Raw genomic sequence first — 109,145 nt, 5'->3', positions numbered from 1 at the left:
CAATTTGCTACTCTAGAGGTGACATCCAGGCAGTGCACCTCTATTGCTAGAAAGACAGGACCCCCACCTGCGATTACCTCCATCACTCTTTGGTCCCCAGTAACACAGCTGTCTTCTGGCAGTACCCCAATCTTTTTCGACTGGGCTCCGCGTGGCACAAAGATCCTACGACCCTAGCCTCATTTTAGGAGGTTTTATCCAGAAAATCTTTATATAAGAACTCCTTGGAATGGGGTACCCTCATACTTGGTGGAAGTCTTAAATTGGAAGAGCCCAAATTTGGCCCCTCCCCCGCCACGCGTCTAGGCCTCATTTTTAGAGTAGGAGACCCCAATGAGGGGCAGGATTTGTACGAGGGGGTCCCCAATAGCTTGGAACTGGCCTAACTCTGCGCCCATGGATCCCCGCTGGGCCTGGGCCCGGACTGGGGGTGACGTCTGGGGAGAGCGACCCGCGCCCCGTCCGGCCTGGAGGACCTGGGGGCGGGACTCTGGGACCCCTCCCCCCTGTCCGTGCCCCGCCAGGCCGGCGGGGAGGGGAGCAGGAGGGCGGGCCCTGCGGGGAGAGCGGGCTGGCGCGTACGGGGCGCGCAGCCGAGCGGGCGGGAGCCGTCGGGGCCGGGAGTGGCGCGCGCGGGCCGGGGGCGGGGGCATGGCCGGCTGGAGCGGGGCCTCGGGGCGCGCCCCGGCCGCCGTCCCCACCTCCGCCTCCTCCTCCTCCTCCGTCTCCTCCTCCTCCTCCCCTTCCAGTCCCGCCGCCGCGGCAGCCAACATGGCCGCGCCCCGGAGCCCGGGAGGCGGCCGCCGCTGAGCGCGCCCGGCCCCGCCGCCCAGGCCGGGCCCTGGCCCCCGGCGCGTCGCGGTCCCCGGCGCGCTCGGCTGCGGGTCCCGGGGCGCCGGGCGCCGTGCGCGGGGCGGGGCGGAGCGGGCGGCCGCGGCCATGGAGCCCCGGCGCCGGGCGCTGCTCGCCCGGTGTCAGCAGAGCCTGGCGCAGGCCATGACCGAGGTGGAAGCCGTGCTCGGGCTGCTCGAGGCCGCGGGCGCGCTCAGCCCCGGCGAGCGGCGGCGGTTGGACGCGGAGGCCGGGGGCGCCAAGGCGGAGCTGCTGCTGAAGCTGCTGCTGGCCAAGGAGCGCGACCACTTCCAGGACCTGCGCGCAGCGCTGGAGAAGACGCAGCCTCACCTGCTGCCCATTCTCTACCTGGACGGCGTCGCGGGGCCGCCGCAGCCCGCCGAGGGCGCCGGTGAGTGCGTGCGGGACCCCGCCCCGGCACCTCGTCGGGCCGCGCTCCGCCTGGGTGGCCGCGGGTGCCACTTTCTTCCTCGGAGCCCATCCGCGGAGGGGGCGATGTCTGCACCCCGAATTTACCCCTCGGCCCCCAGCCCCGCGTTAACAATGCCCCTCGTGGAAGGCCGTTTCCTTCCAGGTGCCACGGCTGCAGGGTTCTTTGCAGGCCACCAGCTCCAGCCTTGAGGTGGGGTTTGGGGGGCTGCCTCCAGGAGTGTCAGTTACTCTCCTGAGTTTCTCTGTCTACCCCTCCCCAGTCCTTTGGGAGCCTGCGCTTGCCTTTAATCAGCGGTACCGCCTAGAAGAGAACCTGGGTCAGGACCCATACTGGTGCATTTTGGTCCCTGCCATCCGGTTACGGGACTACCGATGTCTGTTGAGTTTCTCACTGTCTCGACCGACCCCCTTCCCTTTGCCCAGGCTCTTAGCTCGCTGGGACTTGTGGTTGATTATGCACAATGCCTGCCCAGGTTTCTTTGGAAACTGTGGGCCCGGAAAAGTTGGGGAAGTTGCATTGCACCATGGGAAAATCCTCGTCGCGGGCTGGGGCTCAGCTCCCTGCCCGAGAGCCCCGAGCTGCCCGAAGAGGGAGACTGGTGGGGGCTGGTTCCGGGGGGTGGGGGGCGTCTTCAGAACCGCTGTGTGCTCGCTGTCCAGGGTCACTGATTTTGTGTGTAGGCGTGTGGGGGCAGGGTGCTGCTGGCAGCGTGTGATGAGTGGCGGTCTTGTCCTGTCTGGATCTGGGAGTGTGGAAGAGAGTACGGCAGTCACCGAGGAAGGAGGAGGAGACCCAGCAGTTTCTGTGCACCGACTGTTGAGGCAGATATTCTGCTTTATCAGGTTTAATGGATGTCACCGCCTTGTGAGCTGGCTGGTACTCCCGCTGTGCCAGAAAGAAAACTTTTGTCTTGCTTGCGGTGGTTAAAATGCTGAGAATTGGGCACCAGGAGTTTTGAATTATGATCTGTTGTTTTGGTTAACTCGTTCAGAACTGGGGAACAGTATTCTATTTTTTTTTTTCTTTTTTTTGTTCCTCCGAGTCTTGTCTTTGTTTCTAAGAGTGAGCAGACATATACAATAAAAATAAATAACGAGACACAGAAGGAAAACAGTCAACTGGGAGGGCTGAAAAACTGCCCTTAGCGATTTGGGCAGAGACCAAGCAGATGGGTTTATGTGGCTGTTAAAGGCCTCACTTATTAAGAGGGTGATATTATAAGGTGTTCTTGGTAACGGCTCTCCTCTCCGTGGGCAACTTCATTCTTTATAGCTGAAGGAAACTGACAGCCAGCCAGATAGCAGGTCTTTCAATGCTGGCTTTCCCTTATGCTGTGACATTCTCCACTCTGTCCCTCAAACCTGGATTCTATGCCCAGGAGAGTTGCTGGGCAAACCCAGTGCTGTCCTGAGATAGTCTTTGGAAGGTGCTAAGCAGGGGCTGTCAGATGTGGCTGTGAGGATAAAGTTGGCTGGGGCTCTCAGCTGCTTTTTTCTTTTTAATTGCTGGTCTCTGTTTTTGAAGAAGGAAGTTTAGCTACTGTCTGTTTGCAGAAGTCTTTCTCCAAGGAAGCCCAGACTTCAAGTCTCTGGAGTGTGTGTGCACCCACAGTGGCTTTCATCTTTGCACTAGGTAAATTAGGGGATGCATTGCCATTCCTTAGGGTCCATCTTTGCCAGGTGAAGGAGATAGGTCTGATGTTCTAGGAGTCAGTATTGACTTCTAAAGAGAACAAATTGGGTTTGAATTTTATACCCAGGCAAAGATTTCAGACCTGTTTTCTCACAAAGTTCTGTGGCTTCCAAGAGGGTCATGAAGTACTTAGAAAAATAATTTTCAAGGGGAAATTATTTTAATTAAATTAATTAATTAATTGAGATAGGGTCTCACTCTGTAGTGCAGGGTGGCCTTGAACTCACAGTGATCCTCCTGTCTCAGCCTCTTGAGCGCTGGAATGACAGGTGTGCACCACCATTCCTGGATCATTTTATTTTAGATGTTAGAAAAGTCAGAATAGGGGCTGGGGATTTAGCTCAGCAGCATAAGCGCCTGCCTTGCAAGCAGGCAGTTGTGAGTTCGATCCCCGGTACCGATAAAAAAGAGAAAGACAAAAATAAAATAAGAAAAGTCAGAATAGCATTTGGTCTGGCTCTTGGGAGTGGGGGGTTATGTGGCATGTGAGTAAGCAGGAGCACCTTGGGGACTTTGTAAAGGACAGATCACTCTGCCTTGGTTTCCCTCCTTGTGGGGCAGAGCTCAGCAAGTGGAGGAGCAGCTGTGGCAGGAGGGATGGTGTCACTGCTTTTAGCTCCAAGGAGCCACATCAGGGGAGCCCCGCATCCTGCCTCCTTCCACTCGCCAGCCATTTCCATGCAGGTGAAAGTCTGCTGCTCACGGAGCGGGGCTCTTGTGGAGCCTGACGGAGTAACCACCTGGCTTTCCTAGGACCCCTTTGCCACTGTCTAAGGGGGTGGCAGTATTTCTCACTTCGGAGCTTCCTTGATAGATTCCGCAGCTCTGGTGTGAATGCCCTTCCCTGGTGGGCACTAGTGTCGTGGGAGTCTGTGGTGCTCGTGCTCAGCTCCCAGGGCTGGGGTGCCAAGGAGACTTGGAAGGCAGCTGAGTAGGAGGCAGAGCTCCCATTCTTAGTTTGATAGCACACTGCCGCTTGGCATTCGGCAGCTTCCTGTCCTACTCACTGATTCCGTGGTGGCCTGTTATCCTCATGACACTTTCCCCATCACCTATGAGGGAGAAGTCCCAGGGCAGAGAGGTGCCTGCTGGAGGCCAGGCTGGCCCCTTGCTCCTGAGGTCTCACCTGGGGTTGGTTTTCCTCCCCCCTGATCAGGCTTTCCTGCTACGGTTTCAGGCTGCTTCCTGTCATCGCGGAACCCTGGAATCATAGCTGGTTTTTTTTTTTTTTTTTAATCTCTGATACAGGGATCTTTAGGGAGGAAGTGAACACCCAGCTGACAGGTGCTGGCAGGAACACAGTGCTCAGCTCTTGGTGTGGCTCAGGTCTGTGTTCTGTCTAGTTGTCACAGGGTCTACTTTGGCCCCTCCTTTGTGTTTTTATTTTTGTTTTTATCTTTGATGCAGTTTCAAAATCAAGGTTTCTCCAAGTGTAAATAAAATGCAAAATAAAAAGTTAAATAGGCAGCAGGGAGATTGCTCTTCTGGAAATGGGAAGGGGACCAAGTGGGGGCGGGAGTAGAGGGGAAGTCAAAAGGTTTTTTGTGTCATGCACCTGTACTGACTCTTCATAAGGGATGTAATCATTGTGTGGTGCCAAGATAGTAATAAAATTAAACATTAAAACAAATCAGGCTTTCTCTCTTGAAGTTCCTTGACTCCTGACTGTGGGGTGACCTTAGTGTCTCCATCTGTGAGATGGGGCTGAAGGAGCCCAGCGACTTGCCTCAGCTTGGAGGACAGGATGTATCCAGGAGGACAGAAGCGCTGGTCCTGTGTGCACGACTGGGTGCATAGATGTAATTCCAGCCTGCAGCTTGTCGCCTTGTTGGGGGAATGGGACACCAGGGAGAGTGGCATCCTGAGGAGGATATGTCGGACAGTGCAGGCTGGCTCGCTCTCGCCTGCCTGGCATCAGCCCTGGGTGGCAGGGTGGGTGGTACAGAGGGAACCTGAAGGGCCGAGGTGTCACCCGAGGGAGGGATTTGTGTGTTGCTTGGGATCATAGAGGTGAAACCTGGAGGACTTTTTTAAAAAAAGAGTCAGCCTGCTAGGATTTCTAGCAGCAGGACACTCATACTGGATTTTTTTTTTTTTTTTTTTTGTACCGGGGCTTGAACTCACGACTTTGCATTTGCCAAGCAGGCACTTATGCTGCTGAGCTAAATACCGGGCAGTACAATCATGCTGGCTGTGGATTGGCAGGCATGGTTTATTAAAAATTCAGTAGAAGTGACCAGTGCCTTTTATGTGATGCTGTCCCTTTGGGTACTGGCCACTTTTTCTCCACCCATGCTGCCCAGAGGGTCAGCAGGGGAAGGGGCAGAAGGAAAGGCTCCAAGCACCAGGTTTTTCAGCTCCGATTATTAGAAGGGGGCCGAAAAGGGACTTGAGAGTGATGGTTGAGAAGAGGATTCTAAGTGCAAGGCAGCTTTTATTTCTTTCTGTGTGTATTAGTCTAGGCCACCTTTGTTGCAGGTGACAGTAGCATAGCTCAAACCATCTAGCCAGAAAAGAGAATTTCTTTTTTTTTTTTTTTTTTTTTTGTCTTTTTTGAGACAGGGTCTCTATGTGGTTCGGGCAGGCCTTGAGCTCACTTTGTAGCCCAGGCTGGTCTCAAACTCACAACGATTCTCCTGCCTCAGCCTCCCAACTGTTGGAATTACCACGCCTGGCAGAAAAGAAAATTTCAAAAACTAAAACTCAAAGAAAAGAGAAAAACGTATTGATTTATCAGAGACGTGTGCCTTGTAGTGATGTGTGAGCAGTGGACCACATATATGGTAATGATTATCGATTTTATTTATTTATTTAATTTTTATTTTGTTTTGTTTGTTTGAGACATCTTTCTGTGTACTTTGACCTGGCCTTCAATTGAACTGTAGAGTCCAAGCTGGCCTCAAATGTAAGGTAATCCTTCTGCCTCAGCCTCCTGAGTGCTGGGATTACAGGCGTGTGCCACCATGCCTAGTGTGTTTCTAAGTGACAAATGATTACGCCTAAAGCCTTGAGATAGCTGGGACACAGTTGATGCCCTGAATATTTGGCACTCTCCCTGTGGGCCTGGAATGTGGCCTCCGGCCCTTCTGGGCTTCATCTTCACAGCTCTTGGCCAGAGAAGAAAGGAAACTGTGTCCAATCAGACCATGCAGAAGAAGCTCCTGGAAGGATTCTTTTTGTTTTTTTTTCTGATACTGGAAATTGAACTCAGTACCTCACACTTGCCAGGCAGGCCCTCCTAAAAAGATTCTGGTTTGCACTGTGTATCCCTATGAGGTTTGGCCTCTGTGGCCAGATTTGAGGACAAAGAGGGCCCAGCAGTAGGAGGATGTGGGGAGCCTATGATTGGCGGCCCATCCAGTACCACATGACCTTTTAGTAGACACAGTTTTCCAGGGAAGGATGAACAGGGTGTCTTAGTTACTTATTCTTCCTGGACAAAACACTTAAAATTTAAAAGAGAAGTTGGCTGAGTGTGGTGGTGCACGCCTGTAATCCTAGTACTCAGTAGTCTGAGGCAGGAGGATTGCTGCAAATATGAAGCCGGGCTGGGACACATAAGGAGTTCAAGGCCAGCCTGAACTGCATAGTGAGACCCTGCCTCAAAAACAAACAACCAAAAAAGTAAGAGAAGTTTATTTTGCTATTTAGAGGGTTCAGTCTGTAGTCTGCTGGCTCCAAGGTTGGAAGAACATGGTGTAGGGGTCTGGTGGAGGGCAGCTGCTCACATCATGGTGGTCAAGAAGCAGAGAGAAGGGAGGAGCCAGAGAGGGAGACTCACTCTCCTGGAGGACAGCCCCAGTGACCCACCTGTAACCAGATCCCACCTCCTAACAGCAGGTGGATTAATCCACTGATGAGTATAGCACTTTCCAAGCACATGAAGCTTTTGGGGGACACCCCAGATCTAAACCGTAACAAGTAATGATGCTGTGTGGGTCTGACCACTATGTGTCACCTTTACACAATGGTACAAATAGTAGATGAGGTCATTGCTGGAGTGAGGGAGTCGTGGTCCCCCAGTGTTTCCTAGGGAGTCCATCCTGTGGCCCAGGAGACCTCCTGTTCTGTGCCACAGCTAGGGTTTCCAAGATGTCAATGCTCAGGTCTCTGATGCCCCCCAATTTACCACCTGCCCCTGCTATGCCTCCCCTGAATCCCTTGCTTCTGGCATGGGCTGCTTGCAGGATGATGGACTAGAAAATGGGGGAGAACACGAAGAAAACTGGAGAAAAGATTCAGAAATACTGCAGCCTGGCAAGCGTCCCCCCTCTTCTTCCAGCAGTGACTCTCATTAGGGACCATGCCTGGACCCTATTGCAAGTCTCCCTGGTTCATTTTTTTTTTTTTTTCCTTTTTTGAGACAGGGTCTCTTTTTAAGTCTCCAAGTTGCCCAGGCTGGCTTTAAACTTGCAACCTTCCTGTCTCAGCCTCCCAAATACTGGAGTTGCAGACAAACACCACCACAAGTCTTAACAGCTCTGACCTGCGGTCAGTGTCATGTGATAGACCTTAACCCTTGGGCCTCAGCCCTGCAGTGCCAAGCAGCCCTGTCTGGAGGCGGGAGGGTGAGGGATGGAAGAGGACTGTGACAGGCTCTGTGCAGGTGGGCTTCACAGCTGGCGTGTGTGTGAGTAGGGAGCTGTTTTTTAGGAAACGGTGAGATCTCTGTGCTAAATGCTGAAGACAAATTTAAGATTTGTAAACCATGGGGTGGGGGGGAAAGATTTGTGGAAAATGATTTTTTTTCAACTTTCTTTTTAATCCGGTAGCTGGAAAGTTTTGTGGAAATTTAATCATGAAGCAAAATCTGTACTTTATTATTATTGTTTTTTAATCATGGTGGCACATTTGGGTGATTTAGTGGCGCATAGATTTCCCAGAAGGCCTTTCATTGGTTACGTGGTGGCCAAGCTCCTGGGAAGCTGAGTTGATTTGGTCGATGGGTCTTGTCTGCCATTTAAAAAACTGTTTATTTTTTAGTTCACATTGCAGTGCAGTCAGTAGTGATTACATTCCCTGTGGGAAGATCAGACCTGTACACAATGCCTTTTCTTTTCAGTTACCCTTCCACTCCTCTCTCTTTCCTCCTCCCCACCTCCTTCCCCACCCTCCCTCCATCTCTTGGCTTCCTTCTCTTTCACAAAACTTTATCTTCCTATTTCCTATGATCTATCTTTTATTTTGGTCTTTATGTATGCTTTGGGTTTCTCTTGTAAGAGAATCCATGCCACATTGAAGCTTGTGTGTCTGATTTGTTTCACTTAACATTATGGTCTCAAAATGCATTCATTTTCCTAGAAATGACTATTTATTATTTTTCTTTATAGTAGAGTAGTACTCCACTGTGTACAAATACCATAGTTTTTCTTCATTTCCTTTTGGTGATTTGAGACAGGGTCTCGCTATGCAGCTCAGCTTGGCCTTGAACTCACTATGTGGCCCAGGTTGGCCTCAAACTTGTGATGATCCTCCTACCTCAAGCTCCTGAGTGCTGGGATCACAGGTGTGCACCACCTGTGCCTGGCCCACATTTTCTTTATCCACACATCTGTTGATGGATGTGGCCATTTCCAAGCTAGTCTATATTTTGGAGCCTGACCTCTACTCCTGTATCTCAAGATGCTATTTCCAGTCGTACTCTCATTCCCAACTCTGGGGCCAAACATAGCTCTTTCTCCTCAAAACAAAACAAAATACAGCTCCAGCTGTTTCATGATGCCATTTGACAGTGGTAAAGACAAAGAGAGTGTTTTGTTGTAATGGTGAGTCTGTGCCTTAATAGTAGCAATGGGAGAGTGAAACCAGCCTTAGAACCAGAGAACTGGGACTGTCCTAATAGTCCTGCGACTTCTGGGGGACTCCTTGTCAGTGTGCTGGCGAGGTGGCTCTTCCCGGGCTGTGGGAAGAGCAGAGTGTGATTTCCATGAGCTCAGAGCACCCCTGTGCTATGTCTAGAATATAGGGTTTGCCTGAGGTAGGTATTGGGTGCCTTTGGGTTGCATGGATGAGCGATCAGCTGTGGGTGGGGTACATGATGTGTCTGTATCTCTTCACATATATACACGGGTTCCTGATTGGTGACTTCAGGGTGGCAGAAGGCTGCCAGAGATGAGGAAGGCTCGGGCAAGTCCCAGATGCACACACAGATGTCACCACCCATGGAAAATCTGTGCCCAGAGCTGGTGGCATGACCTTGATGTCTCAAGTCCCCAAAGTCACCCATCAGGTACAGGCATCGTGGGGCTGGTTGCCAGGAACCCTGTGCCTCCTGGAGGGCTAGAGAGCCTGAATGTCAGCTCACTGTCCTAGAAAGAGCCTGGAAGGGAGTGTGTGTGTGTGTGCGTGCACACGTGCTCTTCTAAGTGGGATGCCTCGACCTCAGCTGAGTCTCTTAGGGCTTTTAGCGCAATGGTAAACAGAAGAGGGAGCACTGATAGTGGGGAGCTGTGTAGTCTTGGGGTTCTGAGTTCTTCCCCAGAGGGCTTCTGGTCCCAAGAAGTGTGGCTGTTGGGCTGGACTTGATTTCTGGGGTTGCTCTAGCAGGATGCCACGATCACTGTTATCTAATGTGATGTTAGTGTGGAGTGCTTTTTGATACTCTGGCTTTCTGTTTCCTGACAAAGAAGGCAGAGAGGGAGAAGTGTTTTTTCTCAGTGTTTGCCCTGCCTTAGCCCACCCTGTCCTGTGGGCGGGAGGCAGGCACAGGGCTGAGTGTAGGGTCCCGCAGCAGGAATGCTGGGTGCGTTCCAGGGAGAATTTTCAGTGGGATGAGTTAGAGGGAAATCAGGTCTTTCGAAACCATTTGCCTGGGACAGATGGCATATCTCTGAATTGCCTCTATTGATCTTTTTAAGGCAGAGTTCCATGAAAGCACTGCAGAAGCATTTAAACCCAAGCAGACATTTCGAGTACTCCACACCAGCAATCTATCTCTTTGAAACCATGCTGGATAGTTCTCCTTCCTGTTGACCTGGAAGTTTATCTCACACTAAGGGTCATAACCCATTTGCGCTGAGTTTTACATATTTATTTTTTAAATTGTGGTAAGATTTCTCTAACATAAAATCGACCATCTGAGCCATTTCTTTGTTAAATTGTGGTGAAATACACATAATATGAAATTAACTATTTTGACCTTTTTTTTTTAAAATTTTTTTTTAATCGGTACCAGGGATTGAATTCATGACTGCCTGCTTGCAAGGCAGGCACTTAGGCCACTAAGCTAAATCCCCAGCCCCTTGACTTTTTTTTTTTGAGACAAGGTCTCACTGTGTAGTTCCTGCTGGCCCTGAACTCATTGGGTATATCAGGCTGGCCTCAAACTGGCCATGATCCTCCTGTCTCAGCCTCTGAGTGCTGGGGTCACAGGCATGTGCCACTGCGCTTGGCTAGGGGAGCTCTATTAATTGACACTGCCATCCAGCTGTGAGATGGGCCTTCATACAAGCTTTGGGGACAGAGGGTGGTTATGGGGGGGGTGAGCTGTATAGCCCATCCCTGTGGGCCCGAGTCCTCAGGTTCCTTACAAGGTCATTGCTGAAGTAAAGTGTAAATGTCCTGCAGGAAGTCTTGTGTTTTTAATATCTTGGGGTCCTTTTTGTTAACTGGACTCTAGGTGAAGGTCAGCCCTGTGGAATGGATGAGGAGGCAGGTGACAACTAGCTTGGCTTTTCCTGGTGGCAGCCGTGTGGCCCCTCTACAAGGCTCCCTGGGGTTCTTTGGGGTTCCATGGAATACGCTTTGAAAACCACTGGCTGGGATGCTCTTATTTTGAGCATCCATTGGGACAGAGAAGCGTCATCTGAACTCTTCACTTTCTTTTGTCCTATGAGTCACCGTTGGTGCCAGAGCCGTGTTCTAGCAAGGCTACTCTTGTCTCCGCTGACTTCCTCTGTTTACCTTGGTCGGTTTCCTTTTGGGCTTAGCCATACTTTTAAAATGACAGATGACCACAGTGTGGCTAATAAAAACCACTCCCTGCTCCTTGAGACAGCAGTGTGGGGAGGGGTAGCGCGGAACCCCATCGCCTGGCCAGTTGCCTTGGCAGGTGGTTACCTGTGTGTCATTTTTTGGAGACAGAGCCTTGCTTTGTCCTTCAGGCTGGTCTTGGAATTTGTGATGATCCTCTTGCTTCAGCCTTCTGACTGCTGGGATTACAGCGATTTGAAAACTCATTCTTGGGCTTCCTCCCACTTTTTTTTAAACCTTAAACAGTGTCACTAGTTTGCCCTAGCCTATATTTTGTAAGAGAATGATTAGCTGTTGACAAGTAAACAAGCTCCTGTTTGTATGCAGGTTATCTTGTGGAGTCTGAGCTGCTACTTGGTACTTGGGGTGCAGTGCCTTTGGGACAATCACCCCAGACCCAGAGCTGTCCTGACAGCTGTGTCCAGTCAGGCTGGGTTTCTTCTGCTCGCAGGGTAGGGATAGGTGTGTGTTGCTCTCAGAGTTACCTCTGCTTCCCTGGCTGAGTGGCACCTGTCACTGGCCCTGAGACCTCCACAGATATCTACTCAGCTTTGACAATGGCCAGTCTACTGCCCGAGAGTGAAAACCCATCTAGCGAGTGTTGAGTGAAGAGATAGCAAAATGCTTGGGAAGAAACTTAGTTTTATTTATCTCTTTTAAGGTAAAAAGTCATACTTTAGAATATGTTAAATTGAAAAGTAATGTGAAAAGCTGAGCGTGGGTACCCACCTGTATTCCAGCATTCTGGGAGACACGAGGAGCTCAAGTTTGAACCCAGTCTGGGCAGTTGAGCAGTTCAGTGAGATCCCGTTGCAAAATAAAAAATAAAAGCAAAATCAAAAACACGGTTTGGGGACCTAGCTCCTTGTGAAGGCCCTGGAAGACAGTGATGGTTTTTTTGGTACTCAGCCGGCTCTGATCTTCCCACTTCAGGTCTCTGTCTCTCCACTGTCTCTTACTGTTTACTTTTCCAAAGCAGCTGACCACGCTTGCCTGCCCCGGCTGGGAGGCCCTCCACTTATGTCCTTCATCTGCAAATGTAGAACAGCTCAAGGATGCACGGTGACTTGCCGGGATCCTGTGGGTGCTGTGGGTGCTGTGGGCAGAGCTCTGTTCCTAGCTGGGAACGGGCTGGGTGGGGAGCCTTGGGTCCGGCTGGTTTTTCCTGATCTGTACCTGGCCTGGCAGGCATCGGGGCCTTGAGGTTCGTGGAGTTGTGGCTCAGCCTCTTCCTCCTGAGCATCGCCCAGAATCTACTGTGAGCCACATAGTTGCCATTGATGGCGTACAGCGGAAAGCAAGTAGCTTGCTCAGGCTGCCAGCTGCCTAGAGGCTGGGTGAATGTTTTCTATAGACCACATTTATTTGACTCTCCACAGTGCCTGTGAACATCCACTCTGGGGTCTCTGGATCCTGAGCCCAGGACACCCTCCACAAATAGCATCCATCTGTCCGGTAGGTGCGTTGGAGCACCTGTCTCCTGGTGTGGTTTTTGGGTGCAGACGCAGGACATGGCATCTAAATTTAGTGCTGAGTCAGAGTACGGGTCTGACTTGGCAGGAGGGACGTCCGCGGCTCTTTCTGTGATGCAGCAGAAGTTCTGGGCACCTCTCCCATGACTTCTTAGTGCTTAGTCACAGGACAAAGGTCAAGCAGGAAGATGATGTCCCAAGCTGCTGGCGCTTTGACAACAATAGGAGGATCTAGTAAAAGCAAAAGCCTGGGGACACCGAGTTGAGGTCAACCCTGATGGACGCCACAGAGAGAACTGGAGCCAGGAAAAGGCAAGAAAGAAAGAAAAAAATCCCACAGGGTGATTGTTTTGAGTCTTCCCGCGCCCCCCTCCCCAACAAAAACCAGCGGCTCAGGCCGTGTGTGTGATTGGGCACCACTTTTGTATTTTCCTTCTTGTTTGTTTCTGATAGAGAGCAGCAGATGGACTTCTAAGTATCTTACCACTCTCCTACCCCTGTTTCAAGGCCTCCGGAGAGAGAAGCGAACTGTCCACCTGCCCAACTTTCTGGTGGAAGTTGTGATGTTTCATATAAGCTCTTCTGCCTCGACTCCCTCATTGAATCAGTCAGTGCTTATTCAAGAAAAAGCATCACTTAATTTGAGACAGGATTTTGCCATGTAGTTCATGTATGTCCTTGAACTCACTGTGTAGCCTAAGCTGGACTTGAACTTACACTGATCCTTCTGCCTCAGCCTCCCAAATGCCGGAGATACAGATGTACGCCACCATGCCTGACCTTCAGTGTTGTCTTCTTGCAAGGGAGATGTCGTGATGTTAGAGTGCAGTCCAGCCAGATTCAGACCTGGATTTTGTACGATTGTTCTCCATCCTTCCCTGTCATTCTGCCCTTGGCCTCTGCTGCATATCCCGGGTACCAAGGCTGCTTGCATCACCCACGAGCAAACTGCAGTCCCATACTCAACATGGATTTGTTTTTTGAGCTGGAATATATAACATTGTTTGTTCCCCAGCAGTTTTCCTTTGTGGTTGCTATTCAGAAGTTTAAGAAATGTCAGAGAGTAGCAGGGTGTTGTAGGCTGAGGTAGGAGGATTGCAAGTTCAAGCCCAGCCTGAGTTGTGACATCTGCGGACACCCACTTTCCCCACTTGGCTGTGAATGAGTGGAAGCATGGACCGGGGGGGGGTGTAGCTGAGTGGTAAGAGTGCTGCCAGGTTTGTATGAGGCCCGGGTCCAATCCTCAGGACCACAAAACCAAAACGAATCAAAACCCCCCCTCACACACAAAAAATAGACCTGATGGTACTGCCTTCCGCTTTATTGTTTATGGCACACAGTAAAGATTCTCAGCAGGTCACAAAAGCAGGCTCCTGTGTCCCTGCCCCGCATTGGAAAGCCCACAGGTGAGTGAGATAGAGCCCTTGTGAGTGGGGCTGTAAGGAGCGAGGGGTCTCCTCCTGATAGGGCACTCACTGAGTGGGTGTCGGGAGATGCAGGAAGGCCTGGTGGCTTCCGCCCATCATTTTCTCTGGGGCTGCACAGGGATCAGCAAGTGTGATCTGTGTCATGTGAAGGAGGCCAGAGGGACAGGAGGCTGTGGGTGAGGGTTGGATGCCGGCCTTGCAGATCCCCTGAGGTTTCCTGGGAGTGGTGGGATGGATCGATGGGATGGCTTTTCCTAAGCTTTAAGTTCGAGGATGCTCACCGGGATTCCTGGGCACAAGCATCCTTGTGTCCCATCCCCTAGGGAGTTTTAAGATGTGTTGCCATGTGGTGACCTTGTCTCTGGGGAAGGAAAGGGAGTGGCTGGGGAATGAGGTACCTGGGGAAAGTGGGTGTCTGCAGATGTCCAGCTGTATCCCCATGACAATGTCGGGTAACTGGGAGGCAGGTGCTTGTACTGATGGGATGCTTTGTCAGTTGGTTACTTTTGTATTTATCTTCTCACCTGAGTTCATTTAGGGGTCCATAGTTACAAGTGAGGACGCAAAAAGGGGAGGCCAGGTTACGTGCCTGTAATCCGAGCCTCCCTTGGGAGGCTGAGGCAGGAGGATCCCCACCCCCCGCAAGGCCACTCTAAACTACACAGTGAGTGAGTTCAAGATCAGCCCAGAATACATAGTAAGACCCTGTCTCAAAAAGCCAAAGGGGAAGGAGCCAGGGATTTTAGCTCAGTGGAACAAGTGCCTGCCTGGCAAGCAGGAGGTTATGAGTTCAAATCCTGGTAACAAAACAAAACAAAAAAACCAAAGTAGGAGAAAAAGGCAAGTTGCTTTTTCCATCTACCCCGGTTTTTCCATCTGTGGCAGGAGGATGGTAATAGCACCTGACGTGACTGTGCGTAAGTACTAAGAGCTGTGCCTGCTTAGGTAGGCCTGGGGCGAGGACTAACAGTTGTCTGCATTGCTGTTACTGCCCAACCCAGTGGCTATTTAAGTGCCACTGTAGGGCTGGAGCCTAGCAGTGACATGCAGGAGACACATATTCAAAATGCTGTGTTTCAAAACAAGTGCTTGCTCAGCTCTTGCTCCACGATCACCTGGGTGATTATTAAAATCACCTGTGTCCCCATTGGTCCTCTGTTCCTGCCTGCTTTGGGCTTTACCTTCAGACCAGGCTGCTTTGCAGCCTCTAGTTCCTGGTCCATGATGCGAGTGTTCAGTGACCTTTAGATCAGTGTGACCTTGTCGCACTCAGGGAACAGGTGCAGACTGCTTCAGGTGTGGCTCAGTCATGTGGTGAGTGGCATGTGGCAAGAGCCCACGTCACAGGCACTGGTGGGGGGACTAGATGACAGCCAGTGGAGGAGTGGTGCTGAGTGCACCTGCCACCCCACCTGGCCCCCAGCAGTGGCCTCCTGGGGAGGAGCTGGCCAGGGGGAGCAGGGGAGTGTGCTGTCTTCAGGCCAGTGTGCAAAGTCTGTGCAGGTAGCCAGTGGCAATGACCGTGAAGACTTACTTAGGAGTATGTGTTACTGTCGCCGGCTGCCAATGCTTCCTATGGACAGCACCTTTCCTGTTGGTCCCCTCCAGGCATGGCTCAGGCAAGGTGGTGAGAGGCCATCCTGGAACATACCCTTGAGCCCGACCCTCTGCTGGATAATGCCTGTGTTGGGGTGCTGCCTGGCAGCCCCTGTTCTGGGCCTGATGTCCCCAGGTTCTCACTGAGTCCCAGAATGTTCACTGCAGCTGGGTCTGGTGGACCCCAGTGCGTGGGATGAGTGTGAGCCTCTGCCCTCCTCCTGTATTCCCGGTGGCCCATGTGATGCAGGGTATTTTTTTTTTTTTTTTTTTTTTTTTTGGAACCAGGGACCGAACTCATGACCTCACACTTGCCAGGTATACAGAGGTTTGCAATGCGTCTTAAAGAACAGTGTGTAGTGGAAACACAAGCAACAGAGTGAGATTGGCAGTGTGGTGCCATCATATCAAGCAAGGCAGTAACACAAAGCAGCACTGATCTCTCAGGAACGTGGAGACGTACATGGGCAGATGGTCACCTGCTTGTTGGGCAGGGAATGGGCATCAAGAGAAATAAAATGAGAGCGAGAAAGAAAGGAGAGAAACACATTGCCATCTTCTTTCTTCTGATTTTTTTTTTCTTCGTCTTTTGAGACAGGGTCTCCATATTCAGTTCAGGCTGGCCTTGAGGTCACTTTGTAGCCCAGGCTGGTCTCGAACTTGCAGCAATTCTCTTGCCTCAGTCTCTCAAGTGGAGGGATTCCAGGTGTGCACCTTCACACCCGGCTCCCACTCCTGCAGCTCTGGACTGAGCTGGCCACCCCAGGCAGATGCCTCACCCCAAAATGGCATTGTATGGAGTTCTTCCTGCTATAATGCTTTGGATATAGTCACTGGAGGTGTGGAGGGGCAGCCGTGGCTCCCGGGATGGTTGATGCCATGGAGACAGTGTTTTTAATTGGTGGAGTAAGAACTGCACACATATTTGTATTAAATGTGGTATTGGTTGTGAATGTGCGTCAGCAGTCGTGTAAAAACCCGGCTTCACATCGTGGCTGTGGTGGAAAGTACAGGCCATCACCCTTTAGACGGTTAAGCGGGAGGTAGCCGTCTGGTTTCATGCAGTCTCTGAACTTTGGATGACATGGGATGCAAGCCATTCAAGGCAGGGAGGCAGGAGATTCCAGCTTCAGGAAAATAAAAGCCTGCTGGGGATCAGGAGCAGGTTTTTAATTGCCAGGAGCTGCTGCTCCAGAGAAAGGAGTGAGCCCCTCTGGGCAGGGAGCATCCTCAAAGAACCCCAGGTGTGGTAGAAAGGGAGCCCAGCATGTTCCTGCTTGAAATAGATGTCGCTGCGTCCTGCTGCTTTAACCGAACTGGGTTACAAGTTGGAGGTCTGGTGCTAATGCTGAAAAAGAAAAGATTGGTTGGTTTAAAAAAAAAGGTCTAATGACTATTTACATGGGTTTTACTGGCTAGGCATCCAAAATCTTGAAATTAAAAAATAAATGCTCCAAATTCTGCAGTTTTGTGAGTGGACATCCAAAAGGTTTTAGATTTTGAATTTTCAGATTAAGGATGTTCAACTTGTTTATTGTTGAGAATTTAGAAAATGAGAGTAATCAAGAGGAAAATAAATTGCAGCTAATCATATTAACTGGAGATAGTGCTATAAAACTTTCCTTTTCATGAATGAATTTGTATTTTTGGGGAGATAAGTACTGGGAATCGAACTCAGAACCTTGTGCTTGCCAGGCAGGTACTGTGCCGCTGAGCTAAATCATGAATGAAAAAGGGAATTTTTCTTTTTCTTTTTTTTTTTGGTGATAGTGAGGACTGAGCCTAGCACCTCCACACTGAGCTGTCTCCTCAGCCAGCCCTTTTTTACTTTTTGAGTTACACCCTTGCTAAATTGCCCGGCTGGGCTCAAATTTTCTAGCCTCCTACTTCAGCCTCCCAAGAACTGGAATTACAGGCATGCATCGTCACACCTAGCTAAAAGGGATCACTTTTATTTTATTACATGTTTGCCGTAAATACAGCTTACGTTCATCTTGGGGAGCAAGTACAGGTCCGTAACACAGATAGTTTCTTTTTAAATCTTCTTGCCCTTCCCTGGCCTCCGCCTCTAAATCACCTTTCCTCATTTGCATTCTCATGATTATTCTTACCTCTTGTTCACAACACGTGATGTCGATATTTATTGTGGGTATGTGGTACCCGGATGTGGAATATCTTAATTCTTTTTACTTCCCCTTCCCCTCAATCTCCTGGGCCCCTTCCCATTGGCAAGAGATCTAATTCTTTGTTTCTGTCTATCCGTCCTTTTTGCTCTTTTCAAATGAGAGTTGTCATGTGGTGTTTAAGCTTGTGTGCTGATTTATTTCACTCAGAGTTATATTTTTCAGATGCACGCATTTTCCTGCAGTGCCTCAAGTTTGTCCTTCTTTCCAGCCAGGTAGTTCTCCATTGCATGTGAATTCCGCATCTTCTTACCCACTCATCTGTTGATGGACATTCTGGCTCTTTCAGCATTGAGCTGTTATGAATTTCTTTTTACTCGTGTATCACTGTAGTATTATGTCCTTAGCTCTTTAGTGAAGACACCTAAAAGGGAAAATGGCTGGGCCATATGGAATTTCTAATTTTAGTTCTTTGAGAAGTTGCCACACTGATTTGCATGTTAGTTATACTAGTCTGCATTCCTGCCAACAGTGAAAGAGGGCTCCTTTTTCTCTGCAGCCTGGCCAGCATTTGTTATTCTTTGGCTTCTTGATGATTGCCATTCTTTCTGATCTAAGATGGAATCTTAGTGTTGTTCCAATTTGCACTTCTGTTGAACATTTTTTCCTGTGTTTTTTGGCCATTTGTAATTTTGAGAAGTGTCTGTTCATCTCACTTGTCCATTTCTTGATTGGGTCTGTTTTTATTTTTTCAGGTGATCTAATTTTTTGAATTCTTTATATAGTCTCGATATTAGTTCTCCATCCGAGGAATAGCTGGCACAATGCTTTTCTATCGTGTGCTTTGTATCTTCACTGTACAAGTTTCCTTTGCCGTGTAGAAACTTTTTAATTTGATGTAACCCCATTCGTCGTCTTGCTGTTATTTCTTATGAAGTTGGAGTTCTGTTTAGAAAGTCCTTGCCTGCACCTGTGATTTTGAGTATTTTACTTATTTTTTCTTCTGCTAGGTTTAATGTTTCTGTTTTAAAATTTAGATCTTTGATCTATTTTGATTTTGGTTTGTACGTGGTGAGAGAGTTTCAGTTTTCCACAAACAAATAGTTGATTTCCCCAGCAACATTTGTTGAGTGGATTATCTTTCCTTCAATGTATGTTTTTGGCCCCTTTGTCAAAGAGCAAACAACTGAATGTGTCTGGGGATGTTTCTATATCCTCTACCCTGTTCTGTTGATCACAGTTTGTTTTTGTGCCACTACCATGCTGTTGCTTTGTGGTATATAGCTTGAAGTTAGGTATTGGGTTTTGTTTGTTGGTTTGTTTTTGTTTTTTGAGACAGGGTCTTGCTATGCAGTTCAGGTTGGCCTTGAGTTCACTATGTAGCCCAGGTTGGCCTCAAACTCACAGTGATCCTCCTACTTCAGCCTACTGAGTGCTGGGATTACAGGTGTGCACCACCATGCTCTGCTGAAGTTGAGTATTATGATGCCTCCTGATTTTCTCTTGTTGTTAAAAGGGATCATTCATTCATTCCTTTGTTTGTTTTGTTGAGATAGGGTCTCACTATGCAGCCCAGGTTGGCCTCGAACTCCTGATGTTTCTCCTGCTTTAGCCTCCCAAGTGCTAGATTGCAGGCATGTGCCACCGTGGTTGGCCAAAAGGGATCATTTTTGTTGGGTGTGCAGCATTGCTATTAGGATTTATGTCACCTGTTACCCATGACTGGAGATACAGTGATTTCCTGACTTCTGCATAATAAGGCCACCGCGCTTGTCCTTAGGCATAGATCTTCCTGCATTTCTGTGCTGTGGGATAGCTTCCTACACGTGGCGTGCTGAGGTCTGGGGTGCGGATGTGTTTAGGATGTCTAAACTCCTGGGCCTCTCTAAGTTTGTGTTTTGGACCAGCTCCCCCAGAATCATCTGGGAGGGTCTGAAAGAGGAAGTCTGGCCACACCCTGGTTTTCTGGATCAGAACTGGGGTGGCTGGTCCCTGGAGGTCCTTTTGCACTTGGGGTTTGGTTCCTGTTCTTTTCTCCAGTGGTGCTGGAACTGGAACCCAAGCCTCCTGTGCACTGGGCAAGTGCTCTGTTCTGAACCCCTGCCGAGGTTTGGGGCGTGGCATCTGCTCTGTGACCAACGCTGCCAGGAAGGGATGTGGAGACCACATCTGCCGTGTCATTAGGGGCAGCTGTGACAGGAGCAGAGCCACAGGGTGGTGCTAGGGACTCGCCATGCTGTCCACTGTCTTATGTCAACCAGGGGCAAAGGGTCAGGTGGTGGCTCTGCAGCTGTGCTGGGCTGGCCCTGGCAGGGGAGCTGTGAGAAGTGGGTCAGGACAGGGAGCTCATCTTTCTGCTCTTCCCAAGGGGCCCTGCTCACTGCTGGGGCTGAGGCACCACTGGAGCGGGTGCGGTTGGCCACCCTGGTCCTCAGCGACGTCCTGTCCCAGGCAGAGAGAGGAGCTGCGTCTGCCCTCGGCCTCTGAGTGCCAGTTGCACAATGAGGGGACCAGGTGGCAGGGTGGGAGGTCCCGGAGGAGGCCCTTGGCCCCCTGAGCAGGGAGCTGTCCTCGGAGGCCACAGTCCCACCGTGTGCTGCCTTGGAACTGTGCAGGTGGTAGGTACTCATGGGTATTGGTGTGGTGTAGCCAGCCCAGGATGAGCTCTTTGCTGGGGTCATCTCCGGAGGGCCACTGTGATGACTGGGGCCTTGGCCTACCCTCTGTGATCTGGACATCTAGGAGGGACAGCCTTGGTTCACTTACTTAGGCCAATGTAGTGAGTGAGCTGTGATGGCATCAGGGTAACAGTCCGCTCTAGGAAGCAGCTGCATGCAGTTAACGGGGGCCTGATAAGACATGTGCCGATGTGGCTGTGTGGAGACGAGGCATCTGCAGAACAGTGTCAGGCAAGAGCTGGATCTTATTTTATGGAAGAGAAAAGAGAGAGTCATGAGGGTCAGTCTCATGAAGGAAGTAACTTGAGGGCTAGGCTTTGAGGGATGTGTAGAAGTTTGCCAGGTGATGTAACATCCCAGGCAGAGGAACAGATGCCAGAGGATGCACACCTAAGTGGGAAAGAGCCAAGAGTGGTGGGTGACTGGGTACTGAGGTGACAGAAAGGGGCCTCATCAAAGAGGGACTGGAGGAGAAAGCTGGTGATGGAGGCGGGTGCTGTGCCATGGACTGGGACTGCTGGCCCTACAGACCTGACCTCCCCCTGTGCTTCTGCTGCTTCTGAGCTGCGTGGCTCAGGCCACGCAGAAGGCCCATAGCAGGGTACTCTGCACGCAGCTCTGACACTGCAGAAAGGCTCGTTTTCTTCCTTTAGTACAGTGGTGAGGCTTGTCCAGCTGATCCTGCTGAGCAGTGGGAGCCTTAGGAGGCTGAGGAGCGTGGATTGATGAGATTCTGTGCTTGTGTGTGTTTCACACAACTGCCGTGGTCTGGTGGGAGGTCTGGTTTGGAGCTGGAGAGCCAGGCCAAGGCCAGGCTGGGAGAAGAGTCTGCCCAACTCACCTCTCTCTGGGTTCCCCATCAGAAGCCCTGGTAGGGTTCTGAGCTGAGCACCTGAGCCCTGGCACAGGTTTTATAGGGAGACGCTTGGTTTGCAGTGTGTCCCTCGTGCGCTAGCTGTCCGTGACATCCCACAGGACTGGGCCCTCGCTGGGGAGGAGTTGGCTTTGAGAAGGTAGAGGAGCATCAGGTTGGGCCAGCATGGGTGTGGGTGCTCTGGCCCCTGTTACTCACCACGTCCCATGTGTGCCACTGCACATGTCTCCCAGCCTTCCCAGCAGCCCCGGATGGGATTCTGTTATGTGACCCAATTTGTAGATGAGAGAACTGAGGCAGAGACAGAAGTCACTCACGTGGAGCTCAAAGCTAGTGTTCTGGGTTTCACCTTTGGCTCCTGGAATCCTGAGCCTAATGAGCTGTGGTGGAAAATTGGAACAGCCCTCCTGGTTGTGAGGTTTGGAGTCTTTTTTTTTTTTTTCCTTTGAGATGGGATCTTGCTCTGTAGTTCATGTTGCCTTGAACTCATGGAGTTGCTCCTGCCTCAGTCTCTCAAGTGCTGGGATTATGGTTACCACCATGCCTGGCAGAGGTTTGGAGTTTTTAGCTGCTAGCTTTTGCTGGCACATTTCAGTGGCCCATATGGCAGAGCTTTGCAATAGGGAGAGCTGCTCAGTGGTCAGACTGGGAGGGTCTGGGTGGTCCCCTGTCCTGGATGCTACAGGAGCAAAAGTCCATGCATCTGTTGCTAGGGAGACTGGTTTCGTGCTGACCGTGTCCCTGGAAATCATGAGGCGTCCTATTGAAAGCCCCTTCCAGATTCTCTGGAAATGCATGTGGTGCCTTCCAGAGGTCAGGGGGCTCATTGCACCTCAGTTGTTGGTGCTCTGTCCTAGGTGGCTGAGGGTACTTCAGCCCTGCAAATGGTTGTCTGGGAGATCATGCCAGCCTCTTTCCAGGCGGCGCCTGATTGTGGGATGGGAGGTGATCCCTCGCTGCTCTTGCTGCAGTCAGGAGGCCTGTGGAGAGCGGCTGTGCTACAGCTGTGCACTTCTTTGCCCCATCTGGTAGGAGCAAGGGCTGGGATTGCTGCTATCTCTGCCTGGATTTCCCTTCCCAGGTCTTTGCCCAGCAGCTGCCTCCACTGCCTCACCTTCCACCTGTCCCTCCCAGGCATGCACAGGCCTGTTGAGAGCTGGGAACCGGGGAGCCAGCCCCAGAGGAGCAGAGGCCACTTCCTCAGGAACACAGGGCAAGCCCCAGCCTGAAGGGACAGACCTGGGTGCTACCTCGTGACTCATGTGCCCTCGGGAGCTGCTCCTGCACCGGTGCCGGGTGGTGTCATCCGGGGGTCTGATTAAAAGATAACTTTACTGAGAAGAGGAAGCAGGGCTTTGTAGGCTTTAATAAGCAAGCCTGAGGCTGCTCCTCCGCTCCTCCTGGCTCTTTCTCTGCCCTCTGTGCCCCCCACCCCAAGATCTCACCTTCAGGTTGCTGCAGCTACCCCCAGCCGCCTTCTGCTGAGGGTTTTGAAGTCCTAAGGAGCCCTTGCACTGGATTTGCTCTCCTCTTCTTCCCTCCTTCTCCAAGTGAGAAAGAGTCCCAGAAAACTGCAGGGGTACAGGGTGGGGGCTGGAGAGACAGGAAGGCCAGAGGGCCAGGCCTCAGCGGGGTGAGGGTGCTCCCTGGGCTGCCTGGGGGCCCCAGCTCATGGGAATCCAGACCTTGCAGGCCAAACTGTCTGTGGGCAGTGGGGATGGAGGGAGGCCCTGTCTGGAAGTCCCCGCCACCTGCTATGGAACACTTTGGTAGGATGCCTTCCACTTCCTCCTGTGCTTCTTGCCTTTGTACAGGTCCTTGTTTGGAGAATCACATGCTCGTTATTTCTCTCACTGTACCACTAAGAGACGACATAATAGATTTTTTTTCCCCCTCCTTATTTTTTGAGACAGGGTCTTGGTATAAGGTTGAGGCTGGCCTTGAATTCACTTAAGTAGCCCAGGGTTGCCTCCAATTGTGGGGAATCCTCCTTCCTTGGCTTTTGAGCACTGGGATTACAAGCATGTGCCATCATACCCAGCTTTAGCTTTTTTTTTTTTTCTTTACATGTTTGCTTAAGTATTAATTTGTTAAAAGATTTTCTTAGGATGCTTCCCTTTCTGGGCACCTAAAACACCACAGAGCTCATATACTATTACTCACCTATTTTTAAATCAGCATTTAAATGGCAGCAATTATTTGGAATATTTTTCTGGGCAGTGGGCAGTATTTTTCTTCAGGCTTTTCTGTTTTAAACAAAAAGTTTTTTGTAATTTTTATTTTTTTTAATACTGGGGATTGAACCCAGGGGGCACTCTATCACTGAATTAAACCACATCCTGAGCCCCTTTTATTTTTTATTTTGAGACAAGGTCTTGCTAAATCATTCATGTGATATTGGAGCTTGTGACCCGCCTGTCTCAGCCTGCCGGTCTTAAGATTACGAGTGTGTGTCACCACACCTGGCTCTAAGCAAAAGTTTTTTTTTTTTTTTTTGTCTTTTTTGTTTTTATCGGTACCAGGGATTGAACTCACGACTGCCTGCTTACAAGGCAGGCGCTTATGCCGCTGAGCTAAATCCCCAGCCCCTAAGCAAAAGTTTTATGGTACTAATTCCGTGTTCCTGTCTTTCATTTTGAAAATGTTCAAGTCTACAGAGAGGCAGAAAGGATGACGCAGATGGGCACCCGGGCCATGTGCCTTTCGTCTGTCTCTCTCAGTGTGTGCACATAGCATTTCCCCTGATTCATTAGGAAAGAGGCTGTAGCCCTCAGGACAAGTCACCCTCAGCCCTTGACCCCTTTTTCCTGCATGGGTGACATGCATTGTGATTGTCCTTCCCACACGGTTCAGCCCCAATATTGTAGCATCCTGTTGTCCATAGTTCTTTTTTCTTTCCAGTGCTGAGTTTGAACCCAGACCCTCACGCAGGCTAGGCAAGCCAGTGCCTCTGCCATGGGGCTGCACCCCTAGCTGTACAACCCTTTTTAACCTCCCTAGTTGTGCTGTCTGTGCCTTCCATAATTTCGTTTTGCTTTTAAATCAGGGCTCTAATATACATTACATGGTTATTTTAACAGAACACAGAGTATACGGTAAGATATAGGCCATGGACATGTCTTAGAGCACATTGTTAGGACGGAGATCTCTATGCTGTCTTGACACCTCCCAGACAGTCTTAGACGTCTTAAAACTTGGGAGGGTCTAGGAGATCTGTCTCCTCTCTTTGCAGAATCTGTGGCCAGACTGGTTGAGAGACTTTTCCATTACCCCTGCTTTGAGGTTGGCTTCTGTGTTCTGGATTTCTTTGGTTTATGAAATTGGATACCTCCAAGTCTGGACATTTTAAACTGTCCTGCTAAATTCTTTTTAGTACACAGGGCTCAAGTGTCCTGTTGCGTGGGGGGTCATGGGTCGTTTGACATCAAACAGAGAAAAGCCACTGGCCTTGGCTAGGAACCTCGCACGTCTGCTAGCCTCTTCCCTCAGTGGGTATGGGGGGGCAGTAGCAAGGGGCACCCACTTTGTGAAACTGCCTATGGTTCTCAATGGTAAGTCCTGCCAGCCATTGTCCCTTGGTTTTTGGCCCTGGTCTGCCTCTGAATCTCCCCTGTACCTCCTGATCACCCTTGGGGCACATTGCGTGTTCCTGAGATGTCTGTTGTCTCCTCCTTTGACTCTCAGTTCCTCCCTGCCTGCCACATTTGCTGGACTCAATGCAGCTCAGGGCAAAGGTGGGTGAAGCCAGGGGACAGAGGAGGGGGTGTGATGCCCAGGTGTGGTGGCCAGAGTAAGTGGGGTGACTGATTCAGCCTTGGCTTCCCTGGGCCAGGGCTGGCTTCTCACAGGGCTGAACTGGGACTGCGGAAGAGAAGTAATGTGAAAGCCAGAGGAAGGACAATGGCCCTGTCCTCGAGCTTGCCCCTCAAGGGGCTGGAGCAGGAGAGACAGCGTAAGATCTCCTGATGGACAGGCACTGATGAGACCCCGAAAGGTGTGAGGGTTGCTTCAGCCCCGTATGTTTGGAAGAATGGGTTACGATTTGGGCTTCTGGTTTGTTCTTCTAGCCTCATCTCCCCCCCAGAGAGACAGAGAGAGAGAGAGAGAGAGAGAAGGTTTATTCTTTGCTGACAACACAGCATGCACATTCATGTAGAAAATTCAATTAATAAAAAAGAAAAAGGAAAAGCACACAACACCCCAGAGGCAGTCCTATTAACCCCTTGCTGGGGCAGATGGAGCTCTTGCCCAGTGTGGGCTCAGTTCTCTCCATTGTGCTGAAAGCCCATGGGCCGTGGCTTCTCCGTCACCTGGGAGAGCCCAGCTGTCCCCTCCCCGCATCCCCAGGCAATGCTGCCTGTACATTTCCAGCCCACAGGCTGCTGTGAGTTCTCTTTCCTTTGTACTGGGCTCCCTGAGCTTCCCTGGACTTTTGTCCTTCTGCCCAAATCGTGAGACCCCTCTAGTCCTGGGTTCGAGCAACAGCAGGCACCTGGGTTTCCAGGGTCACTGCTGCTAGATACACCTGTGACCTCCTGTGACCTTGTTTTTGCATCAGTAAAATGGGAACAGTGGTAGTGTCTGTTGTCGCTGTGGACAGGGTCTCAGAGCAGTAAATGAACTGGTGGGTCAGGAGAGTGCAGCTGGTACTGGGCTGTGTGCGGGGCCACTGTCCCTCCTGTTCTCCCACCGGCTCTCTGTCTTTTCTGGTCTTGACAGTGGCAGATGGCCAAGTAGAAGAGACAGGCCCAGAGAGGCTGCCCAGGTGCCCACAAGGCGGGCATGCCAGTGTCAGAGACAGGCAGGGGCCAGGTCTGGTGTCCTGGTGGGTGCCCGCGGCTGCACCACACAGCGCACTGGTCCTGCCGTTCTGAGGTTTTTGTTCTTTCACCCACTTCCTGGTACCTCCTACTTTTGGTCTGAGAGAAAGCGGAAAGCCAGGCCTCTAGGTTCAGCTTTGTTTGGTTACCTCTCTGGTCATTCATTCAATAAACCTTTTCTTTTCTTTCTTTTTTTCTGTTTTGTTTTGTTTTGCGTTTTGAGGCAAGTTCTCACTGCATAGTTGGGCCTTGAACTCACTGTGTACCCCAGGCTGGCCTCGAACTTGTGCTGATCTTCTTTCTCACTCTCCTCACTTCTGGGGTTATAGGTGTGCGCCACCCCACTCCCCTAAAATTGTGTTTATTGTATACAGTGTGATGCTTGGAAATGCAGCGTGACCATGTGAGGGGTGCTGGGGTGCAGAGCTAAGTAAGGAAATGTTCTGGTGCCTAGGACCCCACCTCTTGCAATGGGTGGCACCTTGTATACAGCGGCAATACTGTGCACAGGAGTGGTGTCAGGGAGCGTAGCAGTACCTGACCTTTTGGAGTCTGAGTTTCCCCTTCTGTCTTATCTGACCCCACTGATCTTTGCAATCCTTTCTGTCTTCCATGACTGTCCCTGGTGTCAGTGTTCCCTTAGAGGTTAGAGGACATCTAGCATTGGCTGAAACTTTGAATTGAAAATGTTCCTGGGTCAGATGGCGAGGGAGAGGGAGGCGCCACGGAGTTCTGTGCGTTCATCTTTTCTTAAAGGTTCTTTATTCTCCTGTGAGCTGACTGCATTGTTGGGCATGGCTGGGGAGTGCGTTTCTCGCAAGTTGCTTGGCTTCTGGCCATGTGCTGGTGCCAGCCGCCTGCTTATGGGTCAAGGGGTAGGGAGGGGTCGAGGCCATGCGTCAGATGTGCCGCTGTGACCAGAGCCAGGACTGGGTGTGATTCCCTGAGCTGGGGTGTCCCTAGGTAGTTGCTGACACCCTGGCCCTGAGGCCTGCAGTCGTGACTGTCTGCCACTTGTTAATGTGCGCAGGGAGGTTGGCTTCTGGTGGTCACTGCAGGCTGTGTTGTGCAGGAAGCAAAGGATGGAGTGGGCTGGAGAAAGCCCTGTCTCCCAAAGTCTGCTTTCTGGGCCCTATTCTGCAGGACTTGGTCAAGGTCCTTGATCAAGCAAGTGGCAGAGCCAAGATGCTCTAATGCAGTGTCCCTGCAGACTGGAGCTGCATGAAGGGTGAGCTTCCCGCCTGGCCCCTGTAGCCACCCCGGAAATGTCTGCAGAATTGGAGCTGGAGCTCCTGGCCACCTTTGCTGTGACATCTCAGACTGGCAGTGCAGCAGGATTGCAGGGATGTGGGTCTGGAGAGCAGTGCTAGCTGAGCTATTGCTCTCCCTCTTCTCTCGGTGTCTGTTTGAGACAGAGTGAGGGAAGTGAGCTGGTGAGCACGTGAGCAAGGCGCCTGAGGTTACAACTATTCACTGAGCAGAGACTCCAGGCTCACCACATCCCCCACTCAGGCTTGTTTCTTATTTTTTAATTTTTTAGTGCAGTACTGGGGATTGACCCCAGGGTCTTGGACATGCTACTGCTGAGCTCCACCCCCAGTTCTCCTCCTTGGTCCATTCCTCACTATGCCACCAGCGTCGCTGTGGGACATGGAGACAAACTACTACAGTCTTGTCTCTGAGCATTCCTCTGCAAGACAGGGCCCACAGTTTGCATGCCCAGTGCTAAATGAAAGTGTGGACTTCTCGCCTATGAATCCTAGAGGATTTTAAGACAGGAACAGTCAGGGTGAAGCTAAGCAAGTGTCCTTGAAAGTTGCATGCCCATGAAGCCATCCCTATCCCAAGGCATAGGTGAAACCAGGCTTGGTAGGGTTTGGCCAGAACTGTAAAGAGGCCCAGGCAGGGATCCAGGTAAGGCTCTTGGGGAGACTTTGGAGCACTTCTATCTGACCTGGGCATCAGTCTCTGGGAAGGCTGAGGTAGCCCAGGGAGACCCTCCGAGGCCAGTGTGAGGGCTACTTCATTGTCAACTGGCGGGAAGAAAGACCTGGTACCTCAGGGAGCTCAGGGGTAGCTCAGAGCTGGGCCCTGGACAGCACACTGTGGAGGTCTGGTCGGGGAACTCTGCAGGACCGTGCCAGTGCTACCTGAAGACCCTGAGATGTCAAGTGCAACCTCACTTGCTCTTCTCTGGGCCCCCAGAGATGTTCCGCGTAGAGGTCCTTGGGAATGGGTAGAAGGACTGGAACCCCAGAAACCCAAGGTGGCTGAAATAGCTGAGTTGGCAAAGGTGAGCCCAGATCACAACAGGTAGAGGAAGAAACGGCAAAGGAAGGTACGAAAGTAAAACAGCGGGTTGGTAGCCAGCGGAGCTCCCTCCTTTTGAAGACATCGGGATGGGTGGCCGTTGTATCTCTGTCAGTCTTGGCAGGGGCCACCCACTTGCCAAACTGCCTGTCTTCTCATAGCTAAGTCCCACCAGCTGCTATCTCTAGGTTTTCAGCCCCAGTCAGCCCCTGTGTCTCCCCCGTACCTCATGATCAACTTTGGAGTATGTAGTGTGTTCCCCCAGGCCCCTGTCATTTTCCTTTGGTGGCTGTCAGTCCCTATCTGCCTGCTACATTTGCTGGATTTCATGCCGAAGTGGTCCATGTATGATTAGAAAAGCTGGGGTGGGTAGAACTCACCAGTGCTTTTGAGTGGATGCTGTTGGCTTTTGGATCCTCTGCTTTTTTAAGGTGGTCTCCATCTCTGGTCCCTGACCCCAGGAGCCAGTAATGTCCTTTTTTGTCATTGTATAAAACAACCATGTCTCTGCACGTTTCCAGACATACTCCAGCTCCTGTCCCAAGACCTGCCCAGGGTGTCCAGCTGGCCCCCTCCTGTGACATCTTGCCTTCCGCCCTCGTGTCAAGGGTGCAATGCTGTGTACAGAAGTGACACTTCCTGTCACTGGCCCTGCCTGACCCTTCTTGGGTTTGGAAGCAGGATCCTGCCCTGTCTCTCAGCTTGGCAGGTGACCTGCTGCAGCTTGGTAACTTGACACTGCCTTGCTAATTATCTGCTGAGGTCACAGTGCACACTTGTCACCACCCCTCCGACGGGGACCACAGTCAGCGACTGGGCTGACTGGTTCCGCCACTGCTCAGGGCACTCATAAGAAACAAGTGGCCTTTGTGGAGAGCACAGACGGAGGGTGGCGCTGTCAGCAGCAGTGGGACAGCCAGTTTGGGTTGGGGGCCCCACCACACCCTGGTTTTCTCTATTGCCCATGGTTGTAGGAACTGGTGTCCCCTTTCCAGTGCTAGTGAAGACTGTTTTCTGGGGACTTGTAACAAAGGAGTTCACTGGTTCTTGTGCTTGGCCCAGGTTACCTGTGACCGTGGACCACCCTCGTGACCAGGTGTTCACCTTGTCCCCTGGAGAGGAAACTGAAGAGGAACTGAGACCTTGGGGACTTGACTGTTGCAGATTGGTAGTTCTTCCTCAGTGTCCTTGAAGCAGTATCTTCATTTCCCCCAAGGACTGCTCTCCCCGGTGCACTAGATGCCCTTCAACACAGGAAGCTTGAGAAGAGGATGTTTATTAAGGTTGTCTCAGAATGCCCTTTGCTTGACACAGAGTGACATTGTGGCGGTGGATTTGGGCACCTTCTTCTGTTTTTTTGAAACTTTTAGGAGGCTCCAGAATGGCCTTAGAATGAAAAAGTGCCTGGCCTTTTAAAATAGTTCCAGAAAAATCTGTATCATTAACTAAGCCCTAAAGGTTTGCCTGATGAGTTTTAATAATACTTTGAATCCCTTCCTCATCTGACCCTTGTCATATGGGACATCTGCTGTCCTCTCTCAAAGTTTTTTTTGCACATTCTCTTGTGCCACTTCCCGTCTTAAGACCTCATATTTTTCCCTGGGGGAGGGGTGCTGGCACAGCCAGCTGTGGAAGATGGGAGGGAGCCATTCCTTCCCATGATGACCCCCCTGGTCAGAGTCAGGGTAGGGGGGCGCCTGCATCTGCCTCCTCCTGGCTCACTTGGCTTTTCCTCTGCTTTTCACTTGCTCTCTTCCGGTGCTCCTGGCAGCCCTCCCCGCTGGCCTGTCTCATCTTTGATGTCACCATGGACAAAAAAGCTCTCGGAAAAGGAAAGAACAAGTTGTAGGCACAGAATGTTTGCCCGCGAGGAAAATGCATGTTTGTGCAAAATCCTGTCTGACAGTTTCCTTTGCAGCAGAGAAGTTGGGAGCCCAGCAGGCCCTAGGAAATATGAAAATTGGCACTTTGTTATGCTGCATGCTGATGGTACCCCGGTGTCAGCCCCGTCTGCCACCAGAGATCTGAGTTTTGCAGATGAAATCACTGGCTGGCTACGGGTGGCTGCTGTTGCTGCGAGCACACACACCAAGTGTCACTTTGGAGCCTGTTTGTCTGCCCCTCAAGGTCTCCTCTTTGTTTTTCTGAAATGTGATGAAATGGAACGTGCTTTTAAAAATAGATATTTTCTGGAGATGGTCTGGCTGGGATTACTGGCTACAAGCCCTGCTTCTGCCTCATGGGTCCCTTATCTCATTGTGGCTGATGGGACATTGGCAAAGGCGGCTTGTATTTTTTTTCTTTTTATTCTTACTAGTCTTTCCAGATATATACTTTTCAATCACCTATTTCTTTACATACAAGCTAAGGATTCAGTGGAATCCATTAACCATGCTGGTTTCTTTTTGTTTAATAGTGTTTTAAAAATTTTTTTCTGATTACCAACACGATGTAGCGCTTATTATTATTTTTTATATTTTGGTCTTTTTGAGACAGGGTCTCGCTGTGCAGTTCGGTCTGGCCTTGATCTCACTTTGTAGCCCAGGCTGGTCTCAAACTTCCTACGATCCTCCTGCCTCAGCCTCCCGAGTGCTGGGATTACAGGTGTGAGCCAACCCGCCCAGCGATGTATTGCTTATTAATGGTGGGAGCATAATTCACATATCTCGATGTTGGGTAGTGATACATGCATGACTGTTCCGTTGGGAACATGGGCTACGTGCATGAACCACCAGTGCTTCAAGCGAGCGGGAGCGTGTTAAAAGAAGAAAGACGGTCTGGAACAATACACAATAGAGAGCCTGGTTTTTTCTTTTGAATATATGCTGGGGCCCCGAAGTTGGGTGAGAAGTTAGGTGATCTTAGCTAGTGCTCATCAGGTAGGGATGGCTGGCTGCTTTGTAGGGTTGGCAGGGGAGAGGGTTTAGGACAGACACTGTCTTAGTCACTTCTCTCACTGGAACAATAGACCCACAGTTTAAGGAAGGATGGGTTTATTTTGCTTCACATTTCAGTCCATATTTAGCTGGCTGCAAGGCAAGATGGCATGGCGGAGGAGCATGGTGGAAAAGAGCTGCTCACAGGATGGTAAACAGGAAGTAGAGAGCAAGAGAGGAGCCTGGAAGAGAAATAAACCCTTTTAGGCCACGCTCACCACTATTTGCCTCTTTCAGCCAGACCCACTATTATGATTTGTGTCTGGTTGTCCCCTTACAGCCTCATGCTGTCATGGAGACAGACTCCTAGAGTTTGTGTTTGATTCATAGTCCAGTGCTGGGATTATGGGTATGAGTGCTGCACCCGAGTGGTTGTGGCCTGCATACAAGAGACAGAAAGAGTCTTAATGTGCTCTCTTCCCTTTTTGGCTTTTGTTGATTTTGCCGTCTTTTGTTTGCCATGAACTGTTGCCCTCTGCCATGTGCCACTCTGCTTTGGAACCAGCTAAATATGGACTGAAACTGCAGTAAACTGTAAGCTGAATAAACATTTCCTTTTATTTTGGGTGTTGGCTCTTTTGTCCCAGCAATGAGAGAAAAGTAATCAATACACTTACCTCCTACCAGCACATTTATCTCTAAACTTATCAGTGGACCACTCTACCAGTGAGTATAGTGCCCCTGTGATCCAATCACCTACCCAAAGCTGCACCTCTGCGTGGATGAGGCTATGGGGTGACCTCCAGATATAAACTGTAAAATTCTGCCCTTGATCCCTAAAAGACTTATGCACATTTCTTTATGCAAAATGCATTTAGTCCCTTCTCAGAGTTTCCAGAGTCCTAGCAAGTCCATTATTGCTGAAAAGTCCAAGTCCAAAATCTCTTCTGAGACTTGAGGAAAACTTCTAGCTGTGAGCCCCTGTAAAAACCAAAGAGAAAGTTAAGACACTTTCAATAGACAGTGGTACAAGGTAAACATTTTCATTCCAAAAGGGAAGAATAGGGAAGTGTAATATAATGGAACAAAAAGCAAGACCCAGAAGGACACACATTAAATCCTATAGTTTCTTTTGCAGTACTCAGGGCAAAATGTGATGAGATATGAACATTAAACAGACTGGGCAGCCTAGACCCTAAGGTATTACCAATGATTATAGCCTTCATGACTTTTTTCTTGGGCTAGATTTGCTAACTCCTGTGACTTTCCTCAACCGTGTTCCTGGCTTCTTCAGCTTTCTGGGGTCTCCACAGTACTTTTGGCTTGACTTTTACAGCTTTCCACACTGCCTTTTCTGGGGCACACTGCCTGGGGCTCCCAGCCGCCTTCTGAAATCTGGGTGAAAATCTCCCTGCCCTCCACAGCTCCTTCATTTAGCATACCTGGAAAACCAGCACCATGTGAAAGAAGCCAAGATTTATTGCCTGCTTGAGCAGTAGCCAGGCCCCTTTGAATTGTGGCTACAGAGGGCTCAGAGTGCCTGGAAGATTTAGGATTGTGAACCAAATCTGAGGGAACCAGATTCCTAGGTGGCCCTATTTGAGCATGGTACCCTGGGGCTGTCTTTTCAAAAAAAAAAAAAAAAAAAAAACAAAACTTTGCTGAACCTGCAAAGGATGGGGCCTCATTGATTCCTGACATGCTCTTTGGTCACTGTCCTTATCCAGAAAACTTGGCTTCTGTTCTAATCGTTTCAGAAACCAGGTTCTCTGCTGTTTCATTTTTTTTTTTTTTTGAGATAGGAAAAAGTTTTACTATTGAGTAAGAATTGATCTTGAATGTGATATGTATCACAGAGAATTGCAGTCCTCCTGATACAGGCAAGGAGATGGTGCTCACCACATTATACATATTGCATCCTGACTTCCCTGGGGATGGTGTGCGTGTCTTAGTTTATTGGCTTTGTCCAGAGGAAAAATTAATTTCTTATATCTCTGAGCTAGAAGGTATTGTGCAAAGTGCTCACCAAAGTTAGGCTTTGGCCCTGGCTCTAAAACCAGAAGACAGGGGAGCTATTTTTCTGTTCTGCTTCCTTCTCTTCCCCTTCCTCTCCTCCCCCTTCCTTCTTCTTCTTTTTTAAATTTTCTTGGTATATTTTAGATATACATAGTGACAACATTCTCATAAGGAATTTGTACCCGTATGTGGTCTATCTTGCTTCTTTTTTTCCCATTCCCCTCCCCTTCCCTTCTTTCAACCCCTCTTCCCCTCCTTATTTACAAAAGCTTTGTTTATATTTTTTCCTTCTATTCTCTTTTTTTGACCCCCCCCTTCCCCATCTTTATGGGTAGTTTCTTTTTGGCAAAACTGACTTTTTCTTTTCTTTCTTTTTTTTTTTTTTTTTGTCTTTTTTCCTTTTTTTTTTGGTACCAGGGATCGAACTCAGGACTGTCTGCTTGCAAGGCAGGTACTTATGCTGCTGAGGTAAATCCCCAGCCAGCTAAACTGACTTTTTCACTCTGGATTCTCAGTATAAATCTTGCTAAAAGCTCCCCAAAGTACCCCATGCTGTAGTGCCAATATTGGGTGGCCTTGAAATTTCCTCCACCACATTAATTAGTCCATTGCTCTTAGTCTCAGTCTCAGAGCATGAGCAAAGTGCAAACAAGTTCTTTCTGGAGCATAATATGTGTTTTGGAGTCCAGCTGCCAGTGGAGTTCTTGTAAACAATTGAAACCTCATGAGCTGGTCTGTAGCCTCTGTCTTTTATCAGCATTCTGGTCTTTTGAGCTCTGATCAGTTTGCTACAACCAGCTCCAGCATTCTAGAGCTGCTTCTCTGTAGCCAGCCTCTCGGAACCTTTTCAAACTCCTCCTATGAAACAATTCCAAAGGCTTTTGAGCCACATAGAAAATATCTCAGCAACAACCCTACTCCTGGTACTAAAATCTGTGTCCATTAGGGTTCACTAGAGGAGCAGATTTAATATAAAAAATAAATAATTATATAAAGCATTTACTAGACAGGCTTTCATTGTCTGCCTTCGGAACCAGAGTGATTCCATGTTGGAAACTAAAGGGTCTGTCTGTTGAAAGGTTGAAGAGTTTGGAACCCAGAAGGAACTGGAGACGTGTGTCCAAAGGCAGTAGTGAAGATTGGAGCTCAGCCTATTAGTTGATGCCTCTAGTAGTAGAAGAAGGCTGTTAAATGTCAGCTATGTCACGTGAGCAGTTACAGGAAGGAGGATTGTAATTGTCATGAGCATTTCTTTTCTAAGCAGATATCTTTGTTTTTTTCTTGTAACTTAATGTTGATAGATATAATGTCATTAAGTTTTAAAGTCTATATTGTAATGTTTAAGTTATGAAATGTTAGGGTAAGCATTCTACCCCCAAATAAATTTAGCTTTCTGTTCTTAGTATGTTTTACTTAAAACTGGACTTAGTATGTTTCTATTTGTTTGCAAAATAGTTGTATCATGTTAGGTGTAATTATGAACTTGTTATTTTATTTGGAGGGTAGATGTGCTTTAAGGAGATACATCTGATTGTCAAGATGACAAGGGGTAGATTTTGATCATTAATTACGATATGTCAATTTGAATGGATTAAGAAATGCTTAGCATAGCCAGCCGTGACGACACATGCTTGTAATCCCAGCACCCAGGAGGCTAAAACAGAATGATTGCTATGAGTTTGAGGCTCTCCTGCATTGCATAGAGAGTTCAAAGCCAGCTTGAGCTACATACTGAGACTCCTTCTCTAAAACAAAACAGAATAAAATGCCTAGCAGATTATTGGAGCACAGTAAACTCTGGATGTGTCTGTCAGTGATTGACACATAAGCGGCACACTGTGGAGGGCTGACCTATCATGGTTGTGGGTGGCACCAACCAATAGGCTTGTAGCCTGGATGGAATAAGAAGGGGAGGATGAAGCCTTCCCTTCGCTTCTTCGGAGGAGCTCTGGTCTTCACCATGGCCTTTGGAGGTTTCTCTAGATTTCCAGGTGAGACTCTTCCGTCTTTCAGTGTAGACTCTTGGAATTTCAAGTATAGACCTGCACTAGGCTCTTCGGTGGGCTCCATGCCTTCCACCAACTGGATCCTTCAGCTCTCCAAGTTGCAGACGGCCGTTTGGTATCCTTCTGCCCCCAGTTTCACAGGCAGTGTTTGTAAGCCTACCTAGTAAGCCCCTTCTATAGTCATATATATGTGTAAAGCAGCCAAAGATACCAAGCGTGGAGCTGGGTGCATCAGACCATTCCTTGTGGTGAACTGCTCTCAGGCTAGTTGTTTCACTGCTGAGAAACTCGGGGTTCTAGTCTGTAAAATGGGACTGACAGCAATACCTCTAGAGTGCTGACAGTTTTACGTAAAACAGTGCAGCCTGTGACAGAAGGGCTGCAGAGCCAGGCTTGACCGAGTATGGGGGAAATGGTCATAACTCTCAGTTTGCTTGGGCTGCTGTAACCAAGTACCACAGATTGGATGTTGGCTTCGGTAATGTAGCCATCTGTGGTCTCACAGTTCTGGAGGCTGCAAGGCCAGGGTCAAGGTCTGGCAGGGTTAGTGTCTCCTGCAGCCTCTCTCTTTGGCTTGCAGGTGGTCCCTCTTTTCCTGGGTGAACATGAATGTGCTTTCCTCACTGTTTTCTGATTGTCTCTCCTTTGAAGGACACCAGTCTTGGGTTAGGGTCCACCCTGACTCATTTTAATTCAGCCACATTAGTTAAGACGTTGTCTCAAATACAGCTGTATTCATAGGTGCTGGGAGTTAACACTTCAGCATAAGGGTTTTGGGAGAACATAATTCTGCCTGTAACAATAACCATTGCGTCTCTTTCATGCCTGCGTAGTGCTGAGGGCCCTGCTGGCGGCCTTGGGAGGCTGGACACTTCTGGGAAGAGCCAGCGCAAGGATTCAGGAAGCACTGAGGCATGGGCAGGTCCCTTTGAGATTCCCAAACCAGTTGCTTCTCAGCAGTCCAGAGCAATGTTTTAAAAATCTGGATTGCTGAAAGGGCTGCCTCAGGCAAGGAAGGGGTCCTGGGATGGCATTTCCAACAGTCGCCTGGGTGATTCTGATGAATTATAGTAATAATTATAGCCATTATTTAGAGTTGTTTTGTGGCCACGTTTGGGAGTTGCTGGCTAGAAATAGAGTTGGATGATTGTCCCACCCCCGTGGGTCCCACAGCTAGCAGAGGGTGTCCAGGTGTTGGCTTGGGGTAGTTTCCCTCCTGGAAGGGGTCAATGCTTCTGCCTTTACTGGAGGGTGCCCCCTTAGGGTGCTCCCTCCTTTCTTGTGACCTGCCCATCAGAGCTGAGATGTTTAGCTCCTGGTGCTGGCCCCAGTACACATGGGACGTGGCTGAGCTGGGCCCTTTCTGGACATCTGTAAAATGTCAGGGCTGAGCGGCATAGGGGCCCCTGAGGCCCTGAGAGGCTGACATCGGCCTAGATAACCTTGATCTAACCCTGACTTCAGATCATCACTGTCCAGCATAGGGGCAGGGGACAACAGGCATGGTCACGCAGGCCTTGGGCCTCATTTGGGAGGGGCTGAGCCTGTTTTTGCCCTCAGGAGTCTCAGCAGATGGCCAGCAGGTCAGGAACTGCGGTTACACTTGAGTCCTCGTGGGCTGACCCACGTTGTCTCCACATGCTGTCTTCTGTGGTTGTGGATATGGATTTTGTTTGTTTTTTCTCTACGCAGAATAAGGAAATATTTTCTTTCGTTACTCAAGATCGAGGCTGTCTCCTGAGGACTGCCCTTGTGTAAAAGATAACCCACATCCCTTTTGTGCATTTGAAATGCCTTTCTGGTCTGTTTCCCCATTTCCTGTGGTTGACTTGAGGCCATCTGAAGACATTGCATGACCAGATTTTGCTCAGGCTGGGCCTGGGGATCCTTTTCTTGCATTCATTTGTTTGTTTTGTTTTTGAGACAGGGTCTCGCCATGTAGTTCAGGCTGGCCTTAAGCCCAGTATCTAGCCCAGGTTGGCTTTGAACTGGTGATGATCCACCTGCCTTATCCTCTTGAGTGCTGGGATCACAGGCGTGGACTACCACACCCGGCTTCTGCACTTGATGGAGGAGGGACTGGGGCATGTTGTCTGAGCTGGGAGGACATGATTGGCATGCGCTCAGCTGGAGGTGAATGGGAGCACCTGGATGCTCAGGGACACTAGGTGTGAAGGTGGAACCTGGATGCTTTGCTTAGTGTTTTAGGCAAAAGATCCTTGAGGTGCGCTGTCTTGATTTGGTTGGATTGAGGGATTGAGGGATTGAGGTGTGGCTGGCACAAGGCGTCTCCCCGCCTGACTGTGTGCTGTGAGTCTGCAGCCCAGGTCATACCCTGCTGTGAGTGTGACAGGGAGGAATGCTTGGACCCTGAGAGGATTTGTGCAAGGTGCTGTGTGCAGCCGTTCTTTTTGCAAAACATCATCAAGGATCCCTGCAAGGCTACTGATTGCAAAAATCCATACCAGGTATCCTCCCAACATTTAGGGAGACTGAGGCAGGAGGATCCTAAGTTCAAGTCTCATCTGGGCAACTTACCAAGGCCCAGTCTCAAAATACATAAATTAAAATGTATTAAAAGAGGCCTGGGGGTGTAGCTCAGTGGTAGAGCACTCCTGGGTTTGATCCCCTGTGCTGCAAAACAACAGGTGCCATGTAAGTGGAGGCGAACCAGGGGATGTGTTGGTGGGAAAACTGACCCTCTGGCTGCTCAGTCTTCTTAGATTCTGTTTCTTGTGGCCACAAAAGAAGAATTCATAGCAAAAGATAATTGTGCTTTTATTTTTCCCTGAGGGCTCCTTCAGTCCCAATCATTTAAAGACTTTGTGAGAGATAGATTGGATTTGAGAGTTTAATTCCAATTAGCAGTTAATTACAGCAGGCTTGCTAAGCACTGGACGGTCGGTCGTGCAGTTCTGTCTGTGGTGGTGGAGCCCAGCGCAGGTGGGACGAGGGCTTCCCGCCCGTGGCAGGCGGCCCTGCTCCATCTCTGCTCCGTCTCAGGCTCCTTTCCTGGGGAGCAGAGCCTGGCCTCACGCTCTTGGAGCACAGTGCATCTTGCCAGGTGCACCTTTGCTTTTCTGGTCTCATGCAAGCCCTCCCATTCCCTGGTGGAAAAGCCAAGCTTCATTGGCCTCACAGCAGAGTATCTCTCCCTTCCAAATGACCAAATCAAGGGTTCTCTGTCTCCCGGGTCCACCCTGTGTTGGTGGCTGGACCAGCCCATAGGTTCCTTCTACCTGCTCCGCTTCTGGGTGCTGGTTCTTGTGCTCCTCCTGTTCCCCAGGGCGTTCTCTCTGTGTCCCTTCCAGAAATTCTTACTCTTTCTCCTGTCTCCCCTGGCCTACTTCCGGGAATTCTGTCCTGCACTATTTAGCAAGCCCTAGATCCACCCCTCTTTCCCTCTGCTTTTTCTTACCCGAGGACTTCATATTACCAGCCAGTGACCCTGGCTTGTCACTCGCTTCCTCCAGGCTCAGTGGAATGACTCCCAAGTGGACTAGCTTGGCCTGAAACTTTCTTCCTGGCTCCGGACTTGTTCGCAGGGTTTTCAGGCCACTTGCAGGGATGGGGCTTCTCTAGTGCATTCAGTCTGATGAGTTGCAGTGACCATTAGTTTTCTGCCTCTGTTGATGGTGGCACCTTCCTGGACAGCCCAGGCCGACACCAGTGTCTAATTCTCCCTCCTGCCGTCAACTACTGGTATTCCAGATCTCAGGGCTGAGCGGCTGGCGAGCTCACTTGTTGGACCCAAGCCAGTGTGGGGCTGTGTGAAGGTAGGTGTGGTTTTTGCCTCTCAAGGGCCTGGAGAGTGTGGTTAACTGTAATGGAGAGGGATGCAGGTAAAGTGCTTGATTTTTTCCTCTTTCACAGTATTGAGGGTTGAATTCAGTGCTTCATGTATATTAAGCAATATACATGAATATTAAGCTATATTATATAGTATCATTTCATCTCATATATATGTATTTTTTGGGAGGAGTTTGAGGCATGGTCTCACATGTAGTTCAAGCTGGGCTTGAATTCATTATGTAGCCCAGGTTGGCCTTGAGCTTCTCAGGACCATCCTGCCTCAGCCTTAGAGTCATGTGCCACCGTGCCCAGCTTTCTTTTCTATTATAGTATATTATACTATATTATTCTCAAAGTATAATACTTTGTCTCAAAGTATTATACTTTGAGACAGCTGTAGGTCTTACTAAGTTGTCCAGGCTGACCTTAGACTTGTAATCCTCCTGCCTCAGCCTCCCAGTCTACCTGGTAAGCTCTTGCTTTTTAAATTTGTTCTCTGTGTGAGTGCGTGCATGCGTACGTGTGTGTGTACGTGTGTGTGCGTGTGTGTGTGTGTGTGTGTGTGTGTGTGTGTGTTGCTTTGTGTTTTGAATAGAAGTTGCAGAAAGGGGATGAAGTGACTGGGAGAAAGTAGGGTGGTAGAGGGAGAAGACCTGAAGGAAGGGGCCCAGACGGCCTGAGCAGGGTCTGGGAATCCCTCACTAGGAGCTCTGTGTTGCTTTCAAAGAGCTTTTAGCATCTGACCTTCTGTCTGCAGGGCACAGCCAGCTGTGCCACAAGGGCCGTCTCCATGCTTGCGCCTCAGTGTACAGAGGAGGCTCTGAAGAAGCATTTGTCCCTGGTCACCTGTAAGGGAGTGGCCGAGGCAGGGAGTGCCCTGGGGCACGCAGCTCTGACTTAGTGTCCCTCTTGTGGTACTGGGTCACTGTGTGCTCCAGCCCAGTGGTGGGGTCCTGGTGCATCACAGTGGGTGAGGGACTGAGTCGCCTTGGTGGCCAGTGATTTTCACGCCGTGGAGCAGACGAGGAAGGTAGCAATGATGGGTGCAGGGAAGCCCTTTGCTTGTGGTTGTCTTCTTTGACCTCTGTAGACAGAATGTCCCTGACCTGTCCAACCGGGTGTCATGTCACCTTCCTGCTTATGTCACGAGCTCCGGCTGTTCCCAGAGCTGTGATTTCCTGTGGCTGACTCCTCAGCTTACCTCGTACTGAGACGAATGGAACTTGGCCATTCTGGGGATGACGTGGCCTTAAGGGACAGCGGGGGAGGGACAGCATTTGCAGTTCTTTTGCATTTGGTCTGAGCATCAGAATCGTGAACAGATTCTGGAAAGTTCCTCATTTCATTTAATTTCCTGCCACTTTCTGTAGGCTGGGAAGGAGGCTCCTTTAGCTTGTTTCTGAGATTATATCTGGAAGTGTAGCAAGGTCAGAGGGGTCAAAGGCAGGACCGGAGGATGGGGCTGGCAGCTGAGGTGCATGGAGGTGACCAGAGTCGCTCTAACGCTTGCTTGTTTCCTGCCCACTGTTGAGGTGGCCTTGACCCTCGTGCTGAGTGCTGGTCATAAGTGAACACTTGCCTTCTAGGGCCACTTCTTGTCCTTTCAATCGTGGTTCCTACATGTCCCTCATCACCTCAGCATTGTCACTGGCCAAGGGATGGCTGTGAGGCTGTGTTCATTGTTAGTGAAACTCTCCCTTTTTGGCTTCAGAGCCTGTGCTCTCTGTCCTCATCCTTTGGGGTTTTGGGGGTGGTCTTCCCCCTGCTACTGAGCTTGTCAGACCCTGCCTTGGGTCCTCTGCTGAGTGCAAAGCTGTCAGGAAGCAAGGCTTATTTTATGTGCTGGAAGCCAGAACCAACATGTCTCTGGGACCTGGTGCCATCTCAGCTTCCTCTGCTTTTCCTCCCTCCACCCTGGAGCTGAACAGCTCTAAAAGGGAGACAGTGAAGAGGGCGTGTCCCCAATGCATGCCCTGTGCTGATCCCTGAGCCATCACAGGATCCTTTACCCTGCTGGTAGGTAAGCAGGCTTTGTTGCTGCTGACCCTCTGTCCCTGGGGACTCCGTGGATGTCCATCTTCCCTTCTGAAGGTCACAGTAGCTCATTTGCACACAGGTACACACAGACATAGCCAGCATGAAGGAAGGGCCTTGATTTTAATGTTGAGTGATCAATTCTGGGTGCGCAGATTACGTTTTCTCTCCCTTTTTGTAGTTTTACTTTGGGGCATTTTTGAGGGAGGGAAAGGAATCACAGGTGGCAAAGTTGAGGCTGTTTCCTGAGCTCAGTTCCTGATTTTCCAGGTGATCCCAGAGCCCGCAGCTGCTCCTTCCATACCCCACTTCCCTCTCCTGCCCACCTTGGATCAGGAGGCTCCTTGGTGGCCCTGGCAAGGTAGACCAGCAGCCCTGACAGCTGTGTGAAGGAAGGGGGAATAAGCGTCATCCCTTGGCTGCTGTAGCAGGTTGATGACGCCTGTTCTAAAACTACAGAAAAGCTGGGGAAAGTGCGCATCCAGTTCTGTGTCAGCACAGAGCTGATACTCCAGGTGGCTAAGCATGCTGCAGGTGAATCATCACCTTCCCCAAGGGAAACCCAGGCGCTGGGGAGTTAGTGGGCCTGTGTGGGTTTGGACCTCCCTGATTGGCAGCCTGTGTCTGTGACTGCTGCATCCCAGGGTCAAGGTCACCCCAGGCCTGCCTTAAATGTCTGGGTCTGTCAGCCTCCGACTGTGGGTCTCAGCCTCACTCACTTCCAGCCTCCCTGGCTGTGGACTGAGCAGGAGCTGCTCTACGCCCAGCATTGAGCACCCTATCCAGGGGACCAGGAAGCCACAGCCCCTCCCTGTCCCCTCCTCCTCCCCGCTTCAGCCCCATGCTCAGCCCTCTCGGTGCCTGTAGTGTCATCTCAGTGCAGGGAGGAGAGGGTGAGACAGGCACACTCTCAGAGAGCTGGTCGGGACCCTGAGTGGGGCCAGCTCTGCTCTAGGACTTGTAAACTTGCACGGGAAATGAGTTCCCTCTGTTGTCTCTTCCAAGCTTATCCCGGATCTCAGGGCTTGTCCAGGGCCATTCTAGGCCTCTTCCTCCACGAAGTCTTCCCTCACTACTCTTCCAAGCCTCAAAGCTCAGCAGCAATGTTGTGTGCAAGAATCGGGGCAGCCTGCCTGGAATTGGGTCCTCTTTGCCCCTAAGGAGCAAGTCGCTTAATTTTTTTTTTTTTTTTTTTTGTCTTTTTCGTTTTATCGGTACCAGGGATCGAACTCATGACTGCCTGCTTGCAAGGCAGGTGCTTATGCCGCTGAGCTAAATCCCCAGCCCCTAAGTTGCTTAATTTTTGCAACCCTAGTTTCCTCCTCTGTAAAGTAGACTTAATGACAACCTCGGGGTGGTCATAGAAGTTAACTGAGGCAGTGCATGTACACAATGCTAAAGCACAGTCCCAGCACTGAATAGCACTTGGTACCTATTAGCTGCAATTATTATTATTATCATTATTATTATTATAGAGTGCCACACAGTCTGGTGGGCGGCTTTTATGGACTATGATCTCATCACTTTGTCACAGCTTTCCACTTAGGTGATCTGGGAATGGAGAATGGCAGGGTGAGAAGGGACACTGGCTGTGACTGGTGCTGTTTTAGGTACTTTCTGGGCCCTGACTCACCCGATCCTCATACAGCTGCAGGAGATAGGCATACTGTGTATCCCATTTCCAGATAAGGCTATGGAGGCACAGAGAGGCCAAGTGGTTTACCTGAGGACACACAGCTGGTAAGGGCAGATTGGGAGCAGAGCCCAGGGAGGCTGGCAAGGGTTGGGTTTATTCACTACTGTATTGTTTGTCCCTGAGGTCCAGAGAGGGGCAGGGCCCTCTTGAGTTTCACAGCAGGTGAGCAACCTCTGACTGGCTTTCTTTCTACCCTGGCCCAGTGCCGTGTGGGCACAGGACACATGTGGGAGCCTGTTAGACACATGCAAAACTAGACCCCGCTGGGTCCCAGGGCTGTGGCTCTTAAGGTGTCAGCTGGAGGAGATAGGCATGGGACAGGTGCCTGGTGGTGCCTCCTGCTATCTCTGAGGTCTCAGGAGCTTCCAAAGCACAGTATCTCTCCTTCCTGCTTCCTGGGTGGCTGAGTAGAGGGGACAGCCTCCGAGTGACCCGGTTTCTCAGTGCCAGCTTTTCTCCTGCTGGCCCCGGTCCTTCCAAAGTCCAGGGAGCCTGCGTGCTGGTTCAGGCTGGAGCAAGTCCCTACACTTTGTGGGTCTCCAGGGTGGAAGTGTGAGTCACCAGTCCTTTACACCTCCGGGTGGACAGGGGAGGGCAGGGACTGGAAGCATCTCTCCTGGGCGGCCTTGAGGCTGCAGGAGGGGGCCTGGGAGCCTGGGGCGTTCCCTTATCGCTTGGGTGACTTTACTGGAAGTTCTTTTGAAGTGGTCTCTGTGACCCAGTGGGGCTGAGTCACAGAGTAAACAGATTAGCAGGGCTGGGTTCTTGCGAAGGACACAGACAATGCCTGTGGCTGGATCAGTCCCAGAAGATCACCAGGCCGGCTGGCTCCCAAAGGCTTCTGCCCTGGGGAGCTGCATTTGCATCCCAGCTGGTGACACCTCTCTGGCATCCTGTGGCCCTTGTGCCATGGGTTCATCTCAGCCGGTCTCAGGCTTGCTCTTTCTGGAATTATCCTTCATCCCTCCACTCTCCCCGGGTCCTCCCAGGTTCTCAGCATGGGCCTGTACTTGGGTGGTGGGCATGAAGGTGGTTGGTGTTTGTGACTGAGTCTGAGTCCTTGGTGGCTGGACTTATCTGGGAGGTGCACCTTGCTCCTCGTTCCTCCTCCCAGGACCACATTGAACCCCTTGGACTTCAAGCAGGCAAGGTGTGTACTTGGGACGAGGTGGGTCACCTGCTGGCCTTTGGATTTGATTGTGAAACTCAGAGTTGGATGACGCTGGACATCCTAAAAGGACACCTCGTGACTGCAGGAGGTGATCCTTCTTGCCTTTTCTCCGCGGTTCTCACCACACAGCCTTTATGACAATAGCCACAGAGACAAAGTGTGACCAAGACAATGTCGTCTTCGAGACCTTTTTTCCCCCTTAATGACGTCCAAGGCTCTGGGAACATTGTAAAAGCTGGGTCCTGTCCAATCTTAATCACTACCCCCCACTAGCTGCAGGGAACCCTGCCAGCTGACCGAGGCTAGGGGTGGGTGATGCCCAGAGATGCAGATAAAGATGTCACGCTGGCCCAGATGGGCCCCAGAGCCTAGTTAGAACTTGGGGGACAAGGCAGAGGAACAGAATGTATTGGTCGTGGACTTCCTCAGCAAGAGAGGGAGATGGGTGGAGAGAAAAAAGGGAGCCTGCCAAGTTTAATTAACAGTGGAGACGTGTACGGGGGAGGAGAGAGATGATTTGAAGGGAGGGATGGTTTACAGGAAGATGGGCACTGCTGGTGCCAACGATGATAACTGAGCAAATGTCCTGTCCCTGCCGTGGCGTCTGCCAGAGCACCGGCTGCCAGTGTCACAGGCAGGGGTCGGCACAGAGATTTCTGGAGGTGTGAGTGGGAGTTTAATTTATATCCGCTTTCCCAAGTAGGCATGTTTCAAAATAGTCCACTGGCATAGCAGCCAACTAGCCTTCCTTGCCCCTATAGCAAGAAAAAAAAAATTTTTTTTTTTCTTTTTAAAGATGATGGTTAAGTTTAGGAAATAGTGTTGGATGCCTGTTCCTTGAAAGTGTCAGGGGGTTGCCTGAATCGCATTGGGCTTAATGGGTGTGATAGGGAAGAGAGGTGATTGGGGATACTCCTTGTTTTATTGAAACAAAAGCGCAGGGGAGTTGCAGGCACAGCAGGATGGATCGCGTGGGCTGGACTGGAAATCAGGAGGTGGAACAAGGTTCATTCATGTTTTAGAAGGAGGCCAGCTGAATGGGGTGCTCAGGTTCCCCTCCCTGCGGGTGATGCATAGATTGCCCTGTGCCTCCCTGCCTCTCCTTCCTGCCCTGTCATCTGAGACAGCTCGGGCTTCACACACTGGAGTGGGGGCGGGGCCGGGACATGCGCAATCCACTGGCAGTCCCGTTGGGCGGCAGTCTCCTACTTGCTACCCTAGTTCAATCTTAGTCCACGCTGAGCGCTTAATGTGCTTCCGGGATTCACAGAAAATTCCATACAGAGGCCACCATTCTGATTCCTTTTATCCCTGAAGTCCTTTTATTCTTGTTTCTCTTCCCCTTCCTCTTCTTCAGACGGGTATATGCCTAACTCTCTACCGTGCATTTCTTTATTTTTTTGGCTTTTTGAGCAGGATCTTACCATGTAGTTCAGGCTAGCCGTGAATGCACCAAATCCAAGCTAGCCTCAAACTCACTCAGTCTTCCTGCCTCAGCCTCCAGAGTGCTGGGATCACAGGCACTCACTACCGTATGCCCCCCATGCTATGCATTTATCCTAGGGCTATTTGTTTCTCTCTCCACAACCCAAACCCTCTCCTTTCCCTGTCCCAAAGTCTCTTTGTCCCTGGGAGGTCTCCTTCCTCAGCCTTAGAGCCCACCAGCTCTGGAGTAACCTTCTTTCTGCCTCCCTGATACCCCAGCTCTTCCTCTCCACGCCTCCTTTTTGAGTGTGTGCAGGACCTGGCCCCTCTGTCTCTGGAGTCTGTGATCTCCTTAGCTCTTGGCAGCTCTCTCACACCAGAGCCCTGCGGCTTGTTCAAAGCCTTTATTGCAAAAACCTCATCTCCAGCTCACCCGCTCTGCCCACTCTACAATTCTTTGGGTTCCAGAAGCAAAACACTGTATTCCTCCCGGTGCCTCGTTTCCTGTGACCAACCACGTCGACCAGCCGTCTCGCGTGTAGTGCTTTCCGGGACTCCCAGTCTAGTCTCTCCTCGGTTTGCCCTCTCGTTTCCTCTCGTCTGGGCTGCACTTTGGAGAGTGGAGCACATGGTTTCCATTCATCAGCAGGAAATGGGATTGCTGACATGAACGTGGGCCGACCTCTGCCGAGCACCGGCAAGGAGACAGAGTACAGCTGGCTGCGGCTGCTGCTGTATGCAACCCAGGCCCTGGTGCCTGGCAGAGCTGGCCCAGGAGCTGCTCTGCTTTTCCCGGTGTTGTGCGGGTTACATCTGGTTTTGAAAACATTTGAACTGAAACCAAACCATGAAGATTGTGTTCCCGTACCAGGAACTGACAGTATTAATGTGGACCTCTCCTCCTAAATGTGCTACTCTGATTTTAGTGACATTTTTTTTTTTTTTGTCTTTTTCATTTTTATCGGTACCAGGGATCGAACTCACGACTGCCTGCTTAGAAGGCAGGCGCTTATGCCGCTGAGCTAAATCCCCAGCCCTTTAGTGACATTTTTAAAAATAACCTTTTGCTTTCTTTTTTCCCCTTTTTTTCCTTCCTTCCTTCCTTCCTTCCATCCATCCATCCATCCATCCATCCATCCTTTTTATTTTTAGTTCTGGACATTGGCCTGAGAGCCTCATGCGTGCTAAGCAGGTTGTATACCTGAGTGACACTCCAAGCCTAAGTATGTTTTGCTAAGAGGAAAGACAGTGACTAAATTACTGAGGACTGAGCTTGAATACAGATAGGACATAAGAGCAGGACCATCGGGGGAAGAACAGGTAGTGGGTTGGTGTTTCAGGTGTGCTGTGTTAGCTTTCTGCCGAGGTGCCAGAGAAATACCTGAAAATGACAGCCTAGACAAGGAAAGGTTTATTTTGGCTCATGGTTTCAGAGGTTTCAGTGCATGGTAAACTAGATCCATTGCTTTTAGGCCTGTGGCAAACCAGAAACATCATGGTAGGAGGATGAAATGGAGAAAGGCTGCCCATCTCATGGCAGCTAGGAAGCAGAGAGAGAGAATGGATAAAACTAGAGAGGAAGGGGCTGGGGATCAGATTTAGTCCCCAAGGTCACATCCTTGGGATCTACTTCCTTCATCTAAGTCCCACTTCGTGTTTCCAACAACTCCCAATAATGCCATTGAATTATGATCAGTGAAGTTAGAGCCCTCATGTTTAGTCACTTCCCAAAGCCCGTCAGCAGCCTTTGCGGGGACCAACTGGATCCCAGCTTATTGTCCCAGCTCCTCTGCATGGGAGCTGGAAGCATGCAGATAAAACTACAGGAAATGCCCAGGCCCATTTTATCCAGGGCATGGAAGTCCCTGGGCATGCCTTTCCGCAGGTGGCCCTGCAAGAAGTGAGCAGTCGACTCCAAGCTCTCCTGCCCATCAGTCCATCTCTAGCAGGTGTGGGCAAAATAAAGCATGAGACCAGGTGGAAACACCCAAGCCCAGATCCTTCCAGGGTGTCTCCTGTTGGGCATGGATGTGGCACTGCCCTGTACAACTTTGTGTTGGCTGAGATCAGCTGACAGTGCCTGGGGTGTGGACAAGTGGCCCTTTTGGGCTAGTAACACACAATCTCCCCTTCTTGTCCCCAGGGTCTACCTACAGCGTCCTGTCCATCATGCCCTCGGACTCGGAGAGCAGCAGCTCCCTCAGCAGTGTGGGTGAGTCCCTCCTTCCTGGAGGACACAAGACAGGCTGGGATACGGATGTGAGCTGGACTGCATAGGACACTTCTGGGCTTGTTTGTCCATGGGATCATCTTCCAGCGCTAGGGAGGCAGACGTGGGGAGACACGTGTTTACGATTCATTTCCTTTAGGGTCCAGTCTTCTCAGGGAGGCTGGCCTCCCTTTCCCTAGGGCTTATGGTACCTCAACACCCAGAACCTGTGAGACCAATCCCTTTTCGGGCCGTCCTCTAAGAAGGGCTGGATGTTGCCCCCAGCAGGAGTAGCTAGTCCTGGATTCGATGTTCTCTGAGCCTGGGCCCCTGAAGCCTAGGAGGTGAGGCTGTCCTGCCTTGGGTCACTGTGGATGGGCCCACTCGGAAGGCTGTATCATGGTTTCAACCTTCCTGGCCTCTGAGACCCACCCAGCCTTTGGGGTGACTTCTCATGTCCCACTCCAACTGTAAGGATGGATATACTTTGGGGGTTGAATCCTGGAGTTTTTGAACTGGTAGGCCTCAAAGCTGCAATTATTTTGTTTTCTCTCATGCAGAGATGGGGAAGGAGGGTCATTCCTCCTGGTGTCTTCCCAGAGGGGAAGACCCATACGCATGATTGTGGCACCAAGCACCAAGTCAGGGGCTGATGTCACTCTCTTAGGTCGTTTCTGAACTTTGCTGGTATGCTGGGGTGGGCTTGGGATGTCGTGGTGAATAGGGCAGTTGTGACCATTTTGCTCCCAGGTCTTAGGACCATTAAGTTACCATGACAACATGGGAGTTCAGTGTGATGGGAGAGGCAGATAGGTCCCAACAGGAGATCCCCTGTGAGTCTTCCAGGGCTGCCAGGACTAAGCAACAGACAGTCCCTGTCTCAGTCCACAAGTGCTGAGAGAAAAGGGTCAGCAAGGGCACACTGTGCAGGTGCTGGGATGGGATCTCTGGCAGGCTTCTCTCCTAGCTCTTCAGAGGCAGCTGGCAGTTTTGACCTGTACACACATTGCCCCGCTCCTTGCCTTGTGATCATATAGTGCTCTCCCTGTGTGTGTTCATGTGTGTGCACTAGCATGTGTCTGTCTGCAGGTTTCTCATTTGTTCATTCATTTTTTTTTTTTTTTTAAAAGAGAGGGTCTAACTGTGTAATTTAGGCTGACCTTGAATTTACTGGGTAGGTCTATTTTGAAATAGGGTCACAGTCATGTTTTCTGGGTTAGGACTTTAACATCTTTGGGGACCACAGTTTAACTCATAGCCTTTCTGGGGTTCAGGGAGGCCTCTTCTGGGCCACTGGGCAGGGCTCCCCTGGTCCTGCATGGGAGGTCAGTCTTCAGGGAAGTGTGAGAATCTTGAAAATGGTTGGGCTCTTCAGGAAGCACATGGTGGGGCAGTGACTCACCTCCCACCTCAGGATCTAACAGAAATTGGTAAGCTCTCAGCTTTGCTGCAGTTCCCCTCCTGGGAGTGTGTGTGTTCTCCTAGGGTGAGAGGCACGCTCCTCCCACAGCAGTTACTGCTGGAGCTGCATGTCCTCTGGGAGAAGCATCATGGTGGTGACCCATCTGTTGGCTCTACAAGGTCAAGTGGTGTGGCCCTTGTGATGGCCCTTATGCTCCTTGGGAGTCCCAGGCAGGCTGCAAGCAGTGCTGGTGAAGGTTGTCTGATAGTGGCTTCTCCTGTAATGCTGCCCAACTTTTCAGTGCTGCGAGCTCTGGTGCATTTCTTCTGCACAAAGCGCTCTCAGCTCCATGGGAACCCAGTCTTGCTGTCTTGGTCTCCATTCGCAGTTGAGATTGCTCTTCCCACCCTGCCTGAGCCAGTCAGGAAATGCTTGGCCTTGCACCCCAGCCTGGCCACTGCTCAGGCCTCCTCTTTCAGGCTGGTGGCGGGATGTCTGTAGCTGCAGTTCTGCATGTCACAGACAGACCTGACAGTGTCCAGGGCCACTAGCTATAGCTCGCTGTTTAACTTGAAATAAGTTGAAGTTAAATGGAATTTAAATTTCTAGTTTCTCAGCTGCAGGAGCCACATTTCAGGTGCTGTGTAGCCAGCTGTGGCTAGGAGCACCCACATAGGAACCACTGTCACAAATCAGCCAGAGGAAAAAGAGGGCCAGTCCCTCTAATGCAGGGGTCCTCAACCCCCTGGCCACTGTTAGAAGCCAGGCAGCAGTGCAGGAGGTGGACAGTGGGCACGGATCTTCATTTATATGCACAGCTGTTCCCCATCGCTGGTGTCATGGGCTGAGCTCCGCCTCTGTCAGATCTGTAGGCATTAGATTCTTCTAGGAGCTTGAATCTTACTGACAATGGTACAGGTGAGGATCAGGGTTTCAAGGTCCTTATGAGAATTTAATAATAATAGAAATAAAGTGTGCAGTAAATGTGATGCACTTGAATCACTCAAACACCCGCCGCCCTATTCTATCTCCTTTGGGAAAATTATATTGTACCAAACCAGAAAGGTTAGGAACTACTGCTCTAATGTCTTCTTGTGAGCAGAAACCTTTCCAGAGTCCCTGTGGAGGGGAGTGGGGGGTGGGGTCTCCTTTCACTGAGAACAGCTCTGTGGCTGCTCTGTGCACAGTTTGTGGGCGGCAAAAAGCCAGGCCTCCACCCAGCAGCGCTTGGACACTAGTGTGGGATCCAGGTACTTGGACTTCACCCTTCTGGCTGTGGAGAACTTTGAGGTTTCTGAGAGGATGGAGCATCTGGGACAGGCTTTGACGGGTCCCTGGGGGTCTGCTTCTGGGGAGCTTTTGCTGGATCCATCTGACCTGGGCCCTGCCGACAATGCATTAGGCTTTTTGTAGGGTCCTTTCTGCTAGCTCTGTGTACCCTCTGGGCCGGTGCCTAACCTGCTGTGTGCAGCCTGGGAGATCACACTCTCTTCTGGTAGTTGCTGCTTTTTTCTCCCCCATTCATCCTGCCTGATTTCGCAGTTGCCTTTTCTTTCTCATCCTGGTACTTAGGGAGGTTTCGAGGAAGGGACGAGAGATCCCTGGGCAGCGTTCACAAAGTGAACCTTAATGGTGAGTGGGAGGAGGAGGAGCTGGAGGGCTTTTCCTGTCCAGCGAGGATTCCTCCTACGAGAGAGAAGGGACCCTGGTGAGTCATCAGGAGCTGGGCTGTTCCCCATGACCTCTGTCCGACTCTTCCCTGGACAGCCTTTTCAACCAGGGCAGCCCTTGGGAACCTGTCATTTCTCAATTCGCCAGGCATGTAGGAACACCTCCTCCTTTGGAGACTCGTTCAGTGCCCACAGGGGTCGCCCGGAGGCATGGGTCCTAGCCTTACCTGGCCACCAGCGAGGCGGAGTGGTGGGAGAGAGGTGAGTGAGTAGGCTGCCCGACAGAAACCACCGCGAAGTCGCCCTGGGAAAGGTGCTGTAAGTTCTGACAAAGGGGATCAAGGAAAGCTTCCCGGAGAAGCTGGTGCTTAAGTTGCACCTTCTGGGAACAGTGCTTCTCAGATGGAGCCCGGTGTTACGGGCAGCAGTGGGCCATTGCTGCTTTCTTGGTTTGGGTTTCTGAAAAGCAGTGGCCATTGAACAGCCAGTAAAACAGGGAGAGGAAGGCCACTCCAGCCAGTGGACACAGCTTTGGTCCAGACCAGAGGCCTCCTGAGATTATAGACACCAGGTGACCTCAAGGCTTCTGAGTAGTAAGGGGACCTGAAAGTCTGCGTTTCTCAGGCGCTCACAAGTGCAGCTGTGGTGGGTGAAAACTCGGTGGTTCCACATAGACACTGGGCAGCCCTGGCTGGCACTGTTTGTCCTGGGCTGTGGATGTGGCTGGCTGGGTGTGTCTGATGCCCACGTTCTGCCTGAGGATTTGTGCAGTGGGTACCCAGCTCTGCTGTTGTGCCTGCTCCTTTGTGCACCTCCCTTTTCCTCTCACAACCAGACCCTGGTGGTGGCTGTTTTTTGTTCATGATGCAGAGCCTTGTGCTGGCTTTCCTGACATCTCCCAGCATCCTCTGGGGCCTTTTAAATAAACCCAAAGCAAGGAAAAGCTGCTTTCCTAGTGGTGCCAGGCTGGAGAAGGGGAAGGAGTGAAGTCTGAGAGTGTTGAGTGTTTGCATGTGAATGCGGAAGGCCTGCACAGGGCAGGATGATGGTGCTGGGGAAAGGGAGCCTGAAGGCTTTCGTTGATATCTCGCTTGATATTAGTTTTTATTTTTGAAAAATTGTTTATAATAGTTTCAGTGAGGGTGGATACTTCTCTGCTGTTCCCTTACTCCTGGGACCGTGGATCCAGTTCAGGGGTCCACATTGACAGTTTTTAACTTATGGGAAAAAATGTTTAAAGTCATGTTTTGGGTATAATTTGCATACAGTAAAATGTAATCTCTTTCACTCACAGTTTGAATTGTGACAAATACATGCCATCATGTAACCAGTGGCACCTTTTAAGATACAGACTAGTTTCTTCACCTGGAAGAACTCTTCCTGAGACTTGGTTATTTTCTTCTGGAATTTTGTAATCAGCCTCAGTTGCAGGCAACTGTTAAACTTGACTTTGTGCCTGTGGTTTTGGCTTCCTCAGAGTGTCATTTGCACAGGGTCATATTAAACGCAGCCTTGTGAGTCTGACTTCTTTTGCTTAGCGTAAGGCCTCCCAGATTGCCCCGTGCTTCAGGAGTTCTTACCTTGCTGTTCCTGAGTAGTATTCTATTGTATGGGGGCGACACCATTGTTCATCCGTTCTCCAGCGGCTGCCCCCCAGTTCTGTGCTGATATTTGGGTGAGCATCAATTTCATTTCTCATGGTACAATCCGTAGGAGTGGGATTGCTGGGTGCTATGGGGTTGCATATGGTACCTTGATAAGGTACTCCCACCAGCTGTGTTTGAGAGTTTCTTTTTTGTTAGGTTCCCTGCATCCTTGCCAGCATTTGGAGATGGTTGTTTTTTATTCTAGTCATTCTGGTAGGTAGCAAGGGGACTTGGTGTCAGTTTTCAGATCCCTTTGCCTTGAGGTCCCCTGAGGAAATGTAGGGTCACTGGAAGAAACACAAAAACAACAACTCCAGGGAGAGAGGTCTGATGGACTTGCTGTGAAGTAGTGCACTCCCCCATCAGGGAGGGGTTCAGATGGTCTTGGTAAGGCTTGAGGTGCTGGCCCCCATTTGGATAACAGGCTTCTTTGTGCCCGTGACATCTTTCAACCCTGAAATGCAAATAAACACAATGCTTGCTGTTATGTTCTGCTATGTTATGTTATGTATTTATTTTAACAGTACTAAAAGTTTATTTGAAAGTGAAGGGTGAATTAGTATGGGAGAAACTTGCTGTTCTTTTGGAACCTCATGACTTACACATCTTGGGACTCATCTTGGGGTCCCCCTGTGGTGTCTTGAGCTCTCTCCCTGCTTAGTGAAGGGAAAAGTACATTGAGGCCAAGTCAAAGAGCATGCTGCCTGGCAGTTCTCAGCCTGGCAGGCCTCGCAGTTTATGTTCCTTACCTTTGGGGCAGGGCCCGGAAGTGGAAGTCCACTCTCATCAGGTGGCACTCTACCATAGTGGTTGTGCTGTCACAGCCTAGTTTGCATGAGGTTGCCAATGTTCTGGCCATGTGGTCTTTTAGCATCCTCAGTGGGGATGCAAACACAGACCTTAGGGAGCCATGGGATTGAAGAGGTGAGGAGAGGGGTATGTGTTGCAGAACCCAGCACCTGACCGTGCTCAGCAGCTGTGAACATGCGCTTTGTGGTCTGCATGGCCAGCTGCCCAGGTCTGCCCAGCTGAACACGGAGGCAGATGCATGAAGGACAGTTCTGATGGCCCTTCCTCTGTTCTGCCTCCGCTTTGTCTCTCCTTGGTTTTCTCGAAAGCGGAGGGGCTATGAGTAGCTAACATGCCTCAGGCTCAGGACAGTGCCATCCAGATATAAGCTTTGTCTCTCTGTGGTTTCATTTGCCAAATGGGAGTGAAAATTCTTCCCCAGTTCCATCCACAGCAGGAGGTGGCCGCTGTGAGCTCCTCTGACCTCCCTGAGGATGAGATGAGATGTCAGGTGGACTTATTCTCACGGACAGATTAGTCTCTTTTCCTGGCTATTTGAATGAAATGCTATCTCCCTGGATGGATGAATTGCATTTTTCCTAAATATGAGTCTGCAGCTTGTAAGAGGTGGAGCTGGCTGCTACCCTCAGTAAGAGCACAATGCCTGGGATTCCCTGCAGAAGCTTCTGGTGCAGGACACAGGTGATGAGGTCTGGGATGGACCAGGCAATCTGAGGCCCTGGGACTTCCTGCATCTCATTACACTGGGCTCAGCTGTGGTCAGCAGCCTTCTCTGTGCTGGCACACCCAGGCTGGCCTTTGGCAAAGGCTGAGCCCCGTGTTCAGCCATAGTGGTGGGCAATGAGGGACTGTTATGGGCCCCAGCTTTGGGGCAGATGTTCTAGTGCTAGGTTCCAGGTGTGCCTTCCTCCCCAGGCCTCTGCTCATGGCTTACTGTCTCCTGTGCCATGTCTATGACTGGCAATAGCTGGCATCTCAGACCAGGCAAAGATGCAAAGGTGAAGATGCAGATTGTTTATTGTGGAGGTATCAGAGCCAGTCCAGAGGGCCTGGATCTGGGCCTCAGCTCCATCTCATGCTAGCTGTGACAAACTGTTCTCACCTGGGCAAGGGGTTGCTGAAGACCCACCTGCAGGGCTATGAGTAGCTAACATGCCTCAGGCTCAGGACAGTGCCATCCAGATATAAGCTCACTTTTTGTTACCTGCCCACAGGCACCACTGGGAAGGCACCATCCCCGCTGCCCCTCCCTGCCGACCAGCAGGTAAACGAGAAGGTAGAAAACCTCTCCATTCAGCTGCAGTTGATGACCCGAGAGAGGAATGAGCTACGGAAGCGCCTGGCCTTTGCCTCTCACGGGGCGACCTTCGACAAGAGGTAATCATACCCAATTCTGCTCGCAGCTCCGAGGTTTAGTGGTGGTGGGGGGTTGTCCTGATGCCAATGCCGTGACCCCCAGGCCCTTGCAGTGCATTCCTAGCACGCAGGCTGCATGGCTGGGTGTCACCGTGTCCAAACCTGCTGTCCTTAGATTTCCCAGAGCCACTTGGCACAAGGCTTTTTCGTTTCCTGCAAGTAAGAATCAGAACCAATGGCCTGACTTGCACAACCTAAGCATTGGGAGGAAAGATTATGTGTATCCCTGTGGTGCTTTGGAGAGGCCTCCAATCATGGTGGGCTTGTGTGAGCACTGGGCACCTGTGCACATTGGGGCAAGGGGGCTTGGGGCTGCTTTCCAGGTCTTTCTGCTTGCCTTCCGGATGATGTTAGGACGAGTGGTCTAGGCAGCAGCTGGAAAGCCCTTGAACCACTTTTGGTGCCTCTAGGTTGGCTGGAAGGCCTCTGGCTTGTCACTGCCCCTCTCTGTGCTCCTACCTTCTGGCCCTGGGATAGTATGCTTTTTTCTTTGTCTCCTGTCTCCCCCTCCTGTTGCTGGACCTGAGTGTGCATATTCATCTCGCTGTCTTCCCAAAGACCCCCAGCCAACCTCACTGCCGGTGGTACTTGGAGTGGTTTGTAAACACATTAACTGTTTTCTGTCATGTGTATCTCAAGCAGGTCCATCCCGCTTGGTATCACTGTCATTTTGTAGAAATCCTTTGCTGCTTTTGTTGGGATTCAGGGAGAGATGCCAAGAGCCCTCGGGTAGGTCAGAGACAGGGTCTGTGACCTGCAAGGACTTCTGGAGGAGAAAGGACTGAGGGCAGTCTATCTTTCAGCTCCTGTGCTGGAGAGGGGCTTGGTTTGAACATTTTAATCCCCTTTCTTTTACGAGCATTCAAGGTCTGTGCTTCTGGCATGTGTGCCTCTGATGGGTTGCCGCATTGCAGTCACTGAATGTGGCCTGCTGCCTGTAAAGTTTTATTGGAACGATGCCATGCTCGTTCATTTACATTTTGTGTTTAGTTGCTTTTGTGCTCTCAGGCAGAGTCAGGTGGTTACATCAGATAAGGGTACAGTCCACCAAGTCCGAAGTGTTTACTTTCTGGCCCTGGGGACTTGGCTGTAGAGGAATTCACAGACTTAAGCATGCACCAAGATGCCCCTGTGAGCTTGTTTAAGACAGGTTCCTAGTTGTCCCCTCTTTGATGGAGAACTTGTGACTCAGAGGGTCAGTGGCTAAGCCTGAGAATTTACTTTTCTATTTTTTTAATGTTTGTTTTGAGACAGGATCTTCTTGAGCAGCCTAGGCTGGTCTTGAGCTCACTGTGTAGTCCAGGCTGGTCTCTTAATATCTAGTTCTCCTGCCTCAGCCTCCTCCTCGAGTATTAGCTTGACGTTTTGCTTCTCCTATGATTAGGAGCCCCTCTCCAGTTTCCCCCATGATACCAGTGTTGCTGGGCTGAGAGCCCCACCTTGAAACCCACCACTCTTAACCAGTGTTCTCAAGCTTGGCTGCATTTGGATTCCCCGCCCCCCCTGCACCTGCTGAAATCAATTGTGGGGTTATAGCTCGGTCACAGAGAACTTTAGCATGTGATGTGTGAAGCCCTTGATTGAAGCTCAGCACTGAGAAAAAAAAAAGTCCTCAGTTTGGGGGTGTCACCCCAGAGATCCTGATATAATTGGCCTGGCATTGGTATGGTTTTCTTTTTTTGGAACTGGGAATCAAACTCAGGACCTTGTGCTTGTCACACAGATGCCGTGCCACTGAGCTATATCCTCAGCCCAGGCATTGGTATCTTGAGGTACACCCGAGATTGAGATCTATGCTCTGAAGACAGGATAAATTTCCTCCCAGGTTGCTGGTGGACCCAGGTCTGTGGCATGGACTCTGGGAGGCTCCTAGGGAATGAGGTGGCCCCTCCGCAGTCCTCCAGGCCCATGTGGAGGATGCTAGCAGCTCCCTCCATTCACAGGATCCTGCTTCCCTGGTCTAGATGGGCCAGGGAAGCCCTGCATGTGGGAGCTACCAGGCTGGGCTCAGCCCAGGTCAGTGAGAGTCTTGGGGCTGGTGTTCATGGGCGTTTGCTCACGACCCAGGCCCTATCGTAGGCTGAACCCTGACTATGAGAGACTGAAGATCCAGTGTGTGCGGGCCATGTCAGACCTGCAGAGTCTGCAGAACCAACACACCAACGCCTTGAAAAGGTGTGAGGAGGTGGCCAAGGAGACCGACTTCTACCAGTGAGTATACCTGGTGGGCCCTGCCTGCTGCCCATCGCTGCCTTCTGTCCTTCTATGTCTCTGTACCTGAGCTACAGCCTCTAGCTCTAGTCCAGCTCCTGCCTCTGCCACTTACGGACAGCCAGTAGGAATTACGCTTTGAGCCTTATTTGCCTAAGTATGGAAGGAGAAGGTGAACCCTTTCCATTACTCCCTGCCCGCTTCAGAAGCCTGGCAGATAGGAAGGCTGCCCGCAGCATGCAGCAGGAGGTCAGGGCCGGGTCTCTGGACTCTGTCATCATTGTACCGCAGTCTGCTTCTCTGGCACAGCAGGTGGGGTGTGTCTTGGCCCCCCAGAGCTGCTTTGAGGTTCTCTGCCTGCTCCGCAGCTGGTGGTCGCCCCCGCTCCAGTACTTCAAGGTGTCATGTTGAATCTTGTCTTCTTTCCTTGGAGGTGCACAGGGTCTTCCCATTCTGCTGTCAGGTGTTCAAGTGGTGGGAACTGGGTGTGGCGGTATGTGCCTGCAGTTTGGCAGGCTGAGGCAGGAGGACTGCTGGGACCTCAAGGCCAGCATGGGCTACAAAGTGAGACCCTGTGTCAAAAAAAAAAAAGGAATGTAGTTGTTTGCAGGCTTTGGCCTGGCTGCCGTGGGCTCCTGTCCAGGGTTTTTGTGGAGCTGTTGGACTTGCAGGAACTGATGATGCCTAGAGGTGGGGTAGGGGGAGGCTGGCTGGGGCTCACAGTCTGTGGGATGTGTTTCAGCACCCTCCATAGCCGGCTCCTCAGCGACCAGACGCAGCTGAAGGACGATGTGGACATGCTGCGGCGGGAAAATGGGCAGCTGCTGCGGGAGAGGAACCTGCTGCAGCAGTCCTGGGAGGACATGAAGCGGCTGCATGAGGAGGACCAGAAGGAGATCGGTGACCTCCGGGCCCAGCAGCAGCAGGTAGGACCAGGTGGCTGGGCTGGCAGGCCAGGGGCATCACCCACCTGCCCACCCACGTGTCCTTGTAGTTTTCATTCATGTGGTCATTTGAAGCAGGTTTCTGGGACTCAGGCCTCATGGGAGGTACCAGATATTGTGAGCAAACCCACAGTCCTCACCGTCCTGAATTGGGAGCTGCGACCCATGAAGGGGACAGACGTCAGTCATCCAGTCACGTGTGCTGTGTGTAGGTCAGAATGTCTTGGGGCTGCCAAGAAAAGTGACCTCTGTGAAGCACAGGGATTTGGGTCTGGGTTGCAGGGCTCTGCAGGTCATTTCCTTTGTGTGGATCTTGTGAGATTACAGATGAAAAGGAGCGTGGGCACGTGAGAGGGAGACAGGAAACGGAGCATTTTTGTGATTGCCTCAACCTGCCCTGCACTGCCAGGGGATCTCGTCCCTTTCTCCAGCTCTTGGGTCGCTTGCGTAGTGGCCCCACCAGAGCCCTGGTTTCTGTGAGTGGCCCATCTGGCCCAGGAGAGCTCATTTGCCAGAATCTTGGGGCTTGATCAGAAGAAACAAAGCTGGTGCTAATCATCTAAACTCATCTGTTAATCTAGCATAATGGTTATTTTCATTGCTTTTATGATTTAAAAAACTTTTTAATGGTGAAACTATTACAAGTTCTTAGAAAATCTGCAAGTGTACACAGTGCCTCGCCCATGTCATTCAGAAATTTACCAACTGGTTACCCCCCAGTACACCAGCGTGTGTTTCTTAGGAGAGGATTCTCCTGTAGGGGAGGCACACGAACGCTCGTGCCGGCTGGGAGTGCTGTCTTTCAGAGGAAAAGGAACCAATCAGGGTAAAGCCTGCCTGAGGATGTGTGGCTTCTTGGGCTCCTATGATTAGGAGCCCCTCTCCAGGCCTTCCTTCCTTGACGTGCCTCACCTTGGTGCCTTTGAAGCGCAGGCAAGTAGTTTTCTAGGGTTTCCCTCAGCCTGGCTGTGTCTGCGCCTCCCGGCTTGATGCTGTCTGTGCAGTTGCCGGGACTGTCTGAGGGGCGGCGCTGGGTCTGCCTCCTTGCGTCCAGTGGGTCCTGTGGATTGGGACTGGTCTGTTGCCTGAGGCTCCCCGCCATGGAGATCCTTGCCTCCCTGTCTGTGGACTCAGGGTTCCCTGTTTTCCTCAGTGCTTCTCATCGTTGTGGCCGGTGGTGGTTTCTTCACACTTGCTGCTCATTGCCTGCTTGGAGTACTTCCTTACTCTAGGGCATAAATGATATTCCAGGCGCATTTTACAATCTCCCCATCAACCACTGATTTCTCCAAGGAGTCTTTGTTCTTCTTGGTGGCAGATGGTATTGAGAAGCAGGATCTCTTCGAGTGTGGCAGCGCCGTGGAGGCTGAGACAGGAAGATCGTGAGTTTGAGTCCAGTCCGGACTGTGTAGTAAGATCCTGTCTCTGGGGGTAGTAGGGAGGAAGGTGATCTGAGGCCAGGGTGTGCTCATAGCTATTGGATACCAGTCCTTCCCAGTAAACAGGAGTGGGAACAGGTGAACACACACAGATACGGAAACGCAGCTAAGTATCCAAAAACCATGAGTTCATACTGACACTTGCAGTTCTAATTCAGCTTCATGCTAGTTTTCTCCCTTTTCATTTTTTGTTACTTCCTTTTAATTTTATTTATTTTATTTTTTTGAGACAGATTCTCACTGTGTAGTTCAGACTGGCCTGGAACTCACTGTGTAGTGTAGGCTGGCCTGCAACTCATGGCAGTCCTCCTGCCTCAGCCTCCCATGTGCTGAGATTACAGGGGTGCCCCATCTTGCCCAGCTCTGTTGTTCCCTTTTAAAGCAACAGTGAAAAATTTGGTTCCTATTATTTTTGGTCTGTTCACTTACTTCTTAGTGTTCCTGTGCATACCCACCTCACTTCCCTCCCCAGACCCTTCCCTGTGCCCACTGCCCCTTGCCCATTGTGGGTCCCCACACCTCCCCACACCTTCCCTTGCCCAGTCCTTCCTTCAGCCCCATGGGCTTTGATACCATCTGGGGATCAGAACCCCCAGCTCTGATCTTGCTCTGCCTCACCAAATAGCTTTAAGGCTAAATTGTTCAGAAACAGAGAGCACATTGCTTTCTTTCTGAACCCAGAGTCTACACACTGAGCTGTACTCCTAGGTCCTTTTATACATTATTTAAGAGTTTGAAACAATTCCTTGTAAGTTGTTAAATTGCTTAGGCTGGGCTCAAACTTGTGACCTTCCTGCCTCGGCCTCTCAGGGCACTGGGATTATAGGCATGCATCGTCATGCCCAGCTAACAGTAAACTTTTTCAGTCTCACTCCACAGAAATAACTACCATAAGTACCATGAGTGAACTGCCAGCAAAAAGCTTGAGATTTTTATCTGTGCATGTGGAACCCCTTGTAGCTTACTAATTTGTTTCATAAGATGGGATTGTTTTTTTCTTAATGTATCATGTGCATCATTCTGTCTTAGTACAAATTTTTCTTCATTGTTTTGCAGAGTATTGAGTTACATAAAAGCACTGTAATTCTGTAATTGATTTAACCAGTCAGCTATTGACTGATCCTTGAGCTATTTCCGGTTTTTTTGTGATGGATTATATTCTATTGGAAAGCTTGCGTCTGGAGGTTATTTTCTCTCTTTGATGTTTACTGAGGTCTCCTGGGGATTACCCAGGGCAGGCTCAATGAGTGACGCGAGGCGGATGTACTTGAACCTATCCAGAGCACTTTCTGTGAGCCCCCTGATTAGGGTACTTAGCTGTGTGCAGTGAGGACTTACTGCGGGCAGAGGATGGAATTTACCTGGGGCTGAGATTGATGGTCTGAGATGGAAAAGTCCCTAGGAGAAACGTGTGCCTGCCACCATAGCAGGAGTCTAGCTGGGAACTGAGCCCTGCAGCCAGCAGTGTGATCACCCCGTTTTGCTCAGTGTGTCCTAGGCTGAGGGGTGACTGTCCACTAGAGGAATGGGGGCCCCTCTGTCTGTACTCGGAGTTTGCTCCTTGCTCTTTGCCTGCCAGTCTGTACTCAGCTTGGCTGACCTTTGCCTTGGGGCTTGGGCTTTCTTTTCTTTGACAGATTCATGGTCGTACATGTGTTTCTGGCTTCTGCTTAGTCCCAGGGAATCAATCCCCCGGCCAGGCTTTGATGGTGAGAGCGGGGTTTGCTTGGCTCAGAGAACTGGACTTGTGATTGTGTCATGGAGACGACTGTCGTGGAAAGTGCTAACACCACGTGCCTGTGTGCAAAGCACTTGACAAGTTGTGTCGTTGCAGTTATATTCTAGATCTGTCTGGTGTGAAATCTACCTCCTAGAGGCTGTGGGGAAATTAGAACCCTCTCGTGTTGCTGGTGGAAATGAAAATGGTGCAGTCACTGAAAAACAGTGTGGCAGGTGTGCAGAGTTAAACAGTAGCTGCAGTGACCCAGCGGCTCTCTTCCTAGGTTTGTACCCAAGAGAACTGAAAGCGTAGGCCCGCACAGACCTAGCAGACAGCAGTCTGCACGGCAGCTGTCGTAGCGACCAGCGTGGGAACAGCCCAAGTGTCCATCGACTGATAATGACTGACAAGCAGCTATGGCTCATCCCTTCCATGGAGTATTATTCAGCCCTCAGAGTACTATGGCAGATGCGTCAGCTTTCTGCTTCTGTAACAGATACCTGGGATAATCCCATGCCTCGGGCCTGTGGGCAGGTGATACACTGTGGTAGGAGCACGTAGCATCTGGGAAGCAAAGAGAGAAAGGGACCAGGGACCCAGTGCTCCCTTCAAGACCACACTTGCTTCCTTCCCCTGAACCCTGGGACCACGCCTTGAACACCTGGGCTTTTAGGGACCTTTTAAATCCAAACTACAGTAGGAAAAGAAAGAAACTAGTCCTGAAGTACGTACTGATTCCAAATATGCAAGATGAATCAACAACAGAGACAGACTTGCTTTGGGCTGGGGTGAGGGAGTGGGAATGGAGGATGTCTTGATGGTATGGGTTTGTTTTGGGAGTGAATTTTTTTTTTTAAAACAGGGTCTCTGTGTGTGGTGCAGGCTGGCCTTGAGTTCACTGTGTAGCTCAGGCTAGCATTATACTTGAAGCAGTCCTCCTGCCTCAGCCTTCTGATTGTTGGGATTGCAGGCATGCAGCACCATGCCTAGCTCTGAGGTGATGAAATTGTTCTAGAATTACAGTACAAAGTGGTAGTGGTTACCCAACCTTGGGGTCTCATATTTTTGTGCATACTCCAAAAACCAACTGAATCATACACTTTAAAGGGTAAATCGTATATCTTATTGTCTCACAAAAACACAAATTTTTTTCTCTTATGAGCTAAAGTTTCTTTGGTTCTCATTCTTCGGCCTCCTGAGGGCTTATTTGAGTTTTACAAACACTCCAGTGTCTCTCCCCCTTTCCCCCTTTTGTGTTCACCCTGCAAATGACGTGGGGGAGTCTTTTTTCCTGTCCTGTCCCATTCCCTGCTCTCCTGTCTTCTCCCTTAGCTGTGGCCTTTGGTGGCAGCAGGTGCATGGGTAGCGTTTGAATTGGTCATTGAGGTTCTTTGGGTCAGTTCCGCTGCACGTTGCTCTTTGGCAAGTGCCATCTCTGGACCCAGATCTGAAGCTGCCAGGCCCCCTGCTCTCCCTGGCTGACCTTCGCCTTCACCAGGCCTGGGGCAGATCTCCGGGTAGGGAGACCAGGGGCAGAGGAAGCAGGACATATGGGGGTGGCCACAGGTTCGCTCCCCACTGGGCCCCAGGTCAAAGGTCAGCCTCCCTGGACAAGGCTGGTTTTGTTGCCTGGTTCCTCCCACGCCTTGTAAACTTGAAGAGGCCCTTGCAGGGTAAATGGCGCTGTTTGACTTGCATGTTTGCTCGAGGGATTTGTGAGGCCTCCTCTCCCTCCTCTATTTTATCTCAGAGGAAATGAGGCAACCCTGGGTGGGGGGTGGCCCTGGGCCCACTTGAGAGAAGCAGACAGGTGCTTTGTCCTGTGTGTGTGGTGTGTGGGGCAGTGGGGTGGAGGAGGGCTGAAAGCCCTGCTTCTATCTCCATTGTTGGTCTGCGTGCGCCATCTTGGATTCCTGTAGATTACATCCAGCGTGCCCAGGAGATTGTGGATAGGAGTGACAGGCTGCAGCCTGGGATTAAAATAGAGGATGTGTTTGTCATTTTTTCCTCACTAAAATAATTCACATTCTTTGGTTAAAAAAGAAAAAAAGTCGCAAACTGTAGTGAAGACACTTACCCCCACCTCAGCCCCAGTCTAACTTAATAGAAGTGACTGGCTTCTGTGAGAATCACTTCCACAGTTTTCTGAGTTATGTATGCCACGCACAGTTTTGTTTTTATTTTCCTACAGAGCGTTATGGGGTTCTCATGTTTTCCTTTCGTTTGGACATCCAGCAAGGTTGTTGCAATAATGTACAGCCCCCACTTCTCCATGTCTTGGGTGTTTGGAATTGTCAGCATTTTTTTCTTACTGCAGACCATTTTTCAGTGGATACGCATATGTCTTCATACTCTTTTGAAGATGTATTTTGAAACTGGATTCTTGGAACTAAAATTGCCAATTCCAAGGTGTTGCATGTTTTCTCTTCCATACATTCCTCCAGTTTATCTAAACAACTTACAGGGTGCTTAGAGTTTCTACTCTCCCCCTCCTTGTTCTGTCCTTTCTTTAAATTGTTCTTTTTTTTCTTTTGTAATTATTTTTTTTTTTCTTTTTTGTCTTTTTGAGACAGACTCTTGTTCTGTGGTTCAGGCTGGCCTTGGGCTCACTTTGTAGCACAGGCTGGTCTAGAACTTGCAAGGATCCTCCTGCCTCAGCCTCCCAAATGCTGGGGTTGCAGGTGTGTACCACCACGCCTGGCTTCTTTCATAATTCATGAAAGCTGACATGCTTTTCCCAAGTGTCCCAGATATTCTCTTCTGTTAGCCTTAGCTGTCACTGGTGTGTATGACTGTGTATGTGCATGTGTATAGGAACATGTCTGCCATGAACACAGTTATTTTGTGTTGTTTTTTGAGACAGGATCTCACTATATTGTCCAGGCTGTCCTTCAGCTTATTGTGGAGCCAGGCTGGCTTCAAACTCACATCAATCCGCTTGCCTCACCCTCCCCAGTGCTGGGATTATAGGCATGTACCACCTAAGAGCAGTCTTCTAAAGATGAATGGGAGAAATCACAGACTAACAGTCTTGTCCGTCAGTTCTTTGTAGTTCACTGTGACTGCAGACTTCCTTGTGAGGCTCCTGGTGACATAGCCATGATTCTGCGAAGAGCTAAGAGGTGTTTAGGGGCCTGTGAACCTCTTTGGTGTCTGTGTTACGTATGACTCCAAGGCTACAGTGAGGACCAGAGGTCTGGAGTCGCAGGTGTGTGGCGTTGGGCTCATAGGAAGCAAGATTTTCTCGTGCCACCTCTCACCTGGAGAATGGAAGAAATTGTGGAAGCAACTATACGGCCCAGTTTTTCTCCAAGGCCTCTGCTAACCCCAGGACCCCACCGTATTATCAAAGCTAGGCAGTAAGGATCTCTGCTCTGGGACTTTCCTGGAGCTGCTTTGTCTTCCCAGGAGTTTGTGGCACATTGTGGCAGGTGATTGAGTCAGTTCTGCATAGGCCCTGATTTGTCACGCAGCCCCCAGTCTAAGTTCCTCAAGTTAGGGCATTTGTGTCCTACTGAGGAAAAGCCAAGCCATGGTGAATCCAGATTGTACTGTGTAAAAGGCTCTCCACGGAGGAAGGCTGGGTCCCGATCTCTGTCATTTCAAGGCTGCTTTAAGAGTTTTGTGTCATAATGAAATCCGGAGGCAGGACTGTTGTAGGAGTGCCTTGGCTGCCCTGCCCAGGGCTGCCACCTTGAGGGAAACTCGGGGAATGGCAGCAGTGTCTTGTCTGTAACTGGACTCTGAACCACGTGGGTTCTCACAGGCATAAAAGGTGCTTAGAGAGTGAAACACTGAAATTAAGTTTTATTGGCATTTTGAGGTACTGTCCCCCAGTCCAGGCAGTCCACCATAGAGGTGAGAAATGGGTGGAAGGAGCAGGGGTTGACCAATGTTGGGAGTACTCTCCTTCAGTTAAGATGGCCCTGGATGAGCCATGTCCTCATAGAATGCCCCTCTGGTCTTGCTGTGGTGGGCACCATCAGGCGGTGTACTCAATGCCCTCTAAATGTCAGTCTCTGCATCTGGGTGAATTCAGGTGTTCTGAGATCAGTCTGCATTCTAGAGCCAGGACTCACTGGTCAGGTGATTTATAGAAGAGAATAATATTATGTCTCCATCTCACACATTCCCCAGAAATACATTCCAAGTAGTTTAAAGATTTAAAAGGGAAATATAAAATTCAAATACTTTTTTTCTCCTTTTTTTTTCTTTGTGAAACAGGGTCTCGCTATGCAGTTCAGGCTGGCCTTGGGCTCACTTTGTAGCCCAGGCTGGCCTCGAACTTGCAACGATCTTTCTGTCTCAGCCTCCCTAATGCTAGGATTACAGGTGTGTGCTGTCACGCCCAATGTAAAACTCAAATACTTTTAGAAATAACAATAGGAAAGTATCTTTTTTTTGACTTCCAGGCAGGACACACATGACCTACCAGAATTGAACCAAGAGGGTATAAAAACTGGAGTAAACCAATAAAAAGTAACGAGATTGACTTAGTTATAAAAAATATCCCAGTGAAGAGATGACCGGGGCTAGCTGGCTTCCCTGCTGGATTTTATGGAACTTTCATGGAAGAACTATGTCCAGTGCTTCTCAAACTGCCCCATAGAATGGAGTTGGGTACCCCCACACTCATTCTTAGAAGCCAGTATTACCAAGATCTAACAAGGATACAATATAGGAAACTAAAGACCCAGATCTCTGGTGAATGTGGACACCAGGGTTTCACTGCCCAAGGAGCCTACCTGTCACTTTTTAGAATGAGTTTTGTATTTTGGTGTCCTCTTATTAGTCTCTTTAAAAGGAAGAGTTCTGTTTTAGAAAAATAAGGAAAAGAGAGGCAGGCGAAGGGGGCTGACGGAGCGGGTTTCCGGAGATGGTGTTCCCTCCAGGGGTCTGCTATCCTGGGATCTAATCCTAGTTCGCAGGGAAATGACCCACTTCCCTGTCTCTCTGATTCTGATTTTTCAGTCAGTTTCTTTGCTTTTTCTGTTGTGTTTATGAGGCTGCCTGCCTCCAGAGGGAATATTCCACAGCCCCAGGACCTGGTTCTCCTGGCCACAGAGATCTTGTGATAGCTGGGGGCCCACGTGCAGTGAGCCAGGTGATCCCGAGCTGCTGGAGCTGCAGGGGCTTAGCAAGCCTTTCCGGTTGTGCACTGTCATTTGAGAAATAAGGAAACTGAAACCCTTAGAGGTGATGACTCACCAAGGACTCAGGTCTCCAAAGTGTTTTGCAGAAAGCAGCAGGCTCCAGCAGCTTCTTAACTCATCTTGTTGATTCCCCCCTCATCGGCACCTCAGGTTAACTTTAATGCCTATAATTTAGCATTGCATTTGCATGGATTCCTATCTTGTTCAGGATGCAATCTTCATGTGAGCCTTGAAGCTTTTCCTTCTTCTACAACTAGTAGGCTGCAGTTGCTCCATCTTGCTCTTCTCACCGTTCTAGCAAGAATCTGGTGATTCTGTCCCAGCACTTTTGTACTCGCTCTGCTTGCCTGTTGTGAGGTGTGCTCTTGGCTTCTCTTAGAGAGGAGCCCCAGACCTACTTACCGCTCTGCTAGCCCTCCATTCTATTGCTCAGAAGTCTCTTCAGCCTCTTAACCTGTATGTTATTCAAAAGACACAGTCTTCATGTCCTTTCCAACTACAACAGCATTAGCTATTTTAGATACCTATGTGGTCCCCAGCACCATCTCCAGTTCTGCTAGTCACTAGGACGACTCAGTGTATAGAGTGTGTGTAGCACTAGGACCCGAAGTCAGCTAAGGTGCATGGGGCAGAGTTCAGAGAAAGCCAAGTGTATGGTTCCAGAGTCCTGGGGGAAGGGGCCATACTGGATACACAGTTTCCCCCAACCTGGAACTGTGGTGACGCTTTCAGGGTGGTGGCCTCCAGCAAAGCCCGTGGGACCCTTAGCACTTGAGCTGTTGCTGGGGCTGATCGTATCAGTGCCCTACCTGGCACGTCCTGCAAGTCCAGACTCCCAGAAGACAGCAGGCGGTCAGCCCACGTCATGTGGTCTGTGGGTCTGGTATGGGGTTGGGTCTCCTCACTTAGGGGGAGATGCATATCAGCACGGAGAGCTGTTTCCGCTCACTCAGTTAGGACACAGCCTCACAAGGGAGCTTCTCCCAAGATGGGAGCCTCAGGCCAGCCGCATGCACTTTGCTAAAGATGAGGAATTCTGATGGAACAGCCAGGGTGGCTACTGGATCCGAAGGACCAGAACTCAAGACCCCCGATGGCCTGAGGGGGACCCCACCTCCTGCTCAGCCTACATACAGGAGTGGGCTGGTGATCCTTGACCTGCCTGGCCCTGTGTGGTCCTCGGTAAGCACTATTCCCATGTGTCCCCAGGTGCTGAAGCACAATGGGTCATCCGAGATCCTTAACAAGCTGTACGACACAGCCATGGACAAGCTGGAGGTGGTCAAGAAGGACTATGACGCCCTGCGGAAGAGGTACAGCGAGAAAGTGGCCATGCATAACTCGGACCTGAGCCGCCTGGAGCAGCTGACCGAGGAGAACCAGCGGCTGCTGAAGCAGACGGAGATGCTGACCCAGCAGCGGGACACGGCCATCCAGCTGCAGCACCAGTGTGCCCTCTCCCTGCGGAGGTAGGAACCCTGCCAGTGGGAGTAGGGTGGTGGCCACTGCCTGTGGGTGCACAACAGCCTGAGAGCCACATGCATCTCCTTTTCTCCTCTCCTTTTTGGGGCAGAGCTCCCAGCCACAGCCCAGGGAAGAAACAACTCGGGCTGTTGTGCATTTCATTCAGAAAATGCTTCTGTCCAGGCAAGGTTTTTGTTTTGGACACTTAATGTGTCTTGGTGATGACTGCTCCTGCCGTGCCCTGGGCAGCCTGTCTTAGTTTCTTCTCACACCTCTCTCCCTGGGAGTTAGACATGCACCTAGCAAATGGGAAAGGCATGTGTTCAGGTCATCCTGTTCCCTAAATTACATTGTCTCTAGTGATGGGATCCTGCACTCTACTGTGTTGCATAGGGCACATCCTGCCCTCCTTTTTTGAGACAAAATCTTGCTGTGTAATTGCACTGGAACTCACTGTGTATCCAGGCTTGCCTCGATTTGCAGCTGTCCTCCTGCCTCAGCCTCCCGAGTGCTGGGATTACAAGTGTGCACCACCAGCCTGACTTAGTATTGTGTACAGGACATTCCTGTAGTGACAGCTTGTTCTAGCATTTGTCGTTTCATGTGGAAAGCATCCTCTGGGTATAAAGAGTTTGGGAGTTGCTGAGTTGATCACATGCTGGTGTCTGCTGCAGGGCTTCTCAGAGCCTTTACCATGGAGGTGTGGGCAGGACTCTGTCACCTCTGGCCTCAGCCTGTTGCCCAGATTACAAAGCTGTGGCACCTTCATCTGTAAAATGGGGTGGTTGGTAGAAATCATCATTAAAGCCAGCTTTCACTGTCCTCTACTGTGATTCTGGCATTATCCTCTGTTACGTTTTTGTTTTCTCTGTTTTGTTTTGTTCTCTTTTCTTTTGAGACAGGATCTCAGGATGTAGTTTAGGCTGGTCTTGAACTTACTGTGTAGCCCATGGAGCTCAGGGCAATCCTTCTGCCTCAGTCTCCCAAGCGCTAGGATTATAGGATTACACCTGGCTAGTTTTTTTCAAAATAAAGTAGCTTGATTTTGGAAGAAATATGGGCGGATTTCTAGTAGAGCAGAAGGCATGCAGTGCTCGGTTCACCTTCTGGCATTTGTAAAAGTTTGAGAAAAATTCCAAGCCCAGGACACTGGAGCTCCATTACTGTTCTCCCTTGGAGGTGCAGAGAATGACTGCACCCCAAACTTCGTGCTTGTGTGGGAGGGGACAGAGCATCCGTCAGTGGACTGGGCAGCTCTCAACCCCTCCCACGTCCCCACTGGTCCCTTCCCAGGTTTGAGGCAATCCACTACGAGCTGAACAAGGCCACGGCCCAGAACAAGGACCTGCAATGGGAGATGGAACTGCTGCAGTCGGAGCTGACGGAGCTGAGGACCATGCAGGTGCGCACAGCCCAGGAGTCGGAGAAGTACCGGGAGGAGCGGGACGCCGTATTCAGCGAGTATAGGCTCATCATGAGCGAGCGTGACCAGGTCATCTCCGAGCTGGACAAGCTGCAGACGGAGGTGGAGCTGGCCGAGTCCAAGCTCAAGAATAGCACATCTGAGAAGAAGGCGGCCAACGAGGAGATGGAGGCCCTGCGGCAGGTAGGTGGGGGAGGTGGGTGCAGCGTACTTGCAGCTGGGGTCTGGGATATCTGAGTGGATGCAGTGCTGCTGGGTCCCTGGCCACCACCCAAGTTATTGCTCAGCTCGGGCTGCAGGGTAGAATGGGGAAGGAGGCCCAGCCGCGGGCCAGGATGGCCAGCAAAAGTGTTAATGTGTATGAATACTATCACATCCAAGCCCACGACTGAGCACTTATCCACCACTAGGGGCTGAAAGTTGCTGATATCTCAGACTTGCTCATTATGAGGCAAGGCCTTGAGATCATGGTCTCAGAATTGTAGATAGCTTGGGTATGTGGGTTCAGAAGAGTGCCCCAAAGGTTCTCCACAGGGTGTGGGCCTCTGACCATGTCTGTTCTTGAAAGAGGCAATCCAGGGTCTTGTTGGGAAGGTGCAAGGTGAGGCTGAGTGTCTCCTAAGCCTTGCTTCTTGGAGGCAGGGCTCCAGGCACAGGAGACTGGAATGTTCAGTTGCGTTGGGATCCGGCCACTCGGCTCCTCTCTCAGTGGTCAGCAGTTCCTGCCTCCCCACTGCTGGGCACCTGTACATCATCATCAGTGCTGTCTATCCTGAAGTCCAGCTAGATCTCAGGAGGTGTGGGCCACTTTGGGGACTCCCTTCCCATCCTCTGGTCAGTGTCATGGCTCTGATGAGGGCTCTCAGACGTCTTGATAGCACATGTTATTTCCCCCATCAAAGGAGCTCTTTCTCCACACCTCTGTGTTCTGCTTTTCTGTGTAGGCTGGTTAGTATTCAAAGTGGGAAGTCATCTGTGAGGAATGAAAACTGGGATGTCCAAGGCCAGACAGGTGGCTGGGCAGTGTGCTCTGGGTGCTGTAACAGATAACCAGATCCCTCTACCGGGCACAAGGAGGGCTCATGGCCAAAGGGCCCTGGCTGCCCTTCGCCCATAGTGGCTCCCCAGGGAGCTGTAGTGTGTGCTCTGTGCTTGGGGACTGAGCCCTTCTCCGTCACATGACCTCTTACCTCTCTTCAGGCCTTGGTTTCCTCATCAGCATAGTGGGAATGATGACAGTCTCATAGAGTGATCGTGATTGAATAGAAAGTGCAGGCACTGTGATGCCCACACAGGGCAGTATCAGTCCTTTGGGGTTCCTTGAGCCTGCCTTAAGTGTTTGTCAGCGTAGAAAGAAACTGAGACCACTTTGGACCCTTGAGGTGAATGCCAGTGTGGAGGAGAATTTGTGTTTACTTAAATTATTACTTGCAATGCTGAGAATTGAACCCAGGACCCTGGTGTTTCTCAAGTAATCACTTCTATCACTGACCAACCTTCAACTCCTACTCTGATGAAATTTTTGGAAAGACCATTAAATTACTCAAGGGAACTTTCAGTAAGTCAAGCTGATGCATTATTAGGACTTGGTGTGCATCCTAAATAAATCATCGACTCACCCGAGAATTTAGTTGTTGGGGAGAAATGTTGATATTAAATAAGGAAAGTGAAATAACAAAGAAGAAAATGGAGCCTGGCCAAGTCACCCAGCAAACTCAAAGGTTGCGGAGTGTGATAGGATGTCGAGCCCTCTTGGATGGGTATTTGAGATTTTTAGAAGTTACCTGTGAAGACTGGAACTGCAGGAGACTCCATCTGTCCCCAAGCCTGTGGCTCCAGGACCACCAAAGGGCTTGGGAGGGGTTCTGGGCAGCGCTTCTGCAGATCTGGTGCAGTGCAGCAGTACAGTGGGATCCTGGACCAGTCACCAGTGGCACCACCTTCCTCATTGGCATCATTGAGGAATGGGACCAAGTGACCACTTGGGTCCTCGTGACCCCCAAATTCCATTCTTTCTTTTAAGTGACCTCATCCTTCCTCTCCCCTCTCTCTAAAACTTCTAAGGAAATTATTTTGGCATGAATTCTTCCAACAGGGCTTTTTTGGAAAATTGCAAAGGGCTGGAGCTATAGCTGAGTGTCACAAGTGCCTGCCTGGCAAGCACAAGGTCCTGAGTTTGATTCCTGGTACCGCAAAAGAAAATTGCAAAGTAAACTAACACTTTCTGCACTACAAAAAGCATTGGAAAACTGAAACCAGAGTATTTAGCATCGATCCCAAGAATCCAGGGGCCTGGGCAAACTGTGCCACACTTTCACACTGGAGCTGTGATGTACCTTTTGTCCCAGCAACTTCTGACTGTACTTGAGAGACGAGGTTTTGTTCTAAGCTGCTGTCACCTTCGCCCACTGGTCTCAGGTGGGAGCCGCTGCAGTCTTGCTCTAAGCTTTGGTGGTGGGAGCAATGCAGAGGTGTCCTTCCTGCGTGACTGCCTCCTGCCTGCTGTCACTTGGGCAGGAGCCCTGGCAGACACTGGCATCTGCACCTCTGATGGCTGCTCCCTGTTCTCAGTTTGCTTGCTCAGAAAGCAGGCGTGGAGCTGAAAACCGACTGCTTACACAGGCACAGAGGGGTGTCCCTGAGTACTTCTGAGAGTGTGATCTGAAGTTTTATGGAGCCTCAAACTCTAGGGAGGTGTCAAGCTTCACTAGATGCTTCAGTTTCTACTTTTGAACAAAATGAGATAGATGTGCAGTATTCACCAGCACAATTACTGGTGTTTTCATCTTTAGAAATAACTCACTCTGCACTGTTATGGAATCAGCATGACAGATATGGGGCCACCCTTGCCCGGTTTACTGCCTTATATCATTGCAGTTTGCCATGTGAGCTCTTTGGCTTGTGCGTTGAGATCTCTGTAGGTGGCTGGTGGGGCTCTGCACTCCACAGGGGATGTTCCTCCTAGGACACTGGGACTGTGACTGAGGAAGGCTGGGGTTCCATCCAGGCTCATGCAGGTCTGTGAGAGTCTGAGTTGGGGTCTTTGCCCTGCATCTCTTGTATTGTGACCATGACCATGGAGTGTGGTCATTGTAGTCCAGCTACAGGAGGGCTGTCCCCAAGAGCAGACACCCATTCCTCACTGGTAGGAGGCCACTGCCTGTCCAGAAGGCCCACTAACCTCTGCTCTGCCTCTTCCCCGCCCCCAGATCAAAGACACAATGACAGTGGATGCTGGGAGAGCCAACAAGGAGGTAGAAATCCTTCGAAAGCAGTGCAAGGCTCTGTGCCAGGAGCTGAAGGAAGCCCTGCAGGAGACGGATGTGGCCAAGTGCCGGCGGGACTGGGCCTTCCAGGAGCGTGACAAGATCGTGGCAGAGCGTGATAGCATCCGGTATGGGGAGCCCCTGGGACGCACTAAAGTCGATTGGGAGGGTCAGAACCGTTAGCCCTGTGTCTGGGTAAGGTGACAAGGAACCATGTTCCTCCTTTTTTGCCCCTAGCTGAGCTGAACCCCTGGCCTCTCTGCTCAGCTTTGGGGTTTTCCATTATGTCTCCTTCTTGTCTCCTTGCGTCCAAAACGTCCTGAGTGGATCCCGTGTCCAGGCAAGCCTACTGGGGACCAGCATAGGCCAGCCTTTATTTATTCCTTGAAGGCTTCTGATGAGAATACCACATTGCAGATGCTCCCCCCACTGTATGTCCTAGGCACCTACTGTGTGCCAGTGTTTCAGGTCCCTTGAGTGAGGGGACTTGGGAATCAGGCAGTGTGCGTGGGTGGAGCAGGGGTGGGAGATGTCAGGGCTGTGATGGGACCTTCAGGCATTCAGGGTGTGAGAAAGTCTCCACAGAAAGCCTGGGCTTCGAACTCAACCTGGAAGTGCATGTGGCGTTTCTCCAGGTGCAGAAGAGGGACAGGCATCGCAGATGGGGGCACCTGTGTGGCAGGTGCAGGGCTGGAGGCAGTCAGGAAAGGAGGCTGCTTGGGCGTCTAGGGAGGGAGGCTGAGAAGATACCCAGGGCAGCTGATGAGGACCTAAAATGGGAAACTAAGGAGCATGAGGATCCTGGGCTGGGCCGGGGTGGTGGTATAATATGTGTCATCAAGGGGATTCTAAGAGCCCCCAATGGCTGTTGAGAGCAGAGATCAGTGCTCTGGGGGCTGGGCAGATGGAGATGGGGAGCAATCAGGTGCTCAGTGTGGGGTGCAGGGGACCTTGAAAGCCCAGTGCTTCCTGTCTGCTCTTGCTCTTAACCTGTGGGTTTCTTGGGGGTACAGACCTGAGCTGGGCTCTGATGGAAGTGGGGAGGTTTGAGGTCATGCATAGGTAGGGATCAGCCCTCTGGACACATCCATTCTGGGAAGTGTGCAGAGGTGGGTATCCTTACCTCCTCTGGATGGTACAGGTGTTCTGGGCTGGCCTTTCGTAAAGTTCTACCACACTTGCGCCTGGTACCTGTCCGGAGCCCGGGGTGCAGCAGCAGTGAGAACCTGTGTTAGAATTGTGTGTGTAGAAATGGATCCTGAGCCTCGGGCATGTGCAGGAGAAGCGGAGTACACACTGGTGTTGGGAACCATGACCCTGGTGATGGGAGGTCCTCTCCCCTTCTTGCGGGGAGGGCCTTCTGGACCACTGGGATGGGGCAGGTGCCTGCAGGTGTTGTAGAGAGGGCTGCCTAGCTGTTTGCTGTGAACCATGAGTCCCTGTCTCCCTCCAGTGCTGCCCCTCAAGGTGACCTTGCCTCTGCCTTCCCTGCCAGGACACTGTGTGACAATCTGAGGCGGGAGCGTGACCGGGCAGTGAGTGAGCTGGCTGAGGCCCTGCGCAGCCTGGATGATACTCGGAAACAGAAGAACGACGTCAGTCGGGAACTGAAGGAGCTCAAGTAGGCGCGGGTGGACAGGCAGGCACTGCAGAGACGGGTGGGAGCCTGGGATGGGCAGCGGAGAACAATGGGCTCAGTGTCGCACCTGTGTGCAGACTCTGTCCTTTGTCCCGTCACTCTGGCTCACTGTGTCAGGCTGCAGAGTGAGTCTGAACACCATCTCCATGCTGATCGTTAATTGGAAGTTTTTAGACAAATATAGAAGATGGCCCCCGCCCAGGGGACACCCTTCCCTTGGCCACGGTTAGCAGTGGACAGTAGGAATTTGGCAGAGCCCAGTCACCATCGTGTAGTCCAGAGCCGGGCTAGAAAATGATGGTTCTGTCCGCTCTGTGACATTTCCTGAGCTGGCAGTATGGAGACAGTGCAAACTCGTGCATGCAGTGGGAGTGTGCAGGACTTGGCACGGAGTGGCGCCATTCAGAAGGGAGTGGCAGCTTCCCTTCTTCCCTAGTCAGTAAAGTCTGCTACAACCAGCAGCTGTGCTTATTGAAAAGGTGCCCAGACCCGCTGGAGTGATCTGAGGAATATTTTAGGGATTTAGAGGCAAAGCCAGACTCTCCCGAGGACCCATCATGGATCTAACAAGTGATGGGATCTCGTAGAAGGCAGAGCCTGGAACCTCCAGGGCTGGCACAGAGGTTTGGCGTCTTGCTTGAGCCCGAGTTGCCTGGATCATCTGAGTACCCAGGTTCTGTCTGCTTGTACTGTGTATGCATTTGCACTTCCTCTCACCCTGTCAGAGCACGGGCAGGCACCTTGCTGGCAGATGGGCTGAGCGCAGTGAGCTCATGGCTCTGCTGACCTGAGGTGGGCTGGGGCAACTTTGAGGAAGAGACATTGGAGGCTGAACAGCCTTTTGGAGGTGGCCAGCGGGAGCCTGGCCCAGGCAAAGGTGTGGCCTTGGAGCCGGTCCACTGGGACAGCGTGTGTGTGTGTGTGTGTGTGTGTGTGTGTGTGTGTGTGTGTGTTTGTGTGTGTGTAGGAGCCCTAGCAGTGTTGATGAGCTAGAAAGGTAACCTGGAGCCAGACTTGACCTTATTACTTAAATTATTTTTAAGAAAAATTTTTATTTGTGCATGTTTGTAGTATATAATGATTTCATCCACTGTGGATGGTTGGTACATACACGTAACACATCTTAATTCTTTTTATGTCCTCTTCGTTTTTGTAAAAGATCTACCTCCCTGTTTTCTGCTATCTACCTTTTTTTTTGTTCTATGATTTATTTATGCTTTAGGTTTCTCATATAAGAGAAACCACCAGACACTTTACATCGCGTGTCTGATTTCTTTTACTTAGCATTATGATCTCAGGGTGCATCAGTTGGGCCCAGATTTTAGAAGAGAGTGTACATGCGTATTTAAGTCATTTGGGGACATGGTGAGCGTTTTAGTTACTTCTCTCATTGCCGAGAAAATACCCAACACCCAAAGTTGAAAGAGGGAAGGCTTATTTTGCTCGCAGTTTGTAGAGGTTTCAGTCCGTGATCAAGTGAACCCAGCACAGGGTGGTGTGGCAGACAGGCCTTGCAGAGGCGTTTGTGGCAGGTGGAAGGCAGCGAGAGCAGGGTAGTGAAGCCTCGAGCAAGCAGCCATCAGCAGAGTAATGAATGAGAGCAAGCAGTGAGTGACAAGCAACCATAGCAACCCTCTTTCTGTTTCTTATATTCTGTCCATGCTGCCTGTCCTAAGGAAGCTGCACAGGCCTTGCCATTATTCACTCCCAGAACCACACCAAACCACGAGTGGACTAATTTAGTTATCACACCCTGTTGATTCCAGCATCACACACTCTAGGTCCAGCCACCTTTGAAAAGCCCCACCTATGACTGCATGAGGATTTGGGGGGACATCTAGATATAAGCCATAGCAATAAGATTCTCTGTGTTTTTCCCTTTCTTTTTTATTGTGTCTTCTTCAGACCTCAAGTTTTTAATTTTGATGCAGTTCCATTTAATTTCTTTTTGAGACAGGGTCTTACTAAGTAGCGCAGGCTGGCCTTGAACTTACTGTGTAGCCCAGACTGGCCTTGAGCTTGCAGCAGTCCTCTTCCTACCTCAACCTTTTGGGTACTGGGGTTACAAGTGTGTGTCACGGGGGCTGGGGATTTAGCTCAGCGGCATAAGCGCCTGCCTTGCAAGCAGGCAGTCGTGAGTTCGATCCCTGGTACCGATAAAAAGGAAAAAGACAAAAAAAAAAAAAAAAAAACAAGTGTGTGTCACCACGCCCAATTTAAATCCAATTTATTGATTTTTGGGAAACATTTTCCTTTCTTTAGTTTTTGAGACACATTCCATGCGGGTCTTGAACTCACTGTGTAGTGCAGGTTGGCCTCAAACTTGTGGCAGTTCTGCCTCAGCTTCCTGAGTGCTGGGATTACAGACAGGCATGTGCCACCACTATGTGTGTTTAACACATTTTAAGGGATTGTGTTTATGTCTAAGAACCTCTTATATAGCCTGTATTTCTAAGATGTCTTCCTATATTTCCTTCCAGAGTTTTATGGTTTTGTGTTTTGTGTGAAATCTGCCCTACAGCGTGTTATGTGTCTGTGAGACTGGGGTTCACTTTGGGGGCTCTTTTGTGCTGTGGATGCACCATGGATGTGCTGAAGACTGTCGATCCTCCTTGTCTCTGTTCACAGGGAGCAGATGGAATCCCAGTTGGAAAAGGAAGCTCGGTTCCGGCAGCTGATGGCCCACAGCTCCCATGACTCGGCCATTGACACGGACTCCATGGAGTGGGAGACGGAAGTTGTCGAGTTTGAAAGGGAGACGGTGAGCTGCTGTGGGTGGCTTTGCTTTGCTTCAGTCCTGATGGGAAGACTTTGGGGTGGAGAGGGTGGCCATCCTGTAGTGCCCATTTAGAGGGTCGGCCGCACCCCTGCCCCTCCCTCGCAGGGGTGGGAACGAGTCCTTTCCCTGCAGCTGTCCAGGCTGGGCTGCTGCTGGTGAGGATGTAGGTCCACAGTGGCTGTCGGGGGCAGCTTGTAGTCACTCAGCAGTTTCCATCCTGGGGACCGAGTAAGTGGCTTGGGGGTCAAGAGCCAGCTGTGTCTCCTGGCTGCTTGGTAATTGTACCACCACTGCTGCTGTTTCCGCAGGAGGACATCGACTTGAAGGCACTAGGGTTTGACATGGCAGAAGGTGTGAATGAGCCCTGTTTCCCAGGGGACTGCGGCATATTTGTCACTAAAGTAGACAAAGGAAGCATTGCTGATGGCCGCTTAAGGTAAGACTGAGGAGGCCCAGGCCCTGGAGGGAAGGCTGGCTCTTCCAGCCCGGTGATAATCACCCAAGGGAACCAGTTGACCACACAGTGATTGCTTCCAGCTTCTGGGGGCCCTGTGTATCCAAGGCCTCAGCTCCCTGCTCCCTGCTCCCTGGATGCTCCTAAAGGAAGCTTTCTGCCTCTCGATTGCCTCTGAGTCCATTTTTTCTCCATATACCAAGTGCCGTGTTTTCTAGGTAGGAAGGGGCCCCCTGGCCACACACATTGGGACCTAGGATGTGTGCTGCATGCCCCTCTTAAATGAGACAGTGATGATACTAATATAAACGAATGCACACAAGTAGCTTCTTGTTAAGTGCTAGTTTGAGCACTTATTGTAGCTTGAGTAATCTTTACAGTCCAACTAGGTAATCGCCAACCGATTGCCTCCCCATTACAGATGAGGATGCTGGGGCACAGTGGGGCTGGGTCCCACTGCTAAGTTGCAGAGTCAAGGTTTGAACCCCTGTCCAGCAGCAGCACCTGAAGTAAACTTCAGACGCTGTGCATCATGGGAGAGGGAATGTGTGTGAACATGAGGGTTGGGTACCTGCTCTTTGGCTTTTGAGGCTCTGAATGGGGATGGCTGGAGCTACCCACAAGCTCCAGGGTCTGTCTGGGTGCTGACCTGGCTAGGTCCCCTCCACAGAGTCAATGACTGGCTGCTGAGAATCAATGATGTGGACCTCATCAACAAGGACAAGAAGCAGGCCATCAGAGCTCTGCTCAACGGGGAGGGCGCCATCAACATGGTCGTGCGGAGGAGGAAGTCCCTGGGCGGGAAGGTGGTCACGCCCCTGCACATCAACCTCAGTGGGCACAAAGGTAGCAGCAGTCTTGGGGATGGCAGGAGCCTTTTCTCGTGGAGAGGGATTGTGGTTGTCTTTGGGAGCACATCCTTCCCGGGGAGGCGCCCTGGTTGCCGTGTAATGCACAATGCGTGCTTTCCTGGCAGGAGGTCATCTGGGTCCCGAGTGTCTGAGCCATCAGACCTGGTGTGACCGAGACCCCTGATGGTGGCACCAGGCAGGGTGTTGGGTTGCATGTGTGCAGTGTTGGTTGATAAAGACAGGGTGGGCGACCAGGTGGGGTTATCCAGCACCCTCCTGTGGTTCACAGACAGCGGCATCAGTCTGGAGACCGGAGTATATGCTGCTGCCGTGGCGCCTGGCAGCCCTGCTGCCAAAGAAGGGACGCTTGCTGTGGGAGACAGGATTGTCGCGGTGAGTCTTGGGAGCAGAGCCACCCTGTCTGCTACCCGTCATGCTGTTAGGTTACCTTTCGGATGGTTGAGCAAAGGCCATAAGCAAAGAGTTCACATTTCTGTTGTTTTTGGGTGTTGCATTATGTGAACATTAACATTTTTTTAAAATCCCTTCTCATGATGATAAGTGTCAAAACCTCCAGACAGTAAACACTCATGAAAATTACATATGGGAAATATCCAGGGAAAAAAATAAGAATAATTTAAATTGCTACCTTCGGTAAATCACATCTGGGTTTTTTTTTTTTTTTTTATGTTTCTTGTACGTGAATGTGTATTAAGGACAGTTTTTTAGAAAATGAACTGGCAAGGGCTGGGGTGCAGCTCAGTGGAAGAGCACTTGCTTAGCATGAGGCCCTGGGTTCCATCTTTAGCACCTCGAAAGAAAAGGGGAGGGGAACAAAAGGACCAGGCATTTTGTGTTTTTCTCTTTTCTTTCTTCTCTCTTTCTTTCTTTCTTTCTTTCTTTCTTTTTTTTCCTTCCTTCCTTCCTTCCTTCCTTCCTTCCTTCCTTCCTTCCTTCCTTCCTTCCAAATGTCAATCTCTAGCCCAGTGCTCATGACATCTGTACACTTATGTAAAGGTTTCTTCTTTTTTTTTTTTTTAAGATTTGAACCTTTATTTCTGTATATTCCAATATACACTGCACCACATGGCCTAAGAGACTGTTACATACCGTGGCACATATGTGATTTCTTCCACCTACTATCTCTGGGCATATTGAACACCTTAAAGTATGTGATTTATAGTATATGATTTTTTAAAAATTTTATTTTGAAAGTGGTAAAATACAACAGAACAAGACATAATAAAGCCAACTAAGATCGTACAATGAAATTGGTACAGAACTTCACAGCAGGTTACCAGGATCACAGTAATAGGTATCACAGTATATTTCGTTATCTTTATAATAGTTGTTCTTTCAATCACGTATATCAAAATGAGATGAAATACAGAACATTATAGAACTTATCAAAACAGAATATTGAATAGAGCAGTACCATTAATCAGAATAGAGCAAAACAGTAATAAACTTGCCTTCAAAGAGGTGGTAGAAGGAAATCCCCCTTATTTGCTATGGTCAACCTCCCAGGAGATGCTCAGATTTCTGGTGCCCATTTGCTAACGGGGGGAACAGGATACGGGGGTAGGGGAAGTGGGATGTTTGACTCTAGGCCGTGCACCAGTAGGTTCACTATTGCTTAGCAGGGAGGCAGGCTGGTTGCTTGGTTTCTAGCTTCGTAAGTTCCAACGTGGTGTGGATCTCAGAAGACACTGGTGGTTCTCCTTGGTTTTGTTTGCTTTTTAACAACAGATGTGGCATCTTTAGTATTCATTCTACATTGTGTTCTTTTTTCTCAGTGGGTCCTTGTGACTTGCTTTAAACTGTGATGTACACAGTTAAATCCTACTGCTCCGGGTGGGCACACAGGCTGTTTTCAGAGTCTGGCATTTTGAATAGTCCTGCAGTGAACTTTGCCTGTGCACACAGCTGGTCTGGGTCACCTGACAGTGGCTCAGTACAGACGCTGGAGATGGCTGAGTCAGAGGGCATCTGCCCAAGCTGCTGGCTGGTCTTTCCTGCCAGGCATCCAGGGCATTTTTGCCTTGACAAGCGGCCACTGGTACTCCCTCCATGGGACACCCAGGAGTGTGTCACAGGCCAGGCTGTTGATGGGTATGGGGGCCTCCGTGTGTCACGCCCAGTGCTGCCTGGGCCTGGTACTCTGGGAAGGTCGTAGCTTTCCAGCTCTCCCACAGCACATCAAGAAGTTCATGGCTTTGCTGTTTTGCTGCTGTTCTTCAGATTTGTGGGAACCCAGAGTTTGAGGTAGCATAAAATAGCATATCACCCTGAAAACGCGGAAGAATGATGAGGAGGGAGGAAAAAAACTGAATCCATTACTCCAAGATAATAACTCTGTAGGGTTTTTTTTAAATTTTCACTTTAAAATAATTAATTGATTCACAGGAAGTTGCAAAGGTAGTACAGGGAAGACCTGCGTCCTGTCATGCAATGGCCCTGTGTCAGTGCCTTGATGTGGCCTGTGTGTAGTTCTGTGTGGTTTTGTCACACACAATGGTTACTAACATAGCCGTCCCCATATAGTCCCATATAGTCCCGATAGTGCTGTCTCCTGGTTACACCTGTCTATGGCCCACTGGCCCTTACACCTCTGGCTCCTAATGTGTTCTCCATCGTTATTCCTGTCATTTGGAAAGTGTCATGTAAATGGGACATTCAGGTGTAACTGAGATGACTCTTCGCTGAGCCTCATGCCTGGCAATCACCCAGGCGGCTGTGTGTTCCCACACTGTGCTCCTTACCGTGACGGAGCCGTGCCCTGTGGCCCAGGAGTAGAGGGCTTAGCTGTTCACGTTGCACACGTGCTGGTAGCGTGCAGTGTGTGTCTGTGAGGCGTGTGACAGAGATTTGGGCTGGCAGTGGAGAGAGTGTTTTGAGTCTTGGTGCCCAGTGGCTGGTCCTCATTTCCTGTGGTGCTTTCTAGTTCACGAGGCTTTGCTTCACAGCCATGCTCTCTGGCTTGCGGTCCTCATAGATCCTTGCTGTATCCCACAGGAAGGAGCAGGGTTGGGGCTCTAAGCTGGGGTCCACGTGGTGTGGCAGCAGGGTGCTTCCAGGCATCCTTGCAGTCCTGGTCCCAGAAGACAGGTTCCTTCTCTTAGATGATGTGGGGCTGCCTTTCCCTGCCACCCTAGTCCTGTATCTAATGCCAGGCCTCCCTACGCCAGCTCCTGACTTGGCACCTTAGGGGCCCTAAGGATGGCAGGTCAGCTGAGCCCTGTCTTGGCAGCCTGAGTCACCCCAAGGTGGTCGCCCTGAGGTGCTCTGACCTGGTCTCTGTCCGGCCCTAGATCAATGGCATTGCACTGGACAACAAGTCTCTGAATGAATGTGAATCCCTGCTGCGCAGCTGCCAGGACTCCTTGACGCTCTCCCTCCTGAAGGTGAGGACCGTCCTTGCTCTGCTCTTCCCACCCCGTGTACTTGTCTGCTGCTCAGGGCCACTGGGGTCCTAGAGGAAAAGGTTTACACAACGCAGGAAGTACATGAAACCTGGCTGAATCCTGACCAGAAAACATAAAACAGCCAAAAAAAGGCCATGTTGGAGACAGTTGTGTGTGTGTGTGTGTGTGTTTGTGTATATTTCTTTCTTTTTGAAACAGGGTTTGCTTATGCAGATCAGGCTGGGTTTGAACTCACTTCATAGCACAGCCTGGTCTAGAACTTGTAGTGATCCTCCTCCCTCAGGCTCCCTTCCAAGTGCTGTGATTACACCATGCCCAGCAAGTTGTGTGCATTTGAATCTAGACTGAATGATTAGATGATTTTATTTATTATTTATTTTATTTATTTTTATCTATTTTGCTAGAGGGTCTCGCTGTGTAGTTCAGGCTGGCCTTGGGCTCACTTTGTAGCCCAGGCTGGTCTCAAATTTACAAACTGTTCTCCTGCCTCAGCCTCCCAAGTGCCAGGAGATGAGACGATTTTAAAGGATTGTTAGTTTCTTTCAGTCTGGGATTGGCTACCATATTTGAGGAGGTACATGCTCCAGGTGACAGGGTGCAGTGTAAAGATTTTTGTGACTTACTTTTTGCCATCTGTGGTATCCATATTGACACCTCAAATTCGGGTAGTGGGTTTGTTATGGACATTCATTAGACTTTCTTACCCACTTTCTACATAGCTGAAAAGATTGTTAGTGGAAAGTTGGAAAGAATGGGTCTAATCTATATCATGAAGAGGTGTTTTCCAAATTAAGTAATTGCTTTTAAATTAACAGACTTTCCTGGGGCACTGTTTTAGGTTTGCAGAACAGCGGGGCTGGCACAGGGTCCTCACATACTCTCTGCCTCATGTCTCCCCTACGGGCACCTAGTGTGAGTGCAGTACATCTGTCACCATCCACTGATGAGCCTCATGGAGAGCTAAAGGCTCACTGTTGGTGTTGTGTACTCTGGACAATAGTGCAATAACAGGCGTCCACGCAGCACTGCAGTGCTATGCAGGACAGGTTCACTGTCCTGAGAATCCTGTGCTCTGCCTGCTCATTATGCCTGCTCTGCTGGCCCCTGACGGCCACTGATCCTTGCTCTGTCTCCAAGCTTTTACCTCTCCCGGGACGTCATGCGGCTGTGGTCATGCTGTATGTGGCCGTTGCATGCAGGCTTCTTCACTTAGCACCCTGCCTGTAAGGTTCCTGTGGGCCTCTGTGGCCGGACAGCTCATCCTTTTAGGCCCTGATTAATACCCGTGGCCTGGGTTTACCATGAGAGGTTTATTTTAAGGCTTAATAGTTTTTAAACTGTGCAGGGCATTGGGTGGGTGCCTACAGCAAAAGCTCAAAGTTAAGGGACCTTTGTTGCTCTCTTGTGAGCTCAGAGTGTTAAGGGTTGCGAGAAGACGTTGGTTAGGGACAGGTGTACACACACATGTGCCTGTGTGCCTCTGTTGTTCTCTTTTTAGGGGGTTGGGTTCTCCCTGCCCATTGTTCAGCTGTGGGGATGGCTTCTGGTGGCATCTCCACACTGTCTCCTGACCTTCTGCTACCCCTGCTTAGGTGTTTCCACAGAGCGCCTCGTGGAGCGGCCAGAACATCTTTGAAAACATCAAAGACTCTGATAAGATGGTAAGTTTGCGAGCCCACGGCCCAGAGGTCCAAGCTCATAATAAGAGGAATTTGATGCAGCACAATAACTCCACGCAGACGGATATCTTCTACGAGGACCGTCGGGAAGACAGGAAGGAGCTGGGTCCACCTGGAGGCAGCAGCTCCTTTCTTCACAAGCCATTTCTGGGGGACCCTTTTCCGGCCTCCCCCCAGGCCTGTCCCAGCGCCTCCGAGCGCAGCCTGAGTTCCTTCCGATCTGATGCCTCTGTGGAGCGTGGCTATGGGCTGGTGGACATGCGGAGCCGGCAGCCCTTGCTGCCCTTTGAGACTGATGGGGGCCCCTGTGGGACAGTGGAGGCCCCCTTGGACAAGGCAGACTCTGAGGGCTCCAACAGCGGTGGGACTTGGCCCAAGGCTGTGCCTGGCTCTGTGACGGGGCCGGAGAAGCTCTCTGTTTATAAGAAGCCAAAGCAAAGAAAGTCCATCTTTGACCCGAACACTTTTAAATGCCCTCAGATACCCCCCAAAATTGACTATGTGCTCCCAGGCCCTGGGCCTGCCCACTCCCCCCAGCCTTCCAAGAGGGTGGGGCCTCTGACACCCCCGAAGCCCCCCAAGAGGAGTGACTCCATCAAGTTCCAGCACAGACTAGAAACCAGTTCTGAATCCGAGGCAACTTTGGTGGGCAGCTCCCCATCCACCAGCCCCCCGACCGCCCCACCGCCTGGCCTGGATCCTGGGGAACCCATGCATGCGTCACCCCCTCGCAAGGCCCGAGTCCGCATCGCTTCCAGCTACTACCCCGAAGGGGATGGGGATACCTCCTGCCTGCCCGCCAAGAAGTCCTGTGACGAGGACCTCACCTCCCAGAAGGTGGACGAGCTGGGGCAGAAGCGGCGCCGGCCAAAATCTGCTCCCAGTGGTCGGCCCAAGCTGGCTCCGGTAGTGATTCCTGCTCAGTTCCTGGAGGTAGAGCGCGGCCTTGGTTGGGGGTGGGGAAGCTGCCGTGGGCCACACAAAGTGGCCCTGTGCTAGTGTGTCCCTGGGCTCCTCTGGGCCTGGCTGCTTTACCTTTGCTCTTGGTGGGGTGGCAGGTGGATGCCAGCAGGCAGCAGCCCCACCAGAAGACAGGCAGGTGATAGGGCACATGGCAGTGGCATTGGGACCCTGGGGAGACCATGTTCTTCAACATAGCCTTAGGCTTGCTTTTGCAACAAGACTTTGAATTTGTACAACAGAGCCGAGGGAATGAACTGGCCCTTAGGGGTTTGCAGAATTGGGTGGCACCCAGGAGGGTGTTAGCTGATGACAATGACCTGGTGGCCTGTGTGTGCTGTCGTTGATTCCAGAGGGAGACATTTCTGGGAGCCAAGACGCTTGGCAGGCACCAGCGCACACTGCTCACAGTGGGTACTGCAGGTTGCACGGTTTTATGTGATTAACGTGTTTATAATTAAAGAGAGTCTAGCTGGTGGTGCTGGCACATGCCAGTAATCTTGGCAGTCTGGGAGACTGAGGCAGGAGGATCACAAGACCAAGTCCAGCTTAGCAATTTAGCAAGATCCTGTCTCAAAAGAAAAATTAAAAGGCTGGGGATGTAGCTCAGTGCCTAGGCCCTGGGTTTAATCGAGAGTTCTGGAAGCAAAAGAACAAAGGGTCAGGGCTGTCTTCTGGGATTGTCCACTGAAGGGTTTGTGTGGGAGGCCCCTCCCTTCTGGGTGAGCAAAGTGATGTGAATGAACAGTGACCTCCTTCCTGCTTCTGTGTCTTGTGCCTGAGTGGGAGGAGCTCCTGCAATGGGGGACAGTAGGTGGTTTGCAGATGGACCTGAGTGGCTCATTCTTTATAGCGGCCGCCCTTGCCTGTGCTTTTGCAGGAGCATAAGTGTGTCCCCGCCAGTGGAGAGCTGTCCCCAGAGACCCAGGAGTGGTCGCCTCACTCACCGGGGCATTCTAGCCGGCAGGGCACGTCCCCATTCTACCCCAACAGACCTTCTGTGGGTGAGTTGGTGGGATGGGGGATGGAGGGGGCACTGTGTGGAGCCAGCCCCAGGTGGCCTGGCCTCTGGGAAGGGTTGCTTCCCTGCCGGGGGTGTTAGTCTAGCATCTGCTCCATATCGTAGCCTGTCGAAGTGCCCCCACTGCCCCAGCAGTGTGGGTGGCAGGCAGGATCAGGAGAACTCTCCCTTTCTATAGAGGAGGGAAAGGAAAGTAGCACAGCCACGTAGTAAACTGGCAGTTACAACTCTATAGTCTCCCTCTAGATCCTTTTCACCAAAGACAGTGGCTGCTGACCTGTGGTGAGAGAGGGGTTGCATTAATCCAGGGCTGCCCAGGTGCTTTGGGGTAATTGATTTCACTTGGCCCATTTCCAGGCACCGTTCCCCGGAATGTGACCCCCAGCACCACTGTGAGCTCCATCCTGCGGAATCCTGTCTACACTGTACGCAGCCACAGGGTAGGCCCCTGCAGCTCTCCACCTGTGCCCCGAGATGTCGGCCCCCAGAATTTGCCTCCCAGGTATGCTAAGCACCCTATGCTTCTCTGTGTCCCAGCTATCCAGCAGTCCCCGATGGGGAGCCCCAGCACTCAGGGGGGCCTGTGGGCAAGAGGCCTCTTTAGCTAGCTGGGGAGGGGTGGGCAGAACAGCTGGGACCCTAGAATTCTCTGAGCTCACTAGCGTGCCATCTGCACAGGACTTCATGGGTGAGCTTCCAGGTCCTGGGGTCCTGGGCACCTAGTACATCAGGGTGGGAGCTTGGCAGGGAGGGCCATCAGTCATAGACCTTGCAGGACCTGCAACCGTGATAGAGTTAGGTTTCATTCTGAGTTTAGTATTGACACCACAACAGTAGGATTTCAGTAGGGAAGAGACAGTCTTATAACCCATCCAGAAGAAACCTTATTGGGACCTGACCCCAGGCCAGCATTACATGGTGACTCTGGACTCTGCCTACTGCCTCTGGCGTCCTAGGAGCACTGTTCTGAGGCACACAGTCCCTCGGTGACTGTCCAGCCCCTCCCTGCTCATCCCCATGTGCCCACTGGGTTGTAAAGCGCATTTTTCCCATGGTGTCCATTCTTCCCAGCAAGCCATATCCCAACTCTGCTGCAGAAGTAGAAGTGACTCTGACCCTTGCCACCCCACATGAATGGCCCTGGATAGATGTCACTTCCGAGAAGTGGACGGGGCATTCTGGGGGCTCCTGAGCCTCCTGGCTCAGCCAGGCTGAGACCCGGCCTTGGGTTTCTCCTTAGTGGCCCTGTCAGTCCTGCTCTTCCTCTCACCCCTCTGGTTCTCTTGCAGTGTCCAGCACCAGGGACGCTTGAGCCTGGACCTGAGCCACAGGGCCTGCGGCGACTGCTCTGAAATGAGAGCCTCCCACGGGTCCAACTCACTGCCCTCCAGCGCCCGACTCGGTAACTGTGCCGTCAGACCCTGCGTGGGTGTGGGCACCTGATGCCTGCAGGTTCTTCCCTCTGGGGCCGAGTCAATGTCTGGTGAAGGGTGGGGACTGTCACTTCCTCCACCCTCAGAACCACGGCCTTGCCCCTGGGCTGTTTTGCATGGCTCTTCACTTTGGCAGGTAAAACCCAGAGGAGAGTCTTATGTTGTCCTTGCAGTGACTCTTCGGTGCTGGGAAAGAAGATGAGTGACCTGTGCCCCCTAGGTCACTGCTCAGACAATGGGCTGGACATGGGACTTGTGTGATCTCGATCTGGAGCAGCCTGGGTTCCAACACTAGGGGTCACACGCCTGTCCCCACGTTGGCCCTTGGCATAGCCACCAGGACACAGCTTTGTGTCACCATCCTAACTGCCAGGCACAGGTGACTGTGGGGAGGTTGGATCGAGGCCTTACATTCTGTCTCCGTGTGGCACAACAGGGTCCTCCAGTAACTTGCAGTTCAAGGCGGAACGTATCAAGATCCCATTGACCCCAAGATACCCCCGCTCAGTCATGGGCTCTGACAGAGGTAAGGACTCCCAGACAGTCCCCTCTTGCTTGCCATGCTCTGTCTCTTGCCCTTATGGGGTGTCCGGGCACAGCTTTGAGTCTGCTGGTCTGTTCAGCCGGTCAGTGAAGGTGCACGAGACCAGCCTCAGGCCTGGTGCCATGGGCACAGAAGGCAGCGTGGAGCTGGGCAGCTGACCCCGAGCTTGCTGTGCCGTGCTGTGCCATGCCGTTGGGACATGCAGGCACGCAGCCAGATGCCAGCTCCTAGCTGCAGCTCCCTGCTGTCCTGCAGGTTCCTTGTCGCATTCCGAGTGCAGCACTCCTCCACAGTCTCCCCTGAACATCGACACCCTGCCTGCATGCAGCCAGCCCCAGACCTCAGCTTCCACATTGCCCAGAATCGCCGTCAATCCCACGTCCCACGGGGAGAGGAGAAAGGACAGGTGAGTGAGCTCAGGCATCAGTGGCTTGGGCAAATCTATGGGGCAGTAGGTAAGGGCGGGGGCCTGGCTTGCTGGTAGAAGTGGCAGGAAGGGGGAGCTCCGTTGTGATTTGATCAGGGCCTGCCTACTGCAGTTTGGGTCACCTGGCATGCTCTTGGTGTCTGGCCCCACGGTGTTACTTGTATGTCCCATGAGGCATTTGATGCAGGTGCTTGGCCCAGCAGGGAAGTGGGGCATGCATAGGTGGCAGGGATGGAGCAGGGTGGGCAGGGCCCACTGGGCAGGCATGATGTGGTGACAGCCGGGTCAGGGCACCGTTTAATACTTCCCAGCTCCATGTTTCAGTGCTCTATGTATTAAGCCGTGGAGGCCTGGCCATCACCCTTTGTTACTGTGATTAGTCCTGTGTCACGGTGAAGAATCTGGGTCCAAGGGTAGCAATTACTCTGGCCACACAGTTAGCTACCGGCCTAACTTACAAACATCAGAATTCATTCCAACCCTTTTTGTTCCCTATTAGCTACATTCCTGGTTCTTCTCCCTGACCTGGAACTTCTCACAGTGAAATGCAGTGCACATAGGAAAGTGAAATGTCTGTACAGCGCAGAAACACAGCTTAGCCACTGGGTGGTTTCGTTCTAAATGCAGCCCCATCCGCGTGTGGGCTTTATGTTCATTGCAGGCTTGGTGTCTAGAGGCATCTCCTCTGCCAAGTCTGTCACCCTATCCCTAATGTACACTGTACATGCCTCAGGTCCCTCTCCTGCTCCTCCCCCCCCCCCTTCTTTGAAATAGGTTCTTACTAAGCTGCCCAGGTTGGCCTTGTCTCGTCTCCTGCCTCAGCGTCTCATGAAGCTGGGGTTGTAGATGTAGGTCACTGTCCCTGGCTTTCTTTTTCCTCAACACAGAACTTACTAGACCATATTTATATGTAAAGGTTCCTTCTAGATTTCGAAAGTCGGAACTTGTAAGTCAGCGAAGTCAACAGATACTAACCCAAGAGACCTGAGGGGGGCAGAAGGTACCTGAACCTAGGACCTGGCCCTGGGCAGGAGTCTTTGCTGCGTGGTACATTCAGGAGCGTGGGGCTAGGGGTTGTACTCACCTCAACTCTGGCCCTAATCAAGAGATCAAGACCTTCCCCAAATGAAGCATGTCTTTGTCATAGAAAGGGTCTCGTCGTGTGCGATCAAAGACTCCCTCAGCCCATACCAGGCACAAAGAGCTGGAGACTGTGGGCCCTTCCCGCCCATGCAGCGCTTGCAATGTGATTAGAGAGGAAACTACATGTGTGTGACCTCCCTGAGCAGCAGCTCACTAACTGAAGGTTGTCCCTTCTTCCCTGAGTTTGAAGTTCATTGTCTTAGAGCCATTATAGAAAATTAAGAAAGCTGGAAAAGTAGGAAAAAGAAAAGAAAAAAGTCAAATACAGTCTGTCCAACAGAAGATCCCACTGCGGTTTACTTTTGAGCATTGTGTGATACCCGTTTTTAATGCATGGCTTACCGTTTGTATCACTTTATGTGCATAACTGCATCTCCTTGAACATTGTCTGTTCAGTGATTTGTAATGTTCTACTTATTATCCACATGTTTTACGCAATGGTTCTGTTGTTCCAAGGAAATGTTCACGTATCATCCAAAAAAGATTTCAGATTAAAAAGTAAAGGTCACCCTGCACCACTGCTCAGGGGCTGCCACTGTGCCTGTGTTTGGGTTCTCCATAGAGACAGCTGTGCACACAGACATAAACACGGCCCAGGTTCCCATAAATGGAGTTGTTCCCTGGTGCCTTTACACGCTGTGGCGTGCTCTGAGCCTTCCCATGTCCATAATCCCATTTATGGGGCCATTTTGAGTGGCTTCTTGGTTTTTGTTGTGACTTGGTCACCTGTCCCTGTGTTGGGGTGAATGCATGCCTAGAGGTGGAGCAGGAACAGTGTGGTCGCTGAGGAAGGGGGAGCCACTGAAGGGTGACGGTGGAAAGACGGGTTCCCCTCCATCATCTAGGCTGAGTGTGAGGATGGCATTGGGGTGGCTGCCTGGTCAGGGTTCTCCCAGCTGGAAGCCACCTGGGGCTGTGATGCATGGTGAGTTGCAGGTGTGACCTTGGGTGGGGGCAGGCCACCACAGAGCCTTCAGAGCTAGAGGGGTGCGGTAGACTTGGAAAGGGGTGGGAGCTGGGATTATCTGGGAGGGTGGGGGAGAACAGGACAGTTTCCATCTCTGCTCTTGCAGTAGGGCTCATTTGGTACCTAAGCTGTGGCCTGCTGAACCTGTGGCCCCTCTGCTTCTTCGGGGGTAGGGTGGGTGATTTGGGTGTCTCCCCAACATGCTGCCTGTCCCTCACCATGTGGATCCCTCTGCGGGCTCCAGACAGGACCCGAGGAATGGTGCCAGGCTTGCTTCCTTCTCTCAGTCTCTGACACTTTTTTCTCTGCCCTGGAGGGAGTAGGTCCGAAAGGGTGAATTCTAGCCCTGAGGAAGACTTAGTGTCACCAGCTGTGCTCTGTGTCTGTGGCAGGCGTCTGAGTTGTCATCGTCTGAGTTTTCCTTTTCTCCTTTCTAATCCTCCTGCCATCCAGATGTCTCTTCCACCACAGATCTCTTCTGAGGCTGCCCATGGCAACCAGGCCCAGGTCCTCCTCACTGAGGAGTCTGAGGTTGGCCCAACATGAGGCTCCCTCGAGCCCCTGCCCCTCGCCCTTGGGTGCAGTGCACAGCAAGTGCATGGTCACAGCCTTGCTCTGTGCCTGCCCGCACCCTACCTCTCATGGCTTGGGTTTGCAACAGCTTAATTTCCATGATCGGTCTGCGTCATTCCATGCAGCCAGTAAACATAACTGGGATCTTCTAGCATCTCTTCTGGGGCCAGTGTCACCCCAGAAGCCATCTTTTCCCTGCAAGGTTGTCTCATGAGCCCTTTCCGGGGTTTGCATGTTTGGAAGCAGATCCACTCATACATGAACCTGTGTGTCCTTCCCCATGTGTGTTGGTGCTTGTCATTTCCATGGGCCATTCTCTGTCTTAGGGCTCAGTGTCTCCTGTGCATTCGGGGGCACTGTGTGTGGTGCATGAAGTTCCCAGAGTGTGTGTCCTTTCTTATACACAAGCTAGCTCATCGTGTCCCCATTTCACTGGGTCATTCTGGGAGCACCTGGGCTCTGGGGCTCTCTCTGCACCCGATGGCATGCCTGACCTCAGACTCCCCTCCACCCTCCCTCTGGTCTGAGTTCCAAAGCCTTTGACTCTTTCCCCAGGCCTTATGTGGAAGAGCCACGTCATGTGAAGGTGCAGAAGGGCTCAGAGCCACTGGGCATCTCCATCGTGAGCGGGGAGAAGGGTGGCATCTATGTCTCCAAGGTGACCCCAGGGAGCATCGCCCACCAGGCTGGCCTTGAGTATGGGGACCAGTTACTTGAGGTAAAAGGGAGTGGCCCTCTCCCCTTCCTTCCCTCCTCCTGCACTTCCCAGCCCAGCCCCTGCCCTGTCACTGAGCCTTCCCTGGTGTCTTCCCAGTTCAATGGCATAAACCTGCGGAGCGCCACAGAGCAGCAGGCCCGACTCATCATCGGGCAGCAGTGTGACACCATCACCATCCTGACCCAGTATAACCCACACATGCACCAGCTCAGTAGCCACTCCCGCTCCAGGTGAGCCCCGGGCAGCCAGGGCCCTTGGGCTGGTGGAGGGGAGGGTGTGTCGGTGGGAGATGCTACCCTATATTCTATAGATGCTGCTGCTGGCAAGAGGACTCAGTCAGCCTGGGGTTTTGGGGGAACAGACATATAGGAAAGGACCTCTCCTCCCAAAATAGGATGTGGAAGCAGATGGTCATGGCCTGTACTTGTGAGGAGCTGAGGCCTTGCCTGGGATTCTCACACAGTGGTCAGCTCTCTCCATGGGCACGCACTGGTGACCTGTTGGGCTGCCCTTGTGCCGTATGGGTCATAGGGTAAATGATCCAAGGGCCTTCATGTCCTGCAGGGCCACGGCTCAGGAGGGGTGACAGGATGCAGACACCAAAGAAAAGGGATAGTGACTTCACCTGTCCCTTGGGTTGGACACTGGGGAAAAGAATCCTTGAGCTGAAAACAGATGCCATGAGTCCAAGCTCTGGGTGTGCCTGCCTTTCCAGGGCTCAGGGCACAACCAGTGCCCTGTTCACATATAGCCCAAGCTGGTGGGCATCCCAGGGGAGGGGCTCTGGATGGCTCTGTGCTTCTCTTTACCCCTCCTATCGTCTGTCCCCAGTTCTCATCTGGACCCTGCTGGAGCTCACTCCGCTAACCAGGGCAGTGGTGCCACCACCCCAGAGCATCCCTCTGTCATCGACCCACTGATGGAACAAGATGAGGGCCCTGGCACCCCCCCAGCCAAACAGAGTACCCCCAGCTCCAGGTCAGCAGACGTGTGCAGTGGGGCTCCCATTTGTCCACAGAATGCATCTCTGTGGGCCTTGGATGCTGGGCAGCCAGGCTCACCCCAGGCTGCAGACCATACCCCAGGTCTCCTTCCCTTCCTCCCTTCTTCTATTTCTTATTTTCTCTCTTCCTTGTTTGTCACTCTCCTCTTTCTCCTGTGCTTTTCTTACTCATCCGATCCTGTCCCCAGACACCATCACCAGACAGGTCATCACCAGACAGTCCCTCAGCTCTGGCCACCAGCAGCATTGCTGTCCTCAGGCAGGTGACAGGATGTATACAGCCAGGCACAGTGCTGTGAGGGGTGCTGCTGGCTGCTATGGAGCCATGAGGTGAGGGGAGCTGCGGGTGAACAGCAGCAAGGAGTGCACAGAGGTCCCATGGAGGAAGCAGCAGGAGGAGGCGGGGTTCTCATGGGCTCTGGGTGTGCATCAGCCTGGCCTGGGGCTGGAGAGCCCAGGAGGGGGCCACCCTGGCCAGGACATGACAGTTGTTCTCCATTCTGCAGGGGGCCACCTCCCTGGAAAGCATCCAAGGAGGCCGGCTCTGCAGGATTAGCCATATCAGGACTTCCAGGAGCAGAATTTGAATCACAGGCTGGCTTGAGGTCCCCTTCGCCAGTCTGCACCTTTGCTCAGTTTGTCAGCTGCCCTTCCTGATCTATTCTGAAGTTCTAGATAGGGATGCTGCTGTCCCGAGTTGGCACGGGCCCCGTCTGCATGTGCCACTCTGGATGTTGCTGAACCAGCTGTCCTGTGTGGGAGGGCGAGGCCATATGACTGCTCCTAAAGCAGAAGCCAGGCACAGAGTGCGTCTGGGTGGCAGAGACACCTTCCAAGACAGGGCAGCAACAGCAAGGTTGGAAATGTTGGTTTCAGCCTAGTCCCCAGCTGGCTTCGTGACCTGGTGTCCTGTTTTCACTTCCCTGCCCCTCAGCCTCCTACCTGTGTGCTAAGTTGGTAGGACTAAAGCCACAGTGAGACCATTGGCAGCTCTCTGAATCCGGGGACTGTGACACCGAGGGATGAGATAGGGCACGTGTACCCAAAATGTAACACAAAACCCACTTACTTATCACCAAGTGGCAACATTGCAATGAAACGTGAATGCTGAGGTTTTAATTTAAACAAAGACAATTCATGTGTTGACATCTTCTGTCTTAAAAGAAAGACACAATAACAGAGCTTTCAGTGGTACAGCTTTTTAATTGAAAGGAGCCATTAGGTGGGGAGAGCTGGGGTGAGCAGGAGTAAGGCCTGGGCAGAGGACCCATGGAGGAAGCAGCAGGAGGAGACGGGGATCTCTTGCACTCTGGGTGTGCATCAGCCTGGCCTGGGGCTGCAGGGACCATTTGGCATGCTTTTGCGCAGTTAATGTGATGTCTGCTGTTGTGTGCATGCTGACAGTTTGTCAGACCTTGGCTCATACTTTGTTAGTTTGAGAGCAATGCATGCAACTCCGGTCATCTGTTTCTTGTATCAGATTTGCTGTAATTCAAAACTGAAAACAGCTGCACACAAGCATAAGCTGATCTAAATGAAGAAAAGCAATCCCAAGAGCTTTCTTCTACTTAAAATTATACGGCAGAACATTCCACACTTTAAGGGTTTCTTTTCCAGAACTTTCAACTGTACTGTCTTTTGTCATCCTTCACACCCTGTCTTATCAATTGTTGCATGCTCATCGCAGAATTTGTTTTTCTAAATAGAGTTTTCTGAAAGTTTCAATAGCTCCGTTTCCAGATTTCCAAAATCTAAACAGTGTAAGCAGGAAGTATCAAGTTCTTCAATAAAATCTGTCACTAAAATTCTCTTTGTAGCTGCTACAATGCTAGAAAATTCTGTGTAAATTTTCTGATGGCTTGTAGGGTCATCTGCAAATGTAGAAATTTCGAAATGCATTTTTAGATTTGGAAAATATTTCAGTCAGTGGCAGCTTGGCTCACCTGCCAACAGAGAGGCTCTGTATGGCACCAGTGGCCCGCGTGCTGTAGGATCCCCACCACTGGGCTAGGACACCACTGGGCTTGCCACCAGTGCCGTTTTTAGCTGCTCTCCCTTTCTTCTTTCTTGTCATCCTCCTACTCTCCTCTTCCTCTTCCTCTTCCTCTTCCTCTTCCTCTTCCTCTTCCTTCTCGGATGTGACTGGGAACTCTGTTTTCCTCCAAAAAGGACTGTGGGAGATGCCAACAAAAAACCCCCAGAGCCCCGTGTTGTCTTCATCAAAAAGTCCCAGGAACTGGGAGTACACTTGTGTGGTGGGAACCTGCACGGCGTGTTTGTGGCTGAGGTGGAGGATGACAGCCCTGCCAAGGGTCCTGATGGCCTCATGCCGGGGGACCTCATCCTTGAGGTGAGTTCTGTAGCTGAGCAGGCTGGACCACTTCTGTTGGGCCCATGCTGTCCAGGGGACACAGGAGATGGAGGGCCACGGCCCTTCTCTTGGTGATCACCAGTGCTGTTGTTCATTATTGTAAATCTGGGAGGGCAAGGGTCAGCCACTGAGAGAACTCAAGGATGCAGCCCTGGCTCTGGCCTGGCAGCCAGAAGGAGGCACCCCCAAGCTGGCAGGAGGGTGTGGTTGTCTGCTCTTGTGGGTGTCCTGGTTCATGCCGGAGGGGGCTGGCTGTAGCAAAGATGCAGTTTCATAAACAAGAGGCAAGGTCATACTTCAGCAGCCTCTGCTTGCTGGGGGACCCACCAGGCATTTTCTGGGGAGAAGCTGTTAAAGCAGGCCAGCCATGCAGCAGGGACCCTGATAGCTGGGATACTGAATCTGGAACTCAGCAGGGTGGGCTGTGGGACTGGGCTGCCCCCAGATCTGGTGTATGGTCCCTGCATCCCCTTGCCTGAGCTGCCCTGGCTGTCGCCCTTCTGACCCTGGCGCTGTCCCTGGCAGTATGGCAACTTAGATGTGCGCAACAAGACAGTGGAGGAGGTCTACGTGGAGATGCTGAAGCCCAGGGACATCAGCCGCTTGAAGGTGCAACACCGCCCGGAAGACTTCGCCAGGATCAAGGGCCTGCCTGGCGACGGCTTCTACATCAGGTGCTGGCAACAGGGCTCTGGGTAGATGCTGTCCTGTTGAGTGGAAGCCCGCGTTACTTGTCCCCCAGGCTGGGGCCGTGACCACCGTTACTTCCACTCACTGTTTGGGCTGCCTCTTCAGGGTTCAGGATGTTGCGGGGTTTGGAGGCTGCTGTGCCTGCCCTTGGGTGCTGCAGGAAGCAGTACCTGGCTCCAGCACTGGTGTCTCCTGGGAGAGCTCAGAACTTCTGTCATGTTCCCTGAGGTCTGAGGCTACAGGAACAATAAAGCACTGATAAAGTCCTCTTCCTGTCCTCAGAGTGGCACATGTCGGGCTTTCATCCTAGAGAGTTTCCCCCGTTAAGGGACTAGGACCTTGATTTCCAGGGTGGAGGCACCCAGGAAAGGCTGGTGAAGAGGGGAAGCTCTGTCCGTGCTCCTTAGCAAGAAAGCCTTGCTCCCTGAAGGGGGTGAGGCATCTGTCTTGGGAGGAAACGCAGCAGTTCTTTGCACAGTATGGGGCTCTGTCCTTTGAGAGTCATCCTCTGCACAGAATCGTGTCCTCGATGGTGTCTAGGGACAGTGCAATGCAGAGCAGTGGCCTCAGGAAGCTGTGTGCAAGGCATGCAGCGGGTCCTTGGCAGCTGGCAGTCTCTTGACTCAGTTCCCTCTGTTCCCCTGCTCCAGGGCCCTGTACGACCGGCAGGGCGAGGTGGAGCATGACCTGAGCTTTAAAAAGGATGACATCCTCTACGTGGACAACACCCTGCCCCAGGGCGCATTTGGGTGCTGGATGGCGTGGCAGCTGGACGAGAGCGCCCACAAGATGCAGCGCGGGCAGATCCCCAGCAAATACGTGTAAGCAGCCTCCACCTCTGCAAGGTCCAGGGCCACTGTCCCCTGCGCTGGGGAGGGCTGATTCCACTGCTCATGTCAGCTTCTAGGATGTGTGCCCTGCTGTGTGGCTCATCCAGAAAGCTCCCCAAGTATGTGTCTGTGCAAGGGGCACAGTAGCAAGGTGGGAGGCACAACCTGTTATTTATATACTATATGTGTTCAAAGTGTACAATGCAGTGGTCTTTAGTGTATTCACAGATGTGTGCAGCTGTCTCCTTTCCCAGTTCATGTTAGAGCATTTTCATCACCTCAGAAACCCTCTACCTATTGGTCATTGCCCCATGTCAGTCCATTTTCTATCCCTGTAACAAAATCACGGAGACTGGGTAATTTATAAAGAAAAAAAGTTTATTTAACTCTCAGAAGTTTATTTTAACCTCTGGAGGGTGAAAACACAAGGTCATAAGGAGTGGTCTGGGCTGTGTCACAATATTAGGAACTCAGAAAGAGCCAACCTAGCGCAGAAAGGAAAGGTGTCCCAGGTCAGGCTTGCTCTTTCTACAACAACCTGTTCTTGCAGGAACTCACTGGGATCCCATGGGAACTCCATTAATCCCTAACCGTGTCCCACCAGGTCATACCTCTAAAAGGTTCCTCAACACCACCACTTTGGGAGACAAGCTCCCAAAAGAGAGACCTTGAGGGACATGCAGCTGTGTTCAAACCATGACACATGCCCTGCCCATCATTTCCCTCACTGTCCCCAGCCTGGCCTTCAGCAGCCTCCTGTGCACCTGTATAGCGGGGAGGTACCCAGCTGTGGGTTTCTGTGAGGTGGACGCTTGCAGTGCGTGGCCTTTCCTTTTTCCATGGAAGGAATGACATGTAAAGTCACCAAGCACAGCCCCTTTTGCGCTGCGCTGAGCTTTTCCTGCAGCTGTGGGGCAGTGGACCAGCCAGGAGCCTGAGGGGATGTGGCAGGAGCCTGGCTTCTGGTTGGCTGTCACTGTCTTCCCCGCCCGGGAGGGTGGCAGGGTGGTCCCTATAGCCTTCCTGGCACTGTCTCCCTGTGACTGCAGGATGGACCAGGAGTTCTCCAGGAGGCTCAGCATGTCCGAGGTCAAAGACGACAGTGGCGCTGCAAAGACGCTGTCGGCAGCTGCTCGCCGGTCCTTCTTTCGCAGGAAACACAAACACAAACGCAGTGGGTCCAAAGACGGGAAGGACCTCCTCGCCTTGGATACCTTTTCCAATGACTCCATTCCACTGTTCGAAGGCAAGTGCTGGGCCCACTTCCCTGTGGGCTCTCCAGGAAAGGTCACTGGTTTGTCAGCTGGGGTCTAAATAAAACAAAGGGTTCCTTGGCTTTTGTGCACTGGACTGGAGGTGGGTGTCCAGGCTGTGAAATCAGAATGGTGCTACTTCCTGTCTTCAGAGTCTCCCAGTCATCCAGTATGGCCTCCATCTCCAAAGCTTCATGACCACCATCAGTCTTTATAGCTCCAGCCATCACATCTGTGTTTCAGGCAGCTTGAAGATGGAAGGGGCAAGGCAAAAGTGTGTCCCTCTTTAAACAGCTTATCTGGGAGCACCACCCTGCGACTTTCACTTGCACCTTCTTAGCTGCTCACATCTGCACGGAAAGTGAAAAAGCATGCTTTAGCTGGGAGTGTTGCTGGGCCGTAGTTGAGGATGAGGGCATGGCCCGTGGCCCTTGCAGAAGAAGTGCATTTGTCTGGGAGGTAGAGGTCCTTGTGAATGCAGCTTCCAAGACCCTGTGTGTGTACACCATCTGTCCCCAAGCATATCCCCATTGGATGGGCAGGATGTGGACAGCGGGCAGCAGAAGGTAGGGCTGCTGGTCTCCTCCTTCCTTCTTTATATTTAAAATTGAGACTGTAGGCCTAGTGGCTGAGTGGGCCATACCACAGTGAATGGTTCACTGTCACCACTAGGACAGGACAGGCACTCTGTAGATAAAGGAGCAAGTCACCCCTGCTGCCTGTTTTTGTACAGCCTGAAAGCTAACTGGAGTTTCACTTGTTTTTTAGCATTATTGAGAATTAAACCTAGGAGAGCTGAGCTACATTCCCAGCCTGATTAATTAATTAATAATTCATCAATTAATTAATTTGTTTAGACACCATGTCACTAAGTTGTCCAGACTGGCTTCAAACTTGTAAGCTTCCTACCTCAGCCCTGCTAAATGGTTAGAATTAGAGACATGTACTATCGTGCCCAGCACAGAATTACATTTTTAAGTACAAGATAGAAAACAAGAGACTATTAGCCTTTTGGTGATTATAGCTTGCTCAGTTTTTCCTTCTGGCCTTCAGTGCTTCATATATTAACCAGGCCTGGGGCACATGCCTGTCATCTCAGCAAGGCAGAGACAGGAAGCTTACAAGTTCAAGGCCAAGCTGGGTAACTTAGCAAGACCCTGTCCCAAAATTAAAAGGGTGGCTATGATGTAGCTCGGTGGTAAGGTGCTTGCCTAACATACATAAGGCTGTGGGTACAGTCTGCATTTGACTGCACTACTACAAAAATAAAATTTTTATTTACTGTTTTACCCTTTGTGAAAAAAAGTTTGCTAACTTGTTAGTCAAGGCAGGGTTTCTGTCTTCTTGTTTTTCTCCTTCATTCCTTCAGCCTCTGCCTTGGGTTCCTGGGTCCTGGCTCTTTTCTCCCATGGACGCCATCTGTGGATGTGTTTGCATCTCTGAAAAACTAGCTGACTGTCCATTCTTCTTTCAGTTCTTCAGGGTTTCTGCACTGTTTATTGTGAAGTGGTTGCTAGGTGCCAATGCCTGTTAGATGGTCACAGCTTCCCAGCGAATCTTACTGAGAAACATCCTGGGTCTCTAGCCGTGATTCCTGCCTGGAAGTCTGTTTTGTGTGATGGTGTTATTTCCACACTAGTTTTCTTTTGGTTGATGTTTGTATGGTTCTTTTCCTGTACATTTCACTGTGCTTTATTATTTACCAGCAGCATGTAGATTTTTTTTTTTAATCCACTGTAGCATTCTTGTCTTTTAAAAATTGTTATCAAACTATACAGCAAAACACACATACATTTTTATTTTTTATATACTTATCTATTTTTGTTTTTTTGAGACAGGGTCTTGCTGTGTAGTTTAGGCTGATCTCAAGCTCACTAAGTAGCTCAGGCTAGCCTCAAACTGATCCTTCTGCCTTAGCCTCCTGAGCGCTGAGGTTACGGCTGTGTACAATCACGCCTGGCTGCATATGCATTTTTAGACATGTGAGCAGTGCAAGGAATTTGCATCTGCTGAACCCACCCTCGACACTCTTGTGAAATCATATGTTCCGTGAATGTAATGTACATTTATCGTCTGTTTGTTTTTTGTTTGTCCTGCCTGTTTTATGTTTCTTTACCTCTTATGCTTTTGTTTGGATTAATCAATTATTTTTACTCCTCCTAAATGATTAATTTTCAGTTATTTTTAAAGTTGAATTCGCTGGCGGTTTTAGTAGTTCCCACAACATCTTTGATTGCCGACAACGTATGTCATTGTTTCGACTGCTTCCTAGTAATTCTAAAACACTGGACTACACTGCCTCCATGTCCCGCCTTCCCAGTTTACCATTACCGTTTTAACTGCACATTTATTTTAATCCCAGGACAGCGTACAGTTTGCATGCCGGCTCTTCCTTTCCTTTACCCTTTCTGTTGCTCTTTGCCTCTTCCTTTAGTTCTTTTCTGGTTTTGTTTTCTTCCTGTTGAGCAGTTCCTGTAGTATTTCTTGTAATCCACGTTTGTTGGTACCATTGTTTTTGGACATCTTTGCAAGGTGAAGAACTTCACATGGTCATTAGACTCTTGCTTTGGGTCCTGGGAGGGTGCTACCAGGACCCCCCTCAAAGATACCACTGTGGATATTCAAGTCCCTTCTATTAAATGGCACAGTATTGGCATATAACCTGCATACATCCTCCTGTACACTTTCCTTTGTTGGGGGGCCATTTTACTATTTATAAGGACCAGGTGTGGTGGCACACACCTGTAATTCTAGCACTTGGGAGGCCAAGATAGGATTGTTGTGAGTTCAAGGCCAGCCTGGGATACGTAGCTTAAGGCCAACCTGAACTATATAGTGAGATCTTGTCTCAAAAAAAAATAAGGAACAAGTCAGCTGAGTAAGATTGTTATCAGGCTGTGTACAGTAGCTGCAGTTTATAAAACATACCAGTAGTCAGTATTTTGTGAGTATGACGAGAACCAAGGATTTAGATGGCTTTACAACCAAGGGAGGACATAAATCACTAACCAAGTAGAGGACCAAAAAAAAAATCACTTTTTTTTTGAAACAAGGTTTTGATATGAAGTTCACACTGGCTTTGAACTCACTGTGTAGCCCAGGATGACCCTGAACTTGTAGCATACTCCTGCCTCAGCCTCTTGAGTGCTAGGGTTACAGGTGCACATACCACACCTGGATAAAATTTACACTTTATACATTAAAAAAAATTACAGGCCTCACAAGTGTCCTTGAAGACAAAGAAAAATTCAGAGTTCTTTAAAATATAAAAAATACAATATTTGAAATGAAAACCTGAGTATAAAAGAGTTTTATTTCACAAGACAAATTTTCTCAGCTTCTGTTTCATGTATCAGTAATGTCCACATTTGCACTATAAAAACTTCTGCTTCTTCATCAGATACCATGGAGACAATCGTGTGAAATGCTCTGAGGGGGACAATGAGCTATAACCTTTGAGCAAACTCAGTTAATGTAGCTTCTTCCTCACCTCCGTATTCTCTCCAGTGTGCAGGTCACATAGTTGCCTGAATGCGTGGAGGCTGGATTCAGGCTCCTTATACTCAGAACCCACTCTCAGCTCAGAATCAAACCACTTTTAGCTAAGAGCTGTTGTATGAGCATGTCCGAGGCTTTCTTGCAGCCATAGGACCACGGTTTTCATTATTTAGTCTTTAAACCTAGATCACTCTTTCTTGCTCCCAAATACTTTCCAGCTATACACACAGTGAGAACCCAGACAGCTGGAGCAGGGGCCATTGTGCTCATTGGTGCAGGAACCATTGGGGTCTCTGGAGGCCCTGGGGGAGGAAAGCCAGGAAACCGTGGGGGTGGGGTCCTGGGTGAGAGTTCTGGGATTCCCGTGGGAGGGTGATTCAGAGGAGAGGGTGGGGTGGTCTTACTGCCATGGCCCACCACTGGGGAAATGGCACTGTCTTCACTGCCTTGTAGGCTCAGTCTACAGCAGGCTGTTTCAGTTCGTGGTGTCTGTGCACCACCTGCCTGGGAGACAGGTTCCAAAGCGCCTGTTTGTACAGCCCGAAGCACAGCCATGCTGTGCTGGGAGCTTCTGGGGGGTCTTCCTCTTGCCCAGTGTGCACTGTGGCCTCCTATACACCTTCAAATCATCTCTGGGTTACTGTAATACCTAATTCCAGGTAAAGAGTTGTTAGACTACACAATTACAAGAAAAACTCCCATACATGTTTAGCATGGGGCAGGGTTTTTCCCCCAAGTATTTTTGATCTGCAGTTAGTCAAATCCATGAATGTGGAACTTTCCACTGAGGGCATACTCTTCCCCTTTTTCCGGCCTGAATACTGGGGATTGAACCTGGATTCTTAGCAGTGAGCTACCACCCCCGCCTTTTGCATTTTTTGTTTTGAGAGAGGGCCTCACTAAGTTACTACATAGGCCATGCTAGGATTGAACGTGCAATCTCCCTGCCTCAGCCTTCAGAGTGCTGTGATTACAGATCTGTGCCATCATGTCCAGCTCCTCCTTTTATTGAAGCATTTTAAAAACGTCTCTGGCTCTCATGACTTACTAGTTTTCTTGGGCATCCATATAAATTACCACAAACCATGTGGCCTAAAACTCTGCACTTCTATCTTCTTGTTCTTTTCAGGAAGCCTGAACTCAAAGTAGTAGTGCTCCTGGGCTGGCATCCAGGTGTCCACAGGGCCACGTCCCCCAGAAGCTCCAAGGGAGAACAGACTGATACCCTGAAACCTGTGTCCACATCTTCTCCTCCTCTATGCATGCTTGTCTTGGGATTCTTCTCGACACATGTGGTTGGGGTTAGGGACCCCAGAGTACTCCAGATGAGCCCCTCCTCTGTTACTGCTGCTTGTTAGTGACAGTCACAGGTCCGGAAATTTAGAAATCGTTTGGTCAGTGTGGGACTGAAACAAGCCTGACCTCTGCTGTTGTAGCATCGCTGGGATCCTCAGAAGTCAGCCGAGCCTTGTGGCCCAGATGTGATCCTCTTGGCGTTAATCCCACTTAGGCTTTCTGCACTTCTGACATCACAAACAAACCCTTGGCCATCACTTCCTTAAAACCGCCTCTGTGCTCTCCTCACTTCTCGTGCATCCAAGTTCTTGGACTGGGTCACTGATGTCATATGTCTCCCACATGACTTCTTCCTGCTTTCCGCCTTTACCTGGCTACTTTCTGGTGCCCCTTTTCCTGTTTATTATTCCACTCTTCTCTCCTATTCTCTGTGTGTGTAATTTCAGGAACTGCATTATGGTTTGAGAGTTTCAGTTTGATGCCTTTTAATAGACTTTAGTTCTCCACATTGGCTGTTTACTTAAATGCATTTGTAAAGATTGCATTTAGTCGCTGTCATGTCTGATCATCTCTGTCATCTTTGCTCTTCTTGTTTCTGCTGCTGAGAATGCGGGAAGTCGTTGACTGAAATGTCAGGGTTCACGTACAGGAAATGTCAAGGCTCTCAGTGATGTCACTGTCCTCCAGAAAAGCCTGGCCCTGTCCTCTGGAGCCAGCACGGGTGGCAGGCCATCCAGGTCCATGCCAGGGCAGGCAGACTGCAGCTTAGCCTGCAGCTTTGTGCAGATGCTGGCTTACCCTGGTCCTTGGGCTGGCCCTGGGGTCCCAGCTGAAAGTGCCTGGCACCTGCACCCCCAGATTTTCTCTTGGGTGCAGGATGCTGCAGAACACTCTGCTCTCTGTTTTAGTGACTCTCTTAGGCATTCAACCTTTTGCTTCTCACAGCTTAGGAATTTAGCAAATGGCTGCAAATGTCGTCAGACTCGCTAGTGCTTTGCCCTCCCTGGCCCCTGGAATTGGGGCTACTTGGGTCCTGGCTGTCCTTCCACTTTGGTCCTGTGCGCATTGGGCAGTCCTGAAAACTCTCGCTGGCCCCCATCTCTGGGCAGCCGCCCTCTGCCTGGGTACAGGTGTCCCGTGTGGGTCACCTTAGGAACAGGACAGTGGCAGGAAGCAGTTGGAGGCATTCAGCAAGCAGCCAAGATCTGAGGGAATTGCAGTGCATTCCCAGGATCACATCATTGGTGTTGGATGCACACACAGTGTAATTTCTAGTTTCTTCTAGCAAATAGCCAAGCTGTAAGAATAGTTTCCAGTTCACAGTAGTGGTTACCTCTGAAGAGGCCAGCAGGGCAGGGATCAATCGAAACGGGTATCCAGAGTATGTAAGCTTCATGCATGAGGCTCTAAGTTTTAAGGAAAACAAAATTGTGTGTGGTGATGCTGTAATCTAGCACTGTGGGAATCTGAAGAAAGAGGATCGCCAGTTCGAACCCAGCCTGGGTGACTTCACAACTTCATGAGGCCATGGGGGTGGGGTTGTCGCTGGGGTTGTAGCCCAGTATAAAAGCCCAGCATTCAATTCCCAGTACTACAGAAATACGGGTTACACACACACTCATGAAAGAAGAGACACAGGAATCCTTGCAACTTCCAAGGTGGTAAATGGACACCCATGCCTTTCTTCTTTTTTTTAAACAATAGATAAACTGGCCCACACCTCCGAAGTACTGTCTAGAAGGCCAGGTGGTATGGCACACGGATAACAATGTCTTAAAAGACACATAAAGCAGGTGTGGCGAGGGCAGGGGAGACTATTTGCTTGCTTCTCTGGTTCTGCCCACAGCGTGTGTGCCTCGTGTGCACCTCTTCTTCTAGTTTGGCTTGGAGAGTTGTGCAGACTCTTCTGGGGCCTGCCCAGTTTTCTGTGTCCCATCTTCCAGCCTCAAGGGGCTCCCCTGCCCACTGGACTCTCCTGTTCTGCTGCCTGGTCTTGTCTGGCAGCCCCTGTCTGGCACCTGAATGGTTGGTGCTGCTGGCCTATGGCCCCATGACAGTGTATGAGCTTTTGAGTGGCAGGGAGTATTTCTGATGCCAGCCAGTGCAGACTGTGCTCACTGATTTTTAGTCCATTTCCTCCTGCAAGGACTTTTTGTGTGCTTGGTGGGAGGCAGGTTGACTACAGGTATCAGCTAGGATATTGGTTTGGTCGCTTAGATTAGGGTTGAGTAGCAGCAGCCACAGCCTGATGGCTCATTTCTCTGCCATGCACAAGTGAGGTGTCTGGGACAGGGCGCCATCTAGGCACCTGAGTTCCTTGTATCTCGTGGCTCTGCCATTCCCTAAGGGCTGTCCCACTTGTGGTCAGCTGTTTCCATCCTGGCTGTTGTGGCCCACAGGTGGGGCCTCACCTTTTGTCACCCAGGCACATCTGTATCACGTGACCACACCTGTCTGCGGGGGAGGCCTCATTCCTAGTGAGTGGAGGAAAAGGGGAGCTGGGGTGGTACAGCAGGTCTGGGGCCTGGGAGAGGACTGGAGCAGGAGAGGCACTGAGGTGACTGGGCAGTGCCAGGGTGCTCAGGGAAAGGGGCTGTGCTTGCCTCAGACTCTGTTAGTGGCTGACCTGCTGTGCCTGGGATGTGGGGATTTTGGTGCTAAAGCTATGAGGGTCCCAGGCAAAGGAGGCGAGCCTGTCTCCCTCCATGGCTGTGGATTTTTAGGGTGAAGAGGTGAGTGAGGTCACAGAACACAGGCTGGGGCTGTGACACTGTTGTGCTCTTTCCCTCAGACTCAGTGAGCCTGGCCTACCAGCGGGTCCAGAAGGTGGACTGCACCTCTCTGCGGCCTGTCCTGATCCTGGGGCCCCTACTAGACGTGGTGAAGGAGATGCTGGTGAATGAGGCACCCGGCAAGTTCTGCAGGTGCCCGCTTGGTAAGGAATGTCTCACATGCCCCCTGTCTTGTGCCTGGCCCTGTCCACCTGGCTCCCTGGCCATGCACAGTATGTGGCATGGGGCAGACTGGGGGATATCATAGAGCCCTGTTGTCTTGGGTCCAACTTGCCTGGGCCCTCTGGTCCTGTCTGCCGGAGAGAGGAGGTCATGGGGCTCTGATGACTGCCTGCCCCTGGTGACACTGGCTCTGTGTCTCGCAGAGGTGATGAAGGCCTCCCAGCAGGCCATTGAGCGGGGCGTCAAGGACTGCCTGTTTGTGGACTTCAAGCGGAGGAGCGGCCATTTTGATGTGACCACAGTGGCTTCGATAAAGGAGATCACAGAAAAGGTGCCCATGGCTTTACCCCACAGGCCGGGCCCTGTGCCATGGTCCTCTGCATTCCGTGAACTCAGTTGGGCCAGCTCACCCACTTCTGGGCCAGCTCTTCTTGTCCTGTGTGTTCCTGCTTCATAACCAACCAGTGTGTCCCTGGCAAGAGTGCACGCGATGCTTACCTCCTTCTGGAGGGCGGCCTGAGCAGGGCTTTGGGGCTGGGGCATCCCGGGGTGGGGCCTCTGGGTGCACCCACTGAAGTCCTCTTGGGTTACTCCAGATGTTTTTGATGTCCCAGGACCCATTTGCTGAGCACACAGGGCGTGCTGGGGAAGCAGACCCCCAGGAGCCCGAGGCTGAGCAAGCTCCTTAGGCTCTATGTGTGGTGGGGTGTCCCAGGACAGGGGCTCAAAGGCCTGCTGCTACCTGCTTGTGTGTCTGTGCAAGGAAGCAGAGCTGTGGGAGGCGAGGGGTCCCCTGGAGGTAGAAGAGAAGCCCCCCTCACCTGCCCTGCAGCACTTACCTGTGTCCTGCCCGTCTCCCAGAACCGGCACTGTCTCCTGGACATCGCCCCGCACGCCGTCGAGCGGCTGCACCATATGCACATCTACCCCATCGTCATCTTCATCCACTACAAGAGCGCCAAGCAGATCAAGTGGGTACCGGGCCTTGTGGGGTGGGGTGGGCACCAGGGTCCTGTCATCTCCCAGTAGGTGAAATACGGCTGGGAAAGACGACCCTTCTCCCTTGTTCCTGACCTGTCTTCAGAGACAGTCTTTGCCTGCACAGTGCCCCTTACCCACTCCCCTCGACACTCAGTCACCCCTTTGGCGGCCTCTTCCTCTCAGTGTGCTCTGTGAAGGCCAGAGCAGCTGGGTACCTGGGCCTCTCTCTTGGCCGTGTCACTGAAGACCCCATTTGGCCTTTGCCTGTGCTGAGGCCAATGGTGTCTGCTCTCTGTGACCATGCTGGGTTCCTGGAACTCAGCTCGGAGCCTGGAGCTGTTCTTTATGGGACAGACATCTATGGGGGAGGTGCAAGGCTCAGCCTGATTCCCCGCTGTCCCAACAGGGAGCAGAGAGACCCTGTCTACCTGAGGGACAAGGTAACTCAGAGACATTCCAAAGAGCAGTTTGAGACAGCTCAGAAAATCGAGCAGGAGTATAGCAAGTACTTCACAGGTGAGTGTGGGCTGGGTAGGGGCAGGGGCAGGGGTAGGGGTGTAGGGGCTTCCACAGATGCTGTCCTAGAGCAGGTGGCAGCCCATCTTGCGCTACAGGTGACATGTTAGCCAGGTTGGCATCGGGCCTTCCATAGACTCACCTCAAGTCATGGTATGGCCTGGCTGTCCCAGTGCTCACACATGCAGGGGCAGGAATGTCCCAGCACCAGTGCCACACAACCTAGTGCAGTGTCCGCTGACACAGTGGTAACCCGAGAGGCCCCTGGGGGCTGGCAGTGCAGGCATCTGTCCCCACAACCCCCCGGAACAGGCTGGTTTTGCTGTGTGATTGGGGGAGGAACAGCTGCACTCTGGTCATCTCTGGTCAACAGAATAAAGCAAACCCTTGGTAGCCTGGCTCCAGCCCACTGCTGTCACTTCACCCTCTGGCTTCCAACCTCTTGGGCATGGTCATCTGTAGGAGGTTGGTGTTGTCCCAGAGGGGAGGACAGGGATTTGAGGCCCATTTTGCAAGATTTTGTGACCTAGTGCAGTGCTTCCCGTGGGCGGCCCTCTCAGGGACCCAGCTTGGTCTCATGTATGTTGTCATTCCCAATTTTCCCAGCCCACGATTTTAACCAAAACCATTAACAAGGCCTAAAACAATGACATTTAGAAACTGTTTTTATTAGAGTCACCAGACATTAAATTATACCCTCCTGTGTTTAGAGCAGTCTCTACACACTGTTGCTTTCTGAATGCACCTTGTTGCAGGAGTAGGAGGTCTTTTGTTCTGCCCAGCACACTTAGTGTAGCCTGAGCGCAGTGTTTGCAACCTCTTGGCACTGTCCTCAGGCCTTGTGCACTGGGCTCCTTAGATCTCCTTGTTTCCTGTGAGTTCTGCTGTTATGACCTGGCCAGGCAAGCCAGGCAGCCATTGGGACAGGTTACCAGGGAGGGACCAACTCCCCACGGGCAGTTTTTCTTCTCTTGTGGTCTGGCATCCTACTGATGGGAGAGTCGGCTGGGAATGGCAGAATGCTGAGCAGCTCAGAGTGGACAGGGGTACAGCAGAGTGCAAGCTGTATTTATTTGCCTCACAGTGAGGGCATCCTTGGAGCTGACTGGCTGTGTGTGTTTGGGGGCTCTTTTGCAGCGGTTGTCCAGGGAGGACCCCTGTCGAGCATTTGCACTCAGATCTTGGCAATTGTCAATCAAGAACAGAGCAAAGCCCTGTGGATCCCGGCCAGCTCCATCTAGGAGGAGCCTGCTGGTGGGGAGCCTGGCTCACTCTTCTGGATACTGAACACAGGACGCACAGGAGGAAGGGTCTGGAGCTGGGGCTGCAAGAGCACCTCCTTGATGACAAGAGTGCCAGGCCGGCACACTGCTTCTCGCACCTGGACTTTGAGACAAAATAAAGCAAAACATAAAACTTGATGGGAGGGGTCTAACACCCACCATCCTGTAGCCAGCCGGTCAGATGCTGCACAGAAAACCTTCAGATCACAAGTTTACAAGCCTTTTCTAAGTATTTGGTTGTTTATGTTTACTTGAATGGCTCCCACGTTGTCGGGGCCCAGCCCCTGCCCCTGTCACCCTGTTTCTTTGGTGTTGCTTCTGTTCCTGTCTTCAGCAAAATGACCCTGGAACCCCGTGGTGGGTGCCTTGCTTCAGAAAGTTCTCGTTGGTGGGACCAGAGCTTCGGCAGACTGTCTGCTCCTCAGTGGCACCTCCTCTGGAAGGACCTCTCCCCCGCAGGTGCTCAGATCGCTGGTGGTGGCAGAGCCAGGGCCTTGGTGAGGCCGATGCACTGGTGGCAGTGTTTCGCTCCTGCACCCGCCAAGGAGGGCAGCTTTGGTTCTCACAGCTTCGCCCCTCGGCCTTGCCCTGCTGCCTCCCGTGGCCTCTTGTTTCTTCTCCAGCTGCGTTCATAGTCAAGCATCTGTCTGGTGTCTGGTCCACAGGGCTTAGTGGGTGCTCGGTGACACAGTGGGATCCAGGCAGGTGGGTTTCCTTGGCTGCCCTTGGGTCCAGGGAGTCCCCACAGCCTTCCTTGGTGCTGTTAGCAGGGTGATCCCTACCCTTGGTACAGCACAGCAGGTACATCCGTTCTTTCCGATAGGAAACATTCGTGTTTCAGACTTTGAAATGAGCATTTTTAGGAAAAGTATAGTGGTTAGTGTTGTCACTATTGAGAATCTAAAAAGCAAACCCAGGATATCTTGTTGATCTTTGTTACTGCGCTCAAGGCATGAACCTGACCCAGTGAGGATGTCTTCAGTCGGTGTTGGGTTTCTTCTGTTTTTTCTTTCTTCTTTTTCTTTTTGCACTTCTGATGCCAGACATGTCTGGCCAGAGATCTGATGTGGTTCCCCCTTCAACTCTGTCCCGTGAATAGGTACTGTACCAGGCTCCGTGTGTCATTGGGGTAGGACCTATATTTTAATACTGTTCCTAACGTTTCATTTTACTAGCAAGAAATCTTTGATTTCATTTTATTCTTTGTAATTTTAGACACTAGATTGTAGTTTAGCCATTACTGACATTTTTTTAAAAAGGGATATATTTTCTTGCACAGCTGTTCAAAAAAAGAGACAAGTTTTGGTCCTCAATGCTGTCCTCTGTTTTACAGGTACAAGTTTTCTAGCTCAGCCAGCTTCGAGAGGCTGCAGAGCGCCTCTAGCTGGGCCTGCGCACCCCGGGGCGGGCTGAACGGGGATGCGGGCGGTACGGATCTGACAGCCTGGGGTGTTCTGTACTAAATTGTTACTTTGTATCAGAAGTTAAAGACTTTAGTACAACAAATAAAGGTCAATTTCTGTAATTTCCCAGTCTCTTGACTTTCCTTTATCCCTGAGCTGGGAAGGTACAGCTTCTCCGTAGCAGTCCCAGCAGCAGGATGTGGCTGGATTGGCCCGTTCCCAGCCATATGCACCTCTCACTCTGTTCCACCCTTCTGTCTGCCCATCCTTCTGTCTGTCTACCTTCCAGTGCTTGTGTTGGGTGGTAGTTGAGGCCAAGTGGCCCTCATGGTCAGGATGCCCGATGGGCTGAGAATGAAATGCCAAGAGGGGTGAGCTGACCCCAGATGTCCCTATGCAGGGTCTGGGCTAAGGTCT

The 109,145-nt window shown here is 51.0% G+C and overlaps 1 protein-coding gene across 12 annotated transcripts; it reads left to right on the top strand.

The window, feature by feature from the left end:
• Positions 1-771: 771 nt before the first annotated feature.
• Dlg5 (discs large MAGUK scaffold protein 5) lies at positions 772-108,850 on the top strand. 12 transcript variants are annotated; one of them, XM_063238746.1, is made up of 34 exons: positions 772-1,243; positions 47,408-47,476; positions 54,216-54,378; positions 56,485-56,628; positions 57,371-57,554; positions 67,094-67,353; positions 68,642-68,954; positions 71,981-72,165; positions 73,533-73,658; positions 76,305-76,437; positions 76,764-76,891; positions 77,580-77,755; positions 78,050-78,153; positions 81,072-81,164; positions 82,778-82,846; positions 82,925-83,797; positions 84,705-84,828; positions 85,203-85,347; positions 86,135-86,247; positions 86,715-86,804; positions 87,078-87,228; positions 89,813-89,890; positions 90,488-90,650; positions 90,747-90,880; positions 91,482-91,628; positions 93,823-94,003; positions 94,550-94,698; positions 95,365-95,535; positions 96,594-96,790; positions 104,383-104,526; positions 104,749-104,876; positions 105,407-105,516; positions 105,933-106,042; positions 107,180-108,850. In XM_063238746.1, exons 1-34 carry the CDS (start codon positions 940-942, stop codon positions 107,281-107,283), a joined length of 5,763 nt encoding a protein of 1,920 aa, XP_063094816.1. In that variant the 5' UTR covers positions 772-939; the 3' UTR covers positions 107,284-108,850. The 12 variants fall into 12 exon arrangements, with proteins under 12 accessions (XP_063094816.1, XP_063094813.1, XP_063094821.1 ...); XM_063238743.1 differs by having other exon boundaries at positions 56,497-56,628; positions 82,778-83,797; XM_063238751.1 differs by lacking the exon at positions 81,072-81,164.
• The last annotated feature ends 295 nt before the right edge of the window (positions 108,851-109,145 follow it).

The sequence above is a fragment of the Cavia porcellus genome, unplaced genomic scaffold (genome assembly GCF_034190915.1).
Source record: "Cavia porcellus strain 051 isolate PalLab524CR breed Dunkin Hartley unplaced genomic scaffold, mCavPor4.1 scaffold_28, whole genome shotgun sequence".
NCBI lineage: Eukaryota > Metazoa > Chordata > Mammalia > Rodentia > Caviidae > Cavia > Cavia porcellus.
This window is presented reverse-complemented; position numbering and strand designations above follow the sequence as displayed.

Bases quoted from the DNA above. Each gene is read 5' to 3' on its own strand.
- Dlg5 (XM_063238742.1), top strand. From the start codon at position 940: ATGGAGCCCCGGCGCCGGGCGCTGCTCGCCCGGTGTCAGCAGAGCCTG. The intron at 81,165-82,777 runs GTGAGGACCGTC...ACCCCTGCTTAG, and splicing joins TGACGCTCTCCCTCCTGAAG to GTGTTTCCACAGAGCGCCTC. The intron at 84,829-85,202 runs GTGAGTTGGTGG...GCCCATTTCCAG, and splicing joins CCCCAACAGACCTTCTGTGG to GCACCGTTCCCCGGAATGTG.